A 113,857-nucleotide genomic window follows, 5' to 3' on the forward strand; every position below is an offset into this window, starting at 1 on the left:
CAGCCTGGTGGCTCTTCCCTGTGGGGACGTGTTGCATTTAGCTGGGCCGGGTGTCCGCCGGGCATCGCGTGCTGGTTCCTGAAGGCCCCTCAAGCTCGGGAGACGTCACCTTGCCCAGTCCTTAGGGAGGGGGCAGGAGTTTCTGCGCTGAGCACAGAACCACAGCAAAGCTCCTGCTGACTGGCAACCCTGGTGTGTCCGCTGTCGCTGGACCGAGAGGGCGCCAAACCCTGTGCCAGGCCACCCTCCTCGTGCCTCCCTGTGCCTGCCCTGCCTCGGACCTCCAGAGTGCCTCTCCCGCAGAGACAGGAGCAGACTCCACAAATAAACCTCTTAAAAAGGAAGCAAGAGGAAGACAGTGGTCTGGAGAGGAAACAAAGATGGAAAATAGGATGGAACGCACTGAGGTCAGTAAGGCCTCGGCCACGGAGTGGCCTCTGAGTGTCCCAGTAGCCAAAGTGAAGAGGGAAACCACCTTTGGCGTCGGAAAAAGGCAACTGGCTTCCTGAAGACAGAAGGCGTCCCATCCTAACACCGACGACTTGTCTCCCGAGGCTGTGCCCTCCACCTGCTCAGTCACCTCTTTAGGGCAGAGCCAGGTGGTAGTGACATTCTGAGTGGTGTTTGTGTGCCGAGCACGTAGACCCGCATCCACAGGGCTTCAGGCAGGGCGCTCTCGGCACTAACGCTTCCCGGAGGCCCAGCGTCGGGGAAGAACGTGCTGGCCTGACCCTTCCTGTTGAAGGCGGGAGCCACCTTGTTCTGAATCCCCTTCTGGAGGCTGCTCCCGGCCCTGCAGGTGATCCGAATGGGCCCCCATCTTCACAGCCAAGTGACAACTCCTCCTGCACCCCACCTTGAGGATGGCTCGGAATCTCAGAGCAGGCCGGCCCGGTCGTGGCCACACGGAACCTGGAAGTTGGGCTACAAGGCCCTTTGACGGGATGGGCTCGAGTCAGACAGACAGCAAAGGCGCCAACATTTAAACTCCACACAGACACGTGTGCACTGCATGGGGCCCTCCCCTGACCCGCAGGCATGGTTTCTGGGAGGCTGTACGTGGCGTCATCTTCAATGTCCCCAAGTCTCTGGTCCACTGAGGACGTCCATCACCTGAGAAGTCCGGGCTCCTGTGGACAGCCCGGGGCCCGGTGGGGCAGCTACGCGCTGGCCACGTGTTCTGAAGCCTGCCCCAGGCACCAGCGCAGCCCGGCACCCGCTGTCTCAACACACAGCGTCGCCATGAGTCCCGAAGACACGCGAGCCTGCCTCCCACTGGCAAGCCCGTCTGTGTCGTTGGAAATCTGCAGTTGGAGAGCGAAGGGGCTTCATTACGCATTTCAAGCCCATCTCTCAGCAGTCATGGGGCTGTCGTTTTTATCTGTCGGTGGCATTCGGGCGTCGGAACCAACGGATTTGCTGCCTGTTGCGGGTTAATTTGTTGGCCGTGGGAGGAGCGGCGCTCTCACCGCGGTTTGGAATTGTCCTGTTGCAGGAAACAAGGCCATTGTTCCTTTGTCGGGGAAACTTCACAGAGCCACTCCCACCTCGGTCGCTGTCATCCATCCGAGGACCCCATTTGTGTGGCCCTGGAGTCCCCACATGTGCTCTCTCGGGCCAGACAAGGAAGAAATGCCTGGTTTCATCCCATTTAAAAATATTTTTCTATTAAACCCACAAATGGGCGGTGCGGGTCACTGGGAACTGTCGGAGGTGAAGTGTTGAGACGAGGGACTGGCACCTTATTTATCTTTTCGGAGCAGGCGACAGTAAACGTGATGTGGAGGCAAAGCACTGCATCAGTGTAACCGCGAGGAGCTTTTCTTAGCTTCTAGAATAAATAGTAATTAAATCATGTAAGCGGTGACATGAAATTGCTTCAACAACCAATGCTCCACCATAGTTGCTGAGGTACCCACATTTTTACCAATACGAGGTAACTTTATTCATCACTTTTATCAGCAGAATGTGATGCGGGCTGTTGGTGCGTCATGATTTAGGGGCGCCCGGTGGCAGCTGCGGAAGTTCGTACGTAGAGACGCGTGTGCCGCCGGGGCGTCCGCAGCGCCCGAGCGGTCTCTCCACAGAGTGGCAAGTGCCCAGCGATGGGGTCATTAGGCGGGGTCGGCAACCCGGCGCCTATTTAATGTTTGCGAAGCCAGCATCGTGCGGGCCGCGGTGTGGGTAAAGCTGCCTGCACCCCGCGTCCAGGTCGCTGAGAAAGCCTGGCTGCCCGAGGTCGCTGCTGGCCCGGCACGGGCCCGCCACCCTGGTGGGCAGTTTGCAGGCGTCGGTGTCGAGAATGAAACAGACCTGAGAGTGCAGCGGGGGCAGGCTCTGCTCAGAGCTGCTGTTCTCCGTCCCGCACTTGGCCATTTGGGGTGGGAAAGAGTCCGTTAGGGGCCTCCAAGCCTGCGTGCGGCAGGCAAGGGAATCGTGTTCGCGTGGAGGACACCCAGCACCATGGCCCGGACACCAGGGAGCCCTGGTGGAGCGCAGCACCGCTGTGTCTTCCATCTCACAAAAGCCAGTCACTTTTAGTGGCTTTTTAGTTCCTTTCTGAGGCCTCCGCGCGTTCCCCAGGGGAAAGAGAAAACCCAGTACCTGACATCAAAACATCGGTTCAGTCACTGATTTCCTGCTGCCTGAAAGGAAACCGGGTGACCACCTGATCCTTCTCTCCCTCCTTTGCAGTCAAGTTCAGCAGCTGCCTGGGGACCGAGGGGACGCAATATGAGACCAACAGCATGGACTTCAGAGTCGGGGCGGACGGGACAGTCTTTGCCACCCGGGAGCTGTGGGTCCCTTCCGAGGAGGTGGCCTTCACTGTGACCGCGTGGGACCGCCAGACCGACGAGCGATGGGACGCCGTGGTGCGGCTGCTGGTAGCCCAGACCTCGTCCACGCTCTCCAGACACAAGGTAAGGTGGACCTCACACAGTGGGCTCGGTGCATGCCCTTCCTCCTCAGATCCCCATACAAGACCCCTGCAAAGGCCCCGAAGACCGGCCGACCCCTCAGTGGGCTGCACAGACCAGAGGGACCCTTCAGACTATCCACCTTCCTGAGGCAGGGCCACCTCCCCAGGGTGCTCAGGGCCCCATGCACCAGTTAAGGTGCCATCCTGACAGTCTTAGTAATTTCTCAGGTGAAGGCCCGCATTTCCGTCTGGTGACAGTTCTATAGTGCTCCCGCCTGAGGCCCGTAGTCACCAGCCGGGTTCCCAAGCCCTGGACAGATGGGAACTGAGACGGAGGCCATGTGGCCGACCACGCGAGACAACCAGAGCTGCTGCTGTCCAGCTGAGTCAGAGGGGAAGGAGAGAGTCAGAGAAAGACAGATGGAGGGAGGAAGAAGGCAAGAGGGACACAAACCATCAGTGTTGTCTGACCTCCAGGTGACTTCATTTCCCCCAACCTGCCTGCGGGGCCTGAGTCTGTAGGGCGGGGCGGGATGAATGTACCCTCCCCCGCTCCTGAAAGGTCTCTCTCATGGCCGAGTTAACCCAGCAACCCATGGCCGACCCACAAAATACTCAGTGTCAGGTTTCACACATCCGAGGGGGACCAGGTCCTGGTCCCCTGGCCATCCCAGGATCGGCAGCAGCATTGGCCTTGGGTCTGGGGGCTGCTGGGCCTGCAGGGACAACCAGTGGGAGGGAGGAGGTACTTGAAGCCCCTCACAGTCCACATGAGGCCCGTGGGGTCATCAGGTCATCGTGATGCTGCACATGTGGCTTGTTAGAAAGGAAAGTGCTCAGTGAAGCCTTACAAGGTGACCTTGGGCAGCCGTGTCCGTGGCTCCTTCGGAAAAGTACCTGTGAGGAGTAAAGGGTCAAACCCAGTTGACCAGAATCCTTTCTATAGATTTTCCTGGAACCTAGACAGACCTGCTGAACCTCCGTGGGACAGTCTGCAGGTTTCCCCAAACCTGTGGGCCAAGGAGCGCCCTTCATGGAATTTCTTACAAGACAAGTGTTCTAGGGAACCCACTTTGGGAAACGGAGATTTGCGTCTTGTTTTTAAACAAAGTAGAGGTGGTTTAGGTTGCAAAAGAGAACGTGGTGACTCAGGTGATAGCATTTTCTATGGTGAGCTGACCCCACCCAGAAGGATGCCTTGAGCACCTTGAACCAGCATCGAAATGTGTTCTCACAGCCATGTCCCCAAGGGCCTCACCCGTGGGTGGTGAAAACCAGGACACATGACTAGCTTTTCATTCTTTCCTGGGTGATTATCACAAGCCCTGCCCTGAAGAGAAGGCAGTGAGCAAGGCAGGCCCTGAGGACAGCCTTGGGGACACTGTCCCACGTGGGCCTTCCCTCCAGGTGGGGGGGGCAGGGGCTAAAGAACAGGGAAGTAGAAGGTGATTGCAGCTAGACAGTCCCTGTAGGAGTGCACTGCCAACCCCAGGTTGGGCTGGAAACAGGACACACGGAATCTGCTCCTCGGGCTCAGAGTGTCCTGGTAAGCCTGTGACTGGGTGACCGTGGGACTGCACACCTGCGTGTGTGAACCGTGACCATAAGACAGCGGCAGAGTCTGCAGCCCACCGACCAGTCCCTCGTAACAGTCTCGTCACCTTCGTGGCTTCCTGTTTCCTCTTACTTCAAAACCAAAGCTCCCTGTGACTTCTAGGACGTCACTTAGACCCTGCTCTACATGGTATCAATTCACCTATTCCTCACACCTCCACAGATGGGCACGGTCACTGTCCCCTCCTTGCAGATGGGGAAGCTGAGCCGTGTGAGCACAGCCCCTTTGCTACCCGGGAGAACCCATGTTCCAGAGAGGAGTAAGAAATTACTCTTAGGGGCAGCCGAGCCCAGCGATGTCAGGGAGCTCGGCTGCCTGGGGCGTGGGCTTGAACCAGGGCTTCTCCAACTTAGTGGCTGATGTTCTGGGACAAGGCAGGAAATCCTCAATCTAGACATCCATGTCAAGAAGTTATAAAAAGAACAGGAAATGAAACACAAAGTAGAAAGAAGGAAACAGTAACACCAAGAGGAGAAAGTGCTAGGAAGAATCAGCAGGTAAAGCTGGCTCTATGAACAACTAAGCCAGTCCAGTTGCGTGAAAAAAACCTGCAAACAACCCCAACAGGAGCGAAAGAGGGCGCTGTGGCCAATGTCACGGGCACTGGAAAGATAGTTGGTATCATGCACAATCCACACCAATATATTTGAAAACATACATGGCATGGATAACATTCTAGAAATATACAGCTTACCAAAACTAGCATGAGAAGAAAATCTGAACTGTTTTATTATTCCAAACCAAATTTAAATTAAAATCCTATCAAAAAGAAATGCCCACACTGTCATGGCTCCACTGGTAAATTCTACCCAAACTTTAAGGAACAGTTAAAACTAATCCTACGTAGCCCTGGCCGGGTGGCTTAGTTGGTGGCAGCGTCACCCCATACTCCAAAAGGTCACAGGTTCAATTCCCAGTCAGGTCACATATCTAGGTGGGGTTCAATCCCAGGTTGGAGCTCAAATGGGAGGCAACCAGTCCATGTTTCTCTCACATCGATGTTTTTCTCTCTCCCTCTCTCTCTAAAAATCAATAAAAATGTGTCCCCTGGTGAGGATCAAAAATAAAGATTAATCCTGTGTAAACTTGCCCAGAGAGCTGAACAAGAGTTGTTCCACCAACCAAACAGGCCCCATTTCAAAACCACCAAGAGCCCTACTCAAAGCCAGCAAGAGCTGTGTCCAGAACCAGCCAAAACTCAAAAGAACAGCAAGAGAGAAGGTCATTATAGGCCAGCCTTGCTCAGAAGTAGATGGGAAAAATACCTAAGCAAAATAGGCTGGAATCCAACCACAGACTAAATCATGGCCGTACTGGTTTGTTCCAAGAGTGCAAGTTTGGTTTAACGTACGAAAGTTAACCCACGCAATTCAACACAGAGTAAAGGGTAAAGACCGCATGGCCACCTGCAAAATTTAACCTCCATTCGGGAAGAAAATACTCAGCCAGTGAGGAAAAGAAGGGATCCTTAATCCCACAAAGGGTGTCTACAGAAAGCCGACCGCAGCCCTGGCCGGTGTGCTCAGTGGTTAGACAGATTTGATTCCCAGTCAAGGGCATGCACCTGGGTTGCAGGTTCGATCGCAGGCCCAGCTGGGGCTCATGAGGTAGGCAACCCATCGATGTGTCTCTCTCGCATGGATGTTTCTCTCTCCCCGCCTTCACTCTCTCTAAAAATCAGTGCGGGAGAATATCCTCAGGGGAGGATTAACAACAAAAAAAGACAGCAAACCTGCAGTCTCCTGTTGGAATACCCAAAGCCTTCCTTGACATTCAGAAATAGGACAAGGTCATTCCTACATCACACGCCGGAGGCTCAAGCCAAGGATAGGCAGGAAGAGGCGGTCAGAATAAATAGAACCAACATTATTTGTAGCTTATATGACGGTGAATGAAGAAAATCTAGAAGAATCTGTGGATAATGTATTGGAATCGAGTGAGGACAACAAGGATGTGAAAGTGATTATACCTCTATGGACCAGGAATAAGTAATTAGAAGTGAAATTGAACCTGATACGAAAAACGATCACGTAAGTAGGGGTAAGCCTACCAAAAACTGCTCAAGACCCTTCCATATTATTGAGAACAATTAGAGACCCCTTTAAAAAGAGAGGGTGTGCCGGGCTCAGCACTTAGCAGGTTTCATGCTGTGGGGATATCAGTTCTACCCAAAGGTTTCTGCAAACTCAGCACAGTCCCAGCATGGGCTTTGTCTACTTGTTCGTAAAGGGCTGACTTTACATTTTTTTAATGAAAATGCAAAGACCAAGAATGGCCTAGAACAACAGAAACGCAGGGAACTTGGTCTCTCAGACATCGAGACACACTAGCAGACCCAGCCAGGGTCTTCACCTCCCTGCTGTTGGCGTTTGGGGCCGTCTTGCCTGAGGTGTTGACAGCATCCCTGGCCTCCACCCCCTAGAGGGCAGCAGCGCCCCCACCACCCCACATGCAGCCAGAGCAGTCTCCAGTCACTGACAGCAACATTGCAGTGGCTCAGGGAGAACCCCTGAACTTCAAGAGCTAAAATGGTGTGGTTTGAGTGCAAAGAGGGTCAGATGGACAAATGGAACAGAATAGCAAGCCCAGAAAAAGCATTTAATGTCTTTTAAAAATCATCTTCATAGAGGTATCACTTTTATACAAAATTCACCCACTTCAAATGTACAATATGACAAATTTTGTCAAAAGCACATGGTGTAGACCCTCAATTTTTTGTAGGAGTAGCATTCTGTGGTCAACCAGCCACAGCTCGCAGGCACCCCAGACCCGCCGCCTGCCACCCACCGCCCGCCGCCCGCCTTTCAGTGGCCTGCAAGCTGAGAATTGTCCCTGCAATTTAAAATGGTTGTAAAAGTACCTATATTAATATCCTTGGTTTTTTCTTGGCCCGCAGTGCCTAAAATCCTTTAACTCTCTGGCCCTTTAATGGAACGTTTCCCAGGCACTGCTTCGGATAAGGGGGGACTGTCTTTTCCACCAGTGACGCTGGCCAGTGGTGCCTCCCACGCCACACCCACCATCAGATCCCCGTGGGTTGTGAATCTATGTGAGCAAGACAAGGCCAGATAAGTGGCAGAGAGTGTGGGGAGCGTGTCGCGGGGCCACCTTTGCACCTCTCTACCGATCAAAGCACACACTTGAGAAAGTGAAAAGATGAGCCGGGACGGGAGGGGACATTTGTTACACCTGGTGACTAAGGACTCACATCTGGAGTGTACAGAGAGTGTGGATCACCAGGTGAAGATGGACAACCTGGCAAGACTTGGGTGAGACACATAATCAGGCCGAGCACCACGGAGAGCCCGGAGCCTGGTCAGTGCGGACGAGTAGCCTCAGCAGGACAACGCAGAGGAGGCTAAACTTAGACTGAAAGCACCAGCCCCAGGAGAACGTGGCGCTGTTGGGATTGTCATCACTCCCAGGGGGGAGTATTTGGGCGCAACGTCTTTACATGATGTTTGGCGTGCTCACTTCCAGTTGAACATACATGTACTTACTTGAAAGGAAAACACTCCCTCTACTCAAGACACGTCTGACGCCAAAGGGAGGGGTTCCCCACACCAAGCCGTTCTCAAGTTCTCCACGGACACCCCTGGAGGCCTACCGCGTAATCCAGCCTGACACTGACTTCCCAGCCTCAGCGCAGACCCCCCGGGAAGGGGCTCAGTCCCACAGACTCCAGGTAGCAGCAGCGACATGAGTGAAGCCACACACACATGTGAGGGAAAGAAGACCGGCGTCCAGGCAGGATGCACACACCGTGGGGTTGAGCTCACCGGGTCCCAGCCTGTGACAGTCGGACGGAGGTCGCCCACGGGAGGCAGGAGGAGGCGGGCTGGGTGGGGACATGAGGCAGGGCTTGGGAGCAGGTGTGTATTCTGTGATCATTCGGCTGCTCACTGATGTTTCAGGCTCTTTTCTGCAGGTAGTTTATAATTCACAATTTTAACACTTTTTTTTTTAATCCCCACCAGAGGATATTTTTTCCATTGCTTTTCAGAGAGAGTGGGAGGGAGCGAGAGAAAGAGAGAGAAACATCAATGTGAGAGACACATCGATGGGGTTGCCTCCCACACGTACCCCGACCAGGGCCAGGATAGAGCCTGCAACCGAGGCACGTGCCCTTGGCTGGAATCGAACCTGGGACCCTTCAGTCTGCGGGCCAATGCTCTAACCACTGGCATACCGACCAGGGCTAACACATTTTTTTAAATGCATGCAGAGGGCTCCCCGGCTGGGATTGGACAAGGTGGGGGTGTTCAGACAGGGACACAGTGAGTAAGGTTTCTGTCAGCAGAAGGTGCTAGAAACACGCCCTCCTTCAGAGGAGCAGTTCTCAGTGTTAGACGTCGCAGGACACTCTTAGGAAAGGAGCCTTGAAGCAGCTCCCAGGAGGACGGCGCCGTGGGGACCCCGCTCCCCGGTGCTGCAGGTTCCATTCTCCAGGGGCTCTTCCCACCTATTACTCAAAGGCTCTCGGCAAACTGACAGCTTCACAGTCAGATGAACCATGAAAATTTGGCCACTTTTGTCCTTCCGGTCCTCTCCGCTCCTGGCAGCGCCTGAAAGGCGGGCGGCGCAGCAGGAGTCGGGAGAAGCTTTGTGCGCTCGGTCTCAAGAGAGCCCGTAGCAGTTCAGTTATGCAAACGAGGCCACACATTTCCACGGGTGCGCCGAATGGCCCCTGGGGAACCCAAGCAATGCCCCGGCCCCACGGCGGACACTGGGAACAAGCTTCCCCACACTTGTCAGCTGGCAGGCGGCTGCTGAGCTTGGAAGTGGCGATGGGGCCTGTGGGTACAATTTGCAAAAAGGAAACTGTTGTTTATAAAACTAATATTGGCTCTAATCTCTCGCATCGGCGTTTATGAAAGACCCTCGGCCGAGCAACACTCCGGCGTCAAACTGGGCCCTGTGCCGGATGCGGGTTCTGTCCTCAGGGTCCTGCCTCCCCAGGTGGTGGGCTGAATTTGTCCCCCTAAAGCTCCTATGTGGACACCCTGACCTGCAGGCCCTCAGAGTGGACGGCATCTGAGTAGGGTTTGCAGCTGTCATCGCTGAAGCTGAGGTCAAACTCATCTCGCATCCCGGCATCCTTACAGAAGGGCAGAGGTGGCGGACACAGACATGCCGAGGAGAACACTGTTACGATGGGGACAGAGCAGGTGATGCTTCTACAGGCCAGGACGCCGAAGAGGACCGGCCACCACCAGAGCCCCCAGAGGGGCCTGGAGAGATCCTCCCAGGGCCTCCGGAACCAGCCCGCCCGCCTTCATCCCGCACTTCCTGCCTTGAAGCCGAGATGTCTGGGACGGCAAATGTCTGTTGCTGAACCCCCCAGTGTGTGGGGCTTGATATGGTGGCCCCCGGACACGCACACCAGGGGTGGACCAGTCTTCCTGCTGAGGTGGACTTAGCCCCAGGGCGTGCAGACTGGCCTCCCGTCACCCCGAAGGTGGGATGTGAGTCCTCACCTGAGATCCCGCCCAGCGCCCCAGGCGCCCTCAAGACCTCTTTGTCCAGCCACTCGGCTCCACAGTCTGCGAGGACAGGTTTGCTAAGACCCCCGTGGGGGCTGAGACACATATGTTCACATGTATTTATGTGCCTTTCTCCCCAGGAAAAACCCACACAGGCGGCCAGCAGAGCCCACAGCCCCAGCAGCCGCACCCTGGGGTGGGTACTCAGTGGACAAAGAGCTCCCCCAAATAATTACAGCCTTCAGCTCCTTTAGGAGTGAAGGTGGGGGGGCTGTTCTACCTGGGGGAGGGTGTGCCTTTGCCCCTTTTTTTCTGATTGCAGCCCCATCCCAGGGCCGACGCACCTAACCTGGCACCTCCTCTCGCTGCCAGGGCCTGCTGGCTGCTCTGGGGTGGGCAAGAGTCAGGAGGTGGAGGTCACACTTAGATTGTTCCAGGCTGCCAGTGGCCTCATAGGGGACGGGCTCTGCAGCTCCACCAGGGTCATGGCCAGGCTGAAAAGCCCAGGGAGAGAAGCCTCACGTGTCGCCGGCCACTTTCGCCTGGCTGTCCCTGTGGAGGACGCCGCCCAGGACACTGTCTCAGTGAGACTGAAGGGGACAAGACAAGAGAGCCTGCGCAGGTGGCTTGCTGAAGACCCCTAGGGCAGTGTGAGGAGCGTGGGGGTGAGAAAGGGCCATGCAGGCGGGACACTCCTGACCATGACAGCAGGGGCGGGGGCGGGGGCTCCCAGGCCCAGTTTGTGGGGTTGAGTTACGGCCCCAGTCAAACGCTCCGCCATCCTAGCCGAGGCCTTCCAGAATCGCCAGCGCAGACGGAACGGACCGTTTTTCTCACTAATTGACACCAGCCTGAACAACTCCATTCATTTCCACCACTAACAACTCTGGGAAAAGTGACACATTTTGGCTTAACTTACTAATTTAATTTTTTTACGGTGATTGTATTTTTTTCTGTAAACCGAAGTGTACTTTCGTTTCAGATAGTTCTCACTAAACGTAATTTTCTTGATTCTCTAGAGCAAGTCTTTCACCAGCATATGTGAGGGAGAAGCCTGGAGACATCTGGGGCTATCACAGCTGGGGGAGGAAAGAATTCCCCTGGCATCAAGGGGGCGGGAGCCAGGGATGCTGCTCAACACCCCCCAGTGCCCAGGACAGCCCCCCAAACAATGATCCAGCCCCAGATGTCGGCCATTCTGAGGGGGCAGACCCTGGTCTACAGTCAGGTGTGGGGCAGCCCAGGCGCTGGGGGTCGTGGTGCACTGGGGAGGTGAGGAAGGGGAAGTAACTCTGCCAGACGTGGCAGTCACACACGCATGTACACGCATACACACATATACAGATACACACGTGCATGCATACACACATGCACAGACATACACATGTACATGCATACATATATATACATATACACATATAAACACTGACCCAGATACACACCTGCACGTGTACAAATATACATGTGTACACAGATGCACATGCACGTATGCATACACATATACACGTGTGCACATGTATACAGATACACATTTATACATACACGTATGCCCACGTGTGTGCATACATACACATGCACGCGCACACGCACATACACAGATGAAGGGCGTCTGATAATTGGCGGCTCCTTTCCCGCGTCTCTGCTGGGTGGCGGCTGTTGCATCATAGCCCATAAAGCGGTGACGTCTGTGCCCTGGCCGGTCGGGCCTTCATCCTGCCTGCCCCGGGGGCTGTGCAGTTTGGAGCATTGTCCTGTCTTCACTCTTGGGGGAGGCCAGGCTGGAGGGGGAAAGGGATGAGATTTGAGATACGTGAAATTTCGAGAGATACGGCTTTGACGCTGCCAAGGAACAGCGTGAGGCCTCTCCGCGCGCGAGGCAGTGGCGATGGTTAGACGTCGCCTGCAGAGCCTCATGCAGCACCCCCCGGCTGCCCACGCCTCAGAGCCGCAGCCCGGCCGCCTGGCGCCCCCGGCCGCGCCACGCGCCCAGCGAGGAGCGGAGAGGCTGAGTCCCACGCCTGCGGGCCTGGCCCTTGGTGCCCCGCCTTCCTGGGGTAGCGGCCTGGCTGAGCCGGCGGGAGGGGACGGCAGGTAGGGTCCTGGGGTCGCGGCCTGGCTGAGCGGGCGGGAGGGGACGGCAGGTAGGGAAGCGTGAGCGCTAAGGCCTTCCTCCCACGCGCAGAAGGAGGAACCTCGAGTGCCCTTTCACTCAGGAAACATTTCTCTGTGATTTCTGTGGGAACCTCCAAAACAGCCCCATTCTTAGAAGAGACGGGAAATGGGGTACAGCGTGGGGCTTGGGGACCAGCGGTGCAGCTGCCCCCGTGGTGTCGTGGAGGGAAGAGGAGCCCACTGAGCACCTCTTCAGACCCAGTCCTGCGCGTCATTGAGAACGGCTCACGGCGTCTGTTGTGAAGAGCAGAGGCGTCTCTGTCGTGTCATTTGTGTTTGTTAAACTGCCTCATTCTGTCCATCCTTAGCTGCCATGGAAACCAGCCGGAGGCTGCTCTCCGTCCCCTGGCTGAATGTTTTAAATACACATGTTTGCAGGTGAGCAGAACGTGCTGTTCTTCCAACATACATGGAAAGGAAAGGAGGAGATACTGGAGTGAACTGTCGGCATAGACTTTAGGGCCTCTCCTTTTTTTTTTAAAGAAATCTAATGATGATCGGTGGCAATCAGCAACAGGTTTGATATTTGGGGGAGTGGGGCGGGGGACAGGCTATTTCCTTTATTGAAGTGTGTTTACCCCAAAGTTTAAGGAAGCAGAGAAAACGGGAAGATTGCTGAGTGGGAGCCACAGAGGAGAGTCGTCGATGACGTTGATATCGGGGGAATGTCTATCCGCCCGGTTCCAGCCTGCATCACGCCTGTTCACAAGACAAAAGCGGTGCACTGTAGGCCCCCAAGGAACTGAGCGACCTCGGGACACTGGGCACTGAGACCCGCTGTCCACACAGCGGGGCCTGGCCCCCGTTCGCCCAGACGGCAAAGCCATCAGAATGGCCAGTGAGACACGTCAATGGGTCTGCAAGTGGCAGGCCTCAGGGCCCGAGAGCCAGAAGCTGGACGTCCCAGGCAGTTCGGTTGAAAGGAAAGAAGGGCCCGTAGGCTGTGCTGGCGACTGCCGCGTGCCCCAAGAGGGGAGGGCTGGTCCCAGCAACCTCTTCAGGGGCCAGAGCTCCCGGACCTCCCATCCTGGAGATGCCCGTGATGCGTCAGCCGCCGGCAGGAGGGCCGTGCGGGAGACGGGGAGAGCTGGCAGAGTCGGGGAACCCGCACACCCCTCGTTATCTGCTTTTGCCAGTTGCAGCCACCGGCACTGCTCTGAAGAAGCCTGTCTCAGCATGAGGGGTCTGCCCAGCCACGCCACAGAGAAACCGGGTGGCCCAGGGACCTTCCTGGGGAGGCGCTGTCCTGGATAATGAAAGCTGATGCTTACATCTGGGGGCGAGGCTGAGCCCTTGATTAAGGAGGGGCCCCACAGGCTTCAGTGGTCACCACGCCAGGCTGGCATGTCCCATGGGAACCTAACTTGGAGATTTTTCCATAAATAGCATTACTGAATCAGGTGGACTTGTGTCCACGCCATTTTCTCAAAACGGGGGAATTTAAGGTGCTTAGGAAGCATCCAGCAGGTCAGCCCAGGACCCGACTGGTGGGATGGCCTGTCGGGGACATCAGGCTGTCATCTGGGACCCCGTTGTCAAAGGCCAGGCTGCGGGGCACTCCTTAGCAAGGCGCTCGGGAGCTGGCGTCGGGGAGTTTTGAGGCAGTTTCCACATTCAGGCGCTCGAGGGGAGCGGCTCTGCCACGCTACCTTCTGGGGAGAACAGGGCGGCCTCGCTCCCCCCACACAGGTCACCCAGTCCCCGCCCCATCCGTCCGCTCCTGGGCCTGGCTCTCAATGCTGCTCCCACCGGCCCGTCTGCTTCAGAGGCCTGGCCATGCACTGCCCTTTCTCCGGAGTCTCCGTGCATCTCGGAAATGCCATGTTTCCTCCTTGTCTGCAGCACGTGGAATCCTCACGTGGCTCCCGATGTCTCAGGGGCACGTCCACCATGCACACCCCTGGACCCCACCTGTGGGGCCAAATCTGTTGGGTCAGAAAGGCGTGCAGGGGGCCCCATCCTCAGCGCTCCTATCATACGGAAACTCCCTCACTTTTCATTCACCTGCCAACCTGGCGGGAGGTGCCCATCGGAGGCACCCAGGGGCTCCTGCACCAAAGGCTGACCACGGATTATTGCACCCCCTGTTCAGCATCACCCCGAGTGTTTCAGGAGCCAGCCTGCTGGTCACAGCCATCCTCCCTCCTGGCTCTTCCTAATTCTCTGTTCCCACAAGTTCGTAGTTGGACAGTAGAAAGATGGAATAAATTATAACCTTCGCATGGTGATTGGAGGAGGCATGACTCTCGTCTTCCCCTGACACTTTTTTTCCCTCTGGAAAAAACTGCAGTAATTTAAAACCCGCCCCGGGTCAGTTGTGCATTATTCATCTTTTCCTCGCGAGTGACAGCGGGAGGGGGGCCACCCAGCCTCTTGGTAACTCTGATGAGTCCCCGAAGACTCACCTGGAGTCTCAGCCGATTACACTCAGTCGGACCCGAGAGCCACCCTCGAGCGGCGAGGCGGGCACAGGGCGGCGGGCTCGGGGAGGGGCTCCGGACCACGGCGTGCGGGATGAGGGGCGGCGGGAGGAAGGCGGCGGGCGGGCGTCCCTGTGGTTCAGGGTTGGGCTGGGGCTGGGGACGGGGTGGGAACGATGAGGTTTTTCTGCATCGTGCAGCTCGCCCGTGAACTGGGGGCTTGGCCTGGCAGTGGAAGCGGAAGCTGTCGCTGTTCTCACGGCTTCCTCTCTCTCCCTGAGCTCGTTCACTGTCACTTCGTCCCTAAAGAGCAGTGGGTGCCTGCAGCGTGAGGGCTTCGTCACTTTGTCCCAGGACAGAGAGGTAGGTGCCTGCACTCGCGATTGGGCCGGAAACCCCCCCCCCCGAGAGGGGTGCCAGGGCCATGGACAAGCTGATTGGGAAAGATCGCCCATCCTGGGCCCCCAGAGCCCCACATGCCAGGCCAGAGTGGACACGCCCTGCAAAGGGGTTCCGCCCAGACACGGTCTGTCTTCCAGAGCCAGCATCCGCGGAGCAGTGCCCTCGTGGCGCATCCGCGGGGCTCAGGGTCGACATCGCCTGTCTCGCCAGGCTTACTGCCCCACCCCAGCTGTCCAGGGGGCCTCTTGAATGGGGAAGCTGAGGCCCAGAGGGAGTCCAAGGCCCCATGCCCAGCACTGGGACCCCGGCCTGGGGTCATCAGACTGAACCCCATTCGAAGCACAATTAAGACTCAGTGGGGAGAGGGGAGCCAAAATGAGAAATGCTTTGTAAATAGAGGCTGGTTGAGAATCAGACAGTCAGGGCTTCGCAAATGAGCATCTGGCCCCTGCCGAGGCCGTACCTTAGAGACACGCCCCCAGCCATCCTAGAGCAAGGACTGGCTCACACGTGGCCCTGAGCCGGGGACACGTATGTGTGTGTGTCTGTGTGTGCATGTACGCATACACATGTGTGCCTCTATGCACCTGCATGCCACCTGCAGGCACATAATCCTCAGTGACAGTATGTAGAGGCCACTGTCTTACCATCGCCCAGACCTCAGTGCCGTTAGCTCAGAAACACAGAGCAGGGGGTGCTAGGGCAACGTGCCACACCTGTGAGGAGGCACTTTGAGGGGCCTGGAGGCTGCTCACAGCACAATTACGTGGCAGCACCCACACGCCGTGCTCCACACGGGCCCGCTCTCCCACCCGAGCCGCCACCTGGCACCCCAACCTTCTCCGGGAGAAGTGGGTGTGTCTTCCTGGCTGACGCTGATACAGGGCTGGCAGTGATTTTCACCAGATTTTATTACATTCGTCTCACAGCTTTAAAATAGTCTCATTTGTTTAAACAACACAGGAAATTAACGCCAGGCAAGCTCTTCCAGAGCAGATGAAGATAAAGCAGGGTTTGGTTTGCTTTGGTTTGGTTTGCTTTGGTTTGCTTTGGTTTGCTTTGGTTTGCTTTGGTTTGCTTTGGTTTGGTCTGGTTTTAAATGGCTTTATGAAAACCCTTTGAAAGTCTGAGTCTGAAATTCAAAGGGCTCAGGTGAGCCTCTGCTGATGTCCGAGTACCACGGGTGAGGCAGACCTGTGCTCTCAGCACTGTCACGAGGGGGGCGTGGGGGACGCACCGACAGCCACCCCCCCACACACATACAGGATGTGCTTGTGGCCCAGGCTCCCGAATCATCCTGTGCAAGCTTCGTTTGGGCAAGTCTGTCTGCTGCCCTGAGGGGACACGCTCAACAACAAACTCCAACCAGGCCCCTCCTCCTGAGGCAGGTACCTGGGGACAGTGGAGCCTTAGCACCTGTGTGTGGTGAATCCTGGACGGGACCTACGACTGTGCATCTCTGACCAGCCCCCTGGAAGCTGGCCTGCTGGGACCTCAGAGCTCTCCCTCCATCCTGAGGTTTAGCGCCACATCCTGGGTGCGGCTGCTCCCCCCTTCAGTCAGTGGGAATGCTGATTTCTGCCCAGCCCACCCAGGGGGACCCGTACAGGGACGAGACCTCACAGGCAGAGCGACTCCAGCAGAGGAGGGTCACACTCAGCCAGGCGCTCTGGCCTCGCAGTCCGACCCCCAGGCCTCAAATCCTGCCTCTGCCTGATGAGCTGGATGACCCTCGGAAGTTCCTTGGCCTCTCTGAGGCCCCCTGTTGTGTCCCTAGTAAAGTGAAGGTCCTGACGCCTCCCACTGAGTTGGCAGAGGGGTGGCTTTGGGTGAAGGCTGTGGGGACCACTCGGAACCTCCAAGGCACAGGCCGCCCTTGTAGGCGTGGAAAGCAGCTGTCTGTGTTCTGGCTTCCGGGGGAGAGCGTGTGGCCAGGACTGTCCGAAACACAGCTCTGTGAGGCTCAGAAGGACCCTGGAAAGGACCCTGCCCTGTGTCCTCATGACTGAGGACTGGTCCCGAGGCAGCACCTATCCGCTTGACTTGAACAGAAGTTGGAACAATGTCACATCCCCTGGGAAGCAGGGCCCGTAGGGATACCTTCCTTGCGTGGCTCCTTGCTAAGGATGCGAGTGACGAAGGGACGCCTTTGATGTTAATTGCTGCAAACTCTTGATCGTGGGAACAATACGAGGGACCCAGAGGAGGGAGTCCCGGGGGGCCTCTCACAGGAGTGCGGCTGGTCCAGATGGGTTTTTCCATTTATGCAGCTTTAAGTTTGGGCATTCAGGGCGGGTAAAAGATTTTTGGGGGCATCAATGAGGCAGTTTTGTGTCCATGTTAACTTACTGCTATGCAGCTTTTTGGCGAAAGGGAAAGGGAAGTTTCTCTGTCCACGGAGGCGATGCTAAGACCAGCCGGGGTCCTCGGGGGCCCCTGAGCCCAGCTGCGGGGTGGAGACCCCACTAGGATTGGTCAGGCACCTCCAGCCAGTCTTGTCCGTTCTGCGTTGGGCTTTCCTGGACCATGGTCCGCCTTCGCCGTGAGAACACAGCCATGAGCGCTGTGCTGAGACCTGCTGAGCCGTGCCGGGGGCTCGGAACATAGACATGGAGGCGACGTGTGCATAAGTGTCACGCGTGCACATGAAGTTCTTAAGTTCTTTTAATTATAAAAAGCCGTGCACATGGTGACATTCAGGTACACAGGTAAAAGGAATAAAGTAAAACGAATGAGCAAGACCCCTGGTGAAGGGAGGAAGCCAGGCGGGCGCCCGGACGCGTTTTGTCCCATCTCCTCTGGACCCTTGAAACACTAAGACTCGTGCTACGTCTGTACTGGGCCGCTTCTCCATGTCCTTGTTTTCAGAGAGGAGCCTGTAGTGCCTGTAACATCCCAAGATAAGAACATAGCGAAATGCATTTTACACTATTTGCCACCAGGCATTCAGAGATTTGTTCTGGTATTTTTATTTTCTATATATAATGTTAGTATAAAAACATCTGCAGTGAGCATCTGAACGCGGAGATTTTTGTCCACACGTAGCTGCTTTGGGATAGATTTCTAGCTGTGGAGCCACCTGAAGCTCTTGCTAGTCGCTGGCAGACTGGAGGCAGGCGGGCTACGGTCGGTGCCGACAGCAATGACCCCCATCGGCGTCGGTGCAGCCACCGTCCAGCCCCGGGCTCACCGCCAGGTACGGGGACTTACCAGTGTGATCCCCGTGGAACCCTCTGAATGCAGCGCTATTGTCACTCCCCCGTTCCATAGGAGAAGTAGCTGGAGTTTGGCAAGATCAAGGGACTTGGCCAGTGTCACAAATCCTCGCGTGCACTTAAGTATGAGACCCAGGTCTGCTCCCCGCCGAGCCCCGCACCCTCGGCCTTCACCCTCTGCAGACTCGCTCGCAGCACAGCCCTCGGTGCCGAGGGTCGCTCGGTTAAGTGAAGAGAACACACTGCTCTGATTGGTGGTGTTTGATTACTGGCAAACATGAGCATTTTTAGAAGTTTATTGGTCCTTGTTTATGTTGCTGTTCAGTATCTATTCGTGCCGTTTCCCTGTTATAAAAAAATTCAAGTTATTTATTGATTTGTAAGAACTCTTTATATAGCGAGGCTGTTAACCTTTTGTCGGATTCATCATAAATTGCTTTTCCCAAGTTCCTCAATTACTTTTAAGATATATTTTCATAAAAGTCTTAAATTAAAATGTATTCATCTTTCCCTTTGTGATTTTTTCCGTTTGGGGGGATTTAGAAGCCTGGATCCACTCTATTGGTGGAAAAGTGAATTACCTTTTCTTCTTTGTTGTGTTTTCTTCCCCACCACTTAATTCTGTAATCGATTTCTTTGTGCAGATGGGGACTCACTTGACGTTTTCCTGACACTTAGCCCCTGGTCCCAACATCGTGTAATCTTTCCCTGTAGACCAGAGAATACAGACTCTCTGAGCCGACGCCTTCTCCTTGGTGCAGAGCTTAACCACACTCTGGCTCTTCTCTCCCCTTCCCGAAAGATGCCGCAGAAGGGAAAGAAGACTGTCGCCCTGGACCCCTCCCAGCCTCCGAGCGACACACTGCTGCTGTGGCCCCAGCACCTGCACTCCAGCGGGCTGCGGAGACAGAAGCGGGACTGGGTCATCCCACCCATCAACGTGCCAGAGAACTCACGCGGGCCCTTCCCACAGCAGCTCGTGCGGGTAAGTGCAGAACCCCCTGCGTGGGGAACCCCTCCTCCACGGGGGACCCCCCTGGTGGGGAAGGTCCCGGCTTCCCAGCCTCTGCTCTGCGGATCTTGCTCATCGGGTCTGACGGGCTTGTTCCTGGCACGAGGGATGGGTTTGCGTTTGGTGTCTAAGGTCGAGATTTCTCCTTCTCGGTAATGAGTGTTACACAGACTGTCACAGAGCAGAGAGACCCAGAGGGGCTATCAAGCCATCCATGGCAGGTGGGCCGCGTGAGTTGGGTCCCCTGTCTCTCGGTTACTGTCAAGTGGCTGCTCTCGAGTGGGAGGAGGCAAGGCGGGGGCTTTGGTTCTGGCCTTTGACCTCTGACACCTGTCTTTGGTCTGATTATACAAAGGTCTTTCCAATTATAACTAAGTTACTGAACGGTGGCATGTCTGTGATGACGATCTTGCTGAAAAGTCGCAAGTCTTGAGACGGAGTTTGTGATTCCCAGTCCACAGTTTTGGGTTCGTGGGCAATGACTGAACCAATTGCACCTGTATAGTGGAGCCTCCATTAAAACCCAGGCCCGCGGAGGACTCGGGTCCCCTGACGGGCCCGGTGGGCGTGTTGATGGGCGTGTTTCTCCTCTCAGTGTCACAGCGACATCTGCACGCTCTGATGTAGACGGGCTGCGTTTTCCAATTGAGCAGCTGCAAAACAGGAAGAGTTGCCCAGGTGACACAAACCTTGCAAAATCAGGCCTCCTGAGTCCCTGCAGGTGCAGGCTCCTGAGGACACTGCTGCGGACATTTCTAAGCCAGAGCTGTGGGGGAAGGAGCTGGGAACATGGTGTTAGGTGTCCACTGAGCAAAGCTGCAAGCTCTGCAGAGCAGGGAGACCATGCCAGCAGCTCAGACACACTATTTCTCATCTTCAGTGTTGCTGCGGTTTGGAGAGAATTTTTCCTCTGCTCCTGGGACACTCTGACGTGTCCAGCAGCCCTGTGGGGAGGGCCACCTTCAGGCCGAATCTCCCACCTGAACAGGCTGTGAGCATAGCGCGGGTGTGGGTGAGGGCTGGCTGGCTGCTATGACGGGCATCCGCAAAATGCCAGAAACCTCACACATGGAGGCTTATGTCTCGATCCGGTGAAGGTCGTCTGCGGGAGTCAGGCCCAGAGTGAGGCCCCAGGTCTGGAAGGTGGACGTGGCGTGTATCTGTTTACCTGAATTCCACTGACCAAAACCCAGCCTTGGTCCATGTGTGATTGCAAGGGATACCAGGAACATCGGCCAGCTCTGTGCCCGGGAGGAAAGGGCACGTGTGGTGAGCAGCTCTGCCACAGCGGCTTTTTTGAGATGAGAGCAGTGTGTTCCTTGTCAACTTGTGGCCCAGCTGTGCTGCAGAGCCCAGGGCCAGGAGGTGGCCTGGGTGAGCAGTCGGACCCAAGTCATCAACCTTCCCCAAGCCTGGTCTTCCTTTACCCACTGTCCTGCCTTATTTTGTCCATAGCACTTAGTGTATCTGACTTCATTTTGGTTCTTTAATTGTCAAAGAAAAGGCCTCCTGAAGGCAGAGGCCCTGCCTGCATCTCTAGTGTGTAAGCAGCCCTGGCACACAGTAGGCACTGTAGCTGTTGGATGGATGGATGGATGGATGGATGGATGGATGGATGGATGGATGGATGGATGGATGATTGACTGGATGACTGAGTGCATGAAGCAATCCCAACAGTGGCTACTGTGCTGGGCGCCCGTTGGCTCACACTCACAGTGCCCCTGGCATGTGGGATTTGGTGGAGATCTGAGCACAGGTGGTGCCGGCTACCAGAGCTTCTCAGACTGATGCTGAAACACGTTCCTGGGGAGCCCGCTCTGCTTCCACCGAGACAGGACCCAAGCTAAGCTGGGCTCTCAGGGGCGATTCATCTTCAGCAAAAAGAAAATGGAATCTCGTTACGGTTTCTCTGAAAGATTTGCCTTTTCCAAATGGACTTGAAGTTATGCTGTAAAAACTCAGCCCACAGACTTGCATGCACACAGGTACACACACAACATCCCCCATCTCACACACACGTACGCACAGACTCACCCTCGCGTATGCTCACTTTCTGCCTCCAACCCCCTCATGCATTAATTTCTTCTCCCACACAGACAAGGGTTTCCTTTGGGGTGCTTTTCTGCCCCGTTGCTGTCTCCAGGAAGCTGATGAGCTTCCTGTCCGTGTTCTGGGGGTGGCTGCCCCTGAAAGGAGCCCCAATCCCAGCAAGTGCGGGTGCAGCCTGGTGGGAGTGGGAAACAGCGAGGGGCGCTTGGAGTGCAGCTGGGCTCAGCTGCAGCTCTCTGCTCGCCGAGGCATTTCATTCTGATAAATATGTTAAATGAAAAGCAGGGAGGAGAGGAGCAGGCAGAATGTCCTTCTCCCCAAAATACAGTTAATTACAGGCTTTTTCCTGGAAAGAATATCATGTCTCTTCACAGCACGGGCTCTGCCACACAGGGCAAATCCATAACCTGTGTGTCTGGGCGAAGCTTGCAGGCCCTCGGTGTGGTGCACCCACGCGTCCGACCACAGTCTAAACTGAGTGGCAGGAGAGGAGAAGTACCATGGCGATGGCTCTTGGAAGTCCCGGGCTGTTTCTTCTTGTCACCATGGAGGAGGGAGCAGTTCACAGTCGCTGGGCTCATCCCTAGGGAGTTGGGCAGAGGCTCTTTGTTCTGGAGGAAACGCAGAAGGAGGCCTGGGGAAGGTCAGCACAACCTTACCGCCTCCCAGATTCCAGCTCCAGGCCCTGGATGGACGGTTTGGGGCCAGCTGTGGGTGCTGAGCGCTGTGCAGATTCAGAGAGGAGGGCAGAGTCCTTCGACGGCCTCAAGAACCACCAGGCCATCAGCTTTCTGCTTCACTCAGAATTCAGCCCCTTTACTATCGCTGGGATTTCTTCTCGTGTAGACAACTGTGGGCCTTTGAAAAGCCCCGGGCTTCTCTCGCAGGCGATTAGACTTGACTTCTGGCAAGATTCGGAGTGAGCATAACATCAAGCGTTTGCAAAAGAGGATGCGTTTCCTAGCTGAGTCTAATAAAAATTCAGACTTTGTTAACTTGAGAGGTTGTCCAGGGCAGCTGCAGGAATTGGCTCCAAATGATGGGCGAGAAGGTGGTGCTGTTGGGCGATGAGCCCTTTAATTCTGGAAGCTGATGTTTTAACAGACAAGAAGTCATGCAAACCCATGCTCGAGCCTGCTGGGGAGCAAGGCCTGGAAAAGAGCTCTGAAGGTAAGACCGAAGGAAGTGCCTACCCAATTGCTCAACATGAAAGGCAGCCACGCGGAGAGGACAGGCAGGAGGCTGTTTCTGGAGTAGGGAACTCACAAGAGCACAGCCAGGGGGGCTTGGAAGGATTGTTAAAATCGGCTCCTCACACCTAACAACGCAAATGAGCTTAGCCAGATTGAAATCAAGGGCTTCCTTCATATTTCCTTGATAAATCGTGTTCTCGTTTTGTGCACATTGCTTCATATCCAACTGCAAACACTCAGTGACCTTCTGCATGAACGGAGATTGGCTAGGTCTTTGGGACCAGGGCTCAGGAGCTCACTGAGCAGTGAAAACTGCCCTGGGCTGGGCTCTGCATTACAAAATGTATGCCAGGGACCTGGTGAGTTACCCATATCTGGCCCAGGTAGACACTCCATAGATGTCCATCAGAAATCTATGCCCAGCTGATGTGGCTCAGTGGTTGAGTGTTGTCCCATGCACCAAGAGGTCACTGATTCCATTCTGGTCAGGGCGCATGCCCGGTTGTGGGCTCGATCCCCGGTGGGGAGTGTGCAGGAGGCAGCCAATGTTTTTCTCATCCATGTTTCTATCGCTCTCTCCTTCTCCCTAAAATCAATAAAAATATATTTTTTTAAAAAGAAGTCTGCATATATGATATGGAGCTCAGTGTTAACCTACAAAATGTTTGCTGGGTAACTGAGCAGTATAATCATCATGGACCCACCCAGGAACCTGCCTGCTGGCACCCAGAGGCACCCAGCCGTACGGGGATGACTGACACGCTCATTACTCACCATCCATGGAGGCCGGTGACCTGTCCAAGCCTGTGCTGCTCCCGCCCATCATGTCCCCATTGTCCCCAGGAGAAAAATCTGACTCCTTAGCATGTCACATGGGACCCCATGCCCTGACTTTGGCCCCCAGCACACCAAGCTCCAGTCACACTGGGCTCCTTGCAGCTTCTAGACTTGGTCTCGTGCGTGGTTACCGGAGTCCTGTGTGTAAAGTGCTTTCTCCCTGCACCTGGCTCCCCCAGCCTGGCTACGTCCCGCCTCCCCTGAGAATGCCCACTTCTCAGGACCACCCCTGTGGCCGGCCATGGCGGCAGAGTTTTCTTTTTTCTTTTTTTAAATATATCTTTATTGATTTCAGAGAGAGGAAAAGAGAGAGAGAGAGAGAGATAGAAACATCAATGATGAGAGAGTCATTGATCGAGCCCACAACCCAGGCATGTGCCCTGACCGGGAATCGAACCCCGATCGCCTGGATCCTAGGTCGACACTCAACCGCTGAGCCACGCCCGGCCGGGCAACCACAGAGTTTTCGAAACTGTATTATCAGTGATTATCAGTCTCTCTCCCCCACTAAGTATGAAAGTCCTTGAGAGATAGTCCCCCTGTCAAGCACAACAGAGGGGACAGAGCAGTATCATCAAGTACATTTTTTTTTTTTTAATCCTCACCTGAGGATATTTTTTCCATTGCTTTTCAGAGAAAGTGGAGGGGGGGAGAGAAACATTGATGTGAGAGAGACATATGAACTGGTTGCTCCCGCACACACCCCTCATGGGGCCAAGCCTGCAACCAAGGTACATGCCCCCAGCAGGAATCAAACCCAGGACCCTTCAGTTTGTGGGCCGACACCCTAACCATTGAGCCAAACCAGCTAGGGCCATATCGTACTTTTTAAACAAATAAATGGTACAGCTCATGCCCACCTCTACTAGGCAGCCTTTCACGAGCATTATGAAGAATGTTAGGTTAGATATACCACACTTGACAATAAAGGAATTGCAAGTTCTGCTTCTGCTGATGGTAGGATTGTGTATATCAGACTAACACTCTTAAAATTATAATTATAAACTCACTGGGGGGGAGGCTGTTAAAAAACGACTTGTAGTTACTTGAGAGTGACCACTAGTAGGCAAAAACTGTTGGGGACTTCACCCTTGAAAAGAAAACAGCCCTGGGTGAGATCTGTGATTATGTGGCTTTCCCTCTGAAAGCATCCCTGCCCTTGCTTCAAAGGGCAGCCAGAAAGGCATCCCTGCCCTTGCTTCAAAGGGCAGCCAGAATTCACATGGAAAACCACAATCTTACTGGTCAGAGGAGTTGGAAGATGGGGTTAGAATGACAAAGCAGCTGGAACATGAAAGGATAAATCCTGTAAAATATGTAGCCAGAGGTAGAGAATGCCAGATCCGCTTCTAAACTCTGCCCAGTTCCTTGTCTGTCCCCTGAACTATGCACACACAAGGGAGACCCCAAAGATCCAGCGAAAAACAACAGCAAGAAGATTGAAAGAACTGAGCAGAGGTTTCAGCTGCTACCTAATACAAGGGAAACATTTATATTTCAGGTCAGCCAAGTTAACTCCCTGCTATAACAAAAATCAGTACCCTTCAGACAAAGATAACAGGACTAGAGTCTCTGCAGTGTATCATTGACAATGATCAGTATACAATCAAAAATTACTAGACCTGACCCCCAAATGTGACCCTAAATTAAGAGGAAAAAACTGCCCATAGAATCTAACTCTGAGGTTACCCAGATATTGGAATTATCAGCAGGGTCTTTAAAATACCTCTTATGGAGAGATTCCAAGATGGTGGGAGATTAAGCGGAAGCTGCACTGACACTCTCCCAGGACCAAACTGGAATTACAACTAAAATATAGAAAAACCACCCTGAATAATCAACTGGAGACAATCTGGAGAGCACCCTTATAACCAAGGAGGAAAAGTGGAGACCACATAGAGACTTGTAGGAAGCATGGAGGCACGAGAGGGCTGGCTGGGCTCCCACAGGCAGCAGCTGAAGGTCCAGAGGGAGGTCTCAGCTGTGGGGGGTTTCCCACTGACAACTCTGGGTCTAACCCCCAAATTGAGCACTCCAGCCTAGAGCACCAGAACTGAGAAAGGTGCCCACATGACATCTGGCTGTGAAAAGCAGCAGGGTTTCTGTCTGCCAGGGAGAGAGAGCTAGAAATGCAGGGACCCTCTTAAAGAGCCAACCCACAAACTTTCGTGTGCAGCGACACACCTTGGGCCCCACTGGAGGGAGGGCAGAGTGGACTAGAGCTGTGTGAGGAGAATCCAGTGTTGGGAGCTATGGGGTTAGAGCTTGGATTCCTATACTGAGTTATTCCCCCATATAGCAAAGAACATCTTTCTCAGGCAAACCTTTACCATCCAGACAGTTTTTGCTGAGAGGGAAGCGATTGCCCCAACCTGTTGGAAAAACCTCTTGCCCCATCCTGTGGAGTTGAGCCTTGCTGTGGTCTACAGCCTGAGGCTCATTAATTGACTGAGACTAACAATCAGCCTTCAAGCTAAAGCAGATCTCTGGATACTTTGAGTCTTTGCCTGATCTGTCTCAGGACTCAGGGCTAAGAAAAGCAGACTTGGTGTGCAGCTGGGTCCTTTCCAAACACACCGAGCCTCAGCAGAGGAAGCCATAAGCTGTGGATCACTGAAAGCTCCAAACAGGGTACGTAAGGCCAATCACAAACAGAGTCCGACATTGACCTGCACCAGAGACCATCCAAAAAGACTGATAGTCCTAGCAGATCTACCTAATAATACATAGAAACATTCCCAAAAATACAGCCAAAATGGGAAGACAAAAAAAAGCCCCGAATGAAGAACCAAGAGAATTCTTCAAAAGAAGAGATAAATGAAATGGAGATAAGCAATCTACCAGATATAGAGTTCAGAATGATTGTAAAGATGCTCAAGAGCATGAGAAAAGATATGGAAACTATGAAGGAAATTAAGAATGACATAGCAGAAATAAAAAATACATTGGAAGGGATAAACAGCAGATTAGAGGAAGCTGAAGATCAGATCAGTGAATTATAAGACAGGGTAGAAAAAAATTACTCAATCAGAGATCCAAAAAGAACAAAACAATTTTAAAATGGAGGACAGATTAAGGGAGGTGTGGGACAACATGAAATATAACAATATTCACATCATAGGAGTGCCAGAAGGTGAAGAAAGTGAACAAAGGATAGAGAACCTGTTTGAAGAAATAATAGCGGAAAACTTCCCTAAACTAGTCAAGGAAAAAATCACAGAAGTTCAGAAGGCACAGAGAGTCTCAAGCAAGAAAAACCCAAAGAGGCCCACACCCAGACACATCATAATTAAAATGCCAAAAACTCAAGTCAAAGAGAGAATCTTAAAGGCAGCAAGAGAAAAACAATCTGTTACCAACAAAGGAGCTCCCATAAGGCTGTCATCTTGACTACTCATCAGAAACTCTACAGGCCAGAAGAGAACAGCCTGAAGTATTCAAGGTAATGAAAAGCAAGGATCTAAAACCAAGACCACTCTATCCAGAAAAACTATCATTCAAAATAGATGGTAAAATAAAGAGCTTCCCAGACAAAAAAAGCCTAAAGGAGTTTATCACCACCAAACTAGCACTGCAAGAAATGTTAAAGGGACTATTCTAATAAGAAGAGGAAATAGAGAGAAATGTAAGCATAAAGATTTAAAATGGCAAAAAATAAGTACCTATCAATAACAACCTTAAATGTAAATGGATTAAATGCTCCAATCAAAAGACATAGGATAGCTGAATGGATAAGAAAACATGACCCACATATATGCTGTCTACAAGAGACCCACCTCAGAGCAGAAGACTCACACAGGATGAGAGTGAAGGGATAGGGGGGAAAAAAATTTTCCATGCGAATAGAAATTTAAAAAAAGCAGGGGTAGCCCTGCCAGACATGGCTCAGCAGTTGAGCATTGACCTAGGATCCAGAAGATCTCAGTTTAATTCCCAGTCAGGGCACATGGCTGGTTGCGGGCTTGATCCCCAGTCAGGGGCGTGCAGGAGGCAGCTGATCAATGACGACTCTCTCATCACTGGTGTTTCTCTCTCTCTCCCTCTCTCTCCATCTCTCTCTCTTTCTCCCCTCCCTTCCTCTCTCTGAAATCAATAAAGATTTTTTTTTTTTTAAAAGCTGGGGTAGCAATACTCATATCTGACAAAATAGACTTCAAAATGAAGGCCATAACAAAAGACAAGAAAGGTCACTACATAATACTAAAGGTATCGATCCAACAAGAGGATAGAACCCTGATAAACATATATGCACCCAATATAGGAGCATCTAAATATATTTTTTTTAAAAACAAAAAACTTTTGGAGGACTTTAGGGGAGAAATTGACAACAATACAGTCACAGTAAGGGACTTTAACACCCCACTGACTTCACTGAATAGGTCTCCCAGACAAAAAAAATCAATGAGGAAACAGTGACTCTAAATGACACACTAGATCAGATGGATTTAATTGACATTTACAGAACATTTCACCCCAAAGCTGTAGAATATACATTCTCAAGTGCTCATGAGTCATTCTCAAAGATAGACCACATTGTTAGGACACAAAACAAGTCTCTACAAGTTACGTGGAGAAAGGGGAACCCTGGTACACTGCTGGTGGGAATGCAACCTGGTGCGGCCACTGTGGAAAACAGTATGGAGGGCCCTCAAAAAATTAAAATTGGAACTTCCATTTGACCCAGGGATCCCACTTCTAGGAATATACCTTAAGAAACTCAAAACACCAATCAGAAAGAATATATGCACTCCTATGTTCATAGCAGTGCAATTTACAATAGCTAAGATCTGGAAACAGCCCCAGTGCCCGTCAGTAGATGAGTGGATAAAAAAGCTGTGGGACATTTACACCAGGGAATACTATGCAGCTGTAAAAAAGAAGGCTCTCTTACCCTTTGGGACAGCCTGGAGGGACCTGGACAGTATTATGTTAAGCGAAATAAGCCAGTCAGAGAAAGACAAGTCCCATATGATCTCACTCATATGTGGAATCTAAAGAACAAAATAAACTGATGAACAAAATAGATCCAGAGACATGGAAGCATGCAGCAGACTGAGGGATCTCAGAGGGAAGGTGCTACTATGAACATAGAGGTGCATATATTCCTTCTAATTGGTGTTTTGAGTTTCTTAGGATATATTCCTAGAAGTGGGATTACCGGGGGTGGGTGGCTGAGTGGAAAGAGATTAACCGAAGAATTTATATGCATATATGCATAACCCATGGATGCAGACAATAGTGTGGTGAAGGCCTAGGGGGTGGGGGTGGGGCAGAAGGGGTCAATGGGGGGGGAGGGGACATCTGTAATACGTTCAACAATAAAGATAAAATTTAAAAACTAAAATATCTCTTATGCATATGCTCAAGGACTTAGACGAAAGTGTGATCACAATGAACAACTACATGGGGAATCACAGCAGAAAAATAGAAACTTTAAAAATATAACCAGATGGAAATGGGAAAACTGAAATGTATAATATCTCTAATGAAAAACTCACTGACTGGCTTACAAGTAGATTGTAGAAAACAGAGGAAATGCTCAGTGCATTTGAAGGTGAATCAGTGAAAATTACGCACTCTAAAGAACGGCAGGGAAGAGGGCTGGAGCACAGATTCGGCGGGACAGGTCCAGGGGGCCTACCTGGGTAACTGGAGTCCCAGAGGGAGAGGGGAGAGGTAACAAGGTAGAAAATGGTTGAAATTTCTTCAGATTTCGTGGAGAAACAAACTTACGGATCCAGGAAATTCGGTGAACTCCAAGTAGGATAAATACAAAGAAAACCATACCTTGATCAAAGTCAAACTGCCAAAATTCAAAAAATAGAGGAAATCTTGAAAGCAGAGGGCAAATGCATTACATACAGAGGACAGCAGTGAGAATGAGGGCTGGAGTCTCTAGAAATAATGGAGGCCGCCTGGCACCTGAATCATGTTTTCAAATTGCAAAATAAAAAGAAGCTATCAACTAAGAATTCTATGTCCAGAAAAAATAATTCCTCCAAGTTGAAGGTGAAATAAAGACACTTCTGATAAGCAAACTGAGGAAATTTGTTGATGGTAGCCCCACAGGAAGGGGTGAAGGATATTCTTTAGGCTGAAAAGAAAGGACACCAGTTGGCACTTCAGCTCTGCAGGAAGGGGTGGAGGGCACAGGAAAAGACACATTTGTGGGCTCGTATAAAAGATTGTATTTTCCCTTCATTTATTTAAAAGACAGCTGACTATAGCAAAAGTATAACACCGTACTGTAAGGTTTATAATTTATGTGATAAATATGACAAAAAGAGGACCTGCTGGGGAAGGAGACTGGAGTAGCCCAACGCCTGAATCAAGGCCTACCTGTCGCATGGGACTGTCCGATGAACACTGTACAGTGTAAGTGGGACTTGCTCCTCTGTGGGCACCTCCCCGGTGAGGGGCTCTCCTCCAGGTGCACGGGGCCCTCTCCGTCCCCTGCGAGACAAGTGGCACGTTTCCTTGCCTGTGACCTGCAGTGCGGGGTTGCCTTCTCCCTGGCCTGTGGGGAGCATCGGACACTGCCTGCCCCATGCGGCTCCTGACAGCTCAGCCCCGACACACAGGCACCGTTTGGGATCTTGGGGCACAGCCATCACCCTCTCTGCGATTATATGTCACATTGAGACCTATAGGGAATCACATCACCCTTGCTAAAGCCAGAGGGGCCCGAAGAGAACAGTCGCTTAGCAACGCCACCGCCGAGGGTCCTGTGATTTAATCAGGCGTGAGAAGGGAATGTGTTTACCCTTCCCCCGCCTGAGCAGAAAACGGTCCCGTTCTTGAATTGCTTTAATGGCTAGATTCATGCCGCTGCAAGTTCCTTAAGAAATGAAAGTAAAATCAAAATGCTGCAGACGCTCAGATAATTTAACAGCGAATATTCGGTTGGAATACATTAATATTTTAGATTCCACCGTTAATTTCATATTCAGAGGTTTCATCCGGTCCTCGACCCGTGGTAGCCCCCTGCGTGGGCGGGAACTCCGAGCACCCGCTGAGAACACCGCCTTGTATTGGGCTCTTGTGACAATTTCCCACCAGCTTGGCTTCTGCCGCCACCAGGCCGCGAGTCTGCCGACCAACACTGTCTATAAGGTGGACAGTAGCCAAGGGTCCCAGTGGGCCTCGCGGTCCAGTCCAGGGAGGAGGCCAGGTCGATCAGGGCTGGAAGATTCTGAAACTCGAGGAGCAGTGCCGGTCCTCGTGGGAGGAGGTGGCTCTGAGGGTGGAGGCCGCATCCCCCCCAAGTCTAGTTCGTCTTCTTTCACTCCCGAGTCACCTCCGGGACAGTGTGGACCTTACCAGGGAAACCACGTCCTGTCTCCGCAGTTCCTGCTAATGAGTGGGCTGGGGCTACTGGAGGGTGACACTCTGGTGTCCTCAGGTGTGTGGGGCAGGGCTACCAGTGGTCCTTCTTGGGAGAGGTGTGTCATTTCTGCAGGAGACCCGGCCGTGTGTCTGATGATGTTCAGTATTTCCCATTAATTTCTCCCAAATGGCCCACGTTTCATTTTGAAGAAGGCTTTCTTCTGAACGGCAGAGGACCAAGGGGAACGCCTGCCTCCACAAAGCTCTCGGTGCCTGGACCAGGCTTCCCCTGGGAAGCAGGGCAGACACCGCCTCAGAGGCGAGGCCGGGCAGCAGGGAGGGGCAGGGAGGGCTGCGGGGAGATCAGCCCTCCCCTGAGCTACAGAGGACAAGGGCCGGCTGCGGTGCCGACTCCCGGTGACACTGGAACACTCCGACTGTCTTCCAAGTTACTCTTAAAAGTGATGCCCTGGCCCTAGCAGGTTTGGCTCAGTGGATAGAGCATCGGCCAGCAGACTGAAGGGTCCTGGGTTCAATTCCAGCCAAGGGCACCTACCTCTGTTGCTGGTTTGATCTGACAGGCGATCTGACAGGCATGTGCAGGAGGCAACCTGTGTGTCTCTCTCTCTTCCACTCTCTCTGAAAAGCAATGGAAAAAATATCCTTGGACCAGGCCAGTATGGCTCAGTGGTTGAGCATCGACCCAGGAACCAGGAGGTCATGGCTCAATCCCTGGTCAGGGCACGTGCCCAGATTTCAGGCTCAATCACCAGTAGGGGGCGTGAAGGAGGAGCCGGTAAATGATTCTCATCGTTGACATTTCTCTCTGAAATCAATTAAAAAAAAAAAGTCTTCAACAACCTTAGAAATGTATATCTATCTCCTCAGGTGAGGATTTCAAACAATTTTTTTTTAAATGGTGCCCCAGAAAGAGGCCGTGCTGACAGCCAGGTTGTGGCCTTACTGCTCTATGTTTTGTTTGCTTCTGGCTGAAAGTCCCGTCTGATAGCAGCGGGGTCTCGGCTCACTGCCGCGACTTAGGGACCTCCCTGTACCAACAGTCAGGAAGAGGCCTCAGCGGTGACGGCCCTCAATGTCATCAGACCCCAAGACACCTAAGGACACTCCGGCTTCTGCGTTAGCTGTTCTGCTGCTTTGGATTGAGTTATGCATTTGATTTGGGCTTTGGGGCTTCATGAGCTGTAACGCTTCTTTCAGTTAGGAAGCCGATTTCATTTTCCCAAAATGTGGGGTGATAAAAACAAGAAAAGCCATGGAGCCTCAGCGTCTGTTAAAAGCAAAATTAAGCACACAGCTAAGTGCCCCTGAGAGGAGATGGGGGGTCCTGCAGGTCCTGAAAGTCCTACAGGTCCTCCGGGCCCAGGAGGAGGGACAGCTTCCCCACCTGCATGCAGCTCAGCTCTGCTGCACATCAGGGGAACGAACCAGGGAGCCTACCAGAGCTCACAGCTTCAGGAACAGTCTACACACATAAAACAAACTGAGGAAGAGAGCACGCAGCTGAGGGGTGCCCCGTTTCCGCAGACCACTGTCTCTGCTGTGATGTGGTCTGAGGCTCCTTCATCCAGGACAGGTCGAAGCGGTGCAGGAGCTGGACACACAGCATTTTCTGTTTGCCTATTGCCTCCGGAGGCAGAGCTGACTTCCTCTGTGGCCAACTTGGGTAGGACCAGGCCTGGGTACTTCACTTCTAGAAGTGAGTGGCCAGATCAAGGTTTCGCTTCCTATTAAGAATAATGGAATCCAAAGGTAACGCAGGCTGCAAGTCTCACATGCAGATTTGGAGAGGGATTCCCCAGATTCACATGCTCAGGCTGGAAGCCATGGTAAAAAATGGATAGTGCATCCATAATGTTTCAGGGCACCGTTCACCAACCAACCATGTATCCACCCATCCACTTACTCATCCATCCATCCGTCCATCGCCCACCCACTCTTCCACCCATTCACCTGTCCACTGGCACATCCACCTGTCCATCACCCACCCACTCCTCCACCCATTCACCTGTCCACTGGCCCATCCATCCATCTGTCCATCACCCACCCACTCTTCCACCCATTCACCTGTCCACTGGCCCATCCATCCATCTGTCCATCACCCACCCACTCTTCTACCCATTCACCTGTCCACTGGCCCATCCATCCATCTGTCCATCACCCACCCACTCTTCCACCCATTCACCTGTCCACTGGCCCACCCATCCATCTGTCCATCACCCACCCACTTTTCCACCCATTCACCTGTCCACTGGCCCACCCATCCATCTGTCCATCACCCACCCACTCTTCCACCCATTCACCTGTCCACTGGCCCACCCATCCATCTGTCCATCACCCACCCACTCCTCCACCCATTCACCTGTCCACTGGCCCATTCATCTGTCCATCACCTACCCATTCCTCCACCCATTCACCTGTACACTGGCCCACCCATCCATCTGTCCATCACCCACCCACTCCTCCATCCATTCACCTGTCCACCGGCCCACCCATCCATCTGTCCATCGCCCACCCACTCCTCCACCCATTCACCTGTCCACTGGCCCACCCATCCATCTGTCCATCTACTTGGCACTCAAGTACTCCCACCCTCTCTGCACCCCCACTCCCCCTGGCAGTAGCAGGACCTGGTCAGAGCTCAGGCACAGCCACAGCCACAGCAACACTCTCCTGCTTTTTCGAGATGCTCAGGTCTTTTGCGGTAAAGGACAAACTGAACAAACAAAACACCTGCACATTACTCGCCATCCTTAAAATCCTTTCAACATCTGGAAAGCCCCATTGAGGGTGAAGGTAACACGTTTTTTCAGTGGTGGACAATTGTGCTAGGGAGTTGGGACAGCCATTCCGTTTGGTGTGACTATGAGCCTATAAAACTATGTGACTTGACGATGAGGCCGACCCCCAAGGAGCGCACTGGGACCAGGGAACACATCCTGGCTGTCTTCCTAAATCATCAACAGCAGCAAAAATATGGGCTGACGAAAAAGAAGTGTGTGTTCCTTTGATTTCTCCTTAGAGGAAATTTTAGTTTTTTAGAGAAAAGTCTGTCTTAGACCAGAAGAAAACAGTGACCTACCTGGTCACCAAAAAGATATTTATTAAACTTGGACTCTGCAGCTAGCACGGAGGTACAGTGGTAGTGACACAGCTGTGGTCCTCTCTTGTCTTGGGCGCTTTCACAGTGGTGGTGGAGACAGAACAGGAAACTGTTAGAACGTGGAAGGAACTGTGGGGAAATCAACCTGGGCATGAGGCGGGCAGGGCAGGGCAGGGAGGAGGCGGCGAGGGGTGCTTTAGATGGGGCGCGTTGGTGAAGGCTTCTCCAAAGAACCACTGTTGAGCTTCTGCAAGACTTAGAGCTGGCTGTGCAAAAATCAGGCAGAGAGAAGAGCAAATGCAAAGCCCTGGAGCAGGACTGAGCTTGGCACGCTGAGGAATGGAAGTCTGTGCAGTGGGAATGTGGCAAGCACCAGAGGTGACGGGAGAGCAGGCCAAGGAGCAGGGCGGGAACCAGGTCATACGGGCCTCTCCACCAGGTGGGAGGCCCATCCATGTGGTGAAAACCTTGAAGAACACCCTCTGATTTACCATCTGCCAGGTGCCTTCAGGTGCTATATGGGGGGTGGAAGTATAAGGACAAGAGGTGCACCAGAGCACCCGGGAGGAGGGAGGCAGTCCCCGGGAGTGGGGACATGGGCCTGGGCAGGACAGGAGGGGCATCAGGTGAGGAGAGGAAAGGTGGGGAGCCCAGCGAGGCTGAGAGAGTGGACAGGACCCAGAACTTGTTCAGGGAGTAGGAAGTGGAGGAGAGGGAGACCTTGAAGTTGTTTCCCGGAACTTTAAGCCTGGGGAGTGTGTTAACATGCAGATTCCCGGGCCCTGCTGAGGCCTCTGCTTTCCTAACAACGTCCAGCCTGGTTCTGTGCAGCCAGCATGGCCTAAGCCCCTAAAGAACCACTGGGTCGGGATGGGCCATGGGCCTCTAGTCCAGACCACCATCGCCGGTCCCACTCAGCATGTCAGACTGACGTCCACTTCCCAGTGAAGCTGGCAGCCAGTAAAAATGGGCCTCATTGACCCTGTCTCATTGGGAACCAGAGGCCGAGGGTCCCCTGAGCTCTCACTAAGCTCTTGGCCCTCTTAATGCAAATTTTAAAAGTTTTTAATGTATGTTAAATACATACCAGCAACTGTCAGAGCCGTGGTTACTGAGAATTAATTTTATAGCTGCTCCATTTCTGATCAACTATTACTTATAATTAACCCCAGTAAACATTTCTAAATAATCAGATAATATTTGAATGGCTTGAATGAAGTAAATACCATCTTATTACTTCTCTTGGGAAATCACAGACACAGAGGTGGCCATGGGTCTGGCTGGTGTAAGTGTGGGGTGGGTTGACACCCAGCTGTTGCACATGGGGGAAAGGTTACATAGGGTTCAGGACGTAAGAAGATTATTTTAAATATTCCTGTGAGTATCAGGAGAATTCGAGCAATCTGTACACGGTCCTATGTCAAATTCTGTAAAGACCCCTATGATTCGGCCTCCCGGAGCTCCCCTATCAGGCGGCAGCCTGTCCCAGGCCTGCAGTTTGATGCCTGGCTGTTTGTGGATTGGGTAGGACGTTGGCCAGCACACACACACGCACACATGCACACACACAGACACAAATGCACACACACATGCACACGCACACACACATGCACACATGCACACACACGCACGCACATGCCTGGGGGCTTCGTCCTCCTGCCAGGATGTGGACATTCCCCTGGGGATCCTGGAGGCTGGCAGGCTGCTGGGCTGTCTGCAGACATGGTTGTTGGCTCAGCAGGAGGAGTCTCCCACTGTGTCCTGGTCCCCCATTGCCGACACCCTCCGGCAGCTCCTGGAGCGGGTGAGTGGCCCTGTCATGGCTGCAGTGGACGTCCCAAATGCCCTGCAGAGCCCCTCGCCAGACATGTTGGATGTCATATGTTTATATGCTATATTCTTACAATAAAGCAAGCTAGAGGAAAGGAAGTGTCATTAAGAAAATTATAAAAGCCCAGCTGGCGTTGCTCAGTGGTTGGAGCATCGGCCCCTGCACTGCAGGGTCTCGGGTTCAATTCCTGCTCAAGGGTTTCAAGTTTGCTTCCCGATCCCGGTCGGAGCGCGTGCAGGAGGCAGCCAGTGTATGTGTATCTCTCACATTGATGTTTCTCCCTCTCTCTCCCTCTCCCCTTCCCTCCGGTCCTCCCTTCCTTCCTCTCTCTCTGAAAAAGCAATGGAAAAAACATCCTCAGGTGAGAATTAACCAAAAAAAGAAAAGAAAAGAAAATTATAAAAAAGAGAAAGTACATTTACAGACCAAACCCATGTTGTTCAAGGGTCAAATGTATAAATGAGTTAAACATACGGTTTTGTATGCGAGTCTCATCAGAGAAGTTGTGACAAAACGTATTATTTGCCAAAAGAGGCACATGTTCTCTAAACAGGTTTGTTTTTGGAAGGGGTGGGGCGCAGTAGAACACAAATGTTAGGCAGGGGGTCCCAGTTCAGGGGGTGAGCAGCTTGCAAACCGCCCAGCCTGCCTGTTAGGTCTGAGGGCTGCCGCAGGACAGCGGTGGGGCTGGGGCAGGACGGGAGTGCAGCACCCCTCGAGCCCCCGCTGCAGGCCAGCTCGCACGGCCGCCTCCCTGCCTGGCTCCTCCGGCCTGCGCAGGTGACGGCAGAGCAGCTGAGGGCGCCCCCTGCAGGCCACTGACCACACTCGCTCTGCCCTCACCGCCCTCTGCGGCCTCCAGCCTCGCGCCTGCCGCCGCCTCCAGTGAAGTCACCAATAACTGACAGGTCGTTGCAGCCGGAGGGCAGCTCTCACCTTCGCTCCTGAAAGTGCCTGGTGGCCCTTCCTTCCGGAAGCTCCCAGGCCCTGCCTCTCCTGACCTGCACGTCCTACTCAGCGTCCCTCCGGTCTCCTTGCTGGACTTGCCACCTCTCACCTGGAGACAGGTGTGTCAGGTCTGGGCTGCAGGGCCCGAGCTCAGAAGCTCAGGAGAGAGCAGGGCACAGCAGTGTGGCCTACAGAAACCCCTGCCAGGCTGAGGGTCCACATCCCACAGGGAGGAGGGCCCCGGCGCACGCTCACAGGCTGCGGCACTAGAGCCTTGGGAAGCTGACGTGGGGGTGGACGCTGCAGCGGGGTCTGCACACGGGCCACAGGGGCGCTGCTGGAGAAGCTCTGCCTCACCCTTCACTCCAGTGACTGTTTAATTTCTGGAGCAAGAGGTGACGGAACGAAGGTGGGAATCTTCATCCCAACCACAGCAGCTGTGCAGGCTGCCACCATCAAGGTCACGTGTGTGCCGTCCCACCATGTGCACAGTGTCTCTCTGAGTCGGCGCCCATGAGGCCAGGCGGGGTGGACAGAGTGGCATCGGGCCCCGCCGCGAGGTTTGGGGCCGTAGCCTCCCAGGACCCCGTGCAGGATGTGGAGAGCATCTGGCTCCTGAAACCAGAACCATGCTTCGAGAGCGGAGACCTCCCGATAACCAGTGAGAGGCCCCCTAATAGCAGGTTGCTAAGAAACTGCCACGGGATGATTTTGAAAATGCCTCGTTTGTTTCTGATATATTCGAGTTTCCAGGGCCTGAGGTGCCCCCTTCCCCCCCCTCTGAAGCCCTGCTGGGAGGGTCCTGGGATGGGCTCTGATGTCTGTGGGATGGGCCAGGCTGAGGAGTGGCTTGTGTCGCGAGGCTGCTGTGGGGGAGAAAGCTGGTGCTATTGGAAGAAAGAATGAAGCTGCCAAGTCCACAGTCTCTGTATTCTAGATTCGCAGGAAGGGCCAGCCTCACCCTGCCCAGACGCTGTCTGAAGTCAGACAGTTCGGGCTGCAAGCTTTGTTCTCAACAGCTGAGCCCAGGGTGTCCAGGCACCTAAGGTGTCTGAGTTTGAGGCTGTTCAAGCTCAGTTCACTGCATGCAGAAGTCTCCCTTCCCCATCTGCTCCTCTCCTCCCAGCAGGGAGTCCTCAGTCCCTTGTCCCCTATGAGGCTTGGCGGTTCCTACCACCTGGGAGGGCAGACAGCCATGGGCTGTGACAATATGTGTGAAGCAACCACAGGGTAATGGCCAGATAGCATTCAGGAAAACAAACAGAACCCAGCTGAGGAATCACGACCCTCAGGCTCGAAGGGCACAATGGGGCAAACCGACTGGGAAAGGTCTTGTGTCGAGAGGATTACCAGAGACCTGGGAATTTTGAAATACAGGCAGGGAGGTGACAGTTTTGCCTGCACATGGTACTTTACCAACCCTCAGGTGTTTCTAGCTGCTCAGCAGATCCAGAAGCCTCACAGCCAACACTGTCATCTGTCATTATGTTAAATAGCATCCACCCAGCGTTGGGCTTCCAGGCATGGCTCGGACACAGGCGCTCCAGAACCATGCTGGCCGGCTGAGCTGGGCTGGGTGCTGCCTCGGGCGAGCCTGCCACAGACCCAGTGATCCCCGCCTGGACCCCTCTCCCGTGTGAAAGCAGGCCCCAGTCCAAACTGCAGTGCACTGGAGGCGGGCAAGACAGGGAGACGAACTTGGGCCGAGTTACCGTCACTCAGAGATCATGTAGCCAAGTGTTGAGTCTGCGTGTCAGTTGCAGTGGCTTAGAAAACATTCCCGGGCCAGGTGACAGGTGCCAAGGGGAAGCCACAGCTGCGAGGGCTCTCACCGGCAGAGCTCTGGGCTCAAGAACACTGTGTGTCTCCACCCGTCACCAGAATCCGACTTTGATTTCAAACCTAAGGGATGCATCTGTTTCCTTGGGCCTGTTTCCAATGTAGCGGTGGCGAGAACACAGCTAAGGATCGTGCAGACATGCTGTAACCACGGTGCCCTGCAGTCAGGAAAGAGCCTCCATTTAGACCTCATTTGGAGACGGTGAGCACATTAAGGACCAACTCTCTACCTTAATGATGTGGAGGGATTTCCTGCAGTCCCAGCTCTGCCCTTCCCCGATCTCACTGCATCTCAGAACATTAAGGGGAATATGTGCAAAATTCATTCCTAATGTGATTTGCAACAGAAGAGCAATCCAGCACAGCACCTCGGAGCGGCTTCCCATTACCGCTTCTCCCTCCCGATGCTGGCAGCCCCTCGCACGTGTCAGCTGTTGCCACATGGGTTCCTGTGTGCTGGTAGCAGGCCCTCGGTCACCCTGGCCCGGCAAGTCCTTCCCACCCCCCTTCCCGCTCTCCACCTTGGGTTGGATGCCACATGTGCTGTTGCTCTCCCGATGCTGTTATTTAAATCAGCTCACCTTTTATACTAAACAAGTTTATTTTGAAGGACATTTTATGTAACCATTGTTCAATGACAAACCGCCATCAGTAGGCCTAAAGAGACTACTGGCAGCAAAAATGACGTTATTGTTTAAAGTGGATGTGCACCCATCCATCACCAAAAATCACCTCAGGGCCCATCAGGGGGGCTGTCACACCTGGGAAATGGATGTCAGGAACGGTGGCAGTGGTGAGTGGTCCCCTGGGCTGAGGACATTTCACTTGGAATTAATACGTGATCGGATTCCTCCAGCTGAGGTCTTCCTCCTGTTACAGCTCAGAGGGTCCCCAGGAATGATGACAGCTGGCTCCGCTCAGAAATCAAATTAACCTGCGCTCCTAAATATTGTGGCAAATTGTAGATGACACCCAGGAAGACAAACGTACCTGTTTCTTCACAGTTCACATAATTAAAAACAAACCTCCAGTTCGGAGGAACCTGAAACAGGCGACAGACACCTCCTTAAAGATGCAGCCCCAACAACTCAGGGCCAATAAGGTTTGCAAGTGGAGGCGGGAAGACGGAGTCTGGCACGGAGATGGGCATCGGGTCCAGTTCAAGGTGACTGACGAAACCAAGGCTAGGACTCCTGTTTGAAGGCCAGAGGAGGTGGGCAGAGAGCAGGCGTCACGCCCAGGACAGGGCTCTGCGTGTCTGGGAGTAGTTTGGACAGAGGCAGAACTTTGCATGCAGACGGTACAGCCAGTGAGCACTAAGACTGGGCAGGGGCCCAGGGAGGAGGGCAGTGAGGCTGGAACGGGAGACCCGGGAGCTCCGGTGGGGCTGGGTCCCAGCAGAGCAGGGGAGGCGCGGCCAGGCTGGGAGCGTGGCTCTAAGTCCCGTGGGGCTGGGCGCAGGTTCTGTCAGGGGAGGGAGACGACCTGGGTTCTGTATGGCTGTTGCAGGCGCCGCCCCGAATACAACCACCCATATGACCCCGTGTTTCTTGCTCGCGTTTGGGGGCCTGGCTGGGATTGGGCTGAATGGGGTCCTCGCATCCTCCGGCAGGATCCCAGGCCATCCTGCAGACAGAGGGCGGGCAAGGCCAGTCACACCAGTATCCCCCGGCCAAACAAAGCACTGACTGACCCAGGAAGGAGGGAGGGCAGTCGGCATGGGTACGGAGAGGCCTTGGCTTCGTTGTCTGCCGGTGGTCAGGGGGCAGCAGGGAAAGGGCTTGTGCGGGGGTTGTTGTTATATCGCTGTTATTGCTGGTGACTGTATGCATCTGAGGGTTTTCCTCGTGGGCAGGCTACTGAGACTCCTTCCAGCAAAACCTGACCCTAGCGAAGGGCATCGGGGAGAGGGTGAAATCAGAGCTTAGCGGGGTCAGAGTTTGGGTTCTGTGAGAAGAGAAAGTTCTAGAGGTCTGTTGCCTAACAAGGTGAATGCACCTAACACAGGGCTGAACTGCAAACATAAAGTGAGTGAGGTGGTGGATTTAACATTATGTGGCTTTTTAGCACAATAAAAAGGGATTGCTAGGCAAAGCTAGCTAACTTCAAAATAAAATCTAAACCCTTTTTTTAAAAAGAAATTTATTTTTTAAGTAGGAAATGCTGAGTAGACCGGGAGCTCCCTCGCTGTGCAGTGGCCAGTTCCTCTGTGACATTTTGCCACGACTGGAATCGCGAATCGTGGTGTGGTCACGCCACGTTACTACTTTCACTCCAAACCTATCTACTAAATGAAGCCGATTAAGTGACATGCCACGTTCCCACTAATCGAGGTTATAATCAGATAGAAATTGAATAAAGAATGTTTTCAGATGCCCCCCTCAAAAAACAAAACCCCCCGGGGCACGTCCCCACCTGGTTTCCCAGGCCCAGGTTTTGGCCCTCTGTTCACGCAGTGGTGGGTTTCATCGGGATTCCTAGAAAGTGAGCCGCACCCACTCCACTCCGGCTGAAGGTGAGACTGTCTGTGTCCCCACCTTGGTCCCCTCCCCCAAATCCTCCGTCCCCACTAAGCCCCTCCCAACCCCCTGACCAGCCAAGAGCAACCTCAAAAGCTGCCAGGGCATCTGACTCTGAAACAGTCCCTCCTCTGAAGTGGGCAGAACCGAGCAGCCACCATCCAGAGGACCCCGCGCCCCAACACCTCGCCACCCTCAGGCCTCGGAGCGTCTCAGTGGAGCCGCTGCCTGTCAGCAGGCTGTGCCGGGAGAACACAGCAGAAACCACATTTTTAAAAACACAAATATCCCCAAACTCTTAGGGGAAAAATTCCAGCCTCGGCTGAGGACTTGCTCCAGGCGGATGTGGCAGCTGCTAGAGGAAAAGGCCCGAAGGCTGAGGCCTGAGAAACGAGCTCCACAGACTGGATCCTGACGCAACATCTCCGGGTTCCTTTAAGGTGGTGACGGGACACCGGTGCCCGCCAACTAGACGGAGGCACCAGAGCGGCGTGGTGACCAGGGCTCACCTGCAGTGAAGGTCAAACCGGACGAGCGGAAGCAGGAAAACCGATCGCTAGTTCCTTTTTCGCCCAATGCGGAGGAAAGGAAGTCCGCCGTCCTGCGAGGAGCAAAGCCAACAAAATCAGCCCGCTGGAAACAAAAAAACAAACTGAAAACTGTTGCACGGTCTAAGGGTCCTGGGATTTGAGGGACCCTGGCCTCGCCGCTACATGAGTGGCACCCACCATCTCTCTGGAAGCCCACCGCGCCCGCCCAGGGTCACCCTGCAGCCCAGCCACCCAGGCCGTCTGTCCTGAAGATGTTCCACTCGCCCGCATTTGATGCCCTGAGTGGCTTTGCCGTCCACCCCACCTGGGCGCTTCCGGTGGTCTCCCCACTGGGAGCTGCACAGGCCTTTTGTGGCCCTCAGTTCATCTGCTCTCGGGGGTGGCTGCCCCCCTGCTGTGGTTCCCTGGTAGAAGAACTCAGACTGGGATTGGGTGCATATAATGGGGGGTGATCAGTAGAAGAAGAGGGAGGGGACCAGACAGGATGGTGGGGAGGAAGCTAAGTGAGGACATGGTCTCAGCTGGAGACCAGCCTTGGCCTGCACCTCAGCCCCAGCCCACCCTTCGTGTGTCCCCATGCTCGCGGCCGTCACTGGTCAGGGCTGCTGGCTGGAGCTCCTGTTGGCCAAAGGCAGCTTTCCAAAGGTGGGGGCAGCTGTGGGCTGCAGGCAGCTGGGAGGGTCCACTGCCCAGTGAACGGGTCTGGGCAGGGCACTGGCTCTGAGGGCGGCAACCTCTCTCTTTGATGCGTCCATCTCACCTGGGAGGATTTCTCCTACCCACAGGGCCTGTATTTGAGGCCAGACCATCCCAAACACAGCCTTGAGATTTGATGAAGACCCTCCGGTCCTTGGCAAATGGGTCAGTTGCCAACCAGCAGACATTCGTTGCATTTTTGTAGAAGATGGCTCGTTACTGCCGGGCCCAGGGGAGCTGAGGGCTACAGGGTGTTGAGCGTTTTCCAGGGACTGCTTTTGTGCAGTAGGCATGCAGCCTCCTCCCCCACCTCTCAGCCACGGCCATGCCCTAATATGTTGGAAGAGTGATTCGTTTCTAAGCAGCTGCCTAGATCCCCCAGATGTGACAACAGAGCAGCACAAGTGCCTCCCAGAAACCCGTAAGGGGAAACTAAAGCCTCTGGGAAAAGGCAGGACCCAGGTTCTGGCCTGGCAGAGAGGCTCCGGGGGGGGGCCCCAGGGCCGCAAGTTTCATGCTTTGGCTAGAGACTGACCCAGATTCACGAGCTGCCACCTTCCTCCTCACAGGGAGAGAGAGGTCTTAAATTATTCTTGCCACAGATTTCAAACAGAATCGCTAACATCCTTGGCAAACCCCTTCAGCTCTGAGAATTAGCAGTGTAAACAAGATCGAGGGGGTTAAAATGTGTTTCAGGTCCCGCCAGCACTTCAGAGACCCGCCTCGTTCCCGCTCACCCACTAATGAGCCAGGATGCCTCTCCAGCCACCAAGCCAGCACTCAGGAGCCCGCACAGCTTCTCACGCTGTCACGGGCTTTTGTTGGTGATCACAGCTCCCTTCTGTCGGGGCGCTCAGGCACCAACCGCTGCGCCTCACCTGTACCTCTCACCTGGCCCAGACTCCCCAGGTCAGATGGAGTGAGCATCACAGATGAGGAAACAGAGCCTCAGAGAGGCTAAGTCACTTGCCCAAGGTCACACAGCTGGAAGGCAGCAGCTTCAAGCCCAGGCCTTTCTGCTTCCAAAGCCCTAGTGTGAACGCTGCGTCGAGAGGGCCTGGTGGCTGCGCCCCAGCTGTGTGACTGTGGGCCACTTGCTTGCCTCGTCTGTAAAAGGGGATAGTCAAGGCCACCTCCTAGACAGAGAGGACCGACACCCCGAGAATGCCCCAGGGACTATCTCATCTCCTCTCAATGTCACCTTCATTCTGTAGACAAGCAAAGTGAGGCACAGGGACTGAGAATACCTTGTCCGAGGTCACACAGCCGAGACGTAAGAGCAGAGTTGGAACCCAGGCCAGCTGGGCAGTTCATGGGGCCCACACCAGGGTGGCGAGGCTGGCAGATGTGCCCTGTGAGCCAGTCTTTCTAGCCCCTTTGACTGGTTTCTGCCGCCTCCCGCCTGCCAGTGAGCTGGTGCAGGCTGGACCTCTCCCACCCGGGTGCTGCAGGCTCCCAAAATAACTTGCAGAAGCTCACTGTGCAGGAAATGAAAGGTGGGGCTCCCATCAGGGGAGCACTTTGCAGAAGACAATTAAACCCTGCTTTGTAGTGACATGAAAATGAGCCCCCGTCAAAGGAATATCCACTAAATATATATTTTAAAATGCTGGAGAGTTTGTGATTTTGGTGCCTTCATAAATTCTGGATCCTGCACCTCCCAGGGCTCAAGTCACTTCTGTGCCGGGGCGGCAAGTATCTAAAACGGCCGCCTCTGCATGTCTCCACAGCCGGGGCGTGCCGCTCAGCCAACGTTTCGAAGAGAGCACGTTCCCGCCTCGGGCGAGGGGGAGGGTACGAACACTGCCTTTTCTTTGCATGAAACCCCAGTGAAGGTAAATGCCCTTTTATACCCCGCGGCAGACATCTCGCGTGCCCCTGTCTCCCCCTGCACAGCCGCGGTGCTCCCCTGCCCCACCCGGGGTGCCCAGTGCCCATGTGAGCACAGGTGTGACAGGTGTGAGCAGCCGGATGCAGCTTCTGAAATGAATTTCTTCCCGTCCGTAACCCAGGATCCCCTGCCTGGTTTTACAGCAACCCAGGGCCTCTAACCAGGTTGCTGGAAATTTTTGAGCCCTGAGTGCACTGCATCCCTGACGGTGTTAAATGGTCATAGCGTGTGCCCGAGGGCACTGGGGACGGGCAAGGATTCTGGGCAGAGAGGGCTTGTGCTGCTTGGCCTGCTAAGTCCTTCCTAACCCAGTCACTGTGATTCTAAGCCTGACATGTCCACGCAGGAGAGGCAGTAATGGGGTCTCAGAGCCGCACACCCTAGTCACCCCCTCCCCAAGGGATGAGGCCACATCACGTGCTATCTACTCTGTGACCACGATGTGTTTGCGCAGCACCAGAGAAGACCTCTGTAGTAATTCCACATTGGTGGCCACATTTGTCCAGCCTCACTCTCAGACCTCTGAAGGGTGAGCCCTCTGAATTAAACTCCTTGGTCCTCAGGAACCCCCCCCCAGTGGAAAACCTGTTCCCCTGGAATCCGTCTCCCACACAGGGGCTGGCGAACCTCTTAAAGGCTCGGAGAGTGCGTTGTCGGCCCCAGAGGCTGCAGCCAGGGAGATTCCAAGCTAGACTGAAAATAAACCACAGAAACACTGGTTTTCTGATGTTAAGTCTTTGAAACTGTTAATCCTAGATTACCAAACGCAAAACATGCCCTGCCAGAAATGAAATGCTCACGGCAGAGGAGGTTGGTGCCAGGTTGCAGGCCTACATCCTCGGGTCCCCAGCCGCCGCGTGCCTGTACTGATTTACTAAACCCTCGACTGCTCTCACTGACGAAAGAAGGTTTAAGGAAGTGATTTCCCTTGGTGCTGGCACGGGGGAGCTTAAAGTTGCCCAAAACCTGGGAAACTCAGGCACCTTCATTCAGGGAGCAAAGTGAGGGCTTTCCGAGGAGGCTCCCATGCCAGCTCTGCTCTGGAGCAAACGTCCCAGGAAAGGGCCCTGCAGCCCTGAGCTGGGGCCTGGAAGCTGGTCCCCGCAGCAGCCTTGGGAAGAAGGAAACAAGGGGGGGAGGTCACCTCTGGAGTTTCAGCCACCTTCCACCACCTAAAAATCCACTGAACATTTGCTTTCGCTCTATCATTATTTCCCTGATAACAATATTTCCCCTGATGCTCACAGGGGATAAAACACCACACGATTAAGCCACTTTCCCAGTTGCTCCCCGACTTTTTAAATGCGGAAGCAGCGACTCCAGCGGCATAGTTCAGCTGAGTCTTCTGAGAACAGGGCGGAAAGTACTGTTTCCACTTCCTTAAACACAAAATCCATTGTCTTCTATCCTGTGAGATGTTAATTTTTTAAAAAATATCTTTTTATTGATTTCAGAGAGAAGAAGGGAGAGGGAGAGAGAGAGAGAATATCAATGACGAGAGTCATTGATCGGCTGCCTCCTGCCCGCCTCCTACTGGGGATGGAGCCCGCAACCCGGGCCTGTGCCCTGACCGGGAATCGAACCACAATCTCCTGGACCCCAGGTTGATGCCCAACTGCTGAGCCATGCCAGCCGGGCGAGATGTTAATTTTTGTAATAGCAAAGGCCATGTGTCTGCCCCAGAGACACTGGTCATAAAGGGCAGCTCCTGTCACAGGTGGAGCCAAAGGTGACCGCTTGGCTTCTTCAATAGAGCAGCCGGTGGTGGAAGCCGGAAATCTGTCCCCCCCAGGTGGAGTTGAGAAGGATCACACAGATAATCGTGGTCACCTCAGGTTGCCAACAGGACAACGGTTCTTCTGCTAGACCATGATTCATGGCCTTGGCCTCGGCTGCTGGACACTGTGGCCACAGGCTATAGCCTCTGTCCCCACCACCCAGCCTGGGCTTGCAGGGATCACTTATGCTTGTCCCAACCCCACTTCTGCCACCTGTACTTGTTTCCGTAAATACTTCAGTGTTTTACAGGAGAAGTGTCAGAGGCTGTGTGCCTGTGGACTCCCAGTCGGGGACGCAGACTCCCAGTGGCCGCCCTCCCCACGAGCCAAGGGCCCAGGGTCCTCCCACCCCTCAGGCTCCGTCTCCAGCTCTGGTCAGGCAAGGCTGCCCTCCGGGCCTACAGCATGACCTACAGTGTGGGAACTTGCTTTTGTCTCCCCTGGGGGCCTAGAAGTGTTTCTGACCCCTGCGGTGTCTGTCAGGGACACAGGATCGGAAGGCACAGGCTGGCTCTCTGGGCAGCTTCTCTGTACGTCTTCACCCTCCGAGGACCTTGCATGTCCCCCTAATTCATGACCCAGACCAGCTGTGGGTTCAACTCCTTGTGGTCACCACCTTCCCCGGGCTGGCCCCCTGGAGCGCCGCGGGCTCTCGGACCGCGCTGAGGCGGCCCGCAGCAGGAGCCCTGGAGCTGCGCCCAGAGGCCCCGCGGCCCTAGCAGACCAGACCTCCGCCCCACGGGCTCTGGCTTCCCTCCCCGCTCTCAGCCCCTCCCCCGAGGTCCGGGGTCTGTGGACCTGCGTGGGCTGCATCTCGCTTTCCCAGAGCCTTTCCGTGGAGAGCGCCTCGCCTTGAGGTGCCCCCTCCTGAGCAGGCAGGCCGGGCTAGAGTGAAGCAGGTCTGCGTCAGCCGCGCGTTTTCCAGACGCGTTTCATTCTCCGAGGAAAGCGCCGGCCGCCTCTGCGCTCTGCAGCCCCTCACTCTGGCTGGTCACCCCCCCCATACATCAGGGAGGCGCCCGGCGGGCCGACACTCACTTCGCCCCGCCCCCACTTCTGCGGCGATGTGCCCAGTGTACAGCAGTTAGGGAAAAGCCCACGCCTGATACCCGAGTGGGGTGGTTCCCGCCGCGCGTGGTGTAGTTCGCAGAAGGGCTCGGAGCCCCGACAGGCTGGGGCGACCTCGGTCTGACACCAGCTCTGTCCCGTGGGGAGGGACATGCTCAGGGAGCTGTTTCAGCTCTCCTGATGAAACAGGTATTCGTTTGGGGCTCGGTTATTTAGCTGCTTTGCAACACGCCTGATCCTCGGAGCAGACGGGGCACGGTGGGGGCGCGTTACTGATCCAACTCGTGAGCGAAGCTGGGACACAGTGGCTGACGGCCGGGACTCCTGGGATCGGGTCGCTGTCTCCTTTCTCCCATGAGATCTGCCACTTTTCTCAGGGAACATCTCGCCTCTGTACACCTCCCTCATCCCCTTGGCTGTACCCTGTTTCAGACTTGGGGCCCTGTCTCCCCCACCCCATCCTGCCTCTGCGCTCGTCTCCCTCAGGCCTTGCCTTTCCCAGATAGCCCTCGGGTTATTTGGGGTCCCCAAGGCCCCCCCCGCAGTGTCCCCTCCTGGCTCCCCGTCTGCCCCTTGCAGTAGTCCAGCCAAGTGTTGCTGGACAGTTGCCGTGCCAGGCACAGTACCCTCGGGGCCAGGCTGGCAACATGAAGGGAGGTGGCAGCGGTGCAGCCGGGGGCCTGGGGCTCCTGCCCACCTCAAAGCCCTCACGTCCAGATTTAAACGTGAGTGCCAGCCAAGCTGGGACGGCCCCAGGCTCCTCGGCTGGCTGCGGGACCTCAGCCCTTTCATCGCCTTTATTCTCATCTGCTCCTCACAGTGGCCCCTGGGGACAGACGCTGGGGGCCCCACACGGAGCCCCAGCTGAGCGGGGGTCGTGAAGTCAGGTGTCCACGCTGAGGTCCTCGTCAAGGTGACACCAGCACCGCGCTTGCCACACAGCCCGTTGTACAGGACACGTAAGAACTCTGCCACTTTAACCGCTCTTCAGTGCCCAGCCCAGGGTGGAAAGCGCACTCACACGGTTGTGCCACCACCACCATTCCCGGAGCTCTTTTGTCTTGTAGAACTGACACTGTCCCATTAAACACTCGCCCCGCCCCCGCCCCCGCCCCCGCCCGGGACCCACCATCTACCTGTCTCTATGAGGCTGACTCCACGGGCCCCCGGCATAAGTAGAATCACACAGTGCTTGTCCTTTAGTGACTGGCTTATGTCGCTGAGCATGAAGTCCTCAGGCCCGTCCGTAGTGTAGCAGGTGTCAGGGTTCCCTTCCTTTTTAGGGCAGAGTGATATTCCACCATGTGGAGGGGCCGCATTTTGCTCACCTGTCATCCCTCGGTGGACACTGGGCCATGCCCGCCTTCTGGCGACTCTGGATAACACCGCTCAGAACATAGGTGTGAAATTAATTTTATTAATATAGTTTATTTAACTCAACATATCCAAAATGCTACTTCAAATTGAAATTGATATTTAAAAATTGGCTGAGATAGTTTACAGCTTTTTTTGTACTAGTCTGTGAAATCGGCGTGTGTTCCTCTGCGGCACATCTCAGTGCCTCATGTCACGTTTTAAGCACTCAGCGGCCACCCGAGACCTGTGGCCGCCACACTGGACGGTGCAGGCTCCGCCAGAGGCCTTCCGTGGGCTGAGGGGGGAACGTCGAAACCGGGGTCTGGGCTCCCAGTCGAGCCCAAGCCCACCTTGTGCTCACTGGAGACCCCTCACCTCCTCCCTGGGGGGCAGCTGGCCCTCTGCTGTCCTGCTCACAGCGTCACCATGGGACGCATGTCACATTCCGGCCGCAGCATCCACATCTGTCAGACGGGGATGGCAGTGGCCTTGCCTCGGGGATGGTGAGAGGAGAGGGTGAGAGGGCGCCGAGCGGTGCCCGGCAGAGCCTAGTCCACGGTGGGGCCACTCTGGGCTGCGGGGGGCCGGCCGCAGCTCGGGACAAATGAAGCCACCAACTGGAACCATTTGAGCCACACTTAATAACATCCCCAAAATGGAGCCACACGTCCTGCCTCCGGGCCTGTTGGCTCTGCCTGAACCCAAGGAGACCCGGTTCAGTTGCTCTGAGCAGACTTGAGCTCAAAGCTCTGAGCACCTGCCCGGGGCGCCGGCCCCGACCCGCACGCAGAGCAGGGAGACGGACGTGAGCCACTCGGTGTCACTCGGTGCCCTCGGGGTGGGAGGGTGACCGCCGGAGGCAACAGCAGAGCGGACTTTTTAAATGCATATATAGCAGCTCTTAGTCTTTACCACAGAGAAATACGATGGCGTCTACCCCCACTCAGGTCACCATTATTCACCTTTCCCTCAAGTAGAACGTGGGAAATTCTCGAATTTCTGCAAAGTAGCTAAGTAGAGAGTAGAGACCCCCTCCCCCCACCCACTTGTTCATAGCCTTTTCAGATTTCTTCCTCCGAAAATGAGTCGGTGCGGATACGCTCGCGTGCACCTTGCGAGGGTGAGATGTGAGCGCCACCATCCCCATCCCCACTGCCCACTGTCCTTGCGGCCGGCGCGGTGTCCTTAGCTGCGCGAACAGCCTGGAGGGTCCAGGCAGCAGGGCCCAGGAGAGGGCCAGCTGCCCTTGCTGGCCAGCGGGGTTGGCCAGAGGACACGGGGTGGGACAGCCGAGTTCTCCGGCCACCTCAGGGGTTAGAGGGCTCCCTGCCACGCCCCAAGCCTGAGCCCCTGGGCCCCACAGCATCAAGGCATTTGTCTTGCGTCCTACACCCAAGACTGAAGCAGGTTTTTCACTAACATGTTCATGCCAATCAAATCCTCACCTTCCATTCAGAGGGGACCCCTGGGATCACCAAGCACGGGGCCCTCGTTCACCTCGGAAGCAGGGCCTGTGGTTGGGCAGCAGCCCCTGCTTTCCCTTCGAGAGCCCTCTGCCTTGCGGCAAGAAGGCCCTGCTCCTCTCCCCGGGGCTTTCCTTGCAAGGAACAGAGTGTCCAACTACAGCGGCCTGAGCACTCCCTCTTTATTTTGTGTTATAAGAGTTGAAGAGGGAGCTGGTGACAGTTCACTAGCTCGGCGATGCCCTCAAGGACTCATCCCCTTTATTTCCTGACTCTACCATCTTAGCTGTTGGCTTTGTGTTCTCGTGGTTGCAAGAGGGCTGCCAACACACCTGCCATCTCGTCCGCTTCAAAAGGCAATAGTAATAACTCTTGCCTTGCTTGTTGTCAGGAAAGCTAAAATATCCAGGATCCCCCACAGACTATCCCTTATCTCCAGAGATTGTTCCCAGATCACCTTGAGCTGCTAGGGAGGCCGGAACAGCAAAGGTTGGGATAATGCTAGCCTCTGAGGCGAGACAGGGAAGCAGCAGGGTGGGGCTTCGGGATCTGCCATGCTCCCACACCCCTTCGCAAGCTAGGAGGCTCCTCAGGCAGGTCCCTGTCCAGCTCCTTTGGCTTTGAGAGAGACTAGATGTCCTATCTCCGTCTTTAGGGAGAGATGTGGGGCTTTGCAGGTTTATTTTTAGACACCCTCTCATTGATTTACATATTTGTAGAGACTGCCTTCAGACACTAAGGTTGGCGCTCTAACATGCTAGTGAATTATGTGTTTGTTACTTGGGAACAGCGTAAAAAGCATCTTGGTGCCTACGAAAATCAGTCATATAATAAAAACCTTTGTCATTCATTCATTTTAGTACAATAACATCTTGTCTCGTGTTGTGAGTGTTATTGTTGAGCCTCTGGTGACAGCAGTAATGGGAAGAGACAGTCCTTTTTATAGAGCAGAGTTATCGCCATGTTTAAATTATCAGAATTTTTATTATGGTGCTAAAAGGAAACTGATAAAGGGGGGAAGGTAGCCTCATCCACCTGTAGTCCCAGGGTCTCTGAGGCAGGGGATGCAGCGTAGGTCTGACCCGGCCAGCATGGCCCAGGAACTCGGTGGGGCCTTCTCTGTGCACCTTTCAAGGGCCGGGCCAGTGGGTGGAAACCTCTGAGGAGACACTAGAGGGTGTGTCTCCACTGAGGATGTCACTGTGAAGTGCTTGGGCTTCGCCAAGTTTTTGGTCTGGAAAGTTTGACTTCCATCAAGCCTGGCCCACCAACGGCCCCTGGGCTCATCAGAATGGCCAGCTGCCCCCTGTCCCTCTTTGGGGAGGACATCTGCTCCCCTCAGAGTGCGCTGATTTAAATGGCAGTCTTGTCCAAAACACCCAGATGACTGTCTGACCACATACCTGGGCACCCTGTGACCCAGACAAGTTGACACATAAAATAACCATTACAGGTGAGGATCAGAGGCCCGGGCCCCTGGACTCTGGCCGCAGGGGCCTGCCCCAGGCACTCATCGCTGCCTCGTTCTGGAAAGCGGTGTGGCCCTATGGCTCACTGGTTTGGCAGCACCTGGGGTAAAGCACACACGAGATTCCAGGTGATGCCCCGAAGTTCCTCCAGACTTTGCCTTGAGTTTGGACCAGATTCAAGTGCTGCAGAGAGACAGCTAAAACAGGGACAGGTTTGTGATTGTGCAGAAACTGTGACAGTTCCAAGGCGTCCCAGGCTGGCGCCAGGCCCCTCTGACAGGATCTTGCAGGACCAGCTTTCCTCACATCAGGGATTAAACCGTAAGAACCGAGCCTGAGTGAGTGCACTGCAAGAGCTGAGACTGCAGGGGCTTCCTGTTGCAAGGACACATGCCAGGGGCCTGGCTAGGGGCAAGACAATAGGGCATGGTGGGGACTGCAGTGGACACAAGAGCAGGTGCCCCAGGAAAGAGGGTACTTCTCAGTTCCACTGGATTTTGCCATGGGTCCACTGTGTCCAGGTGCCCCAATTTTTCAAGAGGAGCCAAAACAATCTAGACTCTTATGAAAACAGTGGGACAAACAGAGCCTGCGGCAGGGCCCACTGTTCATAGGACCTCCAGGTTGTTTACCTCTGCAGTAGGGAAACAGGAGGCCCGTCAGAATCAAGGCCCGTCAGAATCAAGCACCATCTGTCAGCTGCACCTCGCTCAACCCCCTTCCCAAAGCCCACAGCCGTCATCTCAGCATGTCCTCATGCCCACCTCGCATTCACCGCGACACCCTGCCCAAGGCCAGACGGAGATCCCTGGTGCCCACGCTGGTGCCCGGTGCAGAACCCAGGCTCAGATGCAGCTGTTCCCCAAAACCTCCAACCCGAGGTCTACTAGACCATCACATCTCTGCCCTCCGTGAGGCAAGGGCGGGGCACACAGGGTTGGGGAGGCACTGCTGTGCCCTCGGACGGGCCCCTACTCAGAAGCCAGGGTCTGCCCAACTTCTTGTCCGGCGGTTCCAAGAGTAAAGCACAGCCACACAGCCTCTGCACGGCCATCACCCCAGCTCGCCTCCATGGGAGTCCTGTTTGCTCACCACCCCCCAACAGGATGGGTGGGGTCTTCTCCTCGACGTAAGAGGGGCTGTGGCAGGAGCCACGGAGGTAAAGCCTGAGACAGCTGCATGAAGGTGGACTCTGAGGACTCTGTCACCTGGACACTGGGAGAAATAAAGCAGGTTTTACAACTTCCTGCTTTAGAAACACACACACGTCACTGAGATGCATCTATTTTGCTTTCCCTGAGTTTGTATTTTCTATCACCATAAAAACAGGATTTAGAAGGAGGAGATTTTTCAGTCCAAACCTTATTTTACAAAGGAAATGAAAGATCAGTGAGGCGAGGGGACTTGCCCAGGTCACGCAGCAAGTGTCACTGGATGAGAAGCCCTTTTTGGATCCCCACCCACACAGCCTCCTGCCACCAGGGACACTTTCCCATGGCTCTGTCATTTGTGTGAGACTCTCATCAAAGTGTGCAGAGTAGTGAGCATCTGTCCAGCATCCTGGTACATTTGGCTGAGCTCCACCCGAGTCCCTGAGGAATTCCTCCTCTGGACCACCTGGCTGGCTCTCTCTCAGAGGCAAACATGCTGGTTTCAAGTGCCAAGTAAAGAAAATTCTGATTCATCACAGCTGCCACTTGTGATGTCAGACACAATGTCTAGAATTCTTCTTGAGAAGTGAAAATATTCAGACACTTTTTCTGTTGCCCCACAAGTACTCTTAGATATGTTCATCTTTGGGGCTCATTAATTTTTCAGCATGGTTACATGACACATGTGCTGCATCTCCTGATCTCCCTTTTTTGGGGCAGATGAGCCCCTCATACCATGATGAAGGCAGTGGTGCTGGCAATGATGGTGATGATGAAGGTAATGATGGTGGTGATAAATGTGATGGTGTGGTGATGGTGGTGATGGTGATGGTAGTGATGGTAGTGGTGGTGATGGTGGTGATGGTGATGGTGGTGATGGTGGTGATGGTGATGGTGGTGATGGTGGTGATGATGGTGGTGATGGTGATGGTAGTGATGGTAGTGATGGTGATGGTGGTAATGGTGATGGTGGTGATGATGGTGGTGATGGTAGTGATGGTGGTGATGGTGATGGTGATAGTGGTGATGATGGTGGTGATGGTGATGGTAGTGATGGTAGTGATGATGGTGGTGATGGTAGTGATGGTGATGATGATGGTAGTGATGGTGGTAGTGATGGTGCTGATGGTGATGGTGATGGTAGTGATGGTGGTGGTGATGGTGCTGATGGTGATGGTGGTGATGGTGATGGTAGTGATGGTGATGATGGTGGTGATGGTGGTGATGATGATGGTGATGGTGGTGATGGTGGTGATGGTGATGGTAGTGATGGTAGTGATGGTGATGGTGATGGTAGTGATGGTGATGGTGGTGATGATAGTGGTGATGGTGGTGATGATGATGGTGGTGATGATGGTGGTGATGCTGGTGGTGATGGTGGTGGTGGTGGTGATGATTATGGTGATGCTAGTGATGGTGGTGATAATAATGATAGTGATGATGATGGTGATGGTTATGGTGGTGGTGATGGTGATACTGATGGTGATGCTGGTGATGATAGTGATGATAGGGGAGGAAGTTGCAACCCCAGTTTCTTGAGCACTTTCTTCTATGAGTCTCTCAATTACCAAAATCTTTGTTTCAATCCTCTTGATGATTTTGGTGCACTAGGTATCATCCTCCCTTATAGATGAGGAGAGTGAGCATTAGAAAGCCCAAACACGTCCACACTAATAAGTGGGAGATGGGGGCTTGGACCAGAGCTGTTGGCATCTCAAACCCATGTTTGTTATTGTTGATGCAGTATTTTCACCACAAATTTGTGTGTTCTGTACCAGATGAATTGTTAAATCCTCAGATGTTTACTTAAATACTTGGCAGCGTAAAAATAAATGCAGCCTGGCCAGCGTGGCTCAGTGGTTGAGCGTCAACCTAGGATCCAGGAGACCAAGGTTCGATTCCCGGTCAGGGCCATGCCCGGGTTGCAGTCTCGATCCCCAGTCGGGGGCGTGCAGGAGGCAGCCGATCAATGACTCATCATTGATGTTTCTCTCTCTCTCTCCGTCTCCTTTCCTCTCTCTCTGAAATCAATAAAGACATTTAAAAAAAGAAAGAAAGAATAAATGCATGTAGCACCTTTCTGTGGCCAACTCATGTAAAGCCTTTAGACAATAGGACGTGCTCCTCTCAGCTAAGTAAGTTTTATGCCGAAGCAGGGCTCCGTCAGTCAGCGCTCCGCAGCAAAGCCAGGTCGTGAGACAGGTCTCTTGGTGTAAAAGGTATGTGTCCTATTGAGAAGATTGGAAGAGATGGTGTCTTTAGGATAGAGAAAAAAATTGCAGGAGGAGCAGCCTCTCTAAGGGCCATTATTTTGTTTGCCACAGATAAGCACATCAGGCCCTTTTCTTTTTTCATTATAATTTCCCACCAGATGTCTGAAGCAGCAGCTCCCCTGGGGGAAACTCCTATTGTCCTCCAAAGGGCTAAGGTCGTGGCTCTGTTTCCTGCCTGTTCCTGGGGCCTGGGGGGGGGCCTCCTCACCCCTCACCCTCCCGAGGCCTCTCCACCGCCAGCTGGCCAGGCACAGGCTGCTGGTGGGTAGCTGGGTTCATGGTCACTGGTTTCCGTGAGTCTTGAATCTTCTAAAAATGGATAAAAATACAGAAGAGACACAGTGTCGTGCCCCCCCCCCATGTCCTTGTGATGTGAATTAAGTGAATTGGCAACGGGGAGAGGCAGGAAGGAACAGAGACCCCTGGGAAGCAGCAGTCTAGGCCACAGGTCCCACCCGAGGGGCGAGCGTCGTGGTTTTCTCCCCTGCCCCCAGCTGCCTGCCTCCGCCTTGAGAGCCTGTGTGCAGACATGTTCGTATTTCTGATACCGACCTCATTACTGTATCTGGACTTAACCAGCATGAAGACTTGGGAGAAAAGAGGTCTTGATAAGAAATAGTAATCCAGTGGCAAACAAGACATCCAGGTCAGGCTTAATCCAATTGCAGGAGTGTTTACAAGGGGAGAGAGCCCTTTCGTCTGAAGGCCTTTTTCATCTACAGCCTCCCTCCCACTGTTCTCTAAAGGAGCCATTAAGTTGCGTAATAACACGGGGGCCACGTGCGGCATCAGAGCAGGTCGGCCCGGTCAGATTAGAGATGAAGTCAGAGTGTCTGGGTGCTGGCAGCTTAAACATGAGGCTTCTTCAACCGGGATGGTTAAAGGTGGGAGCTCTCCAAGCCCCACCCCTCCCCTGGGACCCCCTGGCCAATTTCTTCATCCCTTAGCCACAGTGAGGGGTCCCACGCCAGAGCTACCAGAGTGTTGACCTCTGCCCCCCGAGAGCGTGTGCTGACACGTGGTGACTGCCATTGAATGGAGACTTGGGCACTCAAGATGCAGCACCAAGAAGACTCCGCCCCCTCAGCTCCGCCTCCTCCAAGAAGCCCTCTCATATTTCCCAGACCAGGCGTTGGTGCTTCCCCAGTGCTTTAAGGCTGTTCCCCCATCCCCCAGGGGCATCAGGTGGAGCCCAAGCAGAGAGCGGGTTATGGCCAGTAGTCCTGTATTCACATCCTGGCCCTGCCTCCCTGGACCTCAGTCCCTTCATCTGAAATGGGCTTGGCCCCATCTCTCAGGTTGTTGGGGGAGTCAGGGAGGTGAGGCATGTTGAAGCGCTCGGTGCAGGACCTGGGGCAGAGCAGTGACCCACAAGTGCCCGGGAGGAAGACAAAATGCATCACCTGGGGACAGGCCCCTGCTGCAGTTTCACAGAGGGGGGGTCCCCGCGCCAGCCGAGGGAGGGAGGGAGGGAGGCAGGGAGGGAGGGAGGGAGCTCTCCAAGGTGCTGGGACCCATGCAGGCAGCGGAAGGGAAACGTGATAAATAAGCCACACACACTCCAGGTTTAAAGATGATTTTGAAAGAGGCCATTGGACAGTCACTAGCAGGCAGGGCAGTCAAGGGGGGCTGCGTGGGGAGGTAGCATTTGAGCTGAGATCTGAAGGCTGTGGATGGAGTTTGCTTAAACTCCATCTTCCTCCACCCCGACAGCGGCCTCACAGTCCCCACGGGTCCCTGCAGGAGCCTGTGGCAGCCGCTCCTTTCCTGTGTCCCAACCACACTGCCTCGAGCTCCCCGCCCTGGGGAGGAGCCAGCCCTCCCGCCGCTGAGGGTAAACAGAAAGTGCGGTTTCAATTAAAAGGATAAATCACAGTGATGGATTCCTCGTGGTGAGGGTGGAGCCCTAGCCTCAATTTCATGCTGAATTCTGCTGAGTAGCAGCCATTTCTTTTAAAGGTTGACAGTTCTTAGTGGGCAGTAAAATCGTGGGAGGAGAGCCCCAGGCGCCTGTTTTCAACGCCTCTGCTCTAATCCCTGGACCCAAGGAAGCTCCCCCCTTTTTGGAAACGCCTGCCCCCCTCCTGGACCAAGTAAGTTATTGTGCCTGCAGCCAGGCCCGATGGCCCCGATGGGAGTGGGGGGCACATCAGCTGAGCATCATGGCCACCAGCTGACGGGGGCCACTACTCCCAGACCTTTTATGGGTCTCAGCTTTTCATTCGTCTTCCCTTGCAGCCATCCTTCCTCAACCGTGCAGCGGCCACTGTGAAATTAAACTTGGATGCGCTCACAGAGCAGGCTCGCGGGGCTCACAGTGCATCGCCCTCGCATGCCCTCCTGGGGACCCCAGCCCCCCTGCTCCCCACCTCCAGAGCGGCCACTCCAGCTCCCGGGCAGGGCAGGAGCTATGGAGGGCGTTCCCTTCACTGAACCACAGCGGCAGCTGGGATCCCACGGGTAATAGGAGCAAGGTGTGGCTGGCACATGTGCCACTCATTCCGAATCCCCCAGTCCCTTGGGCATTTGCCATCACCCTACAGGGGCTGGAAGGGGTGGTGTGGTGGCTTCCAGACAGTCATTGCGACAGGTCACGGGCCCTGTACCTCGAGGCAGGGCCAGCTTGGGAGCCCCTGGCCTAGACAGGAGTGGCTGGAACCTGCCTGCGTCCCTGGCCACCTCTATTCAGGAGGAGTGGGGGACCTCCTCGCCCACTCTCAGTCTCCTGGGTGGAGTGGGTGGTTTCTGCTGCCATCCCAGGGCTGGCCAGTCTGCCCGTTCCAGTCTGCAGTCATGGCAGCTGGACAGAGCTGTTGGGAGTCACACATCTCTCCTGAGACAGCACAGAGCTTCAGAACCGGGCTCTGTGAAGACCTCTGGGTTCTTGTGAGCTGGGCAATCTCGGGTGAGTGACTTAACCTCTCTGTGCCTCAGTCTCCTTGTCTGTAATGGGGGGAGGGCCATGTATTAATGGCACTGCTGATAGAGTTGTTGTGGCAAGAAAATGAATCTGTGTGTGTAATGTGCCTCTGATAATGCGTCGCACTGTGGACTAGTTATGGGAGCATCTGCCGTCGTTACCATGGTTAACTTCCACCCCCTCTGCTTCTGCACCACCAATAAACTCAGCCCTGGTTTATTGACAAAGCTCAGGACTCAGCGCACTGCTGACTCAGTCAGTGCTCGGCCCCCAACTCAGAGCACTCAGCTCCCATTTATTGAAAAAGGTCCCTGCTCGGCCCTCAGTACTGACTAAGCACAATGCTCAGTACTAAGTGCAGTTCTCAGTGCTGAATAATCAGAGTGCTCAGCCCTCGGCACTGAATGCATGAAGGGCCGTCTCTCACAGCCTCTCGACAACAACCCTGCAAGGCTGGTGTAAGAATCCTGTTTTGGACAAGGCAATAAACCAGTGACTCGGCCAGGGGCTCGGCCAGGTGGAGAGCTAGAGGAGGTGAGCGTCCTATCCTGTGTCCCTGCGGAGCCCTTCCCTCCCGGGTGACCAAGGAGAGGAGGCAACTTTTGTTCTGAACAGAATCGCTGTCATTGGCCCAGCTTGGGTGACTTGCCCCTCCCTGAGCCGATCGCAGGGCCAGGGCAGGTGCCCCTGGAGCCCATAGCGGGTCCTCCCTCTGTGCATACAGAGTAGGTGGGCACATTTCCAAGGGTTAGCAGAGGCGGGCTCCGTGGAGACGCCAGGGCTAGTGGCTGCCTTGCTGCCCCATCTTGGCCTGTGTCCAGCCTCCTCCCAACTCGCTGTCCCACAAATGCCCCTTGGTCCCTGCCCATCCCCCCCACTGTTCCTTTTCATGGCCTGGGGCTGGCCTCCACCCTGGGCTGGGACCTGCCCCCTTGGGCCCCCATCTGTCTCTCCCTAGCCCCGGCCTCCATCCCCCCACCCTGCCCCATGCTTCTTTGGGTCCTGTCCAGGTCACCCTTATCCCAACCGGGCAGCACATGAACCAGAGACCGTGTGGGCAGGGCCTTCCAGAAACAGGCAGGGAGCATGCATTAAGTACTGACAAAGCCGACTTTCTGACCAGAGCCTCGGCTCTTCCCTTGAGGACCAGACATGACAACAGGCAGGGCCCGGACGACAAATCTGAGGCTGACCGCTCGGCCCACAAGCTGTCTTGTCTTGTCACGCGTCCCACGGACTCCTGCCAAAGCCGGGCTGAGGCAACAAGCCCCGAGCCGAATCGTCTCCCACGGGCTCGGCCGTGCGCCTCGGCTCCCTGACAGGCAGGCAGGCCCCTAGCCCAAGGCCTTGGGAGGAAGAGGGGCCTCCGCTCCGGCTCCTGTGCGCACGGCCCTTATTAGCCGTCAAGTTGAAGCAGCAGCTCTTTGGGGGCCGCCGATCTGCCCGGACTGTCCGCCCCTCGAGGATGCTGTCCAGCGCTGGCGGTCGGCTGGCACCGCTCGAGGCCTGGGGCCGGGTGAGTCACACTGGACCCTTTCCTGCGGCTGTCGGTGAGCCCCGACCCCTTCGAGACAGCCGTCCATCTTCCCCTGCTCTGCGTCAGGCTGCTGGCTCACAGCTGGACACCTCTGGGGAGAGTAACCACGGCACAGGGGGAGATGCTAGGTAGCACCCGGTGCTGGCCCACAAAAGCTGGCTTCCTCGCCCCCAGGCTCACCTCTCTCTGGTGCAGTTCACACGCCTGGGCCCCCTTCCCGGCGACGAGGCTGAGGCTGGCCAGGCTAAGACCTCTCCCTCCCTCCTCCCCTGCCCCGGGGCTCTGCCCAGTCAACCACTGGCACAAGAACCCCTGTCTCGGGTTTTGCTTGTAGGAACCACCCCAACACCGGGATCAAGAGGGCAGAATGGGCTTCTGCGGTGGTGGTCTGGTGGCACTTGCCTGCCCAGGCCCTGTTCCGGGCTCCTCACGCTACACCTGGGTCAGGGGGAGGTTTGACTTAGTGGGGGGGAACAAGTCCAGCCGCGCCAAGCAGAAAGGGCCCTGCCAGGAGCATCCTGGGTGCCCACAGGCTGGAAGGAAAGGCTGGCCAGCCGGGCGCCCCAGGGCTCTGGGTCTTGGCAGGGAGATGGCAGTGCACTGGCAGGGCTCCAGCATGCCTCTCCCCTCATTCATTTTTGACTCAAGATCCACATTTGAAAGAGAGAAGCCTGTTGTTCCAGTGTGACTCCTGGGCCTGCCTGTTGGCTAGGGGAGGGTGGGGTGTCTTGCCTGACTGTTTCCCCGCACCACTCACAATGCAAGAACAATGATCCCCAGGAGGAAATCAGGCCTCTGTCACCAGGAGAGCCAGGGAAGGCCACTGCAGCCACTTGGGCCATTCCCACAGTCAGCTGTGACGTCTTCTGTATCCCACACTGACAGTCCAGCAGCTGCCTGTCTTCATTTGGTACAACCTGAGGGGCATTTCTGAGAAGCATCTAATTCACTCTCTTCCACGCAGCGAATTTCATAAGAACATATTCGTGGCTTCATTAGTACTCATGTGACTGAGGATTTTTCATGATTTATAAAACACAAAGTAATTGTGAATGGTGATGTGTAATAGTGTCCGTGTGATGACACAGATGCCTTTTCCAGGCAACCCTGGGCTTTTCTGCTCATTACGAGACCCTCATTGAAAGTCATCAAAGGCTAAACACCATCGTGCGTGGAAAGGGCTTCATAAAACACCCGAAATGCAAACATCTCCAGCCTCTTGAAGAGATGCTCAAGAATCAAGGCAGAGCTGGGGGTAAGAGCCTAAGACTCCTGCAGCACCCCACGCCCTGCATGGTCCGTTAACTTAGTGAGAACGGTTTTCCCGCAGCTGAACGTTGACCCCACCCAGGGCCTTGACAGAGGGCTTTTGAATTAAACTTGCAGGAAGCTGAAAGAGGTCCACGTGAGACCTGCTGACAGTTCCGTGATCGCTTTCACGGGCCAGTAAAGTGAAGCTCCTGTCCCGGACCTTGGAGCCACAGTGGCAATTTAGAACCTGGAGCTTCAGCAGCCCGGGCAACCGCAGTTGCAGGCACAGAGCAGGCTGGAGCGACAGTGATGACCGGGGCTGGAGACTCCGGCTGAGAGGCAAGTGGCCCTGGGAGACCTCCTGGGCTCAGCATCCGTCAGCCTCAGCCTCCTCAGCTCCCCTTTCTACTTTTAGAGGCTTCTTAGGAAGGTGGCGTGACCAAGATAGGACCTGGGTCTCCAATTACTGGTGAAACTTGTCCAACCCCTTCACCTCTCGGGGCCTCAGTCTCCCTATCTGGAGAATGGGCTGGAGGAGATGGTCGGTGGGGCTGACACTCTGGGATCCTTCTTGAATGGTCCCTGAAGCAGTTCCAAGGGTAGGGACGAGAGTCCTGGCTGTCCTCTTCAGAGGGGCCTCCACTTACTGCTCCCTGCACACCAAGCTGGGTAAGCCTGCCTGGAGAGGGGACCACGCCTCACTTCTCCCCCGGGCCCTCTCCCTTCCTGTCTCTTCTCCCTCCCCGTTTCCCTATTCATTTTCTTTTACCCTCACACAGTGACCACGGTGAGTCCCAGGACCTGAAGAGTGGCCCGATCTTTGCCCTGCCCACCCAGCCCCAACTGACACCCCTCTGGTCTCCCTCCCACAGTTCTCTCAGTGAAGGCCTCCTCCTCCTGGAAGCCCTCCTTGTCTGCCAGTCTACTTGTCTGTCCGCCCCTCCACCAGGAAGTGTGTCCCTGTTTCATCTGCTCATCCAAAAATTATTGAGCACTTACTGTGTGCATGGTGCCAGGCCTGGCAGTGCCATCCTTGGGGACCGAGACGGCTGTGTTTGTGTTCCTAAGGCCCAGAAATGGGTGCAGAGCACCACTGGTGCTCAAAATCGGCAGGCAGGCGGGCGCGCGGTCATGCAATGCAGACGGAGGAGTAGGCAAGCAGGCCTGAGAAACCCTGACTCTCCGCATGAAAATCTTGCCGACCTGCATGGAGGGCTCACAGCTGGCTGGCTGAGGCTACAGCAACCTGCAGGTGCATTTCGGTGAAATAGTCTCTCGCCTCTGTGTTTGGCTGAGTGAAATTTTGGAAGAAAATTCTCTCCCTTGGCCACCACAGTCATGGCCAATTGCAAACCGGCCACCTGCGTCCTGGCTGAGGGAGGCATTGCTGAAATGCCCCGGGGAGCTTGGGGTGGGGGCAACGCCTGCAGCCGAGTCCCCTCCGGCAGGCTGAGTCCCGTGGGACTGTCTCCCGAGGGCATCCTCTCCTTTGATGCTTTGGGGATGAATCTCTGAGGTGTTTGCAATTCAAAACCACACATGGTGAGTTTTCTCCAGTTTCAAGTTCATTTGAAATTAGGCAAATATTCCTCCTTGGGGAGGATCCTGCCAGAATCCCTCCGTCCAGCCCACCCTTCCCGAGAGCGAGAGCCTGCTTTCCCCACGGAAGTCCCCAGGGACCGGAGCCGCGGCACCACAAGTTATTCTAACGCAGACATCCCTTTAAACTAAACTTTTACCATCTGTTGTGTCCTTTAGTAACAAACGCAAAGGAGCATAATTCTGGGTGGCACCCTAAGGTGGGCGGCTCACAGCCGGGCGAGGCTCCTCACTTCCAGACGCACATCAGGGGGGCTGCTGTCCCCTGACCCCCAGCCGAGCCGGGAGCTCGGGCCAGGCTCTCTCTTCGCCGTGAACCGTGCGAGGGCTCGGAGCCCGAGCCGGGCCGCGCCGTCTCAGAAGGCACCTGGAGAATTAGGCAAATGCGGCCGGTGGTCAAAATGTAATGAGATTTCTCTGCAAAAAATAAAATCTCTTAAATACACGGTGGGTTCTTTTCAGCAGTTTTCTAATTAAATTTCCCCGTGAAAGTCGGGCAGCCTGGCCCAGAGAGTGCAGCAGAGGCTGCTGGGCGAGTCGCACCGCCGGCCGGGTGCTGGAGACCCCCGCAGCCCTCGGTCCCCGGACGCTGCCCCAGCTCACACGCCTCCTCCTTCCAGTCCAAGGCTGCCAACGATACTTGAGGGCCTACTGTGTGCTCCAAGGCCCTGCTTTTTTTTTAACCTTCACCGGAGGATATTTTTTCCATTGCTTTTCAGAGGAGGGGAAGGGTAGAGAAAAGAGAAACATCGATGCGAAAGAGACACACTGATTGGTTGCACTGGGGATCGAGCCTGCAACAGAGGTACATGCCCTTGGCCAGAATCGAACCTGGGACCTTTCAGTATGCAGGCCGATGCTCTAACCACTGAGCCAAATCGGTTAGGGCCCAAGTGCCCTGCTCTTAACCTGCAGTCAGAGGAAGCCTCCCCCGAATTTGCCAACCGTCTAGAACCTTCTGCACTCCTGGGAGACAAAGCTGGTTCCTCATAAGCAGCAAGCCTTGACCATTTTAGGTTAATCGCTCAGTTCCCTTCTCTCCTCAACAGAGTTTGTTCTCTTTTAAGCCGTTCAGTGAGGAACAATCTTAGCCCAGGAGGCTGAGGAGGGGCTTTCCTCTCTCTAATTTAGACCTGCAGCTTTTGCCCCGTTTCCCTGGTGACCAAATCTTGGCGCAAACTCTCTATGGGTGGAGCAGAGGTAGATCTCAGCCATGGAGAACCACCTTGCTGGGCACCAGCCCCCTAGGAATGGAGCCAGGTCCCCAGAAAGAAATCTCCATGAGTCCCCGCTTGGCTGCCTGGCCAGGGCTGGTCAGGGTGGCTGTTCTGTCTGAAGGACGTTACCTGGTAGTCAGCAGGGAGACGAGAGATGAAGAGCGGGTGGAGCCTTGTCCTGGGAGGCCAGGACCCAGCCTGTCACCTCCAGTACGAGGAGGCAGGGATGGCTCTGCTGACATGAGCGAAGCAAAGTTCTAGGGCTTCTGGGGTTTGAGGGGACAGCACCGGAGTGGCATCTGTCCCCAGACCCAGGCCTGAGGCCTAGTTTGATGTGGGCCACTCAGGACAGAGCCAGGGAGAGCCCTGCCTGACCGAGGAGAGTGAGGCAGTCAGAGAGGGGAACCCAGAGCAAAGATGCTCTTTGCAGAATGTGTGTGAGTGTGTGCGCATGTGAATGAGTGTGTATACATGTGTGAGTACATGTGTGAGTATGTGTGCACATGAGCATGTGTGTGTGTACAAGTGAATGTATATGTGTGTGCACATGTGAGTGCACACGAAAGTATGTGTATGTGTGTACATGTGAGTGTGTGTGCACGTGGGTGTGTGTGCACATGAGTGTATACATTGAGTGTGTGTGCACATGATTGTGTGCTTCTTCTCCAAAGGCTGCCACCCAGCACCTGAGCAGCCACAGGCTTGCACTGATCTACACAAGGCCTCTGTAGTGAAAGCCTTACTTCCTCTGACCATTAGGCAAAGGGCGCTCTCGCGCAGGCAGGCCACTGTTAGACAATCAGTGATGGCTTGTGTCCTTGCCCCCAACTGGTGCTCTCAGTGGGGGGGACTCCAGTTATGTGCATAAGTGCAGCAAGAACAGTGCTGGCCAGACAGGGCTGTTTGGAATTGCTTTGTGGAGCATCTAACCAGGACTCTCGGGTTGCACGGTGCCTGTGCCCTTCAGGTGTGACCAGGTCTTGTAGTTGACTGTTGAGTCCCACCTGCTGTATCTCAGTCTTGACCACCAGGCCCACATCTGTGCATGGTGTTGGCTTGCACGTGTTGTACTTTGTGTTCGCAGCGTCCAGGGAGGACAGGGGAAACCAGGTGGGTGGTGTTCCCCTTGAGCACTCTGCTCTGGAAAGCTTTCAGGAGACTCCTGGGGACGCTCGCCTGACCCTGGAGCGCTTCTCGGAGGAATCTCCCGAAGAAATAGTGGTCTCTTCAGGTTTGCTGTCTCTTTGAGTCAAGTTCTCAAAAAAATCAGTTTTATTAAGATTTCCAGCCCAGCCAGGCGTGGCTCAGCGGTTGAGCGTCCACCTAGGATCCAGGCGATCGGGGTTCGATTCCCGGTCAGGGCACATGCCCGGGTTGTGGGCTTGATCAATGACTCTCTCATCATTGATGTTTCTATCTCTCTCTCCCTCTCCTTTCCTCTCTCTGAAATCAATAAAGATATATTAAAAAAAAAAAATTTCCAACTGAGTTACCAAGAAATAAATAAAATAGCCCTGGCCAGGTGGCTCAGTTGGTCGAGCATCGTCCCAGGCACCAAAAAGTCGCCGGTTCGATTCCTGGTCAGGGTGCATACAGGAGGCAACCGGTCGATGTTTCTCTCTCACATCAGTTTTTCTCTGTCTCTCTCCCTCTTCCTCTCTCTCTAAAATCAGTAAAAACATATTTTTTAATAAAAGAATAAAATGTTAAGAAACCTCTGTGTTCTTGAGGGTTTCCCCCTACATACAGCTTTTAAATCTATTTATCAGTTCTCCTGTTTTCTGTTTTGACTCAGGGGTTTCTGCGTTTGTCTTTGTTGGCTGCCTGCCTGTCCTCTGCTTTCACCCCTCTCCCTCTGGAGCCCAGCGCTCAGCTCGCTCACTCTAATTCTGTCTCTGCCGTCAAGCATGTCCAGTTAAGGGTTTGCTGTGGCTCAGCCTCTGGCCCAGTTCCTTGGGTTTCGCTACGTAGTCATCTCTTTGTCCTTACAATATTTAAACGGCCTCTACGGGCAGCTTTGATTCCTACATAACCTCATGGTTATTTCAGAATGTTTTTTAAATTCCTGAAAGTCTTTAAGTGGCAGCATTAAATTTTAATTGCATTATTCCAATAAGAGGTCCTGCTCGATTCTGCTTAGTGGAAATTTTTTGAGGTTTGCACTGTGGTCCATCATGGTCCCTGGGTGTTGATTTAAAGTGATGTCTTCTGCCCGGCGGGGCGTGGCTCAGCAGTTGAGCGTCGACCTAGGATCCAGGCGATCGGGGTTCGATTCCCGGTCAGGGTACATGCCCAGGTTGAGGCCTGCAGCCGATCAATGACTCTCTCATCATTGATGTTTCTATCTCTCTCTCTCCCTCTTTTTCCCTTCTCTGAAATCAATAAAGATATATTTTTTAAAAATAATAATAAAATTAAAAAAAATAAAGTGATGTCTTCTAAAGGCGTGTTCCCAGTGAGCGCCCGTCAGTGAAACTGGCCACTGCGGTCATTCCTTCCCATTCTCCGCAGCTCCCTTACACTTCCCCGTGCTCAGGGAGGCTGGTGACCTTCCACGGCGCCCATGACTGCGTTTCCCTCCTTCGCCCCTGACCATCGAGAGCTCCAGCTTCCTCCAGACCAAAGGCGTGGGTCTTTGCTCCACTGGTGTCCTCTCTGCTCCCCAAGGACTTACACTCACCTAATTATCTGGGTGACAGTAAAATTATGTCTGGCGTAACGCCTCCCACTCACCCCCACCCCACAAGGCAGACTCTGGGGTCCTCTCTGCTCCTGAGGTTTTCTCCGAGAGTCTGTCTTTGCCAAGTCGCCTGGGATTTGGGAGCCAGATCACTATTATTAAGTTGTTTTTTCAACAATATGCAGTCTTTGTGAAAGTATATTGATGTCTGTGTTTGGCTCTGTAACCATGTTGACAACTTTCAGTGTCAAATTTCTGTGTCTAAACAGGGTCCATGTCATGCCGGTCAGTGCCCCGGGCTTGAGCCCTCACCGTGGGTCCCCTTTCGGGGACTGACACACCTTCCAGGGCCTCTGTCCAGGAGCAGGGAGACAGGATGTTTTCTTGGTCCTTGTGCGTCCAGACATGTCCGTTCTCTTCCTGTGCAGATGAGAACTCGGGGCATAAATGTGCTGGGTCCCCACTTTCTCCCCTCAGAGCTCCATGGAGGCTGCTGTTTGCTCGCCATGGTCCTTTCTGAGGTCTGATGGTGGACGTTAGGAGCATCTGCGTCAGGGCCTTGACTTCGTCTCAGCAGAGTCCTGTGTCCCACGCTCCTGAGGACTTGTGCATGTGGTGTCCTGTCCCTCCCTGTCACCTGGGGCGCTCAGCACCTCAGGCACTGGCGGCCCCTCGGAGATGGGCCGCGTGGATGGAGGACTGGCTGAGGCCCCAGGTTGCGGGAAGGAAGGGGGTGTGTGCAACGAGGAAGCGCGGCCGCTCCTGCAGCTGACTGTCCTCTGCCCCCTCCAGATCCGGTCCGACAAAGACAATGACATCCCCATCCGGTACAGCATCACGGGCGTGGGTGCCGACCAGCCGCCCATGGAGGTCTTCAGCATCGACTCCATGTCGGGCCGCATGTACGTCACCCGGCCCATGGACCGGGAGGAGCGGGCCTCCTACCACGTGAGTGTCCACCAGGGGCCCCCCGTGCAGGGGGCTCACAGCTGAGCCTGCGCGGAGCCCCGTGGGGCCGGCACCACCCCGGCTCCTCACTCGGGTGGGGGGAGGGGGGACTTGCGCCTGTACCTTCTCCCAGGGGAGGGGGCGCAGGAGAGCGGCCGGTCTAAGAGGCCACAGCCCACGTGGTCACCCAGGTGCTCTGGGTCCCCGGTGGGGTCACGTGGCAGCTGCGGCCCACGGGCTCCAGCCCTGGAACAGGCCCTGCAGCCTCCTGCCTCCTGCGGGGGGGGTCGCGAGGAAATGGAGGCACAGGGCTCCCTTGAAGGCCGTCCCCTCCTTTCCTCTGGGCCCCGCTGAAGCTGCTGTGCCGGCCGAGCGGAGGCCGGGGCACGGCGGGGGCACTGGCCGCTCGCTCGTGCTCTGCTCACGGCCGCTGGATGAGGGTCGGCATCAGCTGGACGCGCAGGGCTGCAGCCCGAGGTCAGGGCGGAGCCCACCCCTCGCCGGGGGGACCTGGGCTCTCTGCCTCTCTGGCCTCGCTCTCGCTCTCCCGGGGCACAGGCCCTTCTAGAACATACCGTATTGTTCCGGGTCTGCAGGGACACTCAGCCAGTGGCTGGGCCCCGTGAGCATCTACTGAATGCGTCAGAAGGAAGAGGGAGGGGGAAAGGCCTGCCCCCTCTGTGGGCGACTCCAGGTCTCTGCACAGCCCCCCCCCCCAGCATCACCTCCCTCAGCTAATGGCCAGGTGCCCCCAGCCCTGTGGTCTCCGCCCTGGATTAGCAGGTCACCTCCAGCCTCCTGGGCATCCATCGGAGAGCTCTGGCTCCACACGGGCCCCAGGAGGAGGCCACTTGCTGATCAGGTTCACCTTGTTCGAGATTAGATGCAACCATTTGTTTTTCACGGCCGTGGCTGCAGAGAAAGCTCCCTCCTCCTGGGCCCAGGCAGCCTCCCTCTCCCCGCCAGGCCTGACTGCGGTTCTTACATTTCTGGCTGGAACTCGTGGTGGACCCCAGGTTAGCCTTAGCCCCGGTCTAAGTTCAAAACTCCCCACAGTCTGGGTCTCCCCAGGCCTGACCTCTCAGAACAGGAGCTAAGCCCCAACCCCAGACTGGTCCACCGGCTTCCCTGTGGCCACTGTAGGTGGACGTGCACTTGGCCATCGGGGGTGCAGGGACCGTCTGTGCAGGCTCGGGCGCCCCGGGTGGGCCTCAGCATCGGGCCTCCGGTCAGCCCCCAGCACGCCACCCATTTCACCCTCTCTTGACCTCCCCCGTTTCCACAGAGGAGGAAACTGAGACTCAGAGAAGCTTTGTAATGTGTCCCAACCCCTCATGTTCCCCACCCAGCCTGTCCCTTGGGGGTCCAGAGCTGTTATGTCACCCCCGCCCCAATGTCTCAGGTCTGAGGGAACTTGTTGCCTTGGCTCCCCGAGGCAGCTGGTCAGGAGTGTCCCCTGGAGGTGGCACCGGCCTGACTCTGCCTGTTGCTTTCCAGCTCCGAGCCCACGCCGTGGACATGAACGGCAACAAGGTGGAGAACCCCATCGACCTGTACATTTACGTCATCGACATGAACGACAACCGGCCTGAGTTCCTCAACCAGGTGTACAACGGCTCCGTGGACGAGGGCTCCAAGCCGGGTGAGCCCAGCCCCTCGGCCCCTCCACCAAGGGCTCATTTAGCGGGTGTTTACTAAGCACCCTCCTCGTGCAGATGCTGTGCTGGGAGGTGGGGCCTTCACAGTCCAGACAGTGACGTGGAGGAGAGATGAGCTGAACCAAGGGCATGGAGCTGTGGGGATGAGGCTCAGATGGGAACCCCGTAAGTCAGGGAGAGCCCCTCCTCAGAGGGGACATGTAGACTGAGAGCTGAAATGTAAGAAGGATCAGGGCTCAGAGAAGGGGGGCTGGAGAAGGAGAAGGCACATGCAAAGGTCCTGGGGCCAGAGATGAGGTGAGGAGAAGTCCTGCTACTCAAAATCTCCTGGACCACACCTCGGGTTTTATTCCAAGCACCACAGGGAGCCCGTGAGAGGCCAGACCCCCCAGCCCAGAGAGGTGAGCCCGTGTGCCCAAGGCCCTCGAGTCCCCTCAGAGCTGACCCAAGAGCCCATCTTCTTACTAATTTCACCCAGCATCAGTGATGACATACTTTTTCATGTGCCAGGGCTCAAGCTAAGCATGTGACATGTGTGGTCTCTGGATCCCATAACTACCAAGAAGTGGGGCTCTTCCTCTCCCCTTTAGCAAAGATGAGACTCAAGGCCCAAGGAGCTGGAATGAGCAGCCCAGACCCCTTGGTGTGGATATGGGTGTGAATCCCCAGCCGATGCTGGAACTTTGGCCCCGGACCAGCAGCATCATCCGGGGGCAGGTTACAGCCACACCCATCGATTCAGACTCCCCAGGTGGGACCCCAGTCTGGGCAGACGGGCCAGGTAATTTCTGCAGGTGCCAAGTTTGAGCAGCTGTCTCTTGATGGGGAGGGGCCGGTTGTCCTTGGGACAAATGTCCAGATGGGTGGGACTGGGAGCTGAGCCACGTGCCACCGATGAGGCCTCAGGGGGCTGCTGGAAGCACTAAGATACAGGCCATGAGGTTCACTTGAAGTTCAGACAAACAGCAAGTCCTTTCCCATGGACGTGGCCCCCACACAACACCTGGAACCTGACTGTGGCAAAGCCACAGTCCTTGCTGGCTCCTTGGCGGTCCAGTGAGGGCCTGTCCCAGGAGGGCTTCGGGGCTCAGGCCTGCGGCGCAGGGCAGACAGAGGCCAGAGGAGCAGGACAGGGGGCCCAGGCCGGCCCCCGCGGAGGGGTCAGCCACGTCCCCATCTAGGGCAGCGAGGACAAACATTTATCATCACTTCGCTGCCAGAGGCGGTTGTCACAGCTCCGTCTCGGGGCTGCCATTTCAACAAGGTGAATTGTGTTCTCGATTGATTGTCTCAGGATCCTGAGGCAAGGCCAGCCTGGTGTCAGCAAAGGGAACAGGATGTGACATTATTTCTGCCAGGACCTTGGATGGCTGGTCCCCGCGGTCCCTCCAGGGGCAGGGGCAGGTGGTGGGTGGGCAAATTAGCTGCAAGCAAAGAAAACAAATGAGGGCTGCCAGCAGCCACCTCTCTAGGGGGGTGAGGAGTGGGCGTCCGACTAGGGGTACTCCCGTGTCAGCAGGCATGGCAGGGCCCAGGACACTCCATGAAGGTGCCTGGGTTTTCCAACACAAATCAAACCTCCCTTGTCTCATTTTAAAACAAATCGATGGAGAAAGCCTTCCCTGTCGTGTCTCTGTCTCGCTCATTAGGCTGACAGAGGCAGCACGCTTCTGTCTCTCCCGAAAGTCCTGATAAGCCCTAAGCCTAGAGGTGGAGGGACGCCCACGCCCTGGCCCCCGGCCATTGGCACGCTGGCAGGGGGCTGGGAGGTGGCGTCCATCCCGAGGTGGGCCCTGCTTTCCCACTCATTCCTGTGCCCTCTGGGACTGTGTTGGGCCTAATGTGACTGACATTTGGAGCCTGTGGGGGACCCCAGAGTCTGGGTCTGGTCTCAGAGCCGCCCAGAGAGGGGAGCACTGATGCCTCCCCTTTGTGCCATGCTGCCTCGGACCCAGCTCGACGTCCTCACTCACCTGGCCAAGGGCAAGGGGCGGATGTCCAAACGGGGCCCAGCGGCGTCCTGGAGGCAGGAGACTCCCAAGGCCTGGGAACAGCCTCCTCGGTTTCTTCCCTCGTGACCTAAATTCCAATAACAGGCTTACCCAGGCCTGTGTGCAATAAAGAGAAGCACCCCAGAAACGAGCCGCGGCGCTGGGGCCACGGGCTCCCGGAGGCCTCAGGTGTGCGTTCTGACAGAAAACAGGGGAAGGCGTCCAATGTGGACCCAGTTCGAGAAGAGCCGTCTAAGGTTTGTCTCCTCTGGGGACATTAGCCTACGGGGGGCTGGGATCACCCCACATTCTTTCCCAGACCCAGTCCCCTCTCAGTTTTCCAAAATCCTCTTTGGTGCAGCTGGATCAGACAGACTCAGAGGGTGCGGAAGGCCCGGGACGGCCCTGCCCCTTTCTTGGACCAACGTGCTTTGTGATCTGAGGTCAGGAGCACCCTCCCCTCTGATTACAGCCCTCAGCTCTCTCCAGCAAACAGGGATCCGAGACCCACCTGAGCGGCCCCTGGAAAAGGGATCACATTGGCTCGTGTACCTGGGAAGACCAGAGGTGGGTGGAGTGTGGGGCACGGAGACACCAGGGCTCGGATGGAATTGTCTGGGGCACTGGCCACCGTTTGTCTCCTCTCGGGTAGGCTCCCTCTTCCTGAAGCCTCAAACCTTTGCAAAATAACCTTTGGGCTGGGCCTGGGGCAACATTGTATCCCCAACTACTGTTTGCAAAGATAACAAGAAAACACACATTGTGACTCCCAGGCTGAGAATTAAAACGCTGTTTAGAATCAGCGTCACTGTGTTACCGAGTCGGCACCAACAGCAGCGCCTTCCTGCCGTGGGTGGAGTTGTCCTTCCCTGTCCCATGAGTACCCATCACCTTTGTCTCCTCATGGGAAATATCTGGGCTTCTGCCTGATTAATGATTTCAGAATAGCTATTCTTATTGATCTCAAATAAATGCCTGTTGCCTCTCACTTTGAAAGGCCTTTATTTTTAGGCGAACACTGAGTACGTGGTGATGCCTACTACCTGACGCGCCTGGCGAGGCTCAGCCCTCGGTTCTGCGAGGCAGTGGGGTCTACGGGGCCTCCAGGAGGGTCCACTCCTGTGGGGAAGGAGGCGGGCATCCGCCAGGCCCGCAGCCAGACTGTAGCATCGGCAACTGGCTGGGCGGTCATCCTGGCAACACCCTGAGTCACACACTCCCTGCCACACTGCCCAGTAGCTGCTTTCCCGAAAATGAGCTCCCAGGGCTCAGGAGGAGCCTCAAGGCAACATCCGCACAAGCGGACCAGCCCCCCTCTCTGCACCAGCCACACCCTCCAACCCTTCTCTGGCTAAAAGTCCAAATTGCTGTCTCCACCACCTTGCCCAGCCCAGCCCAGACCAGTTTCTCTAACTTCCCAATAAAACTTCGTATTATTTTTTTTAAGGCCCTCAGGGGAATTCCTGCTTCCCTCACCCCTTATAACTGTCTGAGGGCATGAATTATAAGTTTTTGAATCAATTTTAGTTTGAAATATTAAATAGCAGAAAAACCTACAAGCAGCAAATGAAGTCAAAGAAACCTTCATCTATATGACGCGGGGTTTGCTCTTACATAGATTATTCTTTTACGGGGCCTTTATTTATTTATTTATTTCCGCGCCGGCAGAGGACCCCTGAGATGAGTGCCACGGACCAACGCACAGATGGTGCACGTACTCAGAAGTCATCTGAATATTAAGAATTTAAATCTTTAGCCCCAGTGATTTGAGCAGAAAGCCAATTATGAGGCTGAATTAGTTTTCAAATTAAACTGCAATTTAAGGCTTGTGAAATTAATCCTTTAAGGCGCCTGGCAGCACGCGTACATGAACTCCTGCTGGAAGGACCCGGCCCAGCCTTCCTCCCCATCCTGTCGACACAATTAATAAAGTGAAGTCCGGCAACCTGTGTCCCTCATTAGACGAAAAGACAATCCCAACGTTCTGTCTCATTTGCTAAGAAAAATCCAAGCTTTTCCTTCTCCTGCGCAGAGAGGCAGAGGCTTCCCGAGAAAGGCCAGCGAGGGTGGCCGCCTCCAGGTTCTCTAGCCGAGTGATGGGGCCACTCACGTGGCTGCCCTTGCCACGGCGCCACCGATTCCTCAGCAAAGGGCACAAGCTGGGACCGTGCACAAATTGTTTCCAGGTAGCTGGGCACTGTCCCCGGACGCACTGTGGCATCAGGGAGCTGGGGGCTGGTGGTTGTGCGTGCACTCAGGCCCGCCAGCTGGAGCAGGCAAGGGGACCGGGGGGGACCTTGGATGCCATGGTCACGGTTTCCCAGACACACAAGCCACCCTGCTCACACCGTGGGTGCCCAGATCCCTGGTGGCTCTTCTGCTCCTCCCAGTGACCCCATGAAAGATGCCTGGCTTCCAGAGGAGGAGCCCGTTGAAGCCAGGCACTGGGAGTGACAGCTGGGATTTGATCAGATTGAGTACCCAGCCCGAGCCCTAAGCCCAGCCCTGCTCCAAAGTCCCCCAAGGTCATGGAAACATGGTTGGTTGGAAAGGACTGTCTGCTGCTGGGCTTTGTTAGCCCTGCGAACCCAGATGGCCTGGTTCGCTGCCTGCCTCGGCCTCAGCCTAATCCCTGTAGTGGTGGAATGGAGACCCCCAAATTAGGTCCTCCCGGAACCTCAGAATGGAGCCTTACTTGGAAATAAGGTCTTTGCAGATGTAACTAGTTAAAATGAGGCCAGTACGGTGGGCCCTGATTCACTATGACTGTCCTTATAGAGAGGGCAGATGGCCACATGAGGACAGAGGCTGCCACAAGGCCAGGAAAACAAAGATTGCCACCAGCTGGAGGAGGCGGGAGGTCCCTCTCGGGCCACACCAGCCCTATCCCGCAGGGCGCATAATAGGTTTTCAGTAAATACTGTTGAGGGCTCACCTTTTGCCACCAGGAGCCATGTCCACGTGGGCACCATGGCACAATTCAGTCTTTCTACCAAACATCTGTGGCCTTTTCCTTAGGGTGACTTCCTAGCAGTGGGCGCATGGGAGGGCCTTTGGACACAGAAGGCTGAACTGCCTCCAGGACCTGAAGCCATCTGCTCCTGGAGGCCTTAGGGGCAGGTCCCCTGTGTGTCCCCCCCAGAAAGTCCCATCGTTATTTTAAAATAATGTTTGCTCTTCTGGTATGTGCAAAATGTCTTCCCTTTATTTCTTTGATCAGTAACAAAGTTGGTTTTAAAAGGCAGGAAAAGCAAAGGTGATGGGTGGAAAGACTTGAACCAGGCTCCGTGGCAGAGGTGCGATGGGGGCGTGTCCAGGGGCAGGGTCCTTGGTGGGCGTGGTACTTCCTGAGACTTCCAGGGAACAGGCGCTGGTTACCGTGAATGTGTTTTACTTTTGCAACCAGGAAAGAATTATCAGAAGTATATCATTTGGTTTTAAAGAATCAGATTTCTGAGCTTAGCCAAGAAGGTGGATGGATGCCCAGATCTAAGACAATTTTTAATGAGCCGGAAACTGAAGGGTGGGTCTTGTTGCCAGCCAGCTGGTCTGGGTCTCCAGGTAATGAATGGCCTGTTTTGATTGTGTAAATAAGTCTTTATTTCACTTTTATTTTCAGAGAGCTTAAAATAAAGAATTCTGGGTTGTCCATTACTGTCTTTCCTCCCATCGTTTCTGGCTTCCATCGCTTCTACTGAGAAATCCTGTAGAGAAAGCCTGTTGCTCCACTAAAAGTTTTATGCGATTTTTAAAATTCTCCGGCTGCTTTGAAGTTTTTATCTTTCCCTTTAGCAGTTTCACTGTGACAGGACTTGCTGTGGTTTTCTTCATATTTATCCCACTTAGAATTTTTAGTGCTTCTTGAACCTCTGGCTTGATGCCTCTGTTTGGTTTTAGACATTTTTTAACCATTACCTCCTCAAATGTTGAGTCTGCCCCTCCTTCCCTGGTCGTCCTGAGCCCCAGCCAGCACGCGTGGACCTACTCGAGCCTTGAGCTTCCCCTGTGGGCTGGGCACGCTCTTTGGCACAGCTGCCGGCTTGTTAGCGCTCCACGTAGACACGTTTCACCTGCTAGGCAGTCCATTCACAGTCCAATTTCAATACTTTTTCAAATATAAACTTTCTGTTCTATTTGTTTCATAATTTCCAGTTCTCTGAAAAAAATCCATCTCACCCTTTTAATTCCTTGAGTTTATTAAGCTGAGATGCGTTTGTTTTCAGGTCTGCACCTGGCTGCTCTCTACCTGCCTCTCTTCCGGCTGGCGGTTGCCTGTCTTTTCTCTCTGGTTTCAGGCTGGTTTGTGCTCTTGGACACCTTGTGTAGGAAGAACTGGAGAGGTCGTTTGAGTTCTGTGGGATATCTTTCTCCACAGAAGATTTACTTTTGCTCCTGGCAGGGGACACTAGTAATCTCTTAACCTAAGTTAACCTGGGTTGCAGATCCAGTCCCCGGCCCCAGTCGGGCACATGCGGGAGGCAACCAGTCAATGTGTCTGTCACACTGACGCTTCTCTCTCTCTCCCTCCCCTCCCTCGCCCTTCCGCTCTCTCTAGAATCTATGGAAAAAATATCCTCACTCTTGGATGCACACACACACACATACACATATATATACATATATACATGCATGTGTGGAGGGGAGAGATGGGTGGGAGGGACTGTGGCCCCAGTGCCCATCCACGGGCCTTTTGTTTTCCCAGAAACCCCTGCAAACAAACACCTCCTCCCCTGTCACTGGCTCCGCCTGCCCAGGGGGAGGGATTACTGACCCACCAGGCCTCCCAGGGTGAGAAGAGTGGACCCCAGACAACCTGCAAGGGCTGCCCTCAGATGGGGGGGACGTGCCAGTGCCCTCTGCAGACCTCAACCCTAGTACATGGATGGGGAAACTGAGGCACTGACTGAGGAAGGACGTGGCCACTCACCCAGCCCCTGGCTCTGAAATGAAACCCGGTACTCATCCCCCCCGCACCCCGAATTCACCCCCTCTGACTCTGCGTCCCCCATGCGCAGCCTCACCTCCAAGGGCTGCTCTGAGTCTGTCTCCCATGGGCCTTCCTCAGGTGCTCACCGCAGTCCCCGCCTGGGCCAGGCCCTGTGTCCCTGTGCGCCCTCGAGCTCCGGCCACAACGCGTTCCACACGGGGCCGGTAGAGCCTCGGCGAACACCAGAGTGGTGCCAGGGCCCAGTGGTTCAGGAGAGAGCCTTACTCGGGCCTGGGCCTGCTGCCCCAGGCTGTTTTGGCTTCTCCGGGGACCGGTCCTCCCCAGCCTCGAAAGGAGGAAGTCAGAGCCACTGGCCTCAGAGGGCGGAGAGCCCGGAGAAGCCCTTCCGTGGGTCCCCCTGGGGCAGCGGGCCAGGTTGCTCTCAGTGCCCCCTCGGATGACCGTAGGCACCCGGCACAGATGTGGGGAAGGGGGAGCATTACACCCAGGCGCAGGGGGATCGACTGGTGCCAGCCGCCCCGGTGAGCGAGCGCGGCGCCCCGAGGCAGATATTTCCCTCTGAACTGCTCTCTCTGTCCCAGGCACCTACGTGATGACAGTCACGGCCAATGATGCTGATGACGGCACCACGGCCAATGGGATGGTGCGGTACCGGATCCTCACGCAGACCCCGCAGAGCCCGTCCCAGAACATGTTCACTATCAACAGTGAGACAGGGGACATCGTGACGGTGGCGGCCGGCCTGGACCGAGAGGTGAGGTGGGCGCCGTGGGCTGGGGAGTGGCTGGCCCAGCCCTGTTGTGTCCACGGAGGACATCAGGGCCCCAGAGCGAGCTCCCCAGTGGGGCGTGGCCACGGAGGAACGGTGACGCCTCCTCGGGATCTGGCCCCCGGGTGCTGTGTGTCCGGTCCTGCCGGTCTCGGCAAAGCAGGGGCTAAGTTCACCACCAGCCGAATCACTGAGCTGGTCCTGAGTGAGGTTTCCTGCTGGTGCGTGGGTCGGGATGGCAGTGAGGCCCCAAGTGCCGCGAGCCTGGACCTCAGACTCAGCAAACTTGCCAGGACCCTTCTTGCCACATTGTCACCCCCTGCGCCTTCCGAATCAGTAAATGCCAGGCCGTGGCATGGAAAATGCTGCCTGCCCTGTCCTAGGAAGTGCCTGGGAGGCACCAGTGTGATGGGGTCAGGTGGCCAGGAAAAGGTCATTTGTGCAGTCTGGTGGCTCAGCAGGAGGCGAGGTGGCCTCGGGTCAGCACCAGCGCAGGGCTCAGTCAGCCAAGCCGGGTCCTCGCCAGCTCATGTCTCTGAGCTCCGGACACAGCAACTCCTATCTGTGAAGTGGGCGGAGCCAGCCGGCCTCCGGGGGGGGGGGGGGGGGGGGGGCAGCTCCTGCGGGCGGGCGAGGACCCGCAGAGAAGGTGCGGGGGCGCTTTCTGGGGGGGCCAGGGCCCCTGGGCTCAGAGTGGGCCTCAGCCAGCTCGGGCACCTCCATCTCATGCACGGGAGGATCGGTCAAGGCCCCCTGCCCTCCCAGTGACCACAAGGGGGGCCTGCTCAGCCCACAGAGGCCCTGCAGCCGCGGATCAGGACGAAGGGCTGCCCATCCCAGCTTCTAGAAGCCCGCTGCCGGTAGCTGGAGTCGCCAGGGGAGGGTCCGTGGCGGGGTCCCCACAGACATTAAGCACACCAAACACCATCCCTGGTCTGCCCGACCCGGGGTGCCCTGCATGCCCTGGGGAAGGAGGGCACCCCCTTTGCCTCTCAAAAGACCAAGAGCAACACACATTTCTCCAGGCTGTCACCTGACTCGGTGCTCTCACATCTTTAGGGTCTGAGGGGCCTGTGTGTGCACATCCTGGCTCACCCGCCCTTCTCGGGGAGTTGAAGAGTCTCTGGGAGCATTGCTCCTCAGAAAGTCCTTCCTAGGGCAGGAGGGAGGCAGATGGAGAAAGGAGGTGGGAAGGGTAGATGGGAGAGGAGAGGTGGGTGCTGACCCGGGACCACCTTGCCTACAACTGAGCCACCAGGCTGCACGAATCACCTTCCCCGTGGCCACAGCAGAGCCTCACCTCCTGCCGCCACCTCTAAAGAGATCTCTGTTCTGAGGTGGGCAGGGGGAGGTGGGCAAGGGGAGGTGGGAGGAGAGGTGGGGGAGGGGAGGTGGGGGAGGGGAGGTGGGCAGGGGGAGGTGGGGGAGGGGAGGTGGGCAGGGGGAGGTGGGAGAGGAGGTGGGGGAGGGGAGGTGGGCAGGGGAGGTGGGAGGGGAGGTGGGCAGGGGAGGTGGGAGGGGAGGTGGGGGAGGGGAGGTGGGCAGGGGGAATGGGGTGGGCATAGGTTCTCTTTCACCCGCCCTGCAACTCCAAAGTCAGGGCAGTGCCTCTTCCGTTGCTGACTCTGCTGCCCCCTTGCCCTCGGTGCCTGTCCACTCCCCACTCTGCTCCCTGCCCCCTCGCATACGCCCCCCCGCTCCACAGGAGGGCCAGGAGCTCACATTCAGGCTCACTGACTTGCACACGGGTGGATCCTGCCCTCTCTGCACAGCAGAGCCTCACTCCCGCCGCACCTCTAAAGAGAGCTCTGTTCAGTATTTGATGAGCGTGCACTTGCGTGCAGGGAGCAGAGGCGGGAGGCGCAGAACCCGCCAGGGAGCCCAGAGCGTCCAGTGCTCAGCTCTCACCTGCTCCATTTGAGATATTAAGCAACTCAGCCTGCAGGAGCTCGGCTGGCAGGGTGGGCCCCCTGGAGGGAGAGCGTTCCCAGAGCCCCTGTCCGCAGTGGAAGGGGACCGGCCCGAGGACCCTTCTGGAGGCTGCAGATCGGGGGACCACTCCCAAACCTAGGAGGAGCTGCTGGTTCCCGAGCGCTGAGCCCCACTCTGGACATGGTGCCTCAGTTTCCCCATGCTAACTTTGCTGTGTTGGGGGTGATGAGGGGCCGTGTCTGCTTTTAATTTATTTGTGAAGGAACAGGAAGGTGTTGGAGGGAGGGAAGCCAGAGGACAGACCGGCCTGGTCCACTTAGAGCAGTGATGGGGGGTATCCTGCCCACACCAGTGAGCATTTCCAGCTTTTTTAGCAAATGGGTGGCAGGGCCCCATGTGGGCAGGGCACCCCAGGGTGGCCCAGGGAAGCTCCATGTGGGCCAGGCACTGTGCGCTGTGAGTTGTCACATAGTAATCATCCAAACAGCCCTGGAGGGGAGCCCTGATAATAGCATTTATCTCCAGAGGGAGGAAGGTACCACGAAAAATGCATCAGTCCATCGGATGCCCATCCACCCCAGCCCACTTCTCAGCCCTCTCCAGGGCACCCCGGGAGGAGGCTCCGCAGCCAGCTGGAGTGACCATGCCCCACCCCCAGACTCCACACAGGCACCCAGTTAGATCCAAGCTTCTTACAAAAGCCACTTCGGTATGAGCATGTCCTGTACAAACTTGGCTGGTCTCTGTCTGGCTACCCAACCCTGAGGCAGCTGGCTGTCCACCCAGATCCCTGTCTGGCCCTGGGGCAGTGACCAAGCGGGTGGCTTCGGCCATCCACCGCGATGCCTCTGAGAGGCCTGGCTTGTTCCTGTGCCTCCCTCCTCCACGTGCCGGGTGACACCTGATGGAGGCGAAACCAGACTGGTGCTGACGGCTGACAAGGTCCCTGAGAGCCAGCTCTGCTGATCAGGGAGACAGGACAGTCAGGGGACATGACATGAAGGGCCCCACCCCACCCGGCAAGCCATCAGGCCTGATCAGTGTGAGTGGCACGGAGCCAGCTGGCTGTCACCCAGGACAGGACACCGGCCCTCGCGTGGAGCTGTTCGCCTGCAGCTATGGCCCTTCTTGGAAAATGAGCCTGATGGAGCACCAGCCAGGCTGCAGACAGGCCAGTCTGTGAAGTTCCTGCTGGCGTGTGGCTCTGAGGTCCTTTGGGGTCGTGAATGCCCGTTACCCTATGGCTGTCGGGCAGCCTCACTTACTGGGAACAGCAGAGCTCGTCAGTCCTGCCAAGAATGTCTCCCGGTCCTTAACTGCCAGACCAGCTCATTCCCTGCTCACCCCACAGCCATCCCTGCAGGTCCCCCAGCCTGTGCCCCACGGGTGCCCCATCTGGTCCCCACCGGGTCCCCACACTGCTCTCTCTGCACAGGGCATGTGCTGTTGCTGTCACGGGAGGCAGTGACCTTCCCAGGAAAGTGCAGTGGGAGCATTTGGGCTTGTCTGGAGGACTGGAGTCCGAAACACCACACGAAAGATCTGAGCAAGACTCGGGGCGACTCCATGTGCCAGGAGCCCGGGGCAGCGGGGCCTCGCGAGGGGGAGCCTCCAGCATTCACAGGCGAGGGGCGCAGGTGGACAGAGGAGGGGCTTGCTCAGGACCCGAAAGAGCATGACTGACAACCCCCCACCCTGAAGCTCGATGACCTCCTGACCCCAGGGACCCTCCACACTGACCACCCCACGTCCCTTTGGCCTCCTGCCCAGCCAGAGCGTCCACACATTGCCCCCAGCCTGCGATGCCGTCTCTGCCCTCAGACCCGCTGGGCCCAGGACCCGTCCTGTCTGGGCCAGAGCTTCCTGTGGGGAAGGGCGCGCGTGGGGGCTTCCTCCTCGAGAGCCGCTCGCCCGCTTTGGCTGGACAGCTGCCCAACCAAATTCTAAGGGGCTCGTGGCTGTGCCTTCTTGCTTCAGTCTCTGCAAGAACACCCACCTCACACCCTGTGGGCGGCCACGTCGGGGGCCTCGGGGACCCTTCCTCCCGGAACCGGCTCCCACTGGGCCGTGGGCTGACTCTGGGTGGGGCCGGCCGGAACCGCCGCCTGGTTAGCGGAGCCGCTTGGAGCCTCCTGGTGGCTGAAATGTCGGGAAAGCGGGGTGAGGCGCCGTAGGGGTGTCTCGGGTGCACAGAGGAGGAAACGGCCCTGGGGGTGTGACTCACCCCCACCCCCCTGCTTCCTAACGAGGGCCCTCGCGGCCTGGCAGGACAGCCACCGGCAGCCCCGGTCTGCTCAGGGGGGCGGCCCGGTCAGATGGGGCAGCTCAGAGCCCCCGCACCCCAGACCCGCAGACTCACCGCCCTGGAGCCACTGGGCTCTGAGGACCCTGCCCGACCTCCCTGATGTGCTGCCAATGCCACCTTAACGCCACCTTCATCCGCCTGGAATTCCTCCCCACGCGGGCGGGGCCCCTGGATCTGCAGGAAAGTAGAGCAGCCCCTTCTGAGGTTTTCTCGGGACTGTCCACCTGGCGCTTTCCTCAGGGGAAGTGATCCCAGGGAGAGCGGCCGTGTTCCCGGGCGGGTGGGCACCGTGCCCACCGGCGAGTGTGCCCACCGCTCGGACTCAGGAGAACACTCTTAGGTGACAAGACCACATGAGCCCTTTGCTCTGTGAGCAGCGATGTGGTGGCCACGCGGGAAATTCTGAAATGCGTTTTCCCAGGAAACAAGCTCCTCTGAGTCCTGCGGGGACCCGGCCGCGGGCGGGGTAGAGGCGGGCCCAGCGTTTCCTGATGGCTGAGTTTTGGGTCATTTTATGGAGCCCTGTTTTCAGACACCAAATGCAGTTTTGTGGTCTCAAGGGGGGAATAGCGGTCGGGACAAATTTGCCACCAAGGACCTCAGTTGTATGTTCACCCCCGAAGTCTTGCTTTCCCCCCAAAATACAGAAGAGGAGGGAGAAAACCGAGCAAAGTGCTGCTGTCCTGTGGCTCGCGCTTCCCTGTGAGACGGTGCCTCACCCTGGTGGTCTGCTGGAGCCTCCGGGTCACGGGGCAGCCTCCCTGGCGCAGGGGTGCTTGGGCACCGGGCGGGTGCCCGCTCCAGGACGCGGTGGCCTGTGCAGCACGCTGTGCGGGCGGCTCTCTGGGAATCCTCAGAGCCACGTTCCTGGCCCCACTGGGGTGGCGGCCACACCGTGCCAGGGAGCCCAAGTCGGAGAGCAGCTTCCTTCCACTGTCACCCCTACTGGTGTTCCTTCGAATCGCAGAAGCCACACATTCATGGCAGAAGACACGCGAAGCACAAAGGAGCACGTGAGAGCCCTCCCGCGGAGCACAGCAGCCGGCGCTGGACCGGGGCGCCGGGCGGGCCACGCGCCTCCCCGCAGACGGGCTTCCTGCCCACCGCGCGGCCCAGGAACGCCTCCTCCCCCTTCCTTTCCGGGGCTGCCCGCGCTCCCGCACTGGGCTCCCAGTGACCCGCGGTTACCTACTGCGGACCGTCTGCTGTTTTCCGCCTTTTTGTTGAGATGAGATGTGAGTCCGAGAGCCGACGGCTGGGACAGCGGGAGGGGGCCGGGTGGGAGGCCCAGGGAGGCCGTGCAGTGAGGGTGGGGGGTCCAGGCACGTAATCGGGGTCCGCCCGAGGGGGGCCGGGAGGACGGTTTTTGTCACTGCATTCACTGCGCCCATGGCACCGAGTCCTGTGTAAACGCTCTCTCCACATACTGCTTCTTTAAAAGCTGCCAGTTAAACCTGACTTACTGCTTTCTTAGTTGGAATTTCCATTTTATTAAAAGAGCCCTTGAGGCCTGGTTGAGACAGAGGCCACGCCAAAGGAAAGTGTCTATGCAACAGCCGGTCCATACACAACACTCCGGGGCAGAGCTGATGATGCACCTGTGAGGGGGTCACCCTCAGCTGGGTCTCGAGGTGAGGACTCCCCAGAAGTTCCTCTGCCCCTTCCTGGCTCAATGCATTGCCTTCATGCCTGAGCTCACAGCTCGCCGAGACCGAGACCCGGTGCCCAGAGTCCCTACCGGAGGAAACAAGGGCCTGTGCCTTCTTTCCTTTTGTTTGCTAATCCTCACTTGAGGATATTTTTTCCATTGATTTTTTTTTCCAATTTATCTTTATTGTTGAAAGTATTACAGATTACCCCCTCTTTTTCCCCATTAACCATTGATTTTTAAGGAGAGTGGAGGGGAGGGAGGGACAAGACAGAGGGAGAGAGAAGAGAGAGAAAGAGAAACATCAATGTGAAAGACACACATCGACTGGTTGCCTCCCACACACTCCCCGACGGGGCCTGAGGATGGAACCTGCAGCCCAGGTACATGCCCTTGATCAGAATCGAACGCAAGACCCTTGGGTGCACAGGATATGCTCTAACCACTGAGCAACACCAGTCAGGGCTGCCTTCTTTCCTTTTAACCTCTGGCCTCTACATGCTTTGCAGCACAAACTAAGGTTTTAGTGGGTCTGCAGAATTCCAGAACCTGTCGGACCTCTGAGGGATAGAGCAAAGTGAGCTCACGCAGAGCCATGCTGGGCTCGGGGTCCAGAAGGTTCTCCTCTTGACACCTGCTTCCACTTGGTGATTCCGGACCAGCCTCAGACCTCAGCCACTCCCAGGGTGGGCCCTACACAGCTCCGTGGCCTGGCTTGGCCGGGCTGGACACTCGCCTCGCTCCCCGTGAGGATGAAGGGGTTTTCTGCAGCGGGACCTCTAAGGCTGGTGCAGGACAGCGGACACACACGTCCTGACCGCAAGTGCAGGACAGGGGACACACACGTCCTGACCACAGGGTCTGTTCAGTAGCCACTGGCAAGGTATCAGTGACTATCAAATAACCTTGGCCTCCCCTGGAGCTTGACTCGCCCTAGAAACTGGAGTCCCTGACCTGGCCTTCAGGCTCTGTCATCCCCCGGGGACCTCTGGCCCCTGTGCTCTGCCCTGGCCACCTGGATCCTCTGGGTCCTCAGAAAGCCTCTGTCCTCCCAGGAGACCCTCACATCTGTGCTCCCCTACCCCCTCCCCCATCCCTGCAACCCCCTGCTCTCCGGAGCCATCCTGTGCATCCTGCCAGAGCATGAGCTCTAAGGGGCATGTGTTTACAGAAAAAACCTTTCTTTCAACATCTTCCGGGGCACCCTCAGCACTGTGAGATTTTGCAGCCTGGCCTCTTGGGCAGTGTGTGTAAATGTCCCAACTGGGCTGCACCAAAGGCCTCAACAGATGAGACACGTCCAGAAACACAGGGACCCTGGCTTTGAGAGTCTTAAAACACCCTAGTCCCCAGCGTCTCTGGGCTGTCCAGACACCACCTCCCTGCCAGCCTTCTCCCGTCTCCCAGGAAGACATAAGCCCAAGAGAGCGCAGGAGAGGCCACGCTTCCCTTGTAAAGGGAAATAGAAACACAAGGAGCCTAGCAGAGCAGCTCAGAGGCCGAGTAGCACCGTGTGCACCCAAAGGCTGCCAGTTCGAGTCCTGGTTGGGGCGCGTGCAGAATGCAACCAATTGATGTTTCTCTCGCCCTCGCTCTCCCTTCCTCTCTTTAAGCATGCCCTTGGGTGAGTGTTTAAAATACACACAAACACACACAAAATAAAAGGCCCTGTCTGTGCTGCCGGGGTGCACTCAGGACGAAGCTGCCAGAGTCACCCAGAGCACACCGTGGCAATGCACCCTGGTCCCTGCTGTCCAGGCCCCTCACCCACTGGCACTCCCGCTGCAGGTGGCTGCAGGTGACTTTTCCCAGCCAGACCTGCTCACGGGCCCCACATCCATTGGTGGGGCAGGTGCCCAGGGTGGGGTGAGCTGACACTGCCCTTTCGTACTCAGGTTCTTTCTGGGGCTGAATCACGTCCTGCCGTGTAGACGGACCATGTTCTGACCGCTCGCTTGTGTGTTGCGACATGGCGTTATTTCCACCACGGCTGCTGTGACTGGTGCCGTGCCAGCCGGGGTGCAGCGCTCACCTGAACTCCGGTGTCCCGTTCTCGGGCGTGTGCCAGCAGTGGGATGGCCAGTCAGAGGGGCGATGTGTAACGGGCCCGCGGTCTCGATGCCCCACGTGAACAAGGATGGGGCCTGTGGTTCCTTGTCCACAGTGTCCATCCTGTGGGTCCCCAGGTTCATTCCTGGGCGCTGAGCTGACACCCAAGAGCTGAGCCGCACGAGGAGCAGGCACAGGCAGGGCCCAGCCCTCGGGTGCGTCTGAGGATGGAGGTTCCAGCAGGGCCGCTGGCAGGGGCACAGCACTGACCCAGGGAGGAAGCGAGGCCCTTGGGAGGGAGGCCACCGGGAGGAACTGCGGGTTGGAGTGTGGACTGTGGCTCCAGCCTTCCCAGATGCGCACCCAGTGCGGCGGCTGAGCCAGCCCAGGCAGTGCTGGTCTCCTGCGGGCAGGGGTGTGGGTCCGAGCGCAGGCCTGGGGCAGGCCGGGTGTGCGTTGGTGGCCACCCTGGCGCCCCGCGTGGGAAGCCGGGAGGTGGAGGGCACACAGGGAGCGTCAGAGCTTTTCTAGGGCAGGCCGGTGGCTGCATTATTGATGGATGTTCTGCAAATTTTAAATGCTGAGCTGGGGGAGGCAAGCGAAACCTCAGGGACGACTGCTTCTGGTGTCTTCCCTCCTCTTGAACTTGAAAGTGGCCAAGTCCTGTTTTAACAAATTCACTGCAGCTCCACTGGGTGGGCGGGTGGAGAACAGGCTATAAACACAGCCAGGCTGCCTGCTCCGCAGGCTCGCTCACTCGGCCTTACGCGCCTGGCTGCAGGTAAATGACCTGGGAAACAGGCTTAGCAAGGCTTTTTAATAGGCATCAAAACCCCCAAGGACGCCAGGCCCCTCCCCTAGGAGAAGATGGGACGGGGATGGAAGGGGCGTCTGTGTCCAGAGAGCCAGGGGATGCCCACCCTCCCCCGGAGGCAGCGTGTCCTGCTGCCCACCCTCAGCCTCTGAGCACCACTCCTGGAGGGGATTTGGTGGAAGGAAATGGTGACCATGACTGAGTCTGAAAAGTACACTTTCTGAAACAAAAACCACACGGAGAAGCCTGAGTCTGCACACACGCACACACACGCACACACACACACGCACACACGCACGCACACACAGGCACACACGCACTGGCGCTCTCTGGATGGGACTGAGGGTCCCGCCCAGCATTGCCTCCCACTTGCTGGATTTGCTTCCTGACCCCCCCAGGCCAGGAAAGACCCCACCTGGCTGTCAAAAGCAAGACCAGCGCGCCCTCTAGTGGCAGTTGGCTGCACACAGGCATACCCGCCCGTGTGTACACAGATGCACATGGACACATACACCCAGCCGTACATGTGGATAGGCATATGTATGTGTGTCCCTGTGTATCTGAGATGGCGTGTTTCTCTGTGATGTCTTCTGAGGCAGGGCATGGCCCACATGGAGGCTGTGATTCAATGCTTGGGGTGATTTCACGTGGCCATCATAGAATATCAGTTTCTAAGGGTGAACACTTTCTTTTTCCCTCGGGGCTAACTCCATCCCTTTGCTGTCGGTCTCTGTCCTCTTGCTTTCCCTTCTGGCCCCTGTAGTGGCTGCCGGTCCAGGGAGTGAGATCGGAGCAGGCAGTTTGAGGGCTCCAGCGGCCAGCCCCAGCCTCCTTCTTTCCCACCAGGCGGTCAGATGGGCAGAGCCCAATGGCGGGACCCACGGGTTGCACCCAGCAGGACCTTGCAGTCTTGCAGACAGTGATGGCAGCCCCTCGGAGGTGACGTCTGGGTGCAGGAAGGGCCTGAAACGCCTCCCTGCTCCATCCTGGAAACACTGCTGAGGTTCCTTGCAGCTCAGTTTCCCAGTCAGTCCCAGGAGGGAGGGGAATCAGATTTGTGAAGAGCGAGAGGAACTTGAGAGTGAGAAATGAAGTTTCCAGAGTGAGGCTGCCTGCAGCTTTGTTGAAGAATCTGATTTTGTTCTGCAGCTTTCCTGGGGGAGGGGACTGGAGTAACTGAGGCCCCCTCAGGGGGGTCACCCACAACTTTGGGTGAGACACAGATGAGAGGTGGCTCCTGAGCAGGACCTAGCCACTCATTAAGGGTGTGTAAGGACTAGGGGTTAGGATTCGGTGTGCCTACCTCCCCATTGGCCTGGCACTCTCCCCAGCCTGTCCCTGCCATGTCCTGGCTGAGTCAGGGCCCTGACCAGGCAAGCAGCGCCCTCTGCTGGGCAGGAGGAACAGGCACCTTCCTTCTGCTGGGATCTTGACCCACAGCAGCCCAGGGGCAGGGACCTTGGATGGGGCGACACCTTGACTTGGGAGCCTGGTGGGTTTCTGAGCACACATTTTGTTCAGACAGAGCCACTCCAGCCAGTTAGGGATGGCGCTGGCCATGCTCTCTGCCTGCTGCCCAGCCTGCACTCAGAAAGTGACCCACTAGTGGCTATGTTGGTGTGTGAGCAACACTGGCGCCGTAACAGTCCTGAGAGCAGTGACTGGCACCAGCACCCAGCTACACTAGGCAGCACTGGGGGTCACATCAGCATGTCCTTCTCACTGCTTCAGTGGCTAGTGTGACCACGTGGAGTCAGCCGGGCACATGGCCCTGCCCCATCTCAGATGAGAGCACAGAGGCCAGTGAGGGCCAGGGCTTCTCTGGCCCGCTGGTCACAGGCGGCCTGAGGCTGGTGGGCCAGGTTCCTGCACCCGGCTCGCCGCAGCCCCTCCCCACATGCCCGGCACCTTGGAGAGCCTGTGGAGGAGCCCTGACTGTGCTCTCCTCCCTAGTGCTCTGAAGAGCTGCTTCCTCGCACGTCTCCTGGGCAGTGAGGGGAGACGGGAGCTGGGAGTCAGCACCCTGCCCCCAGCACACCAGCTATGGCTTTGTAGGCCATGTGACCTCTGTCTCAGCCACTCAACTCAGCTGTTGTCATTGCAAAAACAGCCACAGATAATGTATAAATAAATGGACTTGGCCGAGGGCTGATAAAACGTCATTTACAGAAATGAGCAGTGATTGGCCCACTGTGCACAGTCTCTGGATCATGTGGCTCCCCTCAAAGCCCCCTCATTGCCTCCCAACTGCCTACAAATGATGCCTTATGGGGCACCAAGGACCTCGGAATCTCTGTTGTCACCGCAGTTATTTGGGAACATTCAGGGCATGTTCACTGGGCGCTTACAATGTGCTGGGCACTGCATTTGACCCTGGGGACACGGCAGTGACCCCCAGAGCTCAGTTTGGTGAGGGCCATAGACAAGATCAAATGACGGCATGACAACCGTAAAGTCAGAACAGTGCCACACACTGTGCAGGAAGAGGTGACAGGGCCTGGCTTGTCAGGAGCGTCAGCAGAATTGTGTGAGAAAAAGGCATCTGAGCAAAGACCTGAAAGAAAAGCCGGCATCGACCAGAGAAAAATAAGGTTCCAGCACATGCAAAGGCCGGAGTGGGCGGGGAGCTGTGTGACGAACCAAGGGAGGTGGGACAGAGCGTGCGGGAGCCTGGTCCAGATGAGGCTGGAGAGGGGCCAGCAGCCAGGCACATAGCCTCGGGCCAGGGGAAGGACCTGAGTGTGAGCCAGGGAGCTCTGCTGCGTGAGGAACCTCTCAGACCTCGGCGACCTAGAGCAACACCCCCTGGCTCCATTTATTTAGCTCCCATTCCACAGATGTCAGCTTGGGCCGAGCTCAGCTGGAAAACTCTGGCCTGGGCCAGACTCAGCCACACATGTGTCACCAGCTACCAGGTTGTCTTGGGGCTGGTGGTCTGGGAGGGAGGGAGAAAGGGATAGTGAGATGATGGATGGATGGATGGATGGATGGATGGATGGATGGATGGATGGATGGATGGATGGATGGAAAAGAAAGAAAGAAAGAAAGAAAGAAAGAAAGAAAGAAAGAAAGAAAGAAAGAAAGAAAGAAAGAAAGAAAGAAAGAAAGAAAGAAAGAAAGAAAGAAAGAAAGAAAGAAAGAAAGACAGTTTGATGAGCATCTGCTCTTTATAATTAATTCTCTCTCGAGCCAGTTTCTGGAAGCTGAGCTCACTTCACTAATCACATGGCTGGGAGTTGGCCTTTCCTTTAACCTCTTGGAGGAGTAGAGCTTGAGATAATTTGTCACGTGGAAGGCATTTCATAAGGTCCGTTTCTGCCTTGGGCCCCAGAATCCTTCCTCCCCTAATGGTGCACCGAGAGGTAGGCTGTGGTCCCAGCAGAACTGCCGCCAGGCTTGTCCTCACCTGTCACAGCAGAAGCACCTGTGATCTCTGGCTCAGAATAGGGGTGTAGAAAAGGCCCCCTCTGCTGACTCAGGGATGCCTGCACCAGAGGCCTTGGCAAGGGCCAGGTGGACAAGGCCGGTGACTAATAGAATTCCCACACCCATCGAGCTTTGCCTGCCGGCGCGCCTGTGACAGCTCACACCGGCATGGGAAAGTGCAGTGCTCCTCTGGACTCTGTTCAGACAGAAAGTGTGCTCGGATCTGCACACCTACAAAAGGGGAGAGGGCTTGTCTCCTGTCTGAACTTCTGACTGCAGCTGAGCTAGACACTGAAAATGCTACAGGCACAAGGCCCTTCCAGACATGTGTCTGGGGTTGTCGCTCCCTCTGCAAGCAGCTCATCCCTGGCTTTCCAAGCCCGGTGCAGCACTGTGCTCCCTGGGCCCCCCTCCCCTCTGTCTTGGCACCAATTATGACCTGTACTCTAGCAGCCAGATCCACTGAGATGAAGACATGGCCAGGCTCTTCATGCTGCACTTTCCCACAGAGAACATTCTTCCTCTGAGAGTCTGGGAGAGCCCTGTGGCCATCAGGCCTCTCTGTGGGTGTGGGGCCCAGCTGCAGCGAACTCCACCCAGGGAGCAAGCTCCTAGGATGAAAAGTGTAAACAGCCTGTAAACTAAAACCCAAACTGATGCCCTGTTCCCCCAACTTGTTCCTTCTAGAAAGTCCAGCAGTACACAGTCATCGTTCAGGCCACAGACATGGAGGGGAACCTCAACTATGGCCTCTCGAACACAGCCACAGCCATCATCATGGTGACGGACGTGAATGACAACCCACCAGAATTCACCTCTAGCACAGTGAGTACCTAGCATAGCCCCGGGGACGCGGCCACACGTGGCAATTCACTGACGTTTGGTGCTGCTTCTGTCCTTGCTGCTGGCGGGTAGGAGGAACGGGACAGACAGGGGTGACAGAGACCCAGGGCAGGGGAGGCTGGTGCAGGATGGCACCTCCAGGACCTTGCCCAGGGGCTGGCCTGCTTTGGGGAGGCCTGTTCCAGTCGGGCACAGCGCCACCCCATGTGGAGTGACGGGGGCACCCTGAGAGGCACCCGGACAGAGCGAGCCAGACTCTTTTTCTGAATCCAGAAGAGTTGATCAGTGGTGCTCAGGCCCCGGGGAAGGGCTGATGTCTTGGCCACCCTGGGAGTCATGCTTGCGGCTGGGTGCCCAGCGGACCCGCTGGAGGCTGCCCAGTGGGGCCTCTGTCAGCAGAAAGGGGCCAGGGTGTGAGGATCCGCTGTGCCCTGTGCCTCCCTCCTCATCAGGCACATACGGCGGGTTGTAACCAGGCCCCACACCAGGCTGCACCTGTGACCAAGCCCTTTTGGTGGACATTCATTCATTCGCTCATGCACAGAATGCTACTGGACGTCCATCTGGTCTAGAGCCAGGGAGTCACAGAGACAAGCTGCCCGCACACAGGGGACACCCTAGGGGTGGAGTCATGGGGCCACAATCACAAGGCTCTGTCCCCAGGAAGCCCCTCCTCCTAAAACCCTCGAGGCTCACTCAGTGCCCGGCACACTGGAAGAGCCCTTCTGGGCCATGTGGCAGTCTCAGGGGCCCAACCTCTGCTCTCCCTCCGCTCATGAGCCAACACACTCCCACGTGACCCTCAGGTCCTTGGCGAGCAGTGTTGTGTCCCCAAGATGTCTTTTTGGGCCCCCCAAGGGGTGTATTGACATGGTGGGGACATGCAGCCACCCCTTGGTGCCCGTCCAACAGTGCGGCAGGTTCGGGGGCTCACAGAGTGTGTGGGAGGCTGAGGCTGCCCCGAGGGTCTCAGGTCACCTTCTCGGAGCTGCCCTCTCCCTGGCCACTGGCGGGCGGAGTGTGTGAGGTGGAAGAGCAACAGAGCAGCAGTGACTACAACGCAAGCCGCACAGCTTACCAGGCACTGGCCAGGCCGCCTCTAATCCCCACCAACCCATGGGGTCAGGATCTAGTTATAGGAGGAACCTGAAGCTCAGAGAGGCTAAGTCACTTGCCCAAAGCCATACAGCCTGTAAGGGATGGGGGCAGGTGAAATGGGACCCCAGAAGCTCTGCTTTCATTAGACAGCTAAGGGAGCAGGCAGGAGGAAAGGGGGCAGAGAAGTGAGGGGGGCAGAGAGGAGACCACTTCTTCTTCCCGTGGGTCAGTTTCCATGAAGGCATCTCACAGGCCAGAGCCCCCTCAGGTGAACCGCAGCATGGCCTCCAGGCATCCGCTCATCCTGATGCCCCACGCCCCCGTGCCCCTTCGTCCCCACATCCCCCTTCTCAAATCACAGAGTCCGCAAATCCCCCATCCCTGCATCCTCCAGTCCCAGGCTCTGGGTCAGGTGGGCCAGGGCGGGCCAGGTGGCAGCGACGGCCTCAGCCTTGAGGGCACAGCGCCACCTGGTGGTCATATAGCAGATCACTGCGCAGAGGCACAGCCAGGCCTCTGCCGCCTGGTGAGGGCCTATGGCTGACAGTTTTTGTTTGCTCCCTCAGCCAGTGGGCAATGGCAGGACAGGCCCAGGGCCAGTGTCCCAGGCGCCAAGACCCCAGCACGGCCTCACCCACACCTGGCCCCCCTCCGTCCACAGGAACACACGCTGTGTTTGGGACAAGCCAGGACAGTGCTGGTGCATGACCTGGTCAGCCCACAGTGCTCAGCCCATCTGCTGAGTCAGGGGTCTCCGACCGCCCCAGGCAGGTGCCCAGGTGCGAGGACACCGTTCCCAGGGACACACTCTTGTCCTGGTGCCAGCCTGATGAAGTCCAGTTGTTGGAGTGTGACAGCTCCCTGACCACCAGGAGCCCAGGGACCCCCAGGAAACAGCCTCGGGACAGCTGTGGTCACCATGGATACTAGGGCAGAAGGCAGCCAAGCCGATTGTCCCTGATGAGAGTAAAGAATTGGCTTCCTGCATGAGGCACCATGGTGACCTGGGGGGGTTGGGGCCCTGCCCCACCCTCCCGGTCACCTCGGGTCGCCATTGGGTTTGCTGCAGGGCACCCAGGGGATACTGAAGGGGGTACCACAGGGAACTGGGGTTTGGCAGGAGCCCTCAGAGACCAGCCTCAGGTGCTCAGAGCCGCAACCTGCTCCCAATCTTGGTCCAAGCCTCAGTTTCCCCATCCACAAACAGGGTTTCTTGCCCTGAGGTGCCCTGGAGGAGGTTGCAGCCAGCCAAGGTGCAGGCAATACCACAGACGCCTGGGCTGCCAGCTGGATGGAGAGCCAGTGTGCCCCACACAGGCACACCGACACCCTCACCCACCCTCCGCCCCAAGAGTGCAGATTCAGCACAGTGGGTGGGCCGAGGGCTGGCCACACCCCCTCACTCAACTGGCTGTTTTTAAGGAGCTTAACCAGGAGCAATCAGCTGAAGGTGAGGAGACCTGGAGTGTTGCAGGATCTGACTCCTGTTAAGTGTTAAGTGAACCTTATCCTCACTTCACCTGCTCTGCAGGTACACACTGCCCACTGCCAGCCTGAGGCCTGCTGGGCAGCCACCCTGCACTCCAGTCTCTCAGGGTGAGCCCAGGTTCTATGCAGGACACAGCCTGCAGACCCTGTCCCAAGGGCCTCCTATTGGCCTCGTCCTGAAGTGCTGGAGTGAAGCCCTGGAGACCCAGCGTCTGGCCCGAGTGCGGGAACAGGCTTCTCTGGGCACTCCTGCTGCCTGGCATCACCAAGCAGGGCCCACTTCCCTTAGACATGCTGGGATGGCCGCTTCCTCGTCGGGCTCCTGGACCCCCACCCAGACTGCCGAGCTGCGTGCAGAGGTGGGGGCCAGGGCCGGGCTTTCTGTGCCTCAGCTTCTCATCTGTAAGTCAGGGGATACCAGTCCCTGCCTGGCATACAGGGGACTCGATAAATAAGAGAATAACTGGTTCTTGTTGCTGTGTCATTAATAACAATTACTATTGGCAACATGACCCTTCAGCCTCAAAGGAAAAAGCTACTTGAAAACAATGAGCCGGTCTGCGTCAAGACAAGTAAACCTGCCCACTCTGGACAGACCTGGTCAAGGACCAAAGGCCGGGGGAGGGGCTTCCAAGCCATTTTTTCAGCTAAATGGTTGGGGCCTCCCCTGCACTGATGACAAGGAGCTTTTTCCAATGTCACTCATTTACTCTCCAGCAGCCCCATGCGGTGGGTGGAGGCTCGGAGAGGGGCCCAGCCAACGCGACCACCTCACCTGGGCCTCAGTTTCCCCTAAGATAGGGAGGGAAGACGGCCTCCAGGACCCTTCTGGTAATGAACCATGGATCTCACCAATGTGATACTGATTCTGAGCTCAGAAGCCAACAGAAATTGTCATTGTTTTACTAGACGGAAAACTAAATTTCAAAAGTTAAAAACATCAAAACAGCCTGGCCGGGTGTGGCTCAGGGGTTGAGCATCGAACTAGGATCCAGGAGATCGTGGTTCGGTTCCCGGTCAGGGCACATGCCTGGGTTAAGGGCTCGATCCCCAGTCAGGGTCATGCAGGAGGCAGCCGATCAATGACTCTCATCACCCATGTTTCTATCTCTCTCCCTCTCCCTTCCTCTCTCTGAATCAACAAGGATATATTTTTAAAAAAATAAAAATAAAAACATCCAGAGGAGCACCAGACTGTTCATTCCCAAGCAGAAGCCGACACAGAGTGAAGAGACAGAGCTGGCATGTCCCCGGGCGGGGTCCATGGGGAGCCCTCCCACTCCAAGGCCCACATCCTGACAGGACAGGGGCTTCCATGGTGGCCAGTCACAGCTCTGGTCACCACAGTGCCGGACCTAAGTTCCCGGCCAGGAGAACCAGCTCGATGTCTGCGTCAACACCAGGGTCCAAGGCCTGGAGCACAGGGAGCCTCGAGGGGCAGCTGGGGAGGGTCTGTCCTCCTCGAGCCTCATTAGGACCAGGGTGGTTCCAAGTATTTGGGACAGAAACAGCACCATCCTGATATCAAGGTATCCGTGTGGTATAGAGGCGTAGGGTCTGGGGGTCTTGTGTGTGGACAGGCAGCCACTCTGGCTTCTCGCGGCCGAGGGTGTTTCCTGCGTCCTGGCTGGGCTCCCTGCCCTCACCTAAGCCCTCCCCTGTGCTCACATGGCCTTCCCCTGGGAGCCTCCGCAATCTGCAAGGAGCCGGGAAGTCTGCCCTGCCTGGGAGTGGGGGTGCATTTGAATTCTGGATCACTGTCTAGGTAAGAAAGCCCACGCCAGCACTCAGAGTTCCTCCTTCCCCAGATATCTGCTTCTGCATCCCATGGGGCAGGAGAGAGGCGTCACTGTGCCTGAGAACCTGCGAAATTAAATTGAAAACTCGTTATGGCTGGGGTCAGGCTCCCATGAAAATCCTACACCGGCTTTGTCAGCTTAGGCCTCTCTCTGTGAATCTTTATTAAACTTGCATGAATTAAAATAGACTCTGAATAAACTTCATCCCAAAGTCTGGAAGGAGTCAGACGCAGGAACATCCAGCTCTGCCCCTGCTGCGGAACCACAGGCCCGTGGCCCTCAGGGATGGAAACCCACTTCAGAGGAGGAGGCGCCCACGGGGCCTCGCCGGGCCTGAGGTCCCCTCAAAACTGGATTGAGGTGGGGAGCCCTCCGGTGACACCAGCAGAATCCACCCTGAGTTTAAGCGGAGAGGGAAGCTGCCAGAGAACACGGGCCTGGTGCGTCAGGTGTGGGGGCTCTGCCAGGGGCCACCAGGCAGTGGGGCCTTGGCTCCTGTCCCTGACGCTGGATAGGGTGTTGCCACCTGACACCTGCAGAAGCCATAAAAACGCCTGGACTGTGGGGGCAGAGCGACCGGCTGCCCAACATGCTCCACTGGGGGCCTGGGCTTTTGAAATTCTCTCAGGGATGGTGGGCACATCTGTAGCCCACAGAGGCCCAGGGCTGGAGCCTCGAAGGCACAGGGAAGCTTTCCTTTGGCGTAAAGTGTTCTGGAGTGTGAATGCTCGCGGTCATCTTGCTGCAACTGCCAGGCACTTTGCACCAGGGTGGGGCACTGGCGGCAGGGAGCCTGAGAGGCTTGGGCACCTCGCTGAAGTTAGGCAGGTCCAAAGAATCTCAGGAGGATGAGGGTGAGGGTGAGGGCTGATCCAAACGCCTCTGGGCCCCGCCTTCCCCTCCTGTGACCCCCACGGTGACTGGGCCAAGGGGTCATCCTTCTGGGAGAGGCGGCCCTGGCACCATGCCCTGCACTTGGGCCTGACACTCTGGGCCCCTCCCTTTGTGGGCACACCAGGGTCTTAACCCCTCACTGCAGTAAATGGGGGTAAGAATAAGTTGTCCTGAGGAGCCAGTGAGACCATGCATGGGCAGAGCCTGCATGGACCCCCCCAGGCCAGAGAGGGCACCTAGTGGTCATTGTCGAAGCTGCACTACTGTGAATACAACCAGAAACCCCTAGATATTTGTACCAACTTCCTCTCCGGGTTTTGTGGCTCAGGACACTCCACAGTGACAGGACTGGCCATGCAATTTGCAGGGCCTGGTGCAAAACAAGACTGCAAGCCCCTTGTCCAAAAGCCATCACGAATGCCAAGGCAGTGCTAGCTGGGCACGACACTGACCTCGGGGCCTTCTGAGCTGGGTCACGATGGCACAGGCCACACGCTCCCAAGGCCAGCCTGAGAGTGACTCACCAGGTGGGAGGTGCTCAGTCTTCTATGGCCACCCAGCACCCACACACATGCACACGTATGCACGTGTATGAGCACATGTGTGCATGCATATGCACACATGCACACACACTCACGCCTTTCCCTGCACGTAGCTACCCTACCATGGGAACTACACATTCTGATGGGAGTGGTTTGCAGCCCTCATTGTGCTGTGACAGGTCAAAAGGTTGAGTTCGGGTCTGGTCACCTGCTCATCTGCAGGGTTGACCCCGAGCCCCCAGCCTGTGTCAGGACCACCAACAGTGCAGGAACCCAGAAGGACTCCCTCAGGAGCTGCCTCTCCACTGCTGTTTCTCCCCATCCTGCGGGCACATCCCAGTGCCTCCCATGTGTCCCAGATCTTCGCTTCGGTCCTCTCTTGACATGGGAATGGCCTTGGGGGGGACTTAGGAGAGGCGTGTGGTATGCAGTATACATGTATGTGTGCATGCGTGTGTGTGTGCATGCAGGCAAGGCTTAGTTTGGACGTGATATGTGCAGACATGAGCCTTGGGACTTGCTGGGCGTCTGGAGGAACCAAAACTCTCAGGAGCTGCCACCATGCGTGTGGGAGGGGCCCAGGCGCCCACCCACAGGAATCACACTTCTGGGAGCAGCTGATACAGAACCTCTCCCGGCCTCTCCTGGCTTCGAAAGGGTTCCTGACGCTCTCTTCTCTCACACTCTGCAGTACGCAGGGGAAGTTCCCGAAAACCGGGTGGAGACGGTAGTCGCAAACCTCACCGTGACGGACCGAGACCAGCCCCACTCACCCAACTGGAACGCCATCTACCGCATCATCAGCGGAGATCCCTCGGGGCACTTCACCATCCGCACGAACCCCGTCACCAATGAGGGCATGGTCACCGTGGTGAAGGTGGGTGCTTGCCCTGCTTCCTGCCTGGCCCCCTGGCACATACCCCTGCCACATACCCCAGGAAAAATTCAACAGGAATGACACTTGGGTGAAGTGCATGCCACCCTTAACATCCAAGGACAAAGGACTGTGCCCAACCACTGGTGGCAGAGGAAGCCTGCGCGAGGCTGGTCCTATGACCTCCCGGGCCTCTGCAGCCTGGCCCACCACACCCCCAGGTTACTCTCCCACCCCTCCCTGAAGGCCACAGTGCTTTAATCTGTTAGTGGGTGGATTCCATTCAGACCCTGTCTGCTGTTACCCGCCTCGCGTTCCTGGGACAGCCAGCGCGGTCCTGGAGGCCTTCCGTAATCCATGGCTGACACCTGAAGATTTTTCCTCTATTTTTCTGAGCACTTTAGGCCTATAGTTTTCTTTTCCTAGTACTATCTGTATCTAGGTTTCGGTACCAAAATTATAGACTAGTCTCCAGAAGTGTGTTGGGGGTGGGGAGGGTTTGGTTACCCAGGACAGCAGGAGGGCGCCTGGGGGTGGACGCCTGTGTCTTGATCATGGTGGTGGGGATATGACTCTACTGGTCAAAATTCACAAGTGAATCTTAGCGTATGCAAATTTTTAAATATGTTTTATTGATTTTAGAGAGAGAGGGAGGGAGAGTGAGAGAGACAGAAACATCAATATGAGAGCAAAACATCGATTGGCTACCTCCTGCCGGGAGGATTGGATCCCCCTACCAGGGATCGAGCCAGCAACCGGGGCATGTGCCCTGACTGGGAATCAAACTGGTGACCTTTTGGTGCAAGGCCAATGCTCAACCCACTGAGCCACACTGCCTAGAGCTGTGTGTGCGCATTTTAAAATAAGTTTTAGAACACTTTGAACTGAAAGCACATGCAGTTCCACTCTCCCCACAGTGTCCCAGGTCAGTGTCCCAGGCAGAGTTCAGCAATGGGCACCATGCTTTGCCTGTCTTTCTTTCATTTTTGTTTTAATTCTTTACAGGGCTTTTCTCTGAAATTTCCATGTCAAGTCTGTGTAAGGCGAGATGTTTCCAGTCGGTTTTGTTCTTTGGCAGGGACACCATCCTTTCAGACACTCTCTCCAGGGGTGGCCAGGAGGGAGCTGGCGTGAGGCAGGGCAGGGAAGGTGGAGGGCAGTTCGGAGACCCGGCCCACAGGAGAAGTGGGTCCCTCAGGACATGTGTTCTTGGATCCCATGCTGGCGCTTCATGCTCTGACCCCTGCCATGGGCCAGCTGCCCTCTCTGTGCCTCAGTTTCCTCATGCATAAGATAAGAATAAGAGGGAGCTACGCCCAGCTTTATCGCTCATATTAAAAGAGATTCCGGATATAAAAAATTTGGCCCAGGGCCTGGCACGCAGTAAGAGTTCAGTCATAAGTCAGAATTGGCTGCTGTCACTGTCATTATGGCCTGGTTGTTCTCCAGGCTCATCCCTAGCCACAGGGTTCCCAAGTCCCTTAGGAGCACTAGGCGCCGTTTCATGTACGCACACTCCAGCCCGACCCCGCCACCCCCTGGCTGTGCAGAGGTTTGTACCCACAGAGGGACGTGGGGCAGGGGTGTCCAAGTGTCCTCATGGCGGGTGCGCCCTGGAGACCACAGCCCAGCCATGCGTGCAGAGCGCCCCTCCTTGTCGGGAGCAGCCAGCTTCTAGTCCTGGCCCCCCGTGTCCCTGGGTTGGGCGCTCTGCCCTCTGAGAGTTGTGTCTCTTTGGGGCTGATGCAGCGTGTGCACGGGACGAGGGGGCTCCTGGGCACAGGTGTCTGTGGCCACCCAGCCCCCAGCCATCCATCACAGGTCCTGACTTCATCTTCCCTCCTCAGTCTTGAGGTCCAGCTCACTCGCTGTCAAAGGAAGTCCACGGACCAGCTTGTGTGGCTCAGTTGGGTGACATCCTGCGCACCAAGAAGTGGTGGTTCGATTGCTGGTCCGGGCACATGCCCAGGCTGTGAGATTGATCTCCAGGAGGGGCGTGCAGGAGGCTGCCAATCGATGTTGATGTTTCTCTCTCATGGACGTTTCTCTCTCTCTCTCTCTCCTTCTCCCTTCCTCTCTCTCTAAAATCATTAAAAACATTTTTTAAAAAAGAAATCCACAGTCATCTCAGGTGGGTCTTCTGGTCCCTGCCTTGCCCCACCTGCCCCCCCAACTCTGCCCTTCAGCCAAACTGGGCCTGGGGACTTCGTGAGCCCCCCCACCTCTCAGGCTCTGCCCCACCTAAGGCGGACAGCTCATCAGCTCTCAGACCTCCCCCAATGGGGCATCTGTCACTGTCCCCAACCTCTCAGGAGCCCCTGTCTCCTCTGCCCTCCCTCCTCCCTGGCCACAATTTCCCTCCTCCAACCACGAAGTCACAACCTCCTCCGAGGAGAAAATCCAGCTCAGACTGATCACTGGGTCTTTCCATCCTGACACCTGGGCCTCAAGGTTGAAACTCAAAGCCAGAATCAGCCTCTCTGCTTACCCTGGCGACACACTCGCCCAAGACAGTGAGGGGCTGTGGCCCAGGTGCCAGAGGAAGGTCAGAGAGGGGCCCCTCTGCACCCCACCCCCAGCCCCAGCATTCTTCGAGTCCTGGCTCCCAGAGCAGACGTGCTCTGGCCGCCTGTGTGCCCCGCATGCCCCTGCTCCAACCCCTGCCCTGCCCTCACCCCGCAGCCTCACCTTTGAGCAAGGGGCCACTGCCAGGTCCGGCGGGCAGCCCAGCCGAGCCCCGAGAGCAGGCCCTGCCACTCTAATTGAAACTGTTGGAGCAAATTACCTATTGATTCCTCCATTACAGAAATGTTTTATTTCAGCCCCCACATACTTTTATTGGCCATAATAGCCTTTCTAGAAGGTGTCCTCACTCAGTCTGTGGACACAATATTTAATGTGTGACATGCAGCATTTTCCCACGTCCTCAGGGACACAGAAGCCGTAGACGCCAGAGAGAGATACTCCGTTAATGGCGTGTTCATGGACAGAGACACCATGACTTTATGTGGCAGTAAATTTAAGCAGTAGCTCCATCTTCAGCTGACCCTCAAAGGCACCTGGTGGAGAGAGAGGGATGACCTGTCCCCAGCATGGGTGCAGGTGGGTGCCGTGTGCTCGGAGGCGTCTGGAGTCCAGGGATAGAGGGTTCTCACCTGGGGGCGGGGTTCGTGCTCTCTGCACAAAAGTCCCTGACAGGATCTTGCAGGTGAGGGGGTGACAAGAGATTGATTCTGCCTTGGGCGCCTCAACAGGCAGGCAGCCAGCTTGGGCCACTGAGCGTCCTGCCAGGTGACACCTGTGGGTGCAAAGCCCCTCCCATAATCACAGCCCTGAGCAACACCCGTGATGCTGGGCACTGGGCAAGAGTGATGGGCAAGGAACATTTCGGACCATCCCCTGCACCCCTGGGCACCTGTGGGGTACGGCTGACCCAAACGGCACCATGCTGAGCACCACGAGGAGGGGAGGCGTCAGCTGTGAGCACCGTGCACCGCGGGGGGATGTAGCAGGGAGCACCCCTTCCTTCAGGGAGCAGGGAGACCCTGGAGAGGATGCGGGCTCCTCAAGGTCGCCCAGGGCAGTGGGGGCTGCGGGGGCACCAGAGCCCCGACCCCAGTGCCGCCTGCAGCTCGTCCCGAGCGACAGCGTGGGCTTCCACGGCCCGCGTCTCGGTTCCTTTCAGGCCTGCCCGCACTCTCACATACTTAGGTTTTAAGTTCCTTCTCTTTGTACTTAATTCCTTAGTAGACTGTACACCCAATCTAGTACTTATCAGTTGGGGTCCTGACACCCCCAAAAGGGGGTAACTGGAAATAACCACACATAGGTGCTTAAAACAACAGAAATGGATCCTCACGGTTCTGGGGCCAAAAGCCCGAAATCCGGGTGTCTCGGGGCAGCTCCCTCTGGAGGCTCCGGGGAGGCTCCTTCCTGCCTCTTCCAGCTTCTGGTGGCTGTCGGCAATCCTTGGTGTCCCTGAGCTCAGAGCTGTGTCACTCCAGTCCCCACCTGTCCTCACTTGGCCTCTCCCTGTCTGTCTGTGTGCCTCAGTCTCCCTGCCCTTCCTCTCATGAGGGCACCGTCCTTGGATTGGGACCCACCCTCAAATCCAGGATGACTTTATCTCAAGATCTATAACTTAATCACATCTGCAGAGACCCTATTTCCAAATAAGTTTACAGTCACAGGTTCCAGAGGGGCAGATCTTGGTGGGGGAGGAGTGACCGTTCCACCCGACACCTAGTGGGGCACCCCTGGGCAAACAGCAGGGGCTGATGGCACTCGGCTGGGGAGCAGGGCAGGCATGGCATCCCCGAGCCTGATGACAGTCAAGCCATGGAGAGGCCGCCTGGCGGGTGCTGTAGCCCCTGAGGAGCCCAGCTACAGCCCACCATGAGGCAGACAGGAGGGTGGGGTATGGGGGCCTTTCACCCCAAAATCTCTCCTCCCATTGGCCAAACCCAGCAGGAAGCCAGAGACAAGGCAGCCTGGGGGACGGCATCCCTTGGGACCAGCCTCCTGGGCACAAAGCAGGGTGGGAAATGTAGCAACAGGCAGGGGCAGGGTGCTGACCATGCAGCCCCACATCCCACCCCTCCCTCGGCCCGGGGACACCCCTCCGCCCATCCCCGCGGGCGCCTCTGCAGCTTGCCCACTGGCTTCTCTCGTTCCAGGCCGTGGACTACGAGCTGAACAGAGCGTTCATGCTGACCGTGATGGTGGCCAACCAGGCGCCCTTGGCCAGCGGGATCCAGATGTCCTTCCAGTCCACGGCGGGGGTCACCATCTCGGTTACAGACGTCAACGAGGCCCCCTACTTCCCCTCCAATCACAAGCTCATCCGCCTGGAAGAGGGTGTGCCCCCCGGCACTGTGCTCACCATGTTCTCAGCAGTGGACCCCGACCGCTTCATGCAGCAGGCTGTGCGGTGGGTCCGTGCACACGCACCTCCGCTGCCCCCGACCCTTGGGCCCCTCACTTTCCAGGGAGCGGAGCCTGACCACCCCATGAACCTGCAACCACGAGGTCCCCACTGGGGCTCAGGGCGGCCCCAACCTGCTATGTCTTTCCAGGCAAGAGCCACAGCCCAGTCCAGACAGGCAGCCACGCAGGGCAATGCCACAGCCACGGGCGTACTGACCGCACACGAGGCTGGAGTCAGGCTGAGTCCTGCTCCTGGCCTCCAGCCACTGGCTGTACTTCAGGTCGCTCACCTCTCTGTTCCTCAGTTTCCCCACCTATGAATGGGAACAATGAGAGCGTCTGCCCCTGGGGTCCTTGCGAGGACACACAGCCCGTCCACCTTGGTGACCACAAGTCACTTGTCACCATGCCACCACAGGAGGGCCCTGCACAGGGCTGGGGGGAAAGCCTCCCGGTGTCCCAAAGAGCCAGCTGGCAGCCTGGAGAGGCTGCAGCTCCAGGGCAGACCTGTGCTCTCCTGCCCCTCCCCTCCCCTCCCCTCCCCTCACCTCCCGCCTCTCCCTCCGCAGATACTCAAAGCTGTCAGACCCTGCGAGCTGGCTGCACATGAACGCCACCAACGGGCAGGTCACCACAGCGGCTGTCCTGGACCGCGAGTCCCTCTACACCAAAAATAACGTCTACGAGGCCACCTTCCTGGCAGCTGACAACGGTGCGCCCCACTCCGGTGACTTGTGGGTGCTCTGGCAGGGAGACCGAGTGAGGCCTGCCGGCACCCAGAGGGGAGGCTGAGGGGGCACCATGCCAGGTGCCCTGTGCAGAGCCTGGGCCAAGGCCTTGTCGTCCTTCCTGGCGCCAGGCAGTCACCCTCTCCATGCTCTTGTCCTCAGTTCAGAGCATTGTCATTCTGCCAGACCGTCCCCTCATTCCCACAGTCGCTCATTCATGGACACCAAGGTTTTTCCCAGCCCTATCGTGGCTCAACTGCTTCTCAGCATCTCCACCTATAAACTGAGGCAGCTGAACCACGTGCACATTTTAGCAGAGCAGCGTTTGCCAAGGACCTTGGAAACTGGGCCTGGCTCCAGCTGGCACTGGCACTGCTGCTGTCACTAGTCCCTGACTCCTGCCTGTGCCCCGCACTACTCCTCAGTGGACAGGCCAGACAGAGGCCCCTCTCTTGTCCTGCTGACAGCCCAGAGGCCAGTGTATCTGCTAGAACCAGAGTCACCTGCATAGCAATGACAGTAATTTCAACTCGATTAGGTTTATTTTCTTCCACATAAAAGGCTGGAGGCAGTCAGCCCATAGTGAGGCTTGAGAAGCCAGGCTCACTCTGGCCACTCAACATGGTCCACAGAATGGCTGCTGGCGCTCCAGCCATCACGACCACATTTTGGTAAACAGGAGGAGCTGGGAGGGCAAGGGCACACCCCTGCCCTTCTAAGGGCTTCCACTCACAGCTCATAAAGGCCAGAACTGAATCATGAAGCCATGTCTCCCCACAAGGGATGCTGAGAAAAGTAGTCTTCTAGTCCAGCAGGGGTGACCCCAGATAAAATTGGGGACCTCAGTTCTTTTTATTAAGGAAGAGAGGGGAGGTGGATATTGAAGGACAAGTCAACAGTCTTCCCAGGGAGACAGGAAACAAGTCCACCAGATCATTTCAGGAGCAAGCAGTGCTGGGAGAAAACAGAACAGGGGATGGGAGAGAGTGACCAGGGCCTCCAGCTGTGCTCTTGGCTCTGAGGAGCTGACTGTGGGGCCAAGACCTGCAGCACCAGAAGGGACAAGCCAGGGGAAGATGGGGTGGGATGGGGAGGAACAGAGTTAAGAAACAGCATGAGCAAAGGCCCCGAGGCAGGACATGCCTCCTGGGCTCTAGGCACAGCTATGCAGCTGAAGCTCATGAGGCTTGTTCCACAGCAAGCAAGAGCCAGGTTTTGGCAACCACCCACCACCTCTTTCCCGCCTCCCTGGCCTGTGGGGCCCGCAAACGCCCCTGCAGCCAGCCCGTGATGCGGCCCTCCTCCACATCACCTTTCCAGCAGCTCAGGCACCGAGACCAGATTAGACAGTGACTTTAAATGAGCCCTTGGCCAGAGCGCAGGACACATGGAAGACCCCCAAACGGAGTGCCAGTCCCACGGATGAATAGAATCCGCCTGCGCTGTCCCTGGTGGCACACAGCCTCGCCCTTCACTGAGCACAGCAGTTTCCTGCAGCGGGCACTGAGCTGTGTTGCCAGAAATGCATCTTGATGTTTCTGGGAGATTAAAGAAACATGCTCTAGGACGTATTTTTTACACGCTCCATCTGTCTCAGCCAAAAAACACGGTTGTTGGTGTCGGGGTCAGGAGCCACCCTCACAAGGCATAGCTACTCTCAGAATATGGTTGCCACAGCCCCCCAGGCCAGGAGGGCAGACAGTAACATTTCTCTGGCCACCCAGCAGGCACCCACTGCACCGTTGGCCTGGGTGGAGGCCCGGACAGCCCCCGAGGAGCTCTGGGGCTCAGCAGAGCACCTGTCTGCACACCGAGGCCGGCAAAAGCGGCAGCCCGTGGTGGAGAGCGCCTGCTGGGGCCGGAGTCCCCCGGGCCCAAACTTGGCTTGACAGCCTGCCCTTCAGACAGTCCCCAAGGTTCTCCGGTTTGCTCATGAGTCTGAGTGCAAGGCATCTGGCCACGGGGAGCCCTGCTGGGGTGTCCAGAGTGTGGCTGTGAGCTTCTTCAGCTGTGCTGAGCGTGCAGCTATGTGCGCGTATGTGTGCATGTGTGCACACGTGTGCTCCCGTGGCTGTGGTTGTGTGCTCTGGTGCTGTCTGTTCATATGCCGTGTGCAGTTGAGTGGGCGTTGGCGCAGGTTTGGTGCTCTGGTCGAGGCCATGGGGCCATCCTGGGTGGGGCTGTGGTCTGTCCTGTGGTCATGAAGTACCAGGAGTGACCCCACATGGTCACCCCGTGTCTGTCCCGCAGGGATTCCCCCAGCCAGTGGCACTGGGACTCTCCAGGTCTATCTCATCGACATCAATGACAATGCCCCCGAGCTGCTCCCCAAGGAGGCACAGATCTGCGAGAAGCCCAACCTGAACGCCATCAACATCACTGCGGCCGACGCTGACATCGACCCCAACATCGGCCCCTATGTCTTCGAGCTGCCCTTTGTCCCGGCTGCCGCGCGGAAGAACTGGACCATCACCCGCTTAAACGGTGAGCCCGACCCAGGTGCCCGAAGAACGGGGCAACCTTGAAGAGTGGGCGGGGGGATGGAGCCAGTCTCGCAAGAGGGCTGCATAACCCTCCTCTGTGGGAGCCCCCACAAGGCTGGGGACCCCGCCACGCTCCAGTGCTCGGCCGCGCCAGCCGCAGTCTCTTGCTGTCTCACCAAGCCCAGCGTGAACACCCTTGCAGCTGACGCCCGGATGATATATTTCCCGGGGGCACTTTCTTACATGTGGGCACCCAAGTTCTGAATTCTGCTGGCGTTGTGACAGTGTGTGTGGAAAGGTCACACCCGTTTCCAGTTTCGCAGGACATTCAGGACTGGGCCTGTTCCCCACTCCAACGCTGAACCTTATGTCTGAAAAAGCATTTCTCCATTTCTTAGCCCAAACCGTTGTTTCCATTTGTATCTCTTAACTGCTGGTGGACGTTCTTTCATATATTTATTGGCCATTTTTTGTTTCTTCTGTGAATTGTCTGTTCAATGCCCCTGACTGTTTTTCTTTGAGGTTTTTTGTTTTATAATTGATTTGGTAAAACTCTTCATATAGTAAGGAGATAAGTTCATCCTACATGTTCCATGTCTTTTCTTGACTCGCCCATGTCTCTTATCTTCAGAGTAAGATGTAGTGTGTGTGTGCATGAGCGCGTGTGCATGTGTGTTTGTGCATGAATGTGCCTGTGTGTGTTTGTATGTGCGTCCACCTGTGTATGCACTTGGTGCGTGCATGTGTGTCAGCCACACAGACCCTGAGGGCTTTGTGCTGTCAGACTGGGTCTGGCCTCCTGCAGACTGGGTCTGCCCTTCTGCAGACTGGGCCTGGCCTCCTGCAGACTGGGCCTGCCCTCCTGCAGACTGGGCCTGCCCTCCTGCAGACTGGGCCTGCCCTCCTGCAGACTGGGCCTGGCCTCCTGCAGACTGGGCCTGGCCTCCTGCAGACTGGGCCAGGCCTCCTGCAGACTGGGCCTGGCCTCCTGCAGACTGGGCCTGCCCTCCTGCAGACTGGGCCTGGCCTCCTGCAGACTGGGCCAGGCCTCCTGCAGACTGGGCCTGGCCTCCTGCAGACTGGGCCTGCCCTCCTGCAGACTGGGCCTGGCCTCCTGCAGACTGGGCCAGGCCTACTGCAGACTGGGCCAGGCCTCCTGCAGACTGGGCCTGGCCTCCTGCAGACTGGGTCTGCCCTCCTGCAGACTGGGCCTGGCCTCCTGCAGACATGGCCTGGCCTCCTGCAGACTGGGCCTGGCCTCCTGCAGACTGGGCCTGCCCTCCTGCAGCCATGCTCAGAGCAGGGGCCGGCCGCCCACCGACAAGCCCTGCCGCTGCTCTGTGCCAGGTGACTATGCGCAGCTCAGCCTCCGCAGCCTGTACTTGGAGGCCGGGGTGTACGACGTGCCCGTCATCGTCACAGACTCCGGGAACCCGCCGCTGTCCAACACGTCCATCATCAAAGTCAAGGTGTGCCCGTGTGATGAGAATGGCGACTGCACCTCAATGGGCGCGGTGGCCGCGGCCGGCCTGGGCACCGGGGCCATCGTGGCCATCCTCATCTGCGTCGCCATGCTGCTGAGTGAGTAGGGCTGACCCCGCAGGCAGCACAGCGCACGCCCCACCCGGCCGCAGGCAGAGCCCAGGGCGCCCTGCGGCCCCAGCCCCAGCCCCAGCCTCACCCAGCCTCCAGGGGCCTTTCAGAAACCCAGCTGCGCCAGAAACCCTGTGTGCACATTCACATTCACATGGGCTGTCCGTACACACAAATGTGTGCGCACCTGCACACGCATGCGCACGTGCATATGCCCACACGGGTGTGCACAGGCGTGTGCGTGCACACTCGTGCGTATGCACGCTCTCACAGGCGCACATACCCCCAGTCATCCCGGTGCACACACGTGTGTGACATGCTCACGCAGGCGCGCACGCCACTCGGGTGCATGTGGGCACATGCGCGCACGCCTGCTCACGGCACCCCCCCCCCCCCCCGCAGCCATGGTCCTGCTCTTCGCCGTGTGGGTGAAGCGGCGGGAGAGGGAGCGCCATACGAAGCAGCTGCTCATCGACCCCGAGGACGACGTGCGGGACAACATCCTCAAGTACGACGAGGAAGGCGGCGGGGAGGAGGACCAGGTGGGCTCGGCAAGCAGCCAGCGCCCTGTGCCACACCCAGGGAGGGCAGCAGGGCCGGGCAGGCCCCTCCCAGCCCGGTCCCCTGCTGCGTTTCCCTGCACTGTTCCTTGCCCGGGGGGACCCCGCCTCAGCTCCGGCTCCCCTCACCCTGCGCCCTGCACCTCAGGGGCCAGAAAGGACAAACCCACATACCAGGGCTGTCAGGGGACCGGGAGGCAGTGTGCCTGGAAGGGGGGACTCCTGGAGCTGCCTAGTTGGACTGAGGGTTCCCCGTGGCTATTGTGTGGGTCAGGGCAAGTCCATACCCCCCTAAAGCTTACTGCCCCCCCAGAACTAGGGTGACAGCAGCCCTAGCTCCAGGTTGTCCCAAGGAACGAATGAGGAATGTGGGCAGGCACCCCTGGGCCCCCATTGAAGGCAGCCTGGGGGCACATCCTTCAGGACAGGCGGGATCCGGACAGGAGGAGGTGGGCATTGCGGGGAGGCAGGCGGGGGACAGAATGGGACAGTGGCTTTTCCTGGCGCCCTGACCGTTGCCCCCACCGGTGCCTCCTCCTCGCCTGGCTCCTCTGGGCCCTCCCAGGACTACGACCTCAGCCAGCTGCAGCAGCCAGAGGCCGTGGAGCACGTGCTGAGCAAGGCAGCTGGGGTGCGGCGGGTGGACGAGCGGCCCGTGGGCGCCGAGCCCCAGTATCCAGTCCGGCCTGCGGTGCCCCACCCGGGGGACATCGGAGACTTCATCAATGAGGTGGGTGCCCAGGCAGTGGGGCGGCCCAAGCAGAGCCTCTCCTGAAAGTAAAACCTTGTTAACACACACAGCCGACAGCAGTGCCCTCTGCCCCGGGCCTGGACCAAGCCCCTCCCTCAGCATCCTGCCCTGTGAGGAGACCTGCTCCCCCTGCCCCCTACTTCCTACCGCGCTTTGCCCTGGGGATAGTTAACATCATTTCAGAACTCTGACTTCTGGCCACCTCAGGTTCACACTCCATGTGACAATGATCATGGAGTTAATACCCACCAGCCCCCCAGGAGGGGCTGAACTCCAGCCACAGCCACCCTCCACCACCCCAGCTCAGCACAGGCCCTGCCCAGCCACAGCCCCCACCCAGCCCTCTTGCCTCTTGCTGGCATTTGTTTTTTACCTCCAACAGCTTCTGCAAACATCCTTCCCTCCTCTGTTCTCTAAGATGCCCTTTGGTTAATCGCATGGAGCACTTATTGAGCACCTATGGTATGCAGAGCCCTATAGCTCCGCCTCCCCGGTCTCCTCCTTCCTGTCCCTCAGACCCCAGGCTAAGGCCCTTCACCCTCCACCCTAACCGAGTCTCATGACCCCCAGGGACTTCGAGCAGCCGACAATGACCCCACAGCGCCCCCCTACGACTCCCTGCTGGTCTTTGACTATGAAGGCAGTGGCTCCACCGCGGGCTCCGTCAGCTCCCTGAACTCATCCAGCTCCGGGGACCAAGACTACGATTACCTGAACGACTGGGGGCCCCGGTTCAAGAAGCTGGCAGACATGTACGGAGGCGGTGAGGACTGACCACCCTCTGCCGGGACCAAAGTGGGACCAGTGCTCGGACGGACAGACAGATGCCGGAGGAGCAGGACTGGGGAAGGCCGCTGGTCCTCCCGACTCCCTGCAGACACGTCATTTAGTGGTGTTCTGGGGGCCCCCCCGCCCCAGCCCCCCCAACATTGAACTGTCTGGCATGAACACTTCTCGCCCCGCCGCCCGTCATGGTAGCCGACTTGTCACTAAGGGACAGCGAGAGGCACTGTCTTAACTTGAATTTCTTAGAACAGAAGCACTGTTTTAAAAAAATGAAAGTGCCTTTTGGTACATGTATCAGTTTCCCTCAAACTCAGGAGTGACTAACGCAGACAGACCAAGTCCCCCAATCCTGTCCCCAGCGCCCCACCCCAGCTCGTCCTAGCTCCAAAGGCACCAATTTAGGAATCGGGGAGAATGTGTGTCTTTTTTTATTTTATTTTTTGGCCTTTTATTAAGAAAAATAGTGGGTGACTCGCTTGAGAAAATTTACCAAAAAAAATAGTTTGGGGTCCTAATCCCAACAGCCCTTCTGGGTCCTCACGATTTGCCGCCCACAGTGGGGGTCTCCTGGGCCCTCTGGGGTTCCCCGAGGCTGGCAGGAAGTGGGAGGCCCAGCCTCTCTGTTTCCCTGGCCAGCCAAGCCTGTGAACAAAACTGCCTTGTGGGTCTGGCTTTCACTGAGTTTGTGGCTGCCCCCCACAGATGCTCAAATAGCTGGGGTGGGTGGGGTTCCCAGGAGCCATCTCTGTCCTTGGATGTCCCCTGGGTTCTCCTACTCAACAATTAGGCTCCCCCAGGGCCACTGTCACCCCAAACACCAACCATGTCCCCGCTGCCTTTGGTCCAGATGAGTATGGTGTCCCAAGAAGCCACAGCCCAAACCAGTCAGTGTCCCACCAAATCCTGGCCTGAGCCCTAATCCCCTCCAGACCGGACCTTGTCACAGGCCCAGTGAGCCTGCGTCAGCACAGCCCTGCTCCCAATGCAGCCAGCTGCCCGGGGCTGTGCAGACGCCAAGGCCGACTCAGCCTCTGTCCCTGCCCCATGCTGCTGACCAGAGCTCTCCGGTGCTGTGACCTGATGCGGACAGCAACGATCTGCTCAGAGTGTCCTGAGAGCCTGGTCCTTGCTGTCCGCCCGCCCACAGGTGTGTCTGGGTGACGTGTGCTGGAGACAGCAGCCCACTCCTTCCTCTGGAGCAGCCCACAGAGCAGCTGCTGGAGGGTTAGTGGCTCAGATGCCCAGAGCTGGAACTGCCCTGTGGATGCCAGTCTGACTCAATCCAGAGGTCGGGGGTCGGTTCTGCAGGACAGACAGCAACAGGGGCTGTGTCCCAAGGATCCCCTAGGGAAACCCCTGCTGTGATCGTGTCCTGGGGGGTAAGAAACAGCACCTGGGGCAATCCTGGGTGTGAAGGTGCCTCCGGCCTACTGGAGCCAGGCACACTCAAGGGGGAATCTCGGGCTCCCTGAGGAAGGGTGAAGGGTGCCACTGGCCAGGGCAGAACTTGGCATCAGAGCCCCCTGGGGAGTCCCAGCTGACCAAGGACAAGAAAGCTGGTCTGCTCCTGGGGACAGGAAGGGGTCTGGGGAGGTTGGGAGGCAGCAAGGCAGGTGCTCCCCTTTCTCCATCGGGGGTCCTTGAGCTGCTCCTCCTTTGGCCTGTCCCCGTTCATGGTCACCCTCTTTTCTAAACAGCTTTGGCCTTGAAGGTGAACTTGAGTGCTCATGGGTGTGCAATGCCCATGGGCATGTCCCCATTGGACATCAGGGTTCTTCCCCAACCGAAACTCATCACCAGCCCCATCCATTCTCCCAGAGCTGAGCCGGGCCACAGCTGCGGCATGTCCTGCGGTGGGCTCTGCCTACCCTGACCCGTCCATGGCTGCCCGGGGCGGAGGACAGGGAGCGGCCACGGAGGAGGTCACGGGGTCACATGCTGGGTGTCAGGAGGTGATCGACCAAGGGGAGGGGACCAGGACCCCCAGTCCTAAGCCGTGCTATGCAAATCGTCAGGGTCCGGTAGAGGATTGTCCCAGTGTCTGCGGCGTGGCCACACCAGAGCTTCCTGGTAGGGTCAGGGCTGGTGGGAAGTGAGCTGGGATGTTGTGTTTTCATTTGTTTGAGGAAGGTTCATCAAACAAACTTCAGGAGAAGTTCTAAGTGTGAATGTGGCTCAGGACCGAGGCAGCTGTGGACCCTTCTCTCTGAAATCCCGAGGCCCCCTGGACCCCCGGGCTCACCTCAGGGACAGCTGTGCCCGGCCCAGCCCAGGACTCAACAGCCCTTGCACCACCCCACCGAGCCCTTGCTGAGCCCTGCTGAGCCCTTGCTGCCCCTCTGCCCCACGTGGATGTCTGTCTCACGTGCCCCCCTCTAGCTCCCGCCCCTCCCCCTGCCTCTTGTCACTGCCAGGCCCCTGGTTCGTTTTGCCTAAATCCTGCAGGCTGAGGCTGCAGCAGCCTGCTGTGGGATGTCGACAGGGGCCTCCCCGTGGCCGTCCCTGCTCCCAGAGAGCTGGACAGCTGCACCTTCTCCCTCCCACCCCAGTAGCCCCCCCAGGGGATCCTAGATCCATGCCAGAACTGTGTTCCTAGGCCAACGAGTTAGCATCAGCTAAGCACACAGTGTCAAACGTCTCTTACATAGCTTGTAGATACGACGTGTCCATGACCAGGGGACCCGGCAGTGGGGGCGCAGACCGGGCGATGGCAAAGAGCTGGGGCATGATTTCTTTCCTCTGGGAGTTTTATTCTGTGAACAGGACAGTCTGGTGCTGCAGGACGGAGTGTCAGGAGGCCCTGGCCTTGGTCACTGGCACCCCCAGCCCAGGGCCACTGTGTCTGCCAAGCAGGTCTTCTCTTCCTCGTGTCCTTTGGCACATCCAAAGTGTCAGGGTAACAGCCACGCGTCAGGCCCAGGGACACCTCAGTGTCGCCAGTGAGAGCACCAGCCAACACGGTCCTGGGAGAGGGCAGCTCTGTTTTCTCCAGAGTACAAAGCTGGGCGGGGGAGGGAGTCTCAACTGCTGTCGATGCTTAAAGAAATAACCCCAAAAAGCACGACAAAATCTCGCGAACACAGGGCATCGCGGGACGCAGCTCACGCAACGTGGTGTACATAGGCCGGCCGTGGGTGCCATGGCCGGGCACCTCTCTGTATAACTGGAACGCCTTCTGCTTTTCCTTTCTCTCCTCTCCACTTGGATTTTTTTCTTTTTTTTTTTTTGCATGTTTCTTCTGGAAATGGACAAAATGTGTAGCAGCCCGCATGACTGTGGTTGTTTTGGGGAAAGATTCTGGAGTATGATGTATTCACGCTGCAACTCTGAGCATTGCGCAGTTAGACAAATGTTCCGACTTCTTTTGTAATCGTCAACAGCACAACTATTTTGTATTGTTGTTTGTATCATTTTGTACCAAAAAAAAAAAAAAAAATCAGGAAAAAAAAGAGAAGCGCATCGATGTTTTCAATGTATTTTCAGTGCCGGGCGGCCAGTCTTGGTTCTGAGTGAGGAGCAGCTGTGTGGAGTGTCGAGTCCGGGAGCAGGTCGGGCACACACACTGCCCTGAGGAGTAAATAAAGTACCCTTTGAAATAGCCACGCCTGGCTTGCTTTTGTTCCCACGTTCAGAAGCGGATGGTGATCAGGGACACTGGTGGACAAACACGTGGGGTTGGGTGTCAACCATGGGGTCCGTCCACTCAGCAAATGTTGCGTGAGCACCTGCTATGTCTGAGCACTGCTCTAGGCTCTGGGAGTGCAGACGGGAACAAAGCCAGCCCCTCCTCACACCGTGAGGCCCAGGGAAAGTGTGCAAATGAAGGTGCGTGCGCCTGTGTTTCAATATTTCAAAGTTCTCAGATGATCCAACTCAAACTAACAAACTGAAATAGTATATATCCCTCTCCTACTAAAACTGGACACAATGGGTCTGGGCTGCCTGTCGCTACTTCAGCCAATTAAGTAGAGAGAAGGTTGAATCATATGTGAGTATTTATTCCAATAATGCCGGTAACATGGGAGAGCGGCAGGATTTGTCCACATAAAATCTGCTCTACCTGCCCCCCATAAGCCAATTGCTTATACTGGGTAGAAGGACAAAGACTACAGAGGGAAGTGGGCAAAAAGAGTAAGAATTGGTATAATGGTTTACAGGTTAGAGGAAATTTGGGCTGGGGGTCTGCAAAAGGGTAGGGCGCCTCCAGGACCCCTATGTTTCAGGAACAAGGTTATCTTTCCATGAGAAAAGGAGAATGGACGGCACTCTGAGGTCAACTCCCATGGCCCGGGGAGTACAACTCTCAGCCTGCTTAGAAAGTGCTTTTTCTGTTCAGAAAGGAACAATCACGGTTAACACAGCATGATTAATATTTCTGTCCCTAACACTATCCCACAAATAAGCCTTCTTGAGACCATAAAGCTTGGTTCACGTGCAGAATCCTCAGGCCCCTCTCACCCCAGAGTGTGAGTCCGGCCCCCAACCCCCAGGCTCAACTGCCCTTGGAAGCTCTCCAATTGGCCCAGGCTGGTCATGTGATCCAGCCTGCCCTTGACCTCCGGGTTGAGTCTGAGCTGGAGGAGCCCCTGCCTGAAGTGCCAGATGCGGAAGCCACACACCTCACACACCTGAGCCAACCAGGAGGCTGACCCACAGAAGCTCTGCCCTCCTCAGGGAAACCCCACAAATAAGTGGCACAGTCAGACCCAGAGCTGGTCCTTCGGACTCAACCCCAGCACTCCCTCCCAGGCCTTTTCTTGGGCACAAATTTTCATCCACAATAACCTGGATAACAAAAAGTCAGGGCTGATGACGTGCAGTTGACAATTACAGGCACAATTAGCCAGCTGCTAATTCTGAGGGTGCAGACAGCTCGTTACATTCACAATTAGGCTAGTGCTGTGGCCTGCTTCATGGTGGGACAAACGCTTCTGTAACCAGGCCGGGGCCAGGCCCTGGGGGAAGAATCTGCTTTGCACGCCAGGTTCAGAGCAGAGGGCTGGCTGGCCCAAAGGCAAGGCCTGGCCAAAATAACCCCAAGTCCAGCTGGAAGCCCCTTCACTGAGACCCAGGGGCCTACTCTTGGGTCATTTCGCTAGATGGTGGTCGCAGGCCCTCCCCTGTACGTGGGGCCAGGAAGGGCATTCAGAGCGGCCAGCGCTCAAGGGCTCTGCCAGGTGACAGCCCACCCCGCTGGCCAAGGAGGCCTGGTCCAGCCCACTGGGGGTGCTCTGGGACTGGCAATGCTAGAGGACAGGCAGGGCACAGAGACACAATCTGCCCTTCATGGGCCACAGCCTCAGCCACAGGGACAGTCCCCAGCCATGAGTCCAATGCCTGTCTCCTGGCAGGAGTCAAGGCTGGCCTTGCCTGGTACCTGGGGGAAGACAACAGCCCTGAGAAAACCTCCTCAGCTGGGGAAACTGGCTTGATTAGTTAGGAAGCCTTGGGGGGAGGGGGGAACGGGAGCATGGATAGAGGGAAGATGACAATAGAGGGTGGGAGCAGCCGCTCAGCAGAAGGTGGGTGGAAATGGGGTGCCCAGGGAAGGATGGACAGTGGACTGACTGCCCCAGCAGGGCAGGGCTCAGCCCAAGCATGAGGAGGACCTGCCCTTGGCTCTGAGGGCCTGCGACAGCCACATGCAAAGGCTCATGGGACAGCAGCAGGTGGTCTGGAGCTCAGGGCGAGGCTGGGTGGGAACGGATTTGGATGTGATCAGAAAGTGGATGCTGTGAAAGGAGCAGCCGTGCTGTCCCTGGAGGCTGTGATTAGGGAGAACTCATGAGACTCTGGACCAAGTTCAGGTCAAGGCGTCACAGTGATTGCCCGCTTCAGACGATGATGTTGGTGGCTACTGCTGATGGGTGGACATCGCCACCCCAGTTCTGGAATGTGCACCTGGGAGCTGTTTTTACTTAAGAGAGAAATGGACTTCTACTCTGACCCTAATTTTAACTGGTGCACTCGACATGGACACCTGCCCCTCTGGCTCCTGGCAGGTGCCCCACCTCCTGTCCCATCTCACCCCAGACCCTGGCACCCTGAGGAAAGCTTTTGTCCCACACACACACCTCCCTCCCCCACTGGCCCACCAGCATGGTGCTCAATCACAGGTTCCAGGAACTGCCCCACCCATGACAACCCAAGGCCAGGCTGGCGGAGGGGGTTGGTGGCAGAGAGGGGGCTTGGTGTGGAAAAT

General features: G+C 56.3%; 1 protein-coding gene across 1 annotated transcript; it reads left to right on the plus strand.

Moving 5' to 3' along the window:
- The first annotated feature begins 18,154 nt into the window (after positions 1-18,154).
- CDH4 (cadherin 4) lies at positions 18,155-109,528 on the plus strand. Its single transcript, XM_087819327.1, has 14 exons — positions 18,155-18,208; positions 19,030-19,212; positions 66,595-66,750; positions 68,248-68,392; positions 75,929-76,101; positions 88,978-89,115; positions 95,646-95,831; positions 100,505-100,758; positions 101,324-101,466; positions 103,733-103,966; positions 105,313-105,546; positions 105,961-106,100; positions 106,684-106,848; positions 107,440-109,528. Exons 1-14 carry the CDS (start codon positions 18,155-18,157, stop codon positions 107,641-107,643), a joined length of 2,409 nt encoding a protein of 802 aa, XP_087675453.1. The 3' UTR covers positions 107,644-109,528.
- The last annotated feature ends 4,329 nt before the right edge of the window (positions 109,529-113,857 follow it).

Source organism: Miniopterus natalensis, chromosome 7 (genome assembly GCF_054644295.1).
Source record: "Miniopterus natalensis isolate mMinNat1 chromosome 7, mMinNat1.hap1, whole genome shotgun sequence".
Taxonomy (NCBI): Eukaryota; Metazoa; Chordata; class Mammalia; order Chiroptera; family Miniopteridae; genus Miniopterus; species Miniopterus natalensis.

What these genes read in the sequence shown, in the direction of transcription:
- CDH4 (XM_087819327.1), top strand. Translation starts at nt 18,155, where the DNA reads ATGACCCCCATCGGCGTCGGTGCAGCCACCGTCCAGCCCCGGGCTCAC. An exon ending in GGACGAGGGCTCCAAGCCGG is followed by an intron (nt 68,393 to 75,928) that starts GTGAGCCCAGCC and finishes TCTCTGTCCCAG; the next exon opens with GCACCTACGTGATGACAGTC. An exon ending in GACCATCACCCGCTTAAACG is followed by an intron (nt 103,967 to 105,312) that starts GTGAGCCCGACC and finishes GCTCTGTGCCAG; the next exon opens with GTGACTATGCGCAGCTCAGC.